This window comes from Schistocerca cancellata, chromosome 10 (assembly GCF_023864275.1).
Source record: "Schistocerca cancellata isolate TAMUIC-IGC-003103 chromosome 10, iqSchCanc2.1, whole genome shotgun sequence".
Classification (NCBI taxonomy): domain Eukaryota; kingdom Metazoa; phylum Arthropoda; class Insecta; order Orthoptera; family Acrididae; genus Schistocerca; species Schistocerca cancellata.
The window spans coordinates 34,385,143-34,529,321 of record NC_064635.1 but is presented as its reverse complement, the minus strand read 5'-3'; the positions used below and the strand labels follow the sequence as shown (position 1 = coordinate 34,529,321).

Below are 144,179 nucleotides of genomic sequence, written 5' to 3'. Positions count from 1 at the left end.
CGGATCGTGCAGCCACGTCTCGATTCCCGAGTCAAAAGATGGGGACGTTTCAAGACTACAACCATCTGCACGAACAGTTCGACGACGTTTGCAGCGGCGTGGACTATCAGCTCGGAGAACATGGCTGCGGTTACCCTTGATGCTGCATCACAGACAGGAGAGCCTGCGATGGTGTACTCAACGACGAACCTGGGTGCACGAATGACAGAACGTCATTTTTTCGGACGAATCCAGGTTGTGTTTACAGCATCATGATGGTCGCATCCGTGTTTGGCGACATCGCGGTGAACGTGTATTCGTCATCGCCATACTGGCGGATCACCCGGCGTGATGTTAGGGGGTGCCATTGGTTACACGTCGCGTCACCTCTTGTTCGCATTGACGGCACTTTGAACAGTGGACGTTACATTTCAGATGTGTTACGACCCGTAGCTCTACCCTTCATTATGCCCATGCGAAACCCTACATTTCAGCAGGATAATGCACGACCGCATGTTGCAGGTCCTGTACGGGCCTTTCTGGATACAGAAAATGTTGGACTGCTGCCCTGGCCAGCACATCCTCCAGATCTCTCAACAATTGAAAACGTCTGGTCAATGGTGGCCGAGCAACTGGCTCGTCACAATACGCCAGTCACTACTCTTGACCAACTGTTGTATCGTGTTGAGGCTGCATGGGCAGCTGTACCTGTACATGCCATCCAAGCTCTGAGTCAATGCCCAGGCGTACCAAGGCCGTTATTACGGTCAGAGGTGGTTATTCTGGGTACTGATTTCTCAGGATCTATGCACCCAAATTGCGTGAAAATATAATCACATGTCAGTTCTAGAATAATATATTTGTCCAATGAATACCCGTTTATCATCTGCATTTCTTCTTGGTGCAGCAATTTGTAATGGCCAGTAGTGTGTTAACGTAAAACATGACCCGTACAAACCCACTATCGGCGGACGACGCCGGCAAAATCTCGGTCCCTCATTGTCAGTTACGTGTCTGCTCTATCAGCGATATTGGCCAGCCATAAGGAAATATTGCCGCGTACAGCAGTGTTGGCTGAATCATTAATGCGGCTCTCTTACGAGATTCCCCGCGGCGGAGCGCCTTTCATCGTTCGCTAGGCGCTCATTAGCTTCTGCGTAGTCGCACTGCAGCCAGGGGCAGGGGTGCTGTGACTGGGAAACTGCTGAGGGAGGAGGAGGGGGAGCAGCATAGGAAGGAGAGTGTCTGCTAGTAGTGTAGGTGGCGGGTGAGGGGGGGGGGGGGAGCTGGTCGTGGACTGGAGAGAGGTCTGCCGCCAGTCGTCTGGAAGACGCCCGGGCGACACGTGGGGACTGCAACCGCTTCTTTGGTGAGTACGCTCCAAGCCCACGGGATGCAGCGCCCACGACAAGTGACAGGCAGTCCGCGTGATAGGTGCTTATAGCTTTCACCAGAACACCACCCCCATCCCTTATCATTTCCTAAAGAATCCAACTCCCATCTACAAAAGTCCTATGTACCGAACCGTGTGTCGTACAACGATGTAATTAAGCAGCTACATTCAGTGGTATGTGTGGATACTATCTACAAAGTGTCATGCGAATAGAGTCAGCAGTAAAAAAGTTATAAAGTAAAACTTCATGTCTGACGCTAAAGTTCTACTGCTGGAACAACGAAAATGTAGTAAGCCAAAGTTTCTGAAACTTACAGGATTCGCGACCCCGTTTTCATCATCTCCTTATAAAATGATTTTTTTTAATAATATGAATATTTATACATGTGTTTGGAGAGAGTGAGAGAGAGAGAGAGAGTGAGAGAGAGAGATTGATTTTTGATTGTGATTTTCACTTTAATTCGTAACTGTTACCTGAATTTTGGTCGCTCCCTCCTTGAATGATCAGCTTCTGCACCAGCTGGTGACGTATTACAATTTGGAGGAAGTTATTGTTCTTCAAGGTTTAAAATACGACTCTGTTAGTTACTTGGCCGTATTACGGGTAGCTCTGAAACCAAGTTTTCGTAGCTTTTCATACCCACGGGATCACTGTTGCAAGTAAATAGGATCAAACAGCAACCTGCTTTTCGTGAGAAAAGGAGATTGCTTGGCGCTTCGAACTTCCTTCAAACTACACGTCCTGCTACATGAAAATTGGTCAGTGGAGTTCAGCACCACACTATTGTACAAGAACATAATCCAGTTACTGCAATTAAGAAATTATGAGAGGTTGTTACTTACTGAATGATAACTATAGAGAATGCATTCCTTTTCCTGTGTTTTAGTGAACTTTGTACACTTAACAATTCTATCGATTGATAACCGGCGACGACAATGAAGTTCACCTCCTTTTCCAAAACAAGATATTTCTATTCTTCACTTCCATAAAATTTGTATACGTTACTGTTTGGCAACTCTTACACATACTTTACTCGGTTTTATTATTAAAATAGCAATTTTCATTAAATGTAACAATACGTTCTCAGCGACGGCCGAGTAGCACGTCCTCTTTCCACAAGATACAGATTAACAGTTCTCTTTTTTTTTATAAATCAATTGTCTTTTTTTTTTTAGAGTCCATACTCAAAGATCCACAACTACTATCGTTGTGGGTATTGCTCGCCTAAGAGTTTCTTGCTGTCCACCTGCGCTTCACTTCAAGTACTTTTTGAATCACATTTACATTTACGGTATTTACATACGTTACTGAGCTTCTCAGAATAAAATCTGGCACAAATTAGTTAAAGAAAAAAAGCAGTGAGGCACACATAACTTTACATCCTCCGCTCTCCATTTCGTTATGTACCGTATGAGAAAAGGATACGATAAAACACATATTAAACCTTTTGTCTACCCAAAGAGGCAAATATATTCTTTCTTTACTATCAGTTATAAAGTTATTGTTCTTAGACCTTTCTTCATCTTTTTTTGTCTCTGCTTATACTTTTCGTCGTAGCACAGCGACAATATGGAAATATCTCGCGTTATTATATTTGAGGGTCTACTAAAAAAATTATATATCTATAATTTTTAATAAAACCCCCAAACGCAATAATACGAGATAGATTCATTTTGTCACCATGCTGCTACGAAAAGTATAAACAGAGACAATAAAAGATGCATATAGGTCTATGAAAAATATTTTTATAATTAGTAAAAACTAAAGAATATATTTTTTATGGGTAGATAAAAGGTTTAATGTGTGTGTTATCGTATCTTTCCGTTTTGTTGGATGTCGCCCAGGTTGAACTTGAATCCGTCCTCTAAAATAATAGTCCATTTGAACATTAATTGGTGCGGACAACGTATTCAAAGTAACCTTTCATAAAAATTAATGAGAGGAATAATCAGGTAATATTAACTGTGGCCGACTTTAAAACGGAATAGATTCGTCTCGTTGATAATTACGAGTGCCATTTGGCTCTAGTTTATTCACTACCGTTTCAGAAATTAAAGCTGCAGAATTACGGGACGAAGTCCGAAAATAGCGCTAATTGAGATTTAACAATCATGCGGTCGCGAAGTTAGTAAAAGGGTCGATTCGATAAAGATTGTGAGCGTAGCTGATATTTTCTAATCCCATAAAAGCTGCCAAAAACCTCACTGACATTAAAGGTACTTCATTTAAAGAAGGACTATCTGCTACAGTCACTGCGCTGGACTAGTATTGCGGGCAAAGATTAATTAGTTTTTTATTTAATATGGTCTGCCCATTTTATCATAGCTTTTAATTCAGGAAGGGTGGAAAATACTTACCCATTAGTATTAGTAGGCCATATTAAAGTATTTTGTGGATAGTTTGACGTTGAATGTGCAAATTTCCAAAACTTACAAATTACCGACATAAGTAAATTTATTGGTATTTCGCAATACCGATCCGCCAAATTGACGAAACCAGAATCCATGATCCTTTATTGCTGTCTCTCTTACTGATAGCACGCAAAAATAGTCCGAAAGGGCTGTCAATTGCCGAAGAAGAGGTCTCACAGACCTCACGTGAAGTGGCGAAATCAAAAGACAATATAGTAATAAATCGCTCTTTGAATTTTGGGAAGGAGTGGACTGATAAGTATTCTGCATTGAAAAAAAAGAGCGTCTCGTATACTAGTACCATTTACAACATTCCATCTTTGCGAAAGCAGATTTTCTACGTTCGCTGCTTTGAAGATAAAATACAAATCTCAACTAAACACAGAAAAACAGCTCCGAGTATCTACCTCCAATACTAAACCCTCCTTCGAAAAATTTTGCTCTACAAGCTACGCCCAGGGGCGACACTAATAATTATAAAAATTGTCTCTAGTGTAGTGCTGAATTAAATGCCTTGTGCACTACTGGTATATTTCTATTTATAAACGCATTATGTCACCGTAAATGTCAGTTTTAATTTTTTGGTATGATGGAATGTATTTAATTTTTTCCCCTTTCATCATTAGTCGGGATTGGGGGGGGGGAGGGGAAGGGGAGGAGGGTAGGGCAAGGTATCAACGAGAAAACGTTCGTAAACGTTTGAAATTGTGTGTGAAGCTTGTTGGAATTCCGTAAGTGCTCTCATTCCCAGACACTGGAAGAATACTGTCGGGTAACTTGAGGGCTGCGAGGCCTCATACACAGTTCCTATCTGTAATACTTAGTGTGTTAAACGTTTCAAAGGAGACGGAGAAAGATTAGGGATGAGGTTGTGTTGACATCGATGTCATTAGAGAAGGAGCACAAGTTCGGAATGTTTAAAGGCTGGGGTAGGAAACCGGCCGAGCTTTTTCAAATGAACCATCCTGGCATTTGCCTGGAGCGATTTAGGCGAAATCAAGGAGAACACCTTAATCTGGAAGGCCGGACGGGCGTTTTAACCGTCGTCTTCCCGAATGTGAGTCATTTCATATAGGCCTAACATTATACCTCTTAAAGCAACATGTACTATCTAAAAAATGCACCATCTACAATTTTGAAAATACGGCAAAGTAATTTTGTACCATGCTTTACATGAAATTAACATAAATTCCTTGGATTCCGTATATCTAACTTTTTTACTGAAATTCAAAATTTTATTTAAAAAAAGTAATATATGCACCTTTTTCTCAGAAACTATTCAAGAGATTTCCATAAAGTTTTCTCTGATTAATATCTTTGCATATAGTGAGCTTCTCTCATGAACTTTTCTGAATATATGGAATAGGAGAATTTTAATAATTTTTTATTATAATTCTGTAAATATAATATAAAATTCATGCAAAATTCCAAGCACTACCTCATATCTAAGCCTACACTCAGAATTTCAAAATTTTCTTCTTAGACAACATTTTATAGAGACAAGTCCACAAAATTTCATGATTGTCGCCTTCATAGATTCCGAGAATAAGACACATAAACTTTAAAGAACATAATTGACAGGAAATGGAATTTCAAGTTCAGCCTAATGTTTTATCTTATGTCACCTCTTCATAATACCCCAGATTTGCATTTAGGGTCCTCTTTTCCCTTCAAGGTTTATCTTCTGGTTTCTTATTTTCTGCCTGACTTCTTTTACCCGCTGTTCAACTGACTTTTCAGCTGCAGAGAGGCGTTGTAAATCTATTTTTCTCAAGATGTCTTGAGTGAAATTTTCTATCTTAAAGCCCATTTTCTCTAATACCTTCATCCTCCCTACGTTCCCTTCATTAAATACAAGAACTGCATCATAACTTGCAATTCTGACAACTGCTGCAGATTTTTATTTATCGTGTCAGAAGCAAACTAAAAAAAAAAAAAATATTAGATACATTACTACATACATACATACATTATGGTTTATGAATTAAACTAGTCAAGAATGAAATAAATGATGAGACACAGATTGTGTTGTCAAACATAAGGTGATTTTAATCTATACAGTGGATGCCCAAAACTTTGCAACGTCTAGTGCACTTTGTGTAGCGTTTACGAGGTCCTCCATGGTGCACACAGTTGGAGGTAATGTGCATTGTAGTAGATGTGTTGACGTCTGCACGGCAGCTCCGCGGTCACACTGGAGAGAGTCCACCTGGAAGCCCCACCTCTCCAGATTACTCTTGGATCTTGTGACAGAAGAACGCAGGCGGTTGAGTGATTTCCATGTGGACCATTTCTCTGTGTGGCCTGGGGGAAGAACTTCTTGCGGGATCAGCCACTCCTCCAGACGCTGGCATCTGACCTGCCATCTCTTCTCCCGGTGTAGATGTGGAGTGTCACCGAGTGGTTCTCTACTGTGAAGGAAGCTCTTTCTAGACACAAGTCTTTGCTGTGCCGGTTGGTGGCCATGTAGTGGGTGGGCTTCGGATGTTAATGCCTTCTTCATTTCACTCCGTGCTGCTGTATCTCTTCGGATATCCGGGGGGGAGGGGGGGGGGATATGCCGGATAAGCAGTACAATTTTTCCACAGGTGTGGCTCTTAGACGTCTCTGAATGTAATCCTATCATGTTCCCCCCTGTGTACCACTCCAATAACGAATCTTGAATGAACTGGAAACCTCTAAAAGGATTACTTGTATTATTATTATTTTTTTTTTTCGTGCTGTGTATTTTGCAACCTATGAAGACTGTGGCACTCCAAAGTGTCCTCCTTAAATGGGAACCTATCGCTGATGGTTCTGCTACATTTTGGAGGAACATCTAATTATTTTAACCGCTCTCACACAACTCTACATCGACAGGTGGCATGCACTGCAGGTCAGGGGTCAATGTCTTCATTCAGAGCAACATCAACTGCTGCAGATGAAAATGTGGTTTCTGGGAAACGTTTCCGTATGTGTGAGTTTAGAGACTAGAGATGCGGAACCGAGTCAAAGACGATCTGTAAAACCGAAGAATATACCACAGTCGTCTTGATGTATCCTGTATAAATTTGCTAGAAAGTAATCCACCTAATCGTTGTTCACCGAGCTAGTACTGAAGTGTTACTAAACAAAACAAAAAAAAAATAGGCTCTGAGCACTATGGGACTTAACATCTCAGGTCATCAGTCCCCTACAACTTAGAACTACTTAAACCTAACCAACCTAAGGACATCACACACAACCATGCCCGAGGCAGGATTCGAACCTGCGACCGTAGCGGTCGCGCAGTTCCAAACTGAAGCGCCTAGAACCGCCCGGCCACAACGGCCGGCTTTGCTTCAAAATGTGGGCGTGGCGGAAAGGTCGCGTCACACATTTAATTATTTTTCAGGCACTTATCATGCGATTTCAACATTGTAACTTTGCGAACTTATTGACCATGAGTTCCGTTAATAAATAATAAATAATTTGGAAATTAAAATTTTCGGCCAGTTTAATGAACGAACATCTTAATTTTTTTTAAATTCGGTAAACAACTGTTTGAAATACTGAAAATCAAGTGTGTGTTGCCCCTGAAAGCGATTATACAGGCAATCTACAACCTGTATTGTGCCCAAGGTTAAGCATTTAGTAATACAGTTCTTTCACCACTTGGTGTAATCTGCGTCTAAGGCACAGTATATGACGGTTTATACGACTGCCGCAAAATTCTACGCTGGACATACATGACTGCTCTCCGATTCACACTTAAGTGTTTGGCAGAGGGTTCTCAGTCCACTTGCACGCTATTTCTCGACCGCTTCCCTCGCGAATAGCACATGGGAGAAAATAAACACCTAAATCTTTCCGTGCGAGCCGTAATCCCTGTTATTTAATTACGATGGTCATTTACAGCTATCTAAGAAGATGCCAACAAATATTTTCGCACTCTGAGGAAAAAGTTGGCGACTGAAATTCTTCGAGAAGATGTTGCCGCATCGAAACACGCTTTTGCCTTAATGTGTGCCACCGAGACTTCTTGCTGATCATACCACTTCCACTCTCTCCCCTGACTGAAGACAACACGGAACCAATTGACCTCCTTTGAAATTTTCCGATGTGTGCTGTCAGTCGCACACAATGCCACACTGAACCGTTGCTTACACGTCGGTGCTTACATACCTGCATCGCAGTCGCGCTTGTATATAGACTGCAGCAGCGTTCGCAAACGGGAACTGTTTCAAAAAATGTTCAAATGTGTGTGAAATCTTAAGAGGCTTAACTGCTAAGGTCATCAGTCCCTAAGCTTACACATTACTGAACCTAAATTATCTTAAGGACAGACACACACACCCATGCCCGAGGGAGGACTCGAACCTCAGCCGGGACCAGCCGCACAGTCCATGACTGCAGCGCCTGAGACAGCTCGGCTAATCCAACGCGACGGGAACTTTTTGATCGCTGCCTTATACACTACTGGCCATTAAAATTGCTACACCATGAAGATGGCGTGCTACAGACGCGAAATTTAACCGACAGGAGGAAGATGCTGTGATATGCAAATGATTAGCTTTTCATAGCATTCACACAAGTTTGGCGCCGGTGGCGACACCTACAACGTGTTGACATGAGGAACGTTTCCAACCGATTTCTCATACACAAACAGCAGTTGACCGGCGTTGCCTGGTGAAATGTTGTTGTGATGCCTTGTGTAAGGAGAAGAAATGCGTACCATTACGTTTCCGACTTACATAAAGGTCGGATTGTAGCCTACCGCGATTGCAGTTTATCGTATCGCGACATTGCTGCTCGCGTTGTTCGATATCCAATGACTGTTAGCAGATTATGGAACCGGTGGGTTCAGGAGGGTAATACGGAATGCCGTGCTGGATCCCAACGGCCTCGTATCACTAGCAGTTGAGATGACAGGTATCTTATCCGCATGGCTCGATCCCTGAGTCAACAGATGGGGACGTTTGCAAGACAACAACCATCTGCACGAACACTTCGACGACGTTTGCAGCGGCGTGGACTATCAGCTCGGAGACCGTGGCTGCGGTTACCCTTGACGCTGCATCACAGACAGGAGCGCCTGCGATGGTGTACTCAACGACGAACCTGGGTGCACGAATGGCAAAACGTCATTTTTTCGGATGAATCCAGGTTCTGTTTACAGCGTCATGATGGTCGCATCCGTGTCTGGCGACAGCGCGGTGAACGCACATGGGAAGCGTGTATTCGTCATCGCCATACTGGCGTATCACCCGGCGTGATGTTAGGGGGTACCATTGGTTACACGTCTCGGTCACCTCTTCTTCGCACTGACGGCTGTTTGAACAGTGGACGTTACATTTCAGATGTGTTACGACCCGTAGCTCTACCCTTAATTCGATGCCTGCGAAACCCTACATTTCAGCAGTAAAACGCACGAACGCATGTTGCAGGTCCTGTACGGGCCTTTCTGGATACAGAAAATGTTCGACTGCTGCCCTGGCCAGCACATTCTCCAGATCTCTCACCAATTGAAAACGTCTGTTCAATTGTGGCCGAGCAACTGGCTCGTCATAATACGCCAGTCACTACTCTTGATGAACTGTGGTATCGTGTTGAAGCTGCATGGGCAGCTGTACCTGTACACGCCATCCAAGCTCTGTTTGACTCAATGCCCAGGCGTATGAAGGCCGTTATTACGACCAGGGGTGGTTATTCTGGGTACTGATTTCTCAGAATCTGTGGACCCAAATTGCGTGAAAATATAATTACACGTCAGTTCTAGTATAATATATCTGTCCAATGAATACCCGCTTATCATCTGCATTTCTTCTTGGTGTAGTAATTTTAATGGCAAGTAGCGTACTTAATTATGTGCGAAAAAAAATTATATTTTAAAATCCCCAGAAATTATAGAAAAGATAGACCGATACCTTAACAGGAGAGGGAATCTTGTAATTTGGACTGGCTACATTGGTGCACCCAGAGACAAATACTAGTAGAAATACACCGAGAGAGGTGGCGCAGTGGTTAGCACACTGGAGTCGCATTCAGGAGGACGACGGTTCAATCCTGTCTCCGGCCATCCTACATCGCTTCAGGCAAATGCCGGGATGGTTCCTTAGAAAGGGCACGGCCGGTTTCCTTCCCCATCCTTCCCTCGCCTGAGCTTGCGCTCCGTCTCTAATGACCTCGTTGTCGACGGGACGTTAAACACTAATCTCCTCCCTCACTAGTAGAAATAAAGAAAAATACCAACGCTATTTTCATTTGTCAATAGGTTCAGGAACACAGTGCCGTTAGGTGTTATGCAGTTGTCTCATTTTTCATCGCTAAGGAGTGAATGATACACTGACCAATTAAAGAGGTGATTGTGTTGTTATGAACTTATTAACATAGCGAGAGGACCTAGTTTCAACAAAGCGGTAGTGAGTAGAAATTCGTCTTCGACAGTGCTGTTGTCTGAGGGACGAGTTTCAGAGGTGTGTAACCACAGTACAGGCCTGTGGCAGGAAATATTGCTCCAGGGCTGGGTGCCGTTACGACGGCGACGCGGTTTAGAGGTGCTGAATAATGGAAAACTGCGGCAATTTTTTCCTGCCGCGGCTCTCGGGATATATATTTATTTCGCCGGCAGGTAGTGAAGCACAGCGTGTTGTGACAGGTATAGGGCCCAAGTTACGGTCCGTCGTAAATCCTGGAGGACAGCAGCTGCGCTTTGAAAGTGTGTGGCGTGCGGCTACCGGTGGCCGGAATTCCGATGACCCGGGAGCAGGGCGAGGGCATTGACCGCTGACCTACAGTGCATGCCACCTGTCGATGTAGAGTTGTGTGAGAGCGGTTAAAATAATTAGATGTTCCTCCAAAATGTAGCAGAACCATCACCAATACGTTCCCATGTAAGGAGGACACTTTGGAGTGCCACAGTTTTCATAGGTTGCAAAATACACAGCACGAAAAAAAAATACAAGTAATCCTTTTAGAGGTTTCCAGTTCATTCAAGATTCGTTATTGGAGTGGTACACATGGGGGAACATGATAGGATTATATTCAGAGATCATTATCACAGAGGTTGAAGGGTACTAGGTTTGCAGGCGCTGATTCTGGCATTCAGTTGATCGCACAGATGGCGAATACTGTCCTGGGATGCCTTACGCGACGTCTGATCGACCTGTTCACGTACTGCAGTAAGAGTGACTTCTCGTCCCATCATATCCCATACGTGCGCGATTGGAGACAAGCCTGGTGAATGTGCTGCCCAGGGAAGTTGCTGCATGTCGGGCAGTGTGTGGGCGAGCGTTATCCTGTTGGAACACTACACCACTTTCCTGTTGTAACAACAGCAAAAGAACAGGTCTAACAGCATTAGGCACATACTGCGAGCTGGTTAGTGTCCTCTCCAGAAACACCAAATGTGAACGAGAGTTGTAGCTTATCGCACCCTAGACCATAAGGCCTAGGGTTCAGCCAGTGTGTCGTAGACGAATCCACTCCCCATTTTTTATTCCTCGTTTCAGAACCTTTATAGTCTCGAGTGGCCTTCCTCAAATGGGCTTAATTTTCTTGCAGATTGGGTGAGTTAATCAGAGAAATGAATAAAATTATTTGAAGTCGATTTCATCGTCGACAAGAGAGGTGTCTTCTCGCCTTCGAATCGTCATGTCTCTCTATTCGTTATTTTAACGGTATAGTCAGCACGCGGCTCCAAGTATTCGAGAGTTACCCTCACGTTATAGGGGATCGTACGTCGATGTGTTTAGCTGAAATGTGCCAGGCAAGTTAGCCGGCCGCTGTGACCGAGCGGTTCTAGGCGCTTCAGTCTGGAACCGTGCTGCTGCTACGGTCGCAGGTTCGAATCTTGCCTCGGGCATGGATGTGTGTGATGTCCTTAGGTTAGTTAGGTTTAAGTAGTTCTAAGTTCTAGAAAAAAATGCAGCAAATGAAGCAGGGAAAAAGGAATACAAACGTCTCAAAAATGAGATCGACAGGAAGTGCAAAATGGCTAAGCAGGGATGGCTAGAGGACAAATGTAAGGATGTAGAGGCTTATCTCACTAGGGGTAAGATAGATACTGCCTACAGGAAAATTAAAGAGACCTTTGGAGATAAGGCAACCACTTGTATGAACATCAAGAGCTCAGATGGAAACCCAGTTCTAAAGAAAGAAGGGAAAGCAGAAAGGTGGAAGGAGTATATAGAGGGTCTATACAAGGGCGATGTTCTTGAGGACAATATTATGGAAATGGGAGAGGATATAGATGAAGATGAAATGGGAGATATGATACTGCGTGAAGAGTTTGACAGAGCACTGAAAGAGTCGGAACAAGGCCCCCGGAGTAGACAACATTCCATTGGAACTACTGACGGCCTTGGGAGAGCCAGTCGTGACAAAACTCTACCATCTGGTGAGCAAGATGTATGAAACAGGCGAAATAGCCTCAGACTTCAAGAAGAATATAATAATTCCAATCCCAAAGAAAGCAGGTGTTGACAGATGTGAAAATTACCGAACAATCAGTTTAATAAGCCACAGCTGCAAAATACTAACGCGAATTCTTTACAGACGAATGGAAAAACTAGTAGAAGCCGACCTCGGGGAATATCAGTTTGGATTCCGTAGAAACACTGGAACACGTGAGGCAATACTGACCTTACGACTTATCTTAGAAGAAAGATTAAGGAAAGGCAAACCTACGTTTCTAGCATTTGTAGACTTAGAGAAAGCTTTTGACAATGTTAACTGGAATACTCTCTTTCAAATTCTAAAGGTGGCAGGGGTAAAATACAGGGAGCGAAAGGCTATTTACAATTTCTACAAAAAACAGATGGCAGTTATAAGAGTCGAGGGACATGAAAGGGAAGCTGTGGTTGGGAAGGGACTAAGACCGGGTTGTAGCCTCTCCCCGATGTTATTCAATCTGTATATTGAGCAAGCAGTAAAGGAAACACGAGAAAAATTCGGAGTAGGTATTAAAATCCATGGAGAAGAAATAAAAACTTTGAGGTTCGCCGATGATATTGTAATTCTGTCAGAGACAGCAAAGGACTTGGAAGAACAGTTGAACGGAATGGACAGTCTCTTGACAGGAGGATATAAGATGAACATCAACAAAAGCAAAACGAGGATAATGGAATGTAGTCGAATTAAGTCGGGTGATGTTGAGGGTATTAGATTAGGAAATGAGACGCTTAAAGTAGTAAAGGAGTTTTGCTATTTGGGGAGCAAAATAACTGATGATGGTCGAAGTAGAGAGGATATAAAATGTAGACTGGCAATGGCAAGGAAAGCGTTTGTGAAGAAGAGAAATTTGTTAACATCGAGTATAGATTTAAGTGTCAGGAAGTCATTTCTGAAAGTATTTGTATGGAGTGTAGCCATGTATGGAAGTGAAACATGGACGATAAATAGTTCGGACAAGAAGAGAATAGAAGCTTTTGAAATGTGGTGCTACAGAAGAATGCTGAAGATTACATGGATAGATCACATAACTAATGAGGAAATCTTGAATAGGATTGGGGAGAAGAGAAGTTCGTGGCACAACTTGACCAGAAGAAGGGATCGGTTGGTAGGACATGTTCTGAGGCATCAAGGGATCATCAATTTAGTATTGGAGGGCAGCGTGGAGGGTAAAAATCGTAGAGGGAGACCAAGAGATAAATACACAAAGCAGATTCAGAAGGATGTAGGTTGCAGTAGGTACTGGGAGATGAAGAAGCTTGCACAGGACAGAGTAGCATGGAGAGCTGCATCAAACCAGTCTCAGGACTGAAGACCACAACAACTAGTTCTAGGGAACGACCTCAAATGTTAAGTCCCATTTGGGAGCTGTGTGCATTGGACGAATGCACTCTAAGAGACAGCGCTCGCCAGGTCTACGTTGTACGTGGAGTCGACTATCAGTTGCGTACTGCAGACAGAATCTGCTTTTATCGCTGAAGACAAGAGAGCGCCGTTCCATCTTCCAACTAATCCTCTGAGAGAAACAGTTGAGCCGTGCAGTGCCATGGTGTATGACGAGTGGAGGACGGGCTAGAGGTTTGTGAGGCTGTAGTCGACTGTTAATAACCGGTTCGCAACAGTACTGACACGTCTGGTCTCAGAAGACGTCTTACTTGCGTTGTGTTAGCCGTAAGATCTGACACGGCTCCTCTTACAATACTTCCACCATGGCGAGCGTCTGTAGTGCGCTTACGCCCAGAAACTCACCTACGTGTGTGGAAATGTTCACACGACCACTGACACCAGGACTGATGCGCAACTGGCGCGTCCAATTTGTGTTGTACGAGGGCAGTTCAATAAGTAATGCAACACATTTTTTTTCTGAAACAGGGGTTGTTTTATTCAGGATTGAAATACACCAGGTTATTCCCCAATCTTTTAGCTACACAACACTATTTTTCAACGTAATCTCCATTCAATGCTACGGCCTTACGCCACCTTGAAATGAGGGCCTGTATGCCTGCACGGTACCATTCTACTGGTCGATGTCGGAGCCAACGTCGTACTGCATCAATAACTTCTTCATCATCCGCGTAGTGCCTCCCACGGATTGCGTCCTTCATTGGGCCAAACATATGGAAATCCGACGGTGCGAGATCGGGGCTGTAGGGTGCATGAGGAAGAACAGTCCACTGAAGTTTTGTGAGCTGCTCTCGGGTGCGAAGACTTGTGTGAGGTCTTGCGTTGTCATGAAGAAGGAGAAGTTCGTTCAGATTTTTGTGCCTACAAACACGCTGAAGTCGTTTCTTCAATTTCTGAAGAGTAGCACAATACAGTTCAGAGTTGATCGTTTGACCATGGGGAAGGACATCGAACAGAATAAGCCCTTCAGCGTCCCAGAAGACTGTAACCATGACTTTACCGGCTGAGGGTATGGCTTTAAACTTTTTCTTGGTAGGGGAGTGGGTGTGGCGCCACTCCATTGATTGCCGTTTTGTTTCAGGTTCGAAGTGATGAACCCACGTTTCATCGCCTGTAACAATCTTTGACAAGAAATTGTCACCCTCAGCCACATGACGAGCAAGCAATTCCGCACAGATGGTTCTCCTTTGCTCTTTATGGTGTTCAGTTAGACAACGAGGGACCCAGCGGGAACAAACCTTTGAATATCCCAACTGGTGAACAATTGTGACAGCACTACCAACAGAGATGTCAAGTTGAGCACTGAGTTGTTTGATGGTGATCCGTCGATCATCTCGAACGAGTGTGTTCGCACGCTCCGCCATTGCAGGAGTCACAGCTGTGCACGGCCGGCCCGCACGCTGGAGATCAGACAGTCTTGCTTGACCTTGCGGCGATGATGACACACGCTTTGCCCAACGACTCACCGTGCTTTTGTCCACTGCCAGATCACCGTAGACATTCTGCAAGCGCCTATGAATATCTGAGATGCCCTGGTTTTCCGCCAAAAGTAACTCGATCACTGCCCGTTGTTTGCAACGCACATCCGTTACAGACGCCATTTTAACAGCTCCGTACAGCGCTGCCACCTGTCGGAAGTCAATGAAACTATACGAGACGAAGCGGGAATGTTTGAAAATATTCCACAAGAAATTTTCGGTTTTTTCAACCAAAATTGGCCAAGAAAAAAAAATGTGTTGCATTACTTATTGAACTGCCCTCGTAGTTCTTCGAAAGGACGATCCCGCCACTCCGAAGGCTGCAACTTGGTCCCTTTCAAATTCTCTCAGTTGGATGTAATAAGCTAAGCCCGAGCACCTCAGCGTGACACGGTTGCTTGTTGCCTGACACGTTTGCACCACACTGAGCCTTCTGGCTGCCACTAATTTCTGCTGTAGGGTAGACACAGATGGCGCTCTTGTAGCTATGCCATTACGCTGCCTATTGGCGAACAACGTTGAAATCTGTACCAGTACAACCACTGTAGCCTATCCGAGACATGCAATCGTCGGATCAAAATCGACGTCTTCATTGCAGGTGTACTAATTTAATTCTTTGTGCAGTGTATAAGGGACGATCAAAAAGTTTCACTTTTAAGGCCACATTATAACCACATGCCTACATGTTGGTGCTTGCATACGTATACTGGAATCTCACTGTGTTGCATATAGGCTGCAGGAACGCACTCAAACGTAAACTTTCTGATGGGCCCATATATTATCGCCACATTAGAGTTACACTCATGGTCATAAATTAAGGATAATGCTGATACATCGTGAAACAACGCTCTTGTGGGTGGTTTGTGGGTTTAAATCACCTCTGGGTATGACCATTCCGTGGCGCTGGCAGCAATCCACATACGCAGAGGCGTGTTGGTGCATGTCAGAGTAAGGTGCAGCGAGTAAGTGTGCAGACGTTTTCAGACGTGCTAATGGTGACTGTCTGTTGAAAATGGCTCAAACAACCCACATTGATGACGTTATGAGGGGTAGAATACTAGGGTGACTGGAGGCTGGTCAAACACAGCAGGTCGTAGTACGGACCCTCCGTGTGCCACAAAGTGTGATTTCAGGATTATGGCAACGATTCGAGCAGACAGGAAACGTGTCCAGGCGCTACAGCTCGGGACGTCCACAGTGTACAACACCACAAGAAGACCGATACCTCACTATCAGTGCCCGCAGACGACCTTGCTCGGTACCTTACCCCAGCCACTGGAACAGTTGTCTCCAGACACACAGTCTACAAACGACTGAACAGACATGGTTTATTCGCCCAGAGACTTGCAAGGCGCCTTCCACTTACCCCTGGTCACAGAAGAGCCCGTATAGCCTGGTGTCAAGAACACAGTACATGGTCATTGGAAGACTGGTCCCAGGTTATGTTCACGGACGAGTCCAGGTATAGTCTGAACAATGATCCTCGGCGGGTTTTTTTCTGGCGTGAACCAGGAACCAGATACCAAACCCTTAATGTCCTTGAAAGTGACCTGTATGGAGGTCGTGGTCTGATGGTGTGGGGTGGGATTATAACTGGTGCACGTACACCCATGCATGTCTTTGATAGAGGAACTGTATCGGGACGTCATTTTGCACCAGTATGTCCGCCTTTTCAGGGGTGCAGAGGGTCCCACCTTCCTCCTGATGGATGATAACGCACGGCCCCACCGAGCTGCCATCGTGGAGGAGTACCTTAACAGAAGATATTAGGCGAATGGAGTGGCCTGCCTGTTCTCCAGACCTGAACCCTTTCGAGCACGTCTGGGATGCTCTCGGTCGACGTATCGCTGCACCCCTACGACACTTCAGGAGCTCCGACAGGCACTGGTTCAAGAATGGGTGCCTATATCCAAGCTGCTGCTCGACCACCTGATCCAGAGTATGCTAACCCGTTGTGCGGCCTGTGTACGTGTGCATGGAGATCATATCCGATAATGATGTCGGGGTACACGCGCAGGAAACAGTAGCGTTTTGTAGCACATGCTTTGGGACGGTTTTCTGAACTTATCACCAATACCGTGGACTTACAGATCTGTGTCGTGTGTGTTGCCTACGTGCCTATGCTACACATTCTGCAATTATCCTTAATTTATGAGCATGTGTGTAGATTAATTGGAGCTTAACAAGCATTTCCATAATATTCCTGTATGTATAAATTTCGACCATAATTTATATGTTTGTCACTTGGATGGACCAGATATAGCAGTAATGAAGCCGTGGTCTAGAAGTACTGTCGGTAATTCTTGCTGTCTGTAATTGCATTCAACGCAGGAAATAATGTTCGCCAAGATGGCGTTTTTCATTGCAAGGCCTTCGGTGCTAAGTCTGAGCGGCCGTCCGCACAGGAGTACACCAGGGAAGCGCCAGAGAAAAGGCTCTGTCCGCTATTCTGACGGAACTGGTTGCTTGCCCCAAACAGTGCAAATAAGCAGAGTCACGTCGGCTGTGAAAAGTAGAGCCCTCTCTAAAGTCGGCTGTTTCCCCCAGAAGCCGAGGTTTTAAATAACTCACTCAAGGAGAGCTCTGCCTGACAAGGACGCGACTTGTCCTGTCGGTAGCTCCAACAGTCAGTCTCCAGGTCATGTGATCCTGCCTTTTAGGAGGCATTTTGACACTGTTTAATTTAGTACAACACGCACCAGAAGGTCGACAAAAGGCTTAACTTAAGTCGAAGAAACATTCAGTGATCTTGTTGCTCTCTTATTTTGAGACAATCATTACGAATTACGTAGGCCCATGCAACCACTAACGTAATAATCTTCGTACATCCATAGTTGAAATTGAGGACAGTGGGACGTCAGCTGGCATACATTTATATTAAAAATGAAGAGATTCCTCCAGCTGTATTTAAGGTGTCGATTTTATTTTGGCTACTAGTTTCAAGGTTGTAAAAACGTCATCTTCAGGCCCTATAAAATATACCATACGTACAACAACCAATGTGACATCAGTAATCTATGAGTTATTATGTAAACATATACATTATAGACATATTATATAACGGACGACTTCAATAAATTTAATTACATTTTCGCCGTTTTCATTAAATGCAATCATTCTCGAAATTAACAATTTATGTGGTACCAATAAGTACAAATGAAATTGTATATAGATGATCGTTTCATTACGCATCAGTGTCAAGCGTTAAATGAAATGGGAGTATATATAAAAAACCTAGGTGGCAAGCCGTTACGCTTACGGATAATAAACACTGCTAAAAAGAATATGCATTACTAAATCAGACATATAGGGTAACATCCATTATTAAAGAATAGTGAAGGGTGGGAAAGGTAGAAATCGAGTTAACTTTGCATAACACTGCATTATAGTAAAGTGACAGTGAAGCAAGTTACTGAACCCACGTCAATCAATACGTCGCAAAACGAATAATAAGAAACCGGAAAACGAGTATGGAACCTACTTAATGAAAGGTAGTCTGTGGTGTAAAATACCTAATAATCAATCTAAAACCCAGTCATTCGAATAAAAATGTAAGTTAACATGCCACTTAAAAACCTTTTTTCAACGTCTTTGTTTCATCGACAGCAGTAACCTTGGTCACAAGTAGTGTAATTCTAGTATGCTTACATGGTCAATAGAACGATCAACTTCATAGCAATACTCCAAAAGAAGTAACTAGGTATTGACAGTCGAAACAATTCGTCACATCTGTAAAATATTTGCTTTTCCTATGATAAACACCAGAACGAAGACATACAGCAAAGTATACAGCGTGTAACACTCGTATTGTAAATGTGATCTAGTCAGAGGTTGATTAGATTAATTAAACTCAATGACATGCTTAATCACTACTTATTAGGACGGCAGAAAGTCTAAAAACCAATATCACCATTACACCATAGGTACTCATTCGTTTCGCATATCCGTGTACATCAGTTCTTGTATAAGATTAATAGTTGAAATACACTCCTGGAAATGGAAAAAAGAACACATTGACACCGGTGTGGCAGACCCACCATACTTGCTCCGGACACTGCGAGAGGGCTGTACAAGCAATGATCACACGCACGGCACAGCGGACACACCAGGAACCGCGGTGTTGGCCGTCGAATGGCGCTAACTGCGCAGCATTTGTGCACCGCCGCCGTCAGTGTCAGCCAGTTTGCCGTGGCATACGGAGCTCCATCGCAGTCTTTAACACTGGTAGCATGCCGCGACAGCGTGGACGTGAACCGTATGTGCAGTTGATGGACTTTGAGCGAGGGCGTATAGTGGGCATGCGGGAGGCCGGGTGGACGTACCGCCGAATTGCTCAACACGTGGGGCGTGAGGTCTCCACAGTACATCGATGTTGTCGCCAGTGGTCGGCGGAAGGTGCACGTGCCCGTCGACCTGGGACCGGACCGCAGCGACGCACGGATGCACGCCAAGACCGTAGGATCCTACGCAGTGCCGTAGGGGACCGCACCGCCACTTCCCAGCAAATTAGGGACACTGTTGCTCCTGGGGTATCGGCGAGGACCATTCGCAACCGTCTCCATGAAGCTGGGCTACGGTCCCGCACACCGTTAGGCCGTCTTCCGCTCACGCCCCAACATCGTGCAGCCCGCCTCCAGTGGTGTCGCGACAGGCGTGAATGGAGGGACGAATGGAGACGTGTCGTCTTCAGCGATGAGAGTCGCTTCTGCCTTGGTGCCAATGATGGTCGTATGCGTGTTTGGCGCCGTGCAGGTGAGCGCCACAATCAGGACTGCATACGACCGAGGCACACAGGGCCAACACCCGGCATCATGGTGTGGGGAGCGATCTCCTACACTGGCCGTACACCACTGGTGATCGTCGAGGGGACACTGAATAGTGCACGGTACATCCAAACCGTCATCGAACCCATCGTTCTACCAATCCTAGACCGGCAAGGGAACTTGCTGTTCCAACAGGACAATGCACGTCCGCATGTATCCCGTGCCACCCAACGTGCTCTAGAAGGTGTAAGTCAACTACCCTGGCCAGCAAGATCTCCGGATCTGTCCCCCATTGAGCATGTTTGGGACTGGATGAAGCGTCGTCTCACGCGGTTTGCACGTCCAGCACGAACGCTGGTCCAACTGAGGCGCCAGGTGGAAATGGCATGGCAAGCCGTTCCACAGGACTACATCCTGCATCTCTACGATCGTCTCCATGGGAGAATAGCAGCCTGCATTGCTGCGAAAGGTGGATATACACTGTACTAGTGCCGACATTGTGCATGCTCTGTTGCCTGTGTCTATGTGCCTGTGGTTCTGTCAGTGTGATCATGTGATGTATCTGACACCAGGAATGTGTCAATAAAGTTTCCCCTTCCTGGGACAATGAATTCACGGTGTTCTTATTTCAATTTCCAGGAGTGTATAAGCTGTCCACTGATTACGAGAACAAGCATTGAGAGTGCGAAATAAAATTATTCTGCGCAGAAGGCTTCTTAAGTGATTAAGATGAAACTGACTCGTAACAGCGAAAGACGATAATGTGTCCAGTTGGAGTCTGACAAGGGAAAGCGAATTCTAACGTAATGCGCCACATTATATTAGATTTGCCGTCATTAGATAGCGTATCTATTGCTCGCCTCATTTACGTGTTTTATTTCATCATTCTGTATTTCTCCGCAGATTATTACGGTGTTTATCAATTTCGATAGCCTCTCTATACATGTGTGCATAATAATGCAATAATTTTAAGAGGAAAGACGAAGGTGTTAAACTGGATAAAATTTGGATGTCAGCGTTGCACCACAAGCGTGACGATAGATTACTTTCAATCGAGAATGTTGGCATCACCAGAGACAATATCATAGCCGACGCCACGTGATCGACTGTGGCGCCCTCTGTACTGCCTATACAGGGTGATTCAAAAAGAATACCACAACTTTAGGAATTTAAAACTCTGCAACGACAAAAGGCAGAGCTAAGCACTATCTGTCGGCGAATTAAGGGAGCTATAAAGTTTCATTTAGTTGTACATTTGTTCGCTTGAGGCGCTGTTGACTAGGCGTCAGCGTCAGTTGATGCTAAGATGGCGACCGCTCAACAGAAAGCTTTTTGTGTTATTGAGTACGGCAGAAGTGAATCGACGACAGTTGTTTAGCGTGAATTTTGAACGAAGTATGGTGTTAAACCTGCTGATAGGTGGTGTATTAAACGTGGGTATAAACAGTTTACAGAGAATGGGTGTTTGTGCAAAGGGAAAAGTTCTGGACGGCCGAGAACGAGTGATGAAAAAGCCCTGATCTTACCCCCTGCGATTTTTTCTTATGGGGGTATGTTAAGGATATGGTGTTTCGGCCACCTCTCCCAGCCACCATTGATGATTGGAAACGAGAAATAACAGCAGCTATCCAAACTGTTACGCCTGATATGCTACAGAGAGTGTGGAACGAGTTGGAGTATCGGGTTGATATTGCTCGAGTGTCTGGAGGGGGCCATATTGAACATCTCTGAACTTGTTTTTGAGTGAAAAAAAACCTTTTTAAATACTCTTTGTAATGATGTATAACAGCAGGTTATATTATGTTTCTTTCATTAAATACACATTTTTAAAGTTGTGGTATTCTTTTTGAATCACCCTGTATAATCAGCGCTTCCTCGAGTTCACTTCGCAGTTCGCCGCCTGTACCTCCGAGGATGTCTCCTGCAGTCGGAGACGAAACATCAGGGGAGAGTTTTATACTTCGACCACGGGCTATCAGCCCGGAAGTTTTAAGTGAAGACACTACCGGCCGTGTAAACCTATATTGTATGATCAGTTGCGTGGTGTCACCGCCAGACACCACACTTGCTAGGTGGTAGCTTTAAATCGGCCGCGGTCCATTAGTACATGTCGAACCCGCGTGTCGCCACTGTCAGTAATTGCAGACCGAGCGCCACCACACGGCAGGTCTAGAGAGACGTACTAGCACTCTCCCCAGTTGTATGACGACTTTGCTAGCGACTACACTGACGAAGCCTTTCTCTCATTTGCCGAGAGACAGTTAGAATAGCCTTCAGCTAAGTCCATGGCTACGACCTAGCAAGGCGCCATTAACCATATCTGAGAGTCTCACTTGTATTATCAAGAGCGATGTACCACAAGGTGAATTAAAGTTAAGTATTAAAGAAGCTACGTACTTTTCTTTATAGCATTCATAACGTATCCTGTTTCAGACCTCACGCAAGCCGGCGTGAGTTAACGCGTGCATTTCGGCTACTCCGAGTGGCGTGGCTGCCTTGCAACGCCACAACAAGTTGTCCCTGTGTTGACCGACCATGTACAACACACACGGAACTCCACCCCACAAACTGACATCCGGCGCCTGTATAACACAACGTATGCACTTTTCACGCTTGCATTCAACATCCTGGCGGTTACACCGGTTATTATTAATGTACCAACATTTCATATTTGCAATGGCCTATCGCGCGCTTGCATTAACCCTGTGATCCTGCAATGTTAATCACTTAAATATGTTACCTAAACAAATGTCTTCCCGAAATAACCTGACTATACGTGTTAATTATTTCTTGGTGTTGGGATTTGTATTCCGTTAATGTACCATCATACGTGATCTAATCCAGTGTGAATGTGAATACAAGATCGAATTATGCCTATAGTATGGGACGAAGTACATGATTTATGCTCAGGGCAGGCAGATAATAGAGTAGTGTGTGCTCTTATCCTAGCCACACAAATGAGACCAGAGTTCACCTTCTCATAGCGTTTTGTATCTTCAGACCGTGTCCGACGTTAGCGAAACTCGCGTGTGAGCGTTATACAGGGCTATTACAAATGATTGAAGCGATTTCATAAATTCACTGTAGCTCCATTCATTGACATATGGTCACAACACACTACAGATACGTAGAAAAACTCATAAAGTTTTGTTCGGCTGAAGCCGCACTTCAGGTTTCTGCCGCCAGAGCGCTCGAGAGCGCAGTGAGACAAAATGGCGACAGGAGCCGAGAAAGCGTATGTCGTGCTTGAAATGCACTCACATCAGTCAGTCATAACAGTGCAACGACACTTCAGGACGAAGTTCAACAAAGATCCACCAACTGCTAACTCCATTCGGCGATGGTATGCGCAGTTTAAAGCTTCTGGATGCCTCTGTAAGGGGAAATCAACGGTTCGGCCTGCACTGAGCGAAGAAACGGTTGAACGCGTGCGGCCAAGTTTCACGCGTAGCCCGCGGAAGTCGACGAATAAAGCAAGCAGGGAGCTAAACGAACCACAGCCGACGGTTTGGAAAATCTTACGGAAAAGGCTAAAGCAGAAGCCTTGCCGTTTACAATTGCTACAAGCCCTGACACCCGATGACAAAGTCAAACGCTTTGGATTTTCGGCGCGGTTGCAACAGCTCATGGAAGAGGATGCGTTCAGTACGAAACTTGTTTTCAGTGATGAAGCAACTTTTTTTCTTAATGGTGAAGTGAACAGACACAATGTGCGAATCTGGGCGGTAGAGAATCCTCTCGCATTCGTGCAGCAAATTCGCAATTCACCAAAAGTTAACGTGTTTTGTGCAATCTTACGGTTTAAAGTTAACGGCACCTTTTTCTTCTGCGAAAAAACGTTACAGGACACGTGTATCTGGACATGCTGGAAAATTGGCTCATGCCACAACTGTAGACCGACAGCGCCGACTTCATCTTTCAACAGGATGGTGCTCCACCGCACTTCCATCATGATGTTCGGCATTTCTTAAACAGGAGATTGGAAAACCGATGGATCGGTCGTGGTGGAGATCATGATCGGCAATTCATGTCATGTCCTCCACGCTCTCCCGAATTAACCCCATGCGATTTCTTTCTGTGGAGTTATGTGAAAGATTCAGTGTTTAAACCTCCTCTACCAAGAAACGTGCCAGAACTGCGAGCTCGCATCAACGATGCTTTCGAACTCATTGATGGGGACATGCTGCGCCGAGTGTGGGAGGAACTTGATTATCGGCTTGGTGTCTGCCGAATCACTAAAGGGGCACGTATCAAACATTTGTGAATGCCTAAAAAAACTTTTTGAGTTTTTGTATGTGTGTGCAAAGCATTGTGAAAATATCTCAAATAATAAAGTTATTGTAGAGCTGTGAAATCGCTTCAATCATTTGTAATAACCCTGTACTTTGGCTTACCTGACCCGCACAGCCGGCTTACAATGACACACAGAAACCCATACACGTTATTGCTTGACAATATGGGAACATAATTAGCGTTAATTAAGAAGATACAGTGGAGAAGGTGTACCTTAGACGAAATGTACAATCAGAGGCATCTTCACGAATAACTTCACCATTTGTATCCGTAGCTACGAATATAGTCATACAAATTCTTCGAATGTACAAGGAGGTGGACAGATATGTTTGACTCTGTGATCAACGGACTAAAGAGCAGTAACCACAAACTTTCAGCAGACAATAAGCATTGAACAAAGGCCGATCATTCCATTACATCTATTTATTCAAATAAATCAATTTGTATCGCACATGTCCTTTCATCATATACCTGTCTAGCCCTAGAAAACGATTCTGTTGTCCCTTAAAAACCTGTTGTTTCAAATCAGCGGTAACATTGTTTTAATTCTGTAAAGTTACGTCAATAATAAACAATTTCAGAAAACGTTTACGCATTTGGTGAACTGATACAACGGAATACTGCACGTCATTTTGCTAGTTTCAAAAGCAGAGAAGTTTGGTCTGGAACAGAAAGCAGTAATTATAGAACGTGTGCTCCAATTTAAAACATAATTTTTTTGGGGTCATCAGTTTTGTGACTGGTTTGATGAGGCCCGTCACGAATTTACTCTCCTGCGTCAACCTGTGTATATCAGAGTAGCGCTTGCAACCTACGCCCTCAATTATTTGTTGGATGTATTCAAATCTCTGTGTTCCCCTACAGTTTTTACCCTTTACAGTTCCCTTTACTACCATGCTCTAGAACATATGTTCTACCATCCTGTTCCTTCTTGTCAGTGTCTTCCACATGTTCCTTCCTTTGCCGATGCAGAGAACTTCCTGATTGCTTATCCTAGCAGTCCACCACAGTTTCCTCTGTAGCGCCGTACCTCAGACGCTTCGATTCTGTTCTGTTGAAGTTTTCCCACAGTCCATGGTTCACTACCACACAATCTTGTGTCCAAACGTACATTTTCAGAAGTTTTATCTTAAAATTATGGCAAATGTTTGATACCAGTAAACTTCTCTTAGTCCTCAATGCACTCTTTGTCAGTGCTAATGTGCTTGCTTATTCCGCCATGGGTAATTTTGCTTCCAAAATAATTGAGGTCGTGATTCCCAATTTTGACAAATTTCTCGTTATCCTCATTTCCGCTACTCTTCAATACATCTGTCATTTTTCGCTTTATTATCAGTCCATATTCTGTACTCATTCGACTGTTCATTCCATCCGAGGGATCCTGTAACTCTTCTTCACATTCACTGAGGATAGAAGTATCACCAGCGAAACCTATGACTGATATCCTTTCACCCTAAATTTGAATCCCATTCTTGAACCTTTCTTTTATTTCCATCATTGCTTCTTCGATGTATAGATTGAACAATAGGGGCGAAAGACTGCAGCCCTGTCTTACATCCTCTTTAACCCGAGCACTGCGTTCTCATTCTTCTAACCTTAATTTTCCTTCTTGGTTGTTGTAAATGCTGGGCATTATACTTATTTCTCTATAGCTTACTCCTATTTTTCTCAAAATTTCGAACATCTTGCACCATTTTAGGTTGTCGAAGACTGTTTATAGGTGGACGAATGTTGTGAGCGTGTCTTGGTTTTTCTTCAGTGTTGGTTCTATTATCAATCGAAAAGTGAGAACTGCTTCTTTGGTGCCTTTACCTTTGCTAAAACTAAACTGATCGTCATATAACTGATCCTCATTTCTTTTCCGTTCTTCTGTATATCATTCTAGTCACCAGTTCAATGTACGAGCTGATAATGTGATAGTTTTCGCACCACTACTTCTAGCAATCCGAAACTGTAATATAAATACAATTTGATTCTTTAGGCAATAAAATACGAGAGCCTCATTTCCAAGTTCTCCTTTTCGTTATGAACTGATGGTAAAACAACTGTGAAAAATTAATAGTGATGTCGTAAAGGAACACGTTTTTCCGTTTTGTGTAGTCCACTTTTTTACATTTCTGAATTGTTGATATACCGGCGCTTTAACTTGCCTGTCAAATGGTTCAAATGACTCTAAGCACTATGGGACTTAACATCTGAGGTCATCAGTCCCGTAGACTTAGAATTACTTATACCTAACTAACCTAAGGACGTCACACACATCCATACCCGAGACAGGATTCGAACCTGTGACGGTAGCAGCAGCGCGGTTCCAGACTGAAGCGCCTAGTACCGCTCGACCACAGCGGCCGGCTAACTTGCCTGTCACATTTCAGCTAAACACATCGACGTACGATCCCCTATAACGTGAGGGTAACTCTCGAATACTTGGAGCTGCGTGCTGACCATACCGTTAAAGGAAGAAATAGAGAGACGTGGCGATTCAAAGGCGAGAAGACACACCTCTTGTCGACGATGAAATCGACTTCGAATAATTTTATTCATTTCTCTGATTAACTCAAACAATCTGCAAGAAAATTAAATCCATTAGAGGACGACCACACGAAACTATAAAGGTTCTCAAACGAGGAATAAAAAAAATGGGAACATTCTTTCCTCCGACCGCGGGAAATGGGATTCCGATGTCCATTCGTAGCTATAGGCGGGAAATGAGAAAGAATTCTCCCAAGACAGTTGAGAGTTTTAATACTTGGTGCGTGATGGACGATCTGCAAGCAGCGATGAGAATTCTTTATTAAAAAATGAGAGGAGGGTGGAGGGGAATGGATCCATTGTGAAAGCCGGTGGATAATGTTTATTCTCCTGTGGTGCTGGAAATGGCTGGAGTGAAGGGTGAATTTTACGCTGGGGAATAGATTACGACAGGGCTGTTGATTCAGCCGCGGTCGCTTCATAAACGACAACAATTTAGCCTACCGATACCAAAAGTTCGCTTTAACCTGCCGTGGTATGTGACGACATACGTGCTCCAACAGAGATAGATTAGAACGCCTACAATATTTATTTTGCTTCTACACAAGTTTTTTTTGAAACGTAATTTGTGGTAACACTTCCGTTTTTAGGGTACACCGAGGTGTCAGTAACGGTAACAGATGACAAATTGGTTGTGAGCTGACGAAGCCACCGAATGTGATACAATGAGGATAAAGCCGTCAGCACACGGACCGTGCTGTTGAACGTTAACGTGGAGCGTGGCAAGTTCAACGTGCTGCTCAACGCTCAGGAACGATGCGACTCGTGCGTACGGTACGTGGGCCCCAACGTGGTATACGCGATCTCAACGCACTCCAGCGGCAGTTGAGGGATGCTTCTAGTTCGGAATCACACTGTTTACTCAACGGGAGCGCGTAAAATTCTATTAAAACGCACATTTCCTCCATCGTCCACGAAAAGAAAAGTACCATGTCCAATTAATAAGGACACAGGCTTATGGAAGTTCCATTACAAACAGTGCATTACAAATTTGGAATACTTCTCCGCATAAGATTTCATAATTCCCACATTTTAGTAAAAACCCCAAGGTCAGTGTTACTTGATCACTGTTCCTACGCAGTAGCAGAAACTTTGCAACATGTGAACTACGAAGCGTAAAAGAAAAAGGAACAAAATATCTTCATACAAGTAGCGCAAGCTGTCCTGTAGATTAAGCCAATCCAACAAAGTCACCCCTAAAAAAAAAAAAAGGTGAACTTATATTTACATAACATCAAATATTATAATATATGCTTATATTAAACTAATAATAAAGTATCAGAACCTAATAAAAACACGAATGTTAGGAAAAAAACTTCGGGCGAGTCAAGACGCGAACCACGACCTCGTTTTAAAACGCTTCACTGGTCAGTGACTTTACTCATTACGCTAAACCAACATCACACCTTACCCTTTGCTGAAATCCTTAATCGTAGATATGTTACTAACTGAAATTTAATTATAACAAATTGTACAAAGAAAAATACGTTTTGGGTCGATCTTCAGTGTGTCGTTGCCTTCAAAACGCCTACTCTCACAATACGCAAGTTACAATAATTCTTTTGCCACGAATATGATGTTTCCCAATATTTTATTGTAACGAATTACACAGTTAACAACGGGTTTTCCTGTGATTCTCAATTTGCTGGTGCTCAGAGATGGCATATATACATATAGGCTTGAAATGAATGCCAATATGGCGCCTCACAACTCTGTACTGAAGGGAGACGGAGTGCTTGTGACGTAGGTGGCGTTGTGTCATCTCATTGGTCAACGCTCAGACGCACGCTCAGAATATCTGACATGCTAGATATTGCTCTGCACGTTCGGAAAGACTCCCGAGCGTGCTATTCCACGCTATGACGTCAGAAACTCGGCACGCTCAACGCTCAACGTTCGGATGCACGGTCCGTGTGCCGACGGCTTAACTATGGACATGAAATGAGCGTTTGGCGTGATTGGCCGGGAGGCCCCTTACGGGACAGGTCCGGCCGCCTTGGTGCAGGTCTTGTTACATCCGACGCCACATTGGGCGACCTGCGCGCCGGATGGGGATGAAATTATGATGAGGACAACGCAACACCCGATCCCTGAGCGGAGAGAATCCCCGACCCAGCCGGGAATCGAACTCGCGCCCGTAGGACTGAAATACGTCACGCTGACCACTCAGGGTTGCTATAAAACACCCCTATTGCCGGCCGAAGTGGCCGTGCGGTTAAAGGCGCTGCAGTCTGGAACCGCAAGACCGCTACGGTCGCAGGTTCGAATCCTGCCTCGGGCATGGATATTTGTGATGTCCTTAGGTTAGTTAGGTTTAAGTAGTTCTAAGTTCTAGGGAACTAATGACCTCAGCAGTTGAGTCCCATAGTGCTCAGAGCCATTTGATTTTGAAACACCCCTATTATTGGATTGGCTTATTGGATTACATTGAGTGTAGCTGCTTATGTTAATTAATACTGGAGAACACGATGCACACGACTAGTATACAACACGATACAGATATTTAGCATTGCGGGGTCGCTAGTTGACGATGAGAACCAGTAGAGATAACATGTTGGTTGCTACGTTTCACTCGCTATTCCCAGTAGTCCCCGGCGTTTTGTATGTGATAACGACTGCCTGATTTAACGGGCCGGTTGAAGAGGGAAAGCGCGTCTGTCTGTTCGTTAAAGCAGGCACGTATGTGTCCAGCTCTGTGTAAACAGCCATTGTAATCCTGGAAAACGGGAGTGTCTACAGATACTCACCGAGAACAGAATGTTACTATAAACATTCTGGTTCATGTAAAAAAAGCCTCCAAAGTAGAAGTTTATATATATGCTGATTACTAACTTCAGCGAAGTTATATTGCCTCCTTCAGATATGTAAGTGTTACAAGTATGTTACAAGGTTCATATTTATCACACGGGGACTGATGACCTCAGATGTTCAAATGGCTCTGAGCACTATGGGACTTAACTGCCAATGTCATCAGTACCCTAGAACTTAGAACTACTTTAACCTAACTAACCTAAGGACATCACACAAATCCGTGCCCGAGGCAGGATTCGGAACTGCGACCGTAGCGGTCGCGCGGTTCCAGACTGTAGCGCCTAGAACCGCTCGGCCACCCCGGCCGGCACCTCAGATGTTAAGTCCCATAGTGCTCAGAGCCATTTGAACCATTTGAGCCACTTATCATACGTAATTTCGAAAACAAAATGTAACAGTTTTAGATACCATAAAATACGTCAACTGTAAAGGCCTTACGTCTGCCACATTGGCAACTGACGACTGAAAACATGAATGTAAAACGTGAAATTAAACATATTCCGTTAAAGAAAGCGGTAAAAAAAATTATGGTGACTTCACTGTCATGCACTAAAACAATGCTTACCTCATAGAAAATATACTCCCATGCAATACTAATTAAAGTAAAATAAAAGCCATAACTGTATCAGCAAGCCATAGACGTGTCAGATACATCAGATATAGCACTCCCACTGCAGTCAGATGTGTGTATGTTGATATCTCACAGAAAATATACTCTCATGCAATGCTAATTAAAGTAAAATAAAAGCCATAACTGTATCAGCAAGCCATAGAGGTGTCAGATACAGCACTCCCACTGCAGTCAGATGTGTGTATGTTGATATCTCACAGAAAATATACTCCCATGCAATACTAAAAAAAGTAAAATAAAAGCCATAACAGTATCAGCAAGACATAGAGGTGTCAGATACATCAGATATAGCACTCACACTGCAGTCAGATGTGTGTATGTTGATATCTCACAGAAAATATACTCCCATGCAATACTAAATAAAGTAAAATAAAAGCCATAACTGTATCAGCAAGCCATAGAGGTGTCAGATACATCAGATATAGCACTCCCACTGCAGTCAGATGTGTGTATGTTGATATCTCACAGAAAATATACTCCCATGCAATACTAAATAAAGTAAAATAAAAGCCATAACTGTATCAGCAAGCCATAGAGGTGTCAGATACATCAGATATAGCACTCCCACTGCAGTCAGATGTGTGTATGTTGATAAGCTACTCCGCAATGCTGGAAAGTTGTCGAAAGCATTACAATGTGCTACATAGTACCACGAGGTGGCAGGAATGTCCAAATAATCACATATAACGGAGGAACAATGTTAATCGGTATACAAGCTATCCCAAATTATTTACGTCAATAATAAGCTTATAAAGTTATTGCAAACATTATAGAGAATGCAGTAATTTTTTTCTTATCGAAAACCATGTAGTGGAAAAATTTACATTTTCGTCATGTAGCAAAAGACGTGCCAAGGAATAATACGATAATACAGTTTGAAGTCAAATTACAGTGACATCAATATATAACATGTTAAGATACCAGACATACTATTACAATATCTTCGAGATGATAGGAGAAATGTACGAGGAGTATAATATAATATTGATAATATGCACAAAGGCAAGACTATGATTACCAGTGGTCAACGTTTCATACCAGATACAGCAAGATAGTAATAGTAGCAACAGACCAATATTACCCCATGTGAAAAGATCCTTAACAAATGTATTAAATCTCTTAACAAAATTACATCGTAAGCTGTTTTAAAGCATGATACATCTCACGAAAGTCTTAACTGGGCTGCACCTATTTTGGCTCATGTTCACTGCAATCTTAATGAGTAGGCCCAAGTCATGGTGTGAACATCAGCCCCAAAACGTCATAGAACCACATCTTTTCCGAACTTTATACCTGCCACACGTGGTGGATAAAATATTTATTTGGGAATTCGGTACACTCGCGTCTTCACCATTTGGAAAGAGGCAAAAAGCAACTCGACAGACCACACAAGATGCCTCCCCTCAGCTACTGTCCAGTTACGTTGTTTTCTCCGCTGAAGACCTGCAGTTTTATGTGCCGCAGTGAGAAATACAGTGTGGGGAAAATAAAAGTGACCGGGAGAACAGAACTCCAGCGTACAAACAGACACAGCGGAGGAAAGGAAATACAAAACTAACTTGACTAGCAGATGCTGAAAGCGACCACCATTCAACTCTTGGCACTTTTGGGTCAGGAAGTTTCTGAGGGCGGATCGTAGCTGGACTCCCAGAATTGCAGTAATCACATCCGAAATGTTCCTGAAGACGTTTAGGGTTGTTGCGATGCACCTTAGACCTGACGGCTTCCCAAACAAAGTGATGGCTCAATGACAAATCAGGTGGCCAGGCTGCTCTCTGCTAACAACGCTGTCAGGGGTGAAGATTGTGTAAATGTGCTCCAAGTTCCGGCTGACTATATGGGCAGCAGTTCCATCCCGTTGGAAGTAACTGTAGGTGTTTTCCTCCTCCGTTAATGCTGCCACAAATTCACGCCCAATCGTATCCACTCATGCGGTGCACTTTTATTTGCCAAGCCCTGTATTACGTCCGGTGAGTTTATATGGAGATGCGGAAGTGTTTTAGGACTTACTATCGAGAAAGCTGCGATTCAGGAGGAAGATACGGAGGAAGAAAGTGGGCCGTGCGGCTCTAAGATGAAGCTGGGATATCGGCGCAGGGAAGAGATGATCAACTGCTCAGTTGGTTACAAGTTTTTGCGGGCTAGAGACACGGTCATCAAGCTGCAGACGTCAGGAGTTACTACGTGCGTAATCGGCACTGTGGAAAGCCTTGACAAGGAAGGAGCGAGCAAGTCCCTTCCCTGGCAGAAATAAAAGAAGTACTGCTTGCTTACGTCAGTGCGGTGTGTGTCCGTGTGTGTGGGAAGCAGGTGCAGAGAGGACATGCGGCCAATCAATCTACGTAGAATGCTTCGTCGCGGCCGTCACAGGTAACGCTCAATCCATCTACATTTCTTCCTATTTATTTGGCATTACGAGTAGCTGCACAAGTTTGCTATCAATAAACATAGCTACAATGCACACAGAACGGAACAAAATAATACAGAAATGCATATTTACAAGTACTGAAAGCTCAAACCGTCACAGCCACGTCCACTATATTTTTGCAACAATTAGATTAAAAGGCAGTTAAAATTGTGTTGAGGTACAGTTCACACTATCCCTGAAATATCTTTAGAAACGAGCTAGTACACCAAAAAACCTACAGATTGTGCGCAGTACTTTTAAGGAACTTAATAATCATTTATAAAGACCGATGTCTTTGGTAAACAAAAGAGAAGTAGCCGATGAATGGAAGTGGTATCCCATACACAGCAATGTCTTCAGAAAGTCCAACAGTTGGCAGTCAAATTTGGGACTCATGAACAAAATGTGGTTGACATCAGCTTATGATTCGGGATCACACTCACATGCCAGCGAAACGTAAACGTTGATCCGATGTCGATGTTGAGGAAAAGAGGTGTGATTGAAGAGAAGTCGCCGACCGCGGTGGTCTCGCGGTTCTAGGCGCTCAGTCCGGAACCGCGCGACCGCTACGGTCGCAGGTTCGAATCCTGCCTCGGGCATGGATGTGTGTGATGTCCTTAGGTTAGTTAGGTTTAAGTAGTTCTAAGTTCTAGGGGACTGATGACCAAAGATGTTAAGTGCCATAGTGCTCAGAGCCATTTTTGAAGCGAAGTCGTAAGATGGTAGAAATCGTGGATCGGTCCAAATGAGTCCTCATCAACCACGGCTGTGAAGGAATCCGAGGATGGAACACTGCGTAATAACCGCCTTCCCTTTGCTGCCAAACGTTCCACATTATTGGTTTGCGTCACCCTTGACCTCACGCAAGTCGTCTGTGTAAGGTAATTCCAGATCCAGAACAGTGTCCATAGATGTCGCTTGTTTGGCTAATGCATCCACTTCCTCATTATATACGATACCTGCGTGGGAAGGCACCCAAAGCAAATAGATTGTCCGCCCCATCCGTGTGCTGCGATTATATTCCGAAACGACTTCCAGGATACAGCTGAGGGTTGTTTCGTTCCATCTCCGGTGTTGAATATTTTGAAGGACGCTTTGAGAGTCGACGCTTTGAGAGTCAGACAAAATTAATATCGTGGGGAAGCGAGAGACAAACTTAGGAGCTTCCAGAAGTGCCACTCTCTCCGCTGTAAATATACACTGAAGAGCCAAAGAAACTGGTACATCTGCCTAATATCGTGCAGGGCCCCGCGAGCAAGCAGAAGTGCCGCAACACGACGTGGCATGGACTCGACTAATGTCTGAAGTAGCGCTGAAGGGAATTGAAACCATGAATCCTGCAGAGCTGTCCATAAATCCGTAAGAGTACGAGGGGGTAGAGATCGCTTCTGAACAGTAAGTTGCATTGCATCCCAGATATGCTCAATAATGCTCATGTCTGGGGAGTCTGACGGCCACTCTGTAGCAATTCTGGACGTGTGAGGTTTCGCCTAGTGCTGATGGAATTGCCCAGTCTGTCGGAATGCACAATGGACATGAAAAGATGCAGGTGATCAGGCAGGATGCTTACGTACATGCCAGCTGTCAGAGTCTTATCTCGACGTGTCAGGGGTCCCATATCACTCCAACTGCACACGTCCCGCGCGATCACAATGCCTCCAACAGCTTGAACAGTCCCCTGCCGATATGCAGGGTCCATGGATTTATGAGGTTGTTTCCATCCCGTACACGTCCATCCGCTTGATACAATTTGAAACGAGACTCGTCCGACCAGGCAACATGTTTCGAGTCATCAACAGTGTAATGTCGATGTTGACGGACCCAGGCGAGGCGTAGAACTTTGTGTCGTGCCGTCATCGAGGGCACACGAGTGAGCCTTCGGGCCATGTCTCAGAGATGTCCTTTCTTCCAGCAGTGCTAGTTCTGCAAGGTTCGCAGGAGAGCTTCTGTGAAGTTTGGAAAGTAGGAGACGAGGTACTGGCAGAATTGAAGCTGTGAGGAGGGGGTGTGAATCGTGCTTGGGTAGCTCAGTTGGTAGAGCGCTTGCCCACGAAAGGTAAAGGTCCGGAGTTCGAGTCTCTCTCCGGCACACAGTTTTCATCTGCCAGGAAGTTTCAGATTTGTGGTGATGCAGATTAATGTTCCACATTTAAATGAACAAGTCAGTCAGAAACTTCAACTATCACGATAGTCCTACTCTATAGTGTTGACTCTGTAGGTGAGGTCTCGAACTGAGTCAGAGCTCTTGATTTCTCGACACTATATTGACCTCAGGGTGAGGTCTCTGCTGTTGCTGAGAGGGAAAAAATGGTTCAAATGGCTCTGAGCACTATGGGACGTAACTACTGTGGTCATCAGTCCCCTAGAACTTAGAACTACTTAAACCTAACTAACCTAAGGACATCACACACATCCATGCCCGAGGCAGGATTCCAACCTGCGACCGTAGCGGTCACGCGGTTCCAGACTGTAGCGCCTATAACCGCACGGCCACTCCGGCCGGATGCTGAGAGGGAAACACGACCTTCTGAGTGCCTCCCATATGTCTTCATGGATTGCAGCGAGCCCTCTCTAATGTCTGTGGTACCAACTCCTGTTGGCAACTTTGGTGTGGCAACACTATCTCTGTACTATAGTCCGCAGCTCGTGGTCGTGCGGTAGCGTTCTCGCTTCCCGCGCCCGGGTCCCCGGGTTCGATTCCCGGCGGGGTCAGGGATTTTCTCTGGCTCGTGATGACTGGGTGTTGTGTGATGTCGTTAGGTTAGTTAGGTTTAAGTAGTTCTAAGTTCTAGGGGACTGATGACCTCAGCAGTTAAGTCCCATAGTGCTCAGAGCCATTTGAACCATTTTTCCGTGTGATACCACAAAGGTACCTCATGCCTACCTTTTGGAAATATTGTAATCCAGTCATCCTCTTTATATTTTAAAATATTGTAAAAATTATTTATTGTTTGTAACGAATTCTTCTACAATATTCCATAAATGTTTTAAAATTTTCAGTTAAATTTAACTCAAAAATTTAAATGTTAGAAGTAGATGTCACTTTCCTGGGTGAATATCATATTCAATAATTTCAGTACCAGGACCCTTTTTACAGATCAGTATCTCTTCAAAAAGTAAGGTGTGAGTAGAAGTCAACAACAGTTCACGAAATAAGCGTTTTTTTAAATTTTTTTGTGGCAATCATATAATACCCACCTCTCAGTTGGTTGTACACGTTACTAAAAATGCCTCAACATAACGTGGCGTGGACTCGACTAATGTCTGAAGCAGTACTGGAGGGAACTGACACCATGAATCGTGCAAGGCTGTCCATAAATCCGTAACAGTACGAGGGGGTGGAGATCTCTTCTGAACAGCACATTGCAAGGAATCCCAGATATGCTCAATAATGTCCTTGTCTGCGGGGTTTGTTAGGCACCGGAGGTGTTTAAACTCAGAACAGTGTTCCTGGAACCACTCTGTAGCAATTTTGGACATGTGGGGTATCGCATTGACATGCTGGAATTGCCCAAGTACGTCGAAATACACAGTGGACATGAATGCACGAAAGTGATCAGACAGGACGCAACATATATCGAGTCATGAACAGTCCAGTGTTGGTGTTGGCGGGCCTAGGTGAGACGTAAAGATTCGTGTTGTGCAGTCATCAAGGGTACTCGAGTGGGCCTTCGGCTCCGAAAGTCCATATCGATGATGTTTGTTGAATGGTTCGCAAGCTGACATTGTTGATGGCCCAACATTGAAATACGGAGCAATTTGCGAAATGGCTGTACTTCTGCCGATTTGATCGATTCTCTCCAGTCGTCGTTGGTCCCGTTCTTGCAGGATCTTTTTCCGGCCGCAGCGATGTCGGAGATTTAATGTTTTACCGGATTCCTGATATGCACGATACACTGGTGAAATGGTCGTACGGGAAATTCCCCACTTCATCGCTACCTCGGAGATACTATGTCCTATCGCTCGTACGCCGGCTATGCCACCATATTCCTAGTCACTTAAATCTTGATAACCTGTCATTGTAGTTGCAGCACCCGATCTAACAACCGCCAGACACTTGTTGTCTTACATAGGCGTTGCCGACTGCAGCGCCGTACTTTGCCAGTTTACATATCTCTGTATTTGAAGTCGCATGCTATAACAGTTTATTTGGTCTAGAAGCGCTTGGGAGCAGTTGGAAACACTATCTGATCAAAATTATCCGAACAGCTATTACTGGCCACTGATGTGGGGTGTGTCAGCCCTTCGCTTCTATGATGGGCTGAACTATGCTGGGAGCACTTTCAGTTAGGTGTCTGAATTTCTGTGGAAGAATGCCAGACCATCTTTCCTGAAGAGCCGAAACCAGAGAACGTACTCATATTGGACGCTGGGTATGGATCGAAGTCGACATTCCGAACCATGCCAACGGTATTCCACTGGGTGCAGGCTGGGACTCTGGGTTGGCCAGTCCACTTCATGGATGTTATCGTGCACGAATCATTGCCTCGCACGTGCAGCTTTATGACAAGGTCCGTTGCTGTACTGATACAATCATCTCCTGCTCGTCACGTGCTCCTTGATTCATCATTCACGTATCATTTTGCTCCCAAGGTGGAAGAATTTCTTCATTTCGTCTGTTTCGTGGCCATCATATTTGCTGTTAAATTTGTAACTATTGTTACTTGTTACTCGTGGTTACTTACGTCTTTCTTCGGTTCACTATCAATCTATAGCGTGAGCTCAGCAGACTGTTCATTCCATTCAGCAGATACTACTGTTTTTCCCTACTTAAATATCTTCAACATGAGTTCCAGTACAGCACTTGTGGCTGCCGCATCGCGGTCGCGAAGTGGGGCCGAGGCAGTTCCAAATAAGTTTTATAGTCTTGAGAGGTGGCATGAGCCCCCTCTCATATTTATACCTTACGATTTTTCTCTCTAATTGCATCCAGTGAAAAGTCGCTATTCCTTCACACGCGGACTTCCCACACAGCATCTCTCGTCACCCGGTTGGTCTGGTGACAGGCGGGCTCGGCTGATATGGAAAGGGTTAAGCCGACGGGTGTGAGGAAGTCGAGTGAATGCTTTGCAGACGCCGACATTGTCAAAAGACACGCCCGGAGGGGTCTGAAGTAGCGGCTGGGCTAGAGGTTCCGTTACTTCGCAGAAACTTAGCGAAAACACTTTCTGGCGGGCTACCAGCGAGGCGTGGGAATGACTTGTGTACCCAGGCAGTTGTGGCGGGAAAATTCCCGCGCTTTCTGCAAAATAGTAACTGTGATTGGCTTGCTCAGGGCATAGCTCCGTGACGTAGCAAAATCAGCGCAGAAATTGGCGCCAAGAATCTCCATTGGTGGAATGGTAGTGCTCCGGCAATAGAGGGGAATTTTCCGCCGGTTTTCGAGTTGCTGATTGGAACGTTTAACCACGGCCACTGTCGTGGGGACGGGAATGTTGTGTGTTCGGCCTGTACGGGTGCTCTAGGTAGTCGGCTCTCGCCTTTCGATCGAGGACGTCGAAGTAACCAGCTATCGCCTCCGGTACGCCAGATCGTGTTCTGGCAGTTAAGAAGACAGTTTGGTAATGTATGTCCGCAGCACCGGCAGATAGGGATTTTCCTAGGTGATAATCAGAGCTCAGCAGAGTGCGCCTGTTCGTCTTTTTCTAACTTTGTTCTGTCTTGAGTAGCAGCAATTAATGTTGGGTTAGCTGTGTGTCTCTCTTAAGATTTGAGTGGCAAGGAATTGGCTCCACATACCACTTCGTCTTAAACCTCACAATCTAGTTTAGGGACAACTTCACCTTCATAGCGTTTGTTTGAGTATCCAATTTGAGCCAATTTGATGTATTGTAAATGTTTCATGTGTTTTTGTTTATTATTTTGGGTTTAGTCTTAATAAATCATATTGTTATTTTGGACAGAACTTTCATTCTGTTAATCGGTACAGCAACCCTATCATTCCTCACTATGTTAATGAAACCTTCGTTTATTTAACTTATTTATCAAATTAAATTATTGCAGGTGCCAAACTCTCTTCTACTCCACTGGCAGGGTTGATTAGAGTCAGTTCGCGTATTTTTTTTAATCCTTGTGCAACAGCAAAAGGCGGAGTTAGAATAGGGGGGGGGGGCTTAGAGCATCATTTACATATGTAGATTCTAGAAGAATTTAGTGTTAAATACACTGCTAGCCCCGGCACCTCGCAGTCTGACGACAATTTATTGGATTTGTATTTTAAGCTTGACGATGTCCACTATGGACAAACGGTTGTAACTGTTATTCTGAAGAAGGTTGGACTATCCCGACTGAAATCGAGGTAAATTCTAGGCAAACGGTGCAACTGAGGCTGTTGATTATTAAAATTAAAATTAAGTCTTCCCTACGTTCACTCAAGGTAGCAATGTCAGCAACGAATCTTATTATTGATTCAGTTCCACAACTTTATTTAAATTCTTTAAAGCCTTTATTAATGGTTCTGTCAACAGTTGCAATTATTTATTAGACGACTAATTTCGAGCACTTACAGGCCACTGAGCCTGCTCTGACAGCGCCTAATCTTAATAGCAAACATTGAGTGGCAACGCCTGCTCTACAAATGTTGGCAGGATGAATGCCACAGTCCAAGTCACAATCAAACTGAACATTTATACTGCACCTGTTGGCAGACCCACTAATAAACGCTTTGAGAAATCTTCTTATTGATATTCTTTCAATTGTAACGTCACACCTGAACGATTCTTTTAATTTCGCCATTCCTTCTTAATAGATAGGCTGAACAGTACGGGCGAAAGACTATATTCCTCTCTTATACCCTTTCTCGTCCGAGGGCTTCGTTCTTGGTATTCCGTTCTTGTTTTGCCCATGAATCTACATTTAATTAGAGGTAATATCTTCCAGGTTGTTTTGGCAACGTCATGTTGTTTTCCAGGTTTTCTTGTTACGTGATCAAAGTTCCGGCCCCTCTGCTGTAATACTCTTCAGGATTTTCTGTTGTCCGCTGTTAGCTCAAACTCTGAAAGACCAGCATCGCTTTCGCTTGTAGAAGAGAGCTTTCCAACTCTTGTTTTGGAGAAAGAGTGGATGAAATTTTACCAACGATTTTTGGTGGGTCGTCGTAGTTGGATCGGTAGCGATAACAGGCAGCGAAAGATAGGGGGAAGGTTTACCAAAATAATTTTGTCGTGACGCAGAGGTGGCTTCCCGTTGGTTGTCTTTGTCCCTAGCGCACCGTTCCTGGGTATTTGCTACCTCTATGGCGATAAATAGCTACCTGTATGACGATAAATAGTTTAGACAACAAGAAAATAGAAGCTTTCGAAATGTGGTGCTACAGAAGAATGCTGAAGGTTAGATGGGTAGATCACATAACTAATGAGGAGGTATTGAATAGGATTGGGGAGAAGAGGAGCTTGTGGCACAACTTGACGAGAAGAAGGGATCGGTTGGTAGGACATGTTATGAGACATCGAGGGATCACCAATTTAGTATTGGAGGGCAGCGTGGAGGGTAAAAATCGTAGAGGGAGACCAAGAGATGAATACACTAAGCAGCTTCAGAAGGATGTAGGCTGCAGTAGGTACTGGGAGATGAAGAACCTTGCACAGGATAGAGTAGCATGGAGAGCTGCATCAAATCAGTCTCAGGACTGAAGACCACAACAACAATATGACGGGGAGCTGCCGTACCCGACTGTATGAGAAGAAACCGAAGAGCAACATGATGTTGCCGAACATTCCAGAAGATTTTACTTTTAACGACAACGGCGCGGAAATCTTGGAGACTTACGCAGATTTTATTAGTTAGGAAGGTTTCATGGCCATCGAGTAGCTCACAGATTTTTGCTGCTTTGGAAGCGACCGCCTGGGTCGAAGAAGCGCCGGTGGTCCTTATTTCTGGACCTTGCAGATTCGGTCGCTGCTTCTAAAGTTGCCACTGGAAGTTCTCCACCTCAACAGGTGCTCACGGCAGATGTTTGAGGCGCTGCCAGAGTCACGTTCCGCCCCCAAATTAACTCGCAAAGTAAGCCCCGAGCCATGGAGAATGTCGCAAATAGTGACATACTGTCCACGGAGATAAACGCTCACAACACCAATGGGTCCTTGTTGCGACTAGGCAAAGTACAATCGTCCGGCCACAACTGTGGGTTTATGACTGTGGCTTCATGTGATTGCTCGGTCAGGTGGTACATTCAACTAGAGCACACGAATCAATAGTTCACATTACTACATAAATGATTTTTTGCCTCGGGACTGCTTGTTAAGTTACGGATATTACTGACTACTGAAGCATCATTAGATGTAAAGATTTACAGACTGTTCTGTTACAAAATGAAATTTTCACTCCGCGACGGTGTGTGTGCTGATATGAAACTTCCTGGTAGATTAAAACCGTGCTCCGGACCGAGACTCGAACTCGGGATCTTTGTCTTCCACGGAAAAGTGCTCTACCGAATGAGCTACCCAAGCACGACTCACGTCCTGCTTTAATTGCATAAATACCTCGTCTCCTACTTTCCAAACTTCACAGACGCTCTCCTGCGAAATTGGAGAACTAACACGCCTGGAAGTAAGGATATTGCCGAGACTCCGCTGCAGCGTGAAAATTTCATTCTGGAAACATCCCCCACGCTGTTGCAAAGTCATGTCTCCGAGATGTCCTTTCTTCCAGCAGTGCTAGTTCTGCAAGGTTCGCAGGAGAGCTTCTGTGAAGTTTGGAAAGTAGGAGACGAGGTACTGGCAGAATTGAAGCTGTGAGGAGGGGGTGTGAGTCGTGCTTGGGTAGCTCAGTTGGTAGAGCGCTTGCCCACGAAAGGTAAAGGTCCGGAGTTCGAGTCTCGCTCCGGCACACAGTTTTCATCTGCCAGGAAGTTTCAGATTTGCGGTGATGCAGATTAATGTTCCACATTTAAATGAACAAGTCAGTCAGAAACTTCAACTATCACGATAGTCCTACTCTATGGTGTTGACTCTGTAGGTGAGGCCTCGAACTGAGTCAGAGCTATTGATTTGACCTCAGGGTGAGGGCTCTGCTGTTGCTGAGAGGGAAGCACGAACTTCTGAGTGCCTCCCATATGTCTTCATGGATTGCAGCGAGCCCTCTCTAATGTCTGTGGCACCAACTCTTGTTGGCAACTTTGGTGTGGCAACACTATCTCTGTACGATAGTCCGCAGCTCGTGGTCGTGCGGTAGCGTTCTCGCTTCCCGCGCCCGGCTCCCCGGGTTCGATTCCCGGCGGGGTCAGGGATTTTCTCTGGCTCGTGATGACTGGGTGTTGTGTGATGTCGTTAGGTTAGTTAGGTTTAAGTAGTTCTAAGTTATATGGGACTGATGACCTCAGCAGTTAAGTCCCATAGTGCTCAGAGCCATTTGAACCATTTTTTCCGTGTGATACCACAAAGGTACCTCATGCTTACCTTTTGGAAATATTGTAATCCAGTCATCCTCTTTATATTTTAAAATATTGTAAACATTATTTATTATTTGTAACGAATTCTTCTACAATATTCCATAAATGTTTTAAAATTTTCAGTTAAATTTAACTTAAAAATTTAAATGTTAGAAGTAGATGTCACTTTCCCGGGTGAATATCATATTCAATATTTTCAGTATCAGGACCCTTTTTACAGATCAGTATCTCTTCAAAAAGTAAGCTGTGAGTAGAAGTCAACAACAGTTCACGAAATTTGCGTTTTTTAAAATTTTTTGGTGGCAATCATATAATACCCACCTCTCAGTTGGTTGTACACGTTACTAAAAATGCCTCAACATAACGTGGCGTGGACTCGACTAATGTCTGAAGCAGTGCTGGAGGGAACTGACACCATGAATCGTGCAAGGCTGTCCATAAATCCGTAACAGTACGAGGGGGTGGAGATCTCTTCTGAACAGCACATTGCAAGGAATCCCAGATATGCTCAATTATGTCCTTGTCTGCGGGGTCTGTTAGGCACCGGAGGTGTTTAAACTCAGAACAGTGTTCCTGGAACCACTCTGTAGCAATTTTGGACATGTGGGGTATCGCATTGACATGCTGGAATTGCCCAAGTACGTCGAAATACACAGTGGACATGAATGCACGGAAGTGATCAGACAGGACGCAACATATATCCAGTCATGAACAGTCCTGTGTTGGTGTTGGCGAGCCTAGGTAAGACGTAAAGATTCGCGTTGTGCAGTCATCAAGGGTACGCGAGTGTGCCTTCGGCTCCGAAAGCCCATATCGATGATGTTTCGTTGAATGGTTCGTACGCTGACACTTGTTGATAGCCCAGCATTGTAATCTGCAGCAATTTTCGGCAGGGTTGCACTTCTGTTACGTCGAACGATTCTCTTCAATCGTCGTTGGTCCCCTTCTTGCAAGATCTTTTCTCCGGCCGCAGCGGTGTCGTAGATTTAATGTTTTACCGGATTTCTGTTCTGATACACACGGCACACTCGTGAAATGGCCGTACGGGAAAATACCCGCTTCATCTCTACCTCGGAGATGTTGTGTCCCATCGCTCGTGGGCCGACTAGAACAGCACGTTCAAACTTAATTACATTCTGATAACATGACATTGTAGCAGTAGTAACCGATCTGACAACTGCGCCAATCACTCGTTGTCTTACATAGTCGTTGCCGTCCTCAGCGCCGTGTTGTGTCTGTTTACATATCTCTGTACTGGAATACGCATGCCTATACCAGTTTCTCTGGCGCTTCAGTGTATTATACACTCCTGGAAATTGAAATAAGAACACCGTGAATTCATTGTCCCAGGAAGGGGAAACTTTATTGACACATTCCTGGGTTCAGATACATCACATGATCACACTGACAGAACCACAGGCACATAGACAGAGGCAACAGAGCATGCAGAATGTCGACACTAGTACAGTGTATATCCACCTTTCGCAGCAATGCAGGCTGCTATTCTCCCATGGAGACGATCGTAGAGATGCTGGATGTAGTCCTGTGGAACGGCTTGCCATGCCATTTCCACCTGTCGCCTCAGTTGGACCAGCGTTCGTGCTGGACGTGCAGACCGCGTGAGACGACGCTTCATCCAGTCCCAAACATGCTCAATGGGGGACAGATCCGGAGATCTTGCTGGCCAGGGTAGTTGACTTACACCTTCTAGAGCACGTTGGGTGGCACGGGATACATGCGGACGTGCATTGTCCTGTTGGAACAGCAAGTTCCCTTGCCGGTCTAGGAATGGTAGAACGATGGGTTCGATGACGGTTTGGATGTACCGTGCACTATTCAGTGTCCCCTCGACGATCACCAGTGGTGTACGGCCAGTGTAGGAGATCGCTCCCCACACCATGATGCCGGGTGTTGGCCCTGTGTGCCTCGGTCGTATGCAGTCCTGATTGTGGCGCTCACCTGCACGGCGCCAAACACGCATACGACCATCATTGGCACCAAGGCAGAAGCGACTCTCATCGCTGAAGACGACACGTCTCCATTCGTCCCTCCATTCACGCCTGTCGCGACACCACTGGAGGCGGGCTGCACGATGTTGGGGCGTGAGCGGAAGACGGCCTAACGGTGTGCGGGACCGTAGCCCAGCTTCATGGAGACGGTTGCGAATGGTCCTCGCCGATACCCCAGGAGCAACAGTGTCCCTAATTTGCTGGGAAGTGGCGGTGCGGTCCCCTACGGCACTGCGTAGGATCCTACGGTCTTGGCGTGCATCCGTGCGTCGCTGCGGTCCGGTCCCACGTCGACGGGCACGTGCACCTTCCGCCGACCACTGGCGACAACATCGATGTACTGTGGAGACCTCACGCCCCACGTGTTGAGCAATTCGGCGGTACGTCCACCCGGCCTTCCGCATGCCCACTATACGCCCTCGCTCAAAGTCCGTCAACTGCACATACGGTTCACGTCCACGCTGTCGCGGCATGCTACCAGTGTTAAAGACTGCGATGGAGCTCCGTATGCCACGGCAAACTGGCTGACACTGACGGCGGCGGTGCACAAATGCTGCGCAGCTAGCGCCATTCGACGGCCAACACCGCGGTTCCTGGTGTGTCCGCTGTGCCGTGCGTGTGATCATTGCATGTACAGCCCTCTCGCAGTGTCCGGAGCAAGTATGGTGGGTCTGACACACCGGTGTCAATGTGTTCTTTTTTCCATTTCCAGGAGTGTATAAGAGAGAATTTCACTATCTCTTTTACTGCGCTAAATAAGATGATAGGCTTTTATCCTATTTATGAGGTATCAGACCACTCCTTTTTAATGTACAACAATTTTACAACACTTCTGTTCATATCATCATTAACAATATGAACGAACCTGTCCAACAAATAAAAGTCGTGGTTTGGAGTTTGAATAGGATTAAGAAATCAACTTACTCTCAATTTGCCCCCCACCCTATTCGAAAATAACAAAAATATGATAAGAAAGCCGGCAGATGTGGCCGAGCGGTTCTAGGCGCTTGAGTCTGGAACCGCGCGACCGCTACGGTCGCATGTTGGAATCCTGCCTCGGGCATGGCTGTGTGTGATGTCCTAGGGGAACGATGACCTCCGATGTTAAGTCTCATAGTGCTCAGAGCCATTTGAACCATATGATAAGAAATGAATCACCAGCACTATTTTCTTTCGTCCTCGTGCAGAACGGCTATTTACGGGTTTGGCGTGGTTAGTTCAAGGGGTGACCAATGGCCTTGCCGCAGTAGTACCACCGGCTCCCGTCAGATCACCGAAGTTAAGCGCTGTCGGGCTGGGCTAGCACTTGGTTGGGTGACCATCAGGTCTTCCGAGCGCTGTTGGCAAGCGGGGTGCACTCAGCCCTTGTGAGTCACTTGATTGGGAAGCAGCGGCTCCGGTCTCGTAAACTGGTATGCGGCTGGTAGGTCGGTGTGCTGACCACACGCCTCTCCATATCCGCATCCAGTGACGCCTTGGCTGAGGGTGACACGGCGGCCGGTCGGGACCGTCGGACCTTTATAGCCTGTTGGGGCGGAGTTTAGTTTAAGATTAAGGTGTGGTCGGGTGGCGTCCTGCCGCCACCCTAGTAAGTCGCCTCCTCCCCTCTCCTCTCCATATCTGCATCCACTGATGCCTTGGCTGAGGATGACATGGCGGCCGGTCGGAACCGTCGGACCTTCATAGCCTGTTGGGGCGGAGCTTAGTTTAAGATTAAGGTGTGGTCGGGTGGCGTCCTGCCGCCACCCTAGTAACTCGCCTCCTCCCCTCCCCTCTCCATATCAGCACCCACTGATGCCTTTTCTGAGGATGACACGGCGGCCGGTCGGAACCGTCAGCCCTTCATAGCCTGTTCGGGCGGAGTTCAGTTTTAGTTTAAGGGGTGGTTGGATGGAGTCTTTCTGCCACCCTATTAACTCGCCCCCTCCCTTCCCTCACACTTCGGTCTGGACGAATATATGCACCCCATCTGACTGCGTGTAGTGTTCATCGTGTGAATGTGAGCGAATGTTCACTAAATGTTGGCGAATCGTGCGTCTGAGATGGAGGTTGGGTAGCAGCTCGATATTCACCTCGTGGGCTGTGGGAAACCACGGAAAAAATGTTAGTGAAATCTTATGGGACTTCACTGCTAAGATCATCAGTCCCTAAGCTTACACACTACTTTACCTAAATTATCCTAATGACAAACACACACGCCCATGCCCAAGGGAGGACGCGAACCTCCACCGGGACCAGCCGCACAGTCCAGGACTGCAGCGCCCTAGACCGCTCGGCTAATCCCGCGCGGCGAAACCGCGGAATAACCACTTCGAGACCAGCCGGAGCATCTACATCTACATTTCTACTCCGCAAGCCACCCAACGGTGTGTGGCGGAGGGCACTTTACGTGCCACTGTCATTACCTCCCTTTCCTGTTCCAGTCGCGTATGGTTCGCGGGAAGAACGACTGTCTAAAAGCCTCCGTGCGCGCTCGAATCTCTCTAATTTTACATTCGTGATCTCCTCGGGAGGTATAAGTAGGGGGAAGCAATATATTCGATACCTCATCCAGAAACGCACCCTCTCGAAACCTGGCGAGCAAGCTACACCGCGATGCAGAGCGCCTCTCTTGCAGAGTCTACCACTTGAGTTTGTTAAACATCTCCGTAACGCTATCACGGTTACCAAATAACCCTGTGACGAAACGCGCCGCTCTTCTTTGGATCTTCTATATCTCCTCCGTCAACCCGATCTGGTACGGATCCCACACTGATGCGCAATACTCAAGTATAGGTCGAACGAGTGTTTTGTAAGCCACCTCCTTTGTTGATGGACTACATTTTCTAAGGACTCTCCCAATGAATCTCAGCCTGGTACCCGCCTTACCAACAATTAATTTTATATGATCATTCCACTTCAAATCGTTCCGCACGCATACTCCCAGATATTTTACAGAAGTAACTGCTACCAGTGTTTGTTCTGCTATCATATAATCATACAATAAAGGATCCTTCTTTCTATGTATTCGCAATACATTACAATTGTCTATGTTAAGGGTCAGTTGACACTCCCTGCACCAAGTGCCTATCCGCTGCAGATCTTCCTGCATTTCGCTACAATTTTCTAATGCTGCAACTTCTCTGTATATTACAGCATCATCCGCGAAAAGTCGCATGGAACTTCCGACACTATGTCGACGTCGGCGTTTATCCGCCGGGCGGGTTCGATCCAGGGCTACGATTTAACACCCACAGCTACTCGTGCGAGCCCCATTGCTGAATAAGCTGTTAAACGTGTTATTGTCCACGCAACAGTTGCAACAATATGATTATTTTCAGTTTAATTGATTCAAATAAAATACCAATTTGCTTTCCTACATATGCGAGCATTTCCCCTCAGCACTGACTCCACGTCTCGTTAACCCGACGCTGTGGGAACTTGTGCCCTGCGGCAAAAACTTGCCAGCCACGTCGCCTCTCCTTGCAGAGCGTATAAAAAGCACTCGCCAGAGTGGCAAAGTGCAGTCTGACGTTGCTGACGCCGCTGCCTGTGGAAGTTGCCGTCAACCCGGCGTGCCTGAAATAGGCGAGGCCAAGGGCAGCGGACGCGGGTCATGTCCAGCAACCTGCCGAGCACGGCTGCGTCGCCATGGGGGCTCACAGATTGCACATAGAAACTGTTTCGTTATGTGGTGTCACCGCCAGACACCACACTTGCTTTAAATCGGCCGCGGTCCATTAGTACATGTCGGACCCGCGTGTCGCCACTGTCAGTAATTGCAGACCGAGCGCCACCACACGGCAGGTCTAGAGAGACGTACTAGGACTCGTCCCAGTTGTACGACGACTTTGCTAGCGACTACACTGACGAAGCCTTTCTCTCATTTGCCGAGAGACAGTTAGAATAGCCTTCAGCTAAGTCCATGGCTACGACCTAGGAAGGCGCCATTAACCACTTCTATAGAGAGTCTCACTTGTATCATCCAGAACGCTGTATACAAATGATGGATTAAAGTTAAGTATTCCAGCAGCTACGTACTTTTCTTTATAGCATTCATTACGTATCCTGTTTCAAACTTAAGCAAGCCTGCGTGAATTAAACGCGTGCCTTTCGGTTATCCGTCACTGTGGACTGGCTGTCTTGTCAGTCCACTACACGTTACACACACACATAAAGAAAACGTGCACGCGGAATGCACATCACGTTAATACCTTGTAATGCTCTGATAAGCCAGCCGGTGTGGCCGAGCGGTTCTGGGCGCTACAGTCTGGAACCACGCGACCGCTACGGTCGCAGGTTCGAATCCTGCCTTGGGCATGGATGTGTGTGATGTCCTTAGGTTAGTTAGGTTTAAGTAGTTCTAAGTCTAGGGCACTGATGACCTCAGACGTTAAGTCCCATAGTGCTCAGAGCCATTTGAACCATTTTTGCTCTGATTATGTACTCAATTCGACGACGAGGAGTGTCCTCAAACCAAACAAAATTGGGGGTACTATTAAATTTCTGCTGCAGGTACAGCTCTCCTCAAATGAGGCATCGTCTTTGGAAATTTTACCACCTACATAATCAATAACAATTCGAAATCTTTAGCCTTCATTACGAAAAAAATTATGTAATTGCCCATACATCAGTTCAGCTTTAAAGTAGACATTACATTGTATTGTGTTGTATTGTATTGTACTGTATGGAACAGGGGACCTAGAAACGACGGAGAGGCTTCGGCCCCGCCGTAGCCCTCAGTGGTTCACAACCACACAATAGGTTACAGCAGTCCACTCACCCCACCGCCGCCCCACACTGAACCCCGGGTTATTGTGCGTTTCGGCCCCCAGTGGACTCCTCTGGGAACATCTCACACCAGACGAAAGTAACCCCGTGTTAGAGTAATTATGGTGTACGCGTACGTGGAGAAAGTGCTTGCGCAGCAATCCCGGATATAGTGTAACTGAGGCGGAATGAGGGGAACCAGCCCGCATTAGCCGAGGCAGATAGAAAACCGCCTTAAAACTGTCCACAGAGTGACCGGCTCACCGGATCCGCTGAGCGGATTCGTGCCGGGGACACCAGTGTCGTTTACTCTTCTTTTTTTCTGATGATCAGCACCTTTGACTAAAATAACTGCTGCACTTGCGCCGACTGCTAAATCCTCTTCTTCCCTCATAATATCAGCCGCTGAAATCGTAATTAAAACGCTACTTTATAACAACAACAAAACGGGAGCAACGTTGGCTAGTTAGCACAGTCAATTACGATTCCACATCGCCGAATCCATGGTTCAAAATGGCTCTGAGCACTATGGGACTTAACTGCTGAGGTCATCAGTCCCCTAGAACTTAGAACTATTTAAACCTAACTAACCTAAGGACATCACACTCATCCATGCCCGAGGCAGGATTCGAACGTGCGACCGTAGCGGTCGCGCGGTTCCACACTGAAGTGCCTAGAACCGCTCGGCCACCACGGCCGGCGAATCCCATGGCACCAAGTACTTCGTTTGGTGTGGATGCGAAGCGGAACGCCAATGCATTGGCGATCAAAGTTTGGCCGAATACATTTTTTGTCGTTTGTTGACCATCGTTGGCCTAGTGCCTTAATTCTCTCCAAAGCGATCAGCCTCTACAGAAGATGTCACTCTCGCTCCTCCTTGCTTCCAGAAGTGCCGAGGTTCAGCGCCAGGACTCCGAGATGGTGGTAATGCTCAACACGTGCTGCGCGAGGTACGAGCTAAGGAAGGGCTGCGTCATCATAGGAGCCCTGTGGCTGGTAAGTGTGTTGACAAATTACACCATCCTGTCACTACTCCCGCAGCAGCCTCAAACCTTTACTTCTGTCCCAGTCCGGCGCTAGGTTTTGATGCACCAGGAGCTTCCAAAACAGCACAATCTCAACCTCAGAAAGAAATACTTATGCAATTTTGTCATATGATGACATGGTGGAGACCGTGGCTGTTGTTTGAAGACAAATGTTGATGGTGTTCGGACAGCAACCAGCCACAAATTTACTTTCAGTTCCTTTATTCAAAGGATACCGTTACCGGTTTCAAATCGTTGTTATTCATCCTCAGACGGTTTACACGCTTTGTTTATGACATGTTGTGTGTTTTTTACAGATTAATTGTCCTAAAATATAAATAATGCATAATTATAAACACGCCACACATAGATGGTTGCGTTACGGATTTTCGTTGCATGTGACTTACGTGAAACGTCGGTTTGGAGTGTTTGTTTTCATAACATTCGTCCATCAAATGTAAATACATTCCCACTGCGTTCTTATTGTTGCACACGTAAATTGTTCTCACTGAACACTTTAGATTTATCACTGAGGAGATTTCTACCACGCACCACATGTTTTGATACATACAAAGAGCTTACAAACACATGAGTATCACAGATGCTATGATGTATCGTAACATTTGACGATGATGTCCTATGTTTGGAAAGGATCATATATTCATTTACGCAACTGTAATGGCTTTTACACTAGTACAGAGACGTTGAATTTTTGAGTTGATATTGTTAAATTAATTATAAAGTTTAATTATATATATATATATATATATATATATATATAAACTGTATAGGTAAAATAGTATTTTTTTAATTACATTAAGCATCGTGAAAATTATAGTAACATATAAATTTGCTACTTGATCTGCAGATAGGTGTACTAATATTTGCTTTGGAGGCTGGAAAGCAATTTTTGGAAATTTTTCAGGAAGGGGGTGTTAGCTAACTCTGTTTGTTCGTTGAGGATATAGTCTGGGGTGCTGTTTTTGTATGTGTGTGTATTTCTAATTCTTCTAATATATTCATAGTGCCTCCTTTTTCTGCTAGACGCAAAATTTTTAAGTTGTCCTCAATGTTTCCCACTGAATGGTTTGCTTCAGCAATATGGGCTGCAAATGCTGATTTGTTCAAGTTACCAAGTCTAAAAGCATCAGTATGTTCATTGTATCTAATTTCAAAACTTCTGCCTGTCTGTCCAACGTAGAATTCTGAGTTTGTATATTCCTGATTTACGGTAGGGACTCTTGGAGGTATTTACATCATGGATTACTTTTTGTTGTAATTTATTATTTGTGGAAAATCTGATTGTGATATTTTTCTTCTTTTTAAATAAGTTTTTCTATTTGGTATGAAAATGGGCCTATGTATGAGAGAGTAGCATATTTAGGTTTGGCTTCAGTGGCACACTGCTTTGGCTTGAAGTGACTGCTGTGAAGTGGATCTGTGGCTTTTGTCTGCATTTTGTTGTGGAGTTTTTCTATTATTGTGGGTTTATATCCATTATTATGAGCAACTGTTTTAATTATATTGATTTCATTTTGTTGGTCTGTGTCACTCACTGGTACTTTTTTAAATTCGGCGTAGCATCGTTCTGAAATATGCCATTTTTTGTTGGCGGGGGTGGCAAGATGAGTTGCCAATACTGACATCTGTGGTGGTAGGTTTTCTGTAAATACTAAACTGATGTTTATTGTTACTATTGCCAATTTTCCGGCCAAGAAAGTTAATGCTTTTATTTATTCTCTGAATATCGAGTGGCGATCAATAAGCCAATCAGGCAAAATCACCGTGAGCACCAACGTACCAGGATGAAGATATCCATTCGGTGAAGCTCTGTGTTGCCACGTGAAAAAGTCCGTAGCTGCGTGTTGCAAATCCTCGTCCGACAAATATCGTTGACCCTTCAAGGCCTTTTCTAAGGGTTCGAATGTGTGGTAATCGCATGGGAAGAGATCAGGAATATATAGAGCGTGTGTTCGAGTGTCTCCTACTCGAGGGGGCGTAACTTCATTTGCGAGACTATGACGTCCGTTATCAGGAAGCAGCAGCAGCCCTGGACGCAGTTCTGCACAACGGTGATTTTCAGCAGGCATGCTGCCCCACACACATTCTTCATTCTCCGATGCATGTCTACCCGTGTAAGATGAGCAGTACGCTGGTGCTGTTTGGACGCATTTGGTAATAATTCGCCATAGTTTACTTTTCCGCATTTACAGCACGCACGTCAAGAAGACTCGAGTGCCACATTAATCCCTTGACTACATGTCGGTGGTTATACACCCGCATCGGTGTCGCGCTACGTTGCATATACGCTGCGGCAACGCCCTCAAACGAAAACTTTTTGATCGTCCCTTATAGGTTATCATTTTAGAAAGCTAACGAAATGAGGAACGCAAAGGAATTCGACTCCCACAATATGATTCCAGAATACGGTGAATAAAAATATGAAAACTAATTAAACTTTTTTGACATTTTCATCTCGATAATTTAAAGTGCAGAATTTGCAGAACTTGGATGAGTAAGAAGATCTGAAACAAGTGACTTTCAGATCGGTTTTTTATCGATCTTCGCTCACGTACCTGTAGTCAGGCCATGTGATATATTGAGTGGCAGTTATTTTGCAGAAAACCACTCCATTTATTACATATACACCTGCTCAAAATTCCCTAATGTATCTGATTAAAATACTTGCTTCCTCTACAAATATCACCATTTTACAACATTACATACATTGAGTTCATGGTTCAGAGTAGTTTCAGGGGTAAGACAAGGCTGCAACCTGTCTCCACTGTTGTTCATATTATTTATGGATCATATGTTGAAAACAATAGACTGGCTGGGTGAGATTAAGATATGTGAACACAAAATAAGCAGTCTTGCATATGCGGATGACTTAGTTGTGATGGCAGATTCGATCGAAAGTTTGCAAAGTAATATTTCAGAGCTAGATCAGAAATGTAAGGATTATGGTATGAAGATTAACATCTCCAAAACGAAAGTAATGTCAGTGGGAAAGAAATATAAACGGATTGAGTGCCAAATAGGAGGAACAAAGTTAGAACAGGTGGACGGTTTCAAGTACTTAGGATGCATATTCTCACAGGATGGCAACATAGTGAAAGAACTGGAAGCGAGGTGTAGCAAAGCTAATGCAGTGAGCGCTCAGCTACGATCTACTCTCTTCTGCAAGAAGGAAGTCAGTACCAAGACTAAGTTATCTGTGCACCGTTCAATCTTTCGACCAACTTTGTTGTATGGGAGCGAAAGCTGGGTGGATTCAGGCTACCTTATCAACAAGGTTGAGGTTACGGATATGAAAGTAGCTAGAATGATTGCAGGTACTAGTAGATGGGAACAATGGCAGGAGGGTGTCCACAATGAGGAAATCAAAGAAAAACTGGGAATGAACTCTATAGATCTAGCAGTCAGGGCGAACAGGCTTAGATGGTGGGGTCATGTTACACGCATGGGAGTAGCAAGGTTACCCAAGAGACTCATGGATTCAGCAGTAGAGGGTAGGAGGAGTCGGGGCAGACCGAGGAGAAGGTACCTGGATGCGGTTAAGAATGATTTTGAAGTAATAGGTTTAACATCAGAAGAGGCACCAATGTTAGCACTGAATAGGGGATCATGGAGGAACTGTATAAGGGGGGCTATACTCCAGACTGAACGTTGAAAGGCATAATCAGTCTTAAATGATGATGATGATGATGATGATGATGATGATGACATACATGATAATTTACTTACTCGTATAGAAGGTGTTAGGGGTATAGGAACAGATATTATGAACACTGCTGCCTTAACACTCACCCACATCAAAATGTGAGTTGTTGTTTCTTCCTACATCTATCAGTCCTCTCGCAAACATTTCACAAAGTTTACTACCTGATTTTCCTGGATAGTCTTAACTGAGCCACAAAATGGGCTACGCCTGTCAGTATTGACTATCCACTTTACATCCAAGTACACAGACCTGAATACCTGACCTGCTGCCCAGAGGAAAATAAACATTAATGACTTGCTTGTGCCATGCATACTTGGAGATACGGGGTGACGGTTACTGAACTATACGACATAACACCGTCATAACTTTTGAACGGTTTGCGTTAGGACGTTCAAACTGCACGGCTGGCCACGGGATATCATGGGAATTAGTATGGTTCGGTTTAGCGACGAAGCTCACTTTCATTTGGACGAGCTCGTCAATAAACAACTGACTGGGGTACTGAGAATCCGTATTTCGCCATCGAGAAGTCTCTCGACCCTCAGCAGGTGACTGCGTGGTTTGCAACGCCCAGTCACGCAATAATCGGTGCGACATTCTTTGGTGGTATGGTGACTACCGAAGCGTACGCGAAGGTTTTGGAAGTTGATATTATTTAGAGTGGTCCTGATTTCGACCAGATGTGATTCATGCAAGACGGAGCTCGACGCCATCGAAGCAGGAGAGTGTCTGATGTCTTGGAGTAGCACTCTGTGAACCGTGTTCTGGCTCTGGAGTACCAAGAGGCGTCAGAAGCGGGCCTCGATTGGCCGCCATATTCTCCGGATCTGAACACATGCGGCTGCTTTTTGTGGGACTGTATTTGAAAGAAAGTGTACAGCAATAAGCCCAGAACCATTATTGAACTGAAAACATCCATTCAGGAGGTCATCGACAGCATCGATGTTCCGTCACTTCAGGTGGTCATGCAGAATTTCGCTATTCGTCTGCGCCACATCATCGCTAATGATGGCAGGCATATCGAACATGTCATAACCCAAATCTGAGTATCTATAGTGACGTTTCCATATTGAATAAAGTGTGCCCACGCCGTAGTTTGTAACTTATTTACGTTTCTTTTTTCATATACACTCCTGGAAATGGAAAAATGAACACATTGACACCGGTGTGTCAGACCCACCATACTTGCTCTGGACACTGCGAGAGGGCTGTACAAGCAATGATCACACGCACGGCACAGCGGACACACCAGGAACCGCGGTGTTGGCCGTCGAATGGCGCTAGCTGCGCAGCATTTGTGCACCGCCGCCGTCAGTGTCAGCCAGTTTGCCGTGGCATACGGAGCTCCATCGCAGCCTTTAACACTGGTAGCATGCCGCGACAGCGTGGACGTGAACCGTATGTGCAGTTGACGGACTTTGAGCGAGGGCGTATAGTGGGCATGCGGGAGGCCGGGTGGACGTACCGCCGAATTGCTCAACACGTGGGGCGTGAGGTCTCCACAGTACATCGATGTTGTCGCCAGTGGTCGGCGGAAGGTGCACGTGCCCGTCGACGTGGGACCGGACCGCAGCGACGCACGGATGCACGCCAAGACCGTAGGATCCTACGCAGTGCCGTAGGGGACCGCACCGCCACTTCCCAGCAAATTAGGGACACTGTTGCTCCTGGGGTATCGGCGAGGACCATTCGCAACCGTCTCCATGAAGCTGGGCTACGGTCCCGCACACCGTTAGGCCGTCTTCCGCTCACGCCCCAACATCGTGCAGCCCGCCTCCAGTGGTGTCGCGATAGGCGTGAATGGAGGGACGAATGGAGACGTGTCGTCTTCAGCGATGAGAGTCGCTTCTGCCTTGGTGCCAATGATGGTCGTATGCGTGTTTGGCGCCGTGCAGGTGAGCGCCACAATCAGGACTGCATACGACCGAGGCACACAGGGCCAACACCCGGCATCATGGTGTGGGGAGCGATCTCCTACACTGGCCGTACACCACTGGTGATCGTCGAGGGGACACTGAATAGTGCACGGTACATCCAAACCGTCATCGAACCCATCGTTCTACCATTCCTAGACCGGCAAGGGAACTTGCTGTTCCAACAGGACAATGCACGTCCGCATGTATCCCGTGCCACCCAACGTGCTCTAGAAGGTGTAAGTCAACTACCCTGGCCAGCAAGATCTCCGGATCTGTCCCCCACTGAGCATGTTTGGGACTGGATGAAGGGTCGTTTCACGCGGTCTGCACGTCCAGCACGAACGCTGGTCCAACTGAGGCGCCAGGTGGAAATGGCATGGCAAGCCGTTCCACAGGACTACATCCAGCATCTCTACGATCGTCTCCATGGGAGAATAGCAGCCTGCATTGCTGCGAAAGGTGGATATACACTGTACTAGTGCCGACATTGTGCATGCTCTGTTGCCTGTGTCTATGTGCCTGTGGTTCTGTCAGTGTGATCATGTGATGTATCTGACCCCAGGAATGTGTCAATAAAGTTTCCCCTTCCTGGGACAATGAATTCACGGTGTTCTTATTTCAATTTCCAGGAGTGTAGTTTAATAACTCACCCTGCACTAACCAACCTAAAAATGTTCTAGTCGTAATAGCTATATTTATGTGTACGGGCGAAGTACGCACTGATGAAATGTTGTTCAGTACACAGTCCTCAGCAATCAATGGAAATACCTGCTCTTACACTCCTGACACCGTGTATATAACATAAACAAGACGTACTAACATCGATCCCTGTGGAACTCCCTTAGTGATTATTTTCAGCACTTAAGATACTGTTGTTCTTTAATTTCGTTCATACAGGAGTGTGTGTGTGTGCGCAACAGGTGATCTCTCTGGTGGTCGTTGTGGGAGCACCGCTGATGATGCGCAATCTGGAGCAAGACATGGACGACGTGTACCAACATTTCAGCGGCTCGTGGGACTCAGAAAAGCAGAAAATGTATGACATCACGCTGTCAGGTGAGTGAGTCGTTGCCACTGTTATAATCACGACTGCCAATTTAATAAATTATAAACTGTTAGTCTTTGCACTACTTTTTTTATCTTAGTTGCTACTTATTTGTTACATCTTGTGGATAAGAATAAATATCATCCATCGTTAGCAATTAAATTTTTATTATTTGTTTTGGCAGACATGTTACACTTAAATGTGTGAGTTATCTCGAGTGGTTTTCATACTGGTCAGCCAGAACATTATGACAACAAACCCACTATCGATGTACACCCATCCATTAGATAGCAGCATCACCTGGCGAGGAATGGCTGCTAGCTAGACACACCGAGCGAGGTGGCGCAGTGGTTAGCACACTGGACTCGCATTCGGGAGGACGACGGTTCAATCCCGCGTCTGGCCATCCTGATTTAGGTTTTCCGTGATTTCCCTAAATCGCTCCAGGCAAATGCCGGGATGGTTCCTTCGAAAGGGCACGGCCGACTTACTACCCAATCCTTCCCTCATCCGATGAGACCGATGACCTCGCTGTCTGGTCTCGTTCCCCAAACAACTCAACTCAACTAGCTAGACACACGCATGGTACAAGTAGTACTAGCGAGCTATCTGACGTTGACCGAGGGCAGAGTGTGATGGCCCGGAGGCTCGGCACGAGCATTTCGGAAACTGCACGACTTGTACGATGTTCCGAGGAGTGTTGTGAGTGTCTGCAACATGTAGCAAAGTCAAGGTAAAACTAAGTCCAGAAATTGTGGGGTTGGGTGGTGTAATGGTCGCCTGGTCGTAGATATTGCTAATTGCTATAATCGCACTATTTCACTCCCATTTACGGAGCTTGTTAGCACTTGATGTTAGGTTGGCGCCATTAAAATGCATTGTGTTGTGGAACTCGCTGCTACTTGCTGGATCGCTGCTGTCTCTCGATGCTGATGCTGGCTCTAAATCTGGTTGTCTAGGGTTAAAAACATGAGGTCCCGTGTTTTTTATGTGCTTTTGATGATAAAGAACGAGCGAAACCAACAAATATGTAAACTTCAAATATTTATTACTCTGGTGGCCATCTTAATTCCACTGTCCACCAAAGACCATGACTCAACACAAAGTAGTACTTCCGTTACATGTTCTTTGCAATGTTTATCCACCTCAAACAATAACACACAAACACACTTTACCAAAGTGACATTCTGACTGCCTCTTTGACCGTTCTTGCTGCTTGTATTTATAACATTGTCAAAGAACTACTAAAAAGAGATATAGCTTACAAGTCACATGTACATCTGTTATCATAATTCGTGCAGAAAAGTTATTAATTTGCATCGAGTGACATAATTTAACATGTTATTAAAATGACAGACAGATTTGTTGACTTGACAGAATAATTCTTTGTTACAAAAAGGCCGTTTTTTAGAAGTTTGTCAATTAACTTCTCTAATTTGCATAAATAAGTAAATAACATGAATTATTAAGAATTACATTGGTTTTCGTCTAAAATAGGATTGATTACGTGAAAACTGAGTGAAAACGCTCCTAGTGAACAAATAGGTTTCACTGGGTGATTTTTATTTAAGGAGATCCAAAATAGCTAAGTTGTCCACTATTTTTCGTACTTCATATTAATTATTTAAGATGAACTTAGTGTTTTTACATGATGACATTTGCTGTATCAGTGATCAAGTGATATAAACTTTTGTGTGGGTCAGTTACTCAGTATAATTTAATGGGTTGACTGTTTATGCAGACATGTTATGCAATCATTGTTAACATACACAATAACTTTTCTATATACTCGTTAAACTGGTTGAATTTGGAGGGTATCGCATACTTCGGTACAGTAAAGCCTTTAATATGTTCCGTTACAGTGGCCACGCCCCATTGCAGATGCTGCGCATCGTAGGGTGGGCAGATTGGTAAAACGGGACAGGGGGCGAACTGTGCTAGAAATGACATCAGACTTTAATGCTGGACAGAATACAAGTATGTCTGAACACACAGTGCACCGAACACTCCTAAAGCTGGGTCTCCGCAGCCGACGACCCATGCATGTGCCAATGTTAACACCACAACATTGGCAACTACGACTGAAACGGGCAAGTGACCATTGGTTTAAATGGTTCAAATGGCTCTAAGCACTATGGGACTTAACATCTGAGGTCATCAGTCCCCTAGACTTAGAACTACTTAAACCTAACTAACCTAAGGACATCACACACATCCATGCCCGAGGCAGGATTCGAACCTGCGACCGTAGCGGCCGCGCGGTTCAAGACTGCAGCGCCTAGAACCGCTCGGCCACACCGGCCGGCGCTGGTGATGGCACTGCAATCATTTTGACTCCACATCTCTGTCGGTACCTTCCAGAATTTCAATGACACTCTTCGTGGATGTCTCATAGCAGTTCGCAGTGAAAAAAAGGTAGCTATTTAGGCTTTTGGCAGTTCGTCACATTAATCTGACTGGACATTGTATGATGTTGTGGGGATGTGTTTGGTGTCTCGCTTGGAACAAGGAGTTCAGATTACTGCGAACATGAACCCAGATGTTCATCACAACATTATCAAGTGTTGTCCATGCTCCTAGCTCTCCACGATGACAACAGCCATGTTCACAGGTCTGCACACATACATTCTTGGTTTGATGGGCATTCAGGCACACTACCACACCTCAACTCGTCTTCTCAATTACCCTGCTTTAGAACAATTTGGAAAAATGTGCGACACGTAGCAGTCAACATCCCTGCAGTGTGGTAGCCGTTAGTGATCTACTGATCAATGACTGACGTAAGCTGAATATGCGAAAGCTGAAGCGACTTGTGGACTTTCTTCCTGAACTGATGCAATTATCAAAGCTAGAGGTTGTGTTAGCCTTGCCGCAGTGGATACACCGGTTCCCGTCAGATCACCGAAGTTAAGCGCTGTCGGGCGTGGTCGGCACTTAGATGGGTGACCATCCAGGCCGCCATGCGCTGTTGCCATTTTTCGGGCTGCACTCAGCCTCGTGATGCCAATTGAGGAACTACTCGACCGAATAGAAGCGGCTTCGGTCAAGAATAGCATCATAACGACCGGGAGAGCGGTGTGCTGACCCCACGACCCTCCTATCCGCATCCTCCACAGAGGATGACACGGCGGTCGGATGTTACCGGTAGGCCACTCGTGGCCTGACAACGGAATGGAGGTGGTGTTGGACGGTATTAGGGTGATGTATCTCGATGGTGACTAATTTCTTGTCTAGAGTGCTTATCGTTATTCAAGTTGACTTGTCTTTGTCCTCCAGCTTACAACGACTACCTCATTCTGAGACTTTTCCTTTCCGCAGTCCTCAGAGCCACCTTCTACGGGATCACCGCCATGGCTGTAGTGGATGGCATCTGCTCGACCATGCTCATCTTCGGCGCTCGCCAGGTGAGTGTTTCTAATGTCAACAGGCACTGCTTACGGCTCGCTGACGTTTCTGGATCCATACCCAGCAAACCAACTCTTTAGCTCAACAGTGCCACAGAGCCTGCCTCAGTGACACGTGGACATATTGCAGCACTGGTTACACTACTTGGGTGCCTCCTCTCTGGAAACACACAGGACCCGAATTCGGAATGACGACGCTTCAAGTCCCCATCGAACCATACAGATTTTGGTTTCCCTAAATTCATGGCCAACGAATAGATATGATAAGATATGCCGATGATATAGCTGTCCTGGCTGAAAGTGAAGATCTTGTAGTCCTACTGGATAAATTTATGGGGGGAGAATATAATATGAGAATTAATAAAGCAAAAACAAAAGTAATGGCATGCGACAAAAAAGATCAAGTGAAGTCCAAGTTCATGTAGGCAATGAAATGCTTCAACAAGTTGATAAATTTACTTATCTGGGCAGTAATATTACGAGGGATGGAAGGAGCAAGGCAGAAGTGAGAAGTAGAATTGTTGAAGCAAAGGCTGCTTTAACAAGAAGGAAAACATCTTAACATCTAAGAGCATCAGCCTTGAAACCAGGAAAAGATTTTTGAAATCATATGTGTGGAGCGTGGCATGCAATGGGTGTGAAACATGGACTCTCGGGGCAGAGGAAGACCAGAAGCTGAATTCCTTTGAAATGAGGTGCTATAGGCGCATGCTCAAAATAAAATGTATCGACAAGGTCACAAACGAGATGGTTTTGGAAAGAGCAGGTGAGAAACTTCTGGAGTTTCATTGTTAAAAGGAGAGTACAATTTACAGGCCATCTATTAAGACATAAAGGACTCCTGAACACAATCATAGAGGGATATGTCGAGGGAAAAAGTCCAAGAGGAAGACCACGACTGAGGTACATGGATCAAATCGTGAAAGATGTGGGATATAACACCTATAAAGAAATGAAGAGAAAAGCTGATAGACGCACAGAATGGAGACAAGCTGCCATTGTAGCTGTTGCAAAGCAATCCTTGGATTGACCGCTACAGAATAAAAAGAAGAAGAACAAGAAGAAGAAGAAATCGCTCGAGGTAAATTCCGGTAAGGTTCCTTTGAAAGGGCATGGCTAATTTTCTTCCCCATCCTTGAAACGTTCCGAGATTGTGCTCTGTCTCTAGTGATCTAGATATGTATGGTACGTTAAAACTCTACTCTTCCTTGCTTCTTTATGGAAACGTGTTTTTGATTAATCCATTCATTATGGTCCTAGTGGCTGTGAACAGAAGTCATATCTGCTGCTATTGAAATTAAAATTGTGTTAAGCTTAAAATGAACATTTTCGATGTAACGCAATACTGTTACGTAAGTGATCATACACTACTGGCCATTAAAATTGCTACACCACGAAGAGGACGTGCTACAAACGCGAAGTTTAACCGACAGGAAGAAGATGCTGTGATATGCAAATGAGTAGCTTTTCAGAGCATTCACACAAGGTTGGCGCCGGTGGCGACACCTACAACGTGCTCACATGAAAGTTTCCAACCGATTTCTCATACACAAATAGCAGTTGAGCGATGTTGCCTGGTGAAACGTTGTTGTGATGCCTCGTGTAAAGAGGAGAAATGCGTACCATCACGTTTCCACTTTGGTAAAGGTCGGATTGTAGTCTATGGCGATTGCGGTTTATCGTATCGCGACATTGTTCCTTGCGTTGGTCGAGATCCAATGACTGTTAGCAGAGTATGGAATCGGTGGGTTCAGGAGGGTAATACGGAACGCCATGCTGGATCCCAACGGCCTCGTATCACTAGCATTCGAGATGACAGGCATCTTATCCGCATGGCTGTATCGGATCGTGCAGCCACCTCTCGATCCCTGAGTCAACAGATGGAGACGTTTGCAAGACAATAACCATCTGCACGAACAGTTCGTCGGCGTTTGCAGCAGCATTGTCTATCAGCTCGAAGACCATGGCTGCGGTTACCCTTGGCGCTGCATCACAGACAGGAGCGCATGCGATGGTGTACTCAACGACGAACCTGGGTGCTCGAATGGCAAAGCGTCATTTATTCGGATGAATCCAGGTTCTGTTTACAGCATCATGATGGTCGCATCCGTGTTTGGCGACATCGCGGTGAACGCACTTTGGAAGCGTGTATTCGTCTTCGCCATACTAGCGTATGGTAGCGTGATGGTATGGGGTGCCATTGGTTACACGTCTCGGTCATCTCTTGTTCGCATTAACGGCACTTTGAACAGTGGGCGTTACATTTCAGATGTGTTACGACCCGTGGCTCCACCTTTCATTCGATCTCTGCGAAACCCTACATTTCAGTAGGATAACGCACGAACGCATGTTGCAGGTCCTGTACGGGCCTTTCCGGATACAGAAAATGTTCGACTGCTGCCCTGGCCAGCACATTCTCCAGCTCTCACCAATTGAAAACGTCTGGTCAATGGTGGCCGAGCAACTGGCTCGTCACAATACGCCAGTCACTACTCTTGATGGACTGTGGTATCGCGTTGAAGCTGCAAGGGCAGCTGTACCTGTACACGCCATCCAACCTCTGTTTGACTCAATGCCCAGGCGTATCAAGGCCGTTATGACGGCCAGAGGTGGTTGTTCTGGGTACTGATTTCTCAGGATCAATGCACCCAAATTGCGTGAAAATGTAATCACATGTCTGTTCTAGTATAATATATTTGTCCAATGAATACCTGTTTATCATCTGCATTTCTTCTTGGTGCAGCAGTTTTAATGGCCAGTAGTGTATGTAGGACAAGGTCACTCGTGGCATGCAGAACTGCACGCGAGAATGACGTGTTGCATGCGTGCGGTCGAGGCTCGGCATGTTTCGCCTTTGCTCGGTCCTCCTCAGAAGTACACGGAACACCACGACATTTGATTTGGTTTTGCGGCAGGCAATGTTCGGTTGGCACGATATAATTAGGAGAATTGTAGCGTCACCACTGTTTACTCTTCGTCATTTGTTCGTGGTAAAAAAGGAGTACACAGGTCCAGTGACTATCTGCGCAAAAAGAGACAGTCTTGCGATCTATCGTAACAAGAGTTTAAAATGGATAGGAACAATGCAAGGGAAGAAGGGGAATTCTCAACATCTATTATACCAATTACATTTTCTACGGGCAGCACTACAACACCATACAGACAGAATTTAACGTTTTACTTGCCTATGAAAGAGCAAAAAGTTACAGCCGCCAACAGATGGTGCTCACTGTCCTCTACATTAAGAAATTTTTGTGCTAAGCTTGCAGGCGTGGAAACGTGATGAAATTAGTTGTAAGAACAGTAAAGTTTATGAAATCGCATGCATTATTACATCATCAGTTGCAACACTTTTTGGCTGAACTGAACAAAGTCTATGGAGACGTTACATATTACTGAAACATACGTTTGTTAAGTCAAGGGCCATGCCTCGAAGGATTTTTCGATTTGAACCCACTGTTGTGTAATTGAGAAGGAACGAAAATTAGAACATCCGGAAATGATTGCATGCTTCAAATTGTAAATGGACTCGAATACACACTGCCCACAGTAAGACGTTACAAGGTGACACACACCTTATTCCTGATTTGATGGGGATGTATTTAGAAAGCATCGTGGACGGGACAAAGTATGACCAAAAAAACACCGTTATTACCCCTAAGCTGACTGGTGTTAAACGAAACGCGAGTTTCGAAGAATTCATTGTGGCCTTGAAAAATTACAATGGTTTTCTAAACGTTTTGAGGACACTCCCAGTTTTACATCTGTTTTCGAGCTGTTTTCCAGACCGTTTGCCGTTTCAGTTTCAAGCGCCCCTGTGCACTTGCAAATGGGGCTTACCTGCAATGTAATTTCCGTAGAAAAGACGAATTCTTTTACATTAAAACTGTCCAGGAGGTCTGCGTTGTTTTCCTTGGGAAGAGGTCCCACGTCACCATTATGACGTTGTAAACGTGATATAGTATTTCCATGAACGTTTTTGTGTGAAAGGCTTTCTTCGATTGTGTAACTAAATAAGTGATTATTACTTGGTAACCTGAGTGCGAAAATCTGTAAAATTGCATGTGTCTGTCGCCATGGGTTAATATTGTATCAGACGACAATTATATCGTTTCTTCAGCGCGCTAAAATAAGTAAATAATAACGAAGATTTGTTTTGCTTCTACACACGATTTTTTGTACAGAACTGAATATAGGGCGTATTTTTAAGAAATTATGGGAGTCCATTGTCTACGATCAACTTTATAATTCTTTGTAACATGTCATTCTGCATCTCTTCTGTTGTTTTGTCTCTAACGAGGTTTATTATAGCTCTAGTGTCGTCTGCAAAAAGTACCAATTCTGCTTGTTGAATGTTAAGTGGAAGGTCATTCACTTACATAAGGAATAGGTTGGACCCCATACTGATATACCCCGTCACTAAAATTTTCTGCCCTTCGGGCATTGACTGAATTATTGGACATAACCTTATGCATTCTGTTTGTTCAACATGATTCAAACAAGCTGTGCGTAGAGCTATAAGTTCCATAAAACTTGAGTTTTCTCAACGGAGTAATATGATCTACACAGTCAAACCTAATGGAAATATCACAACAAATTCCAACTCGCGATGTTTCATTATTTAATGCTTGTACTATTTCATGACTGAATATACAAGCAGCAGGCCAGTCAAGGAGCTCTTGTGGAAACAGTGATATGCCAAATAAACCGTTTCCCCTTAGGTGTGAGACTGCTCTTGAGCACTTTACTTTTTCGAATAATTTGGAAAAAGATGTCAACGAGAATATTAGACGATAATAGCCCCTGAAATTACAGTGAATTCCAGACGTTTGTAGCTGCTTACAGGCGTTGATAAATATCAACGGGGGCAGTTGAAAATGTGTGTCCCGACCGGGACCTGAACCCAGGATCTGCTGCTTACATGGCAGACGCTCTATCCGACTGAGTCATCGATGACACAGAGGATAGTGCGACTGCAGAGACATCCCCCTGGCACGCTTTCCGTGAGACTCACATTTCCTACTTACCGACCACACACTACACACAGTCGGATAGAGCGGCTGCCATGTACACAGGAGATCCAGTGTTTGGGTCCCAGTCGGGGCACACATTTTCAACTGTTCCCGTTGATATTTATCAACGCTGCAAGCCGCTACAAAGGTCTGGATTTCACTATAATTTCCTCCTTCGAGAGATGCAGGATCACCAATGGTGTCTGTTCCATTGGACACCATATTCATATGACAATGGTTTAAGTCTGTCTTATCACCTTTGTTATGATGAGGTTTAACAATTACATATTTTAGCCTGTCTGGAAAAATTCCCTGCGTCACTGATGCATTGCATACATCACTAAGGGCATCACTTATGAAGCTGGAACAACTTTTCATAATTCTCTTTTGCATTCCATCAACACTACATGTTGTTGTGGTCTTCAGTTCTGAGACTGGTTTCATGCAGCTCTCCATGCTACTCTATCCTGTGCAAGGTTCTTCATCTCCCAGTACCTACTGCAGCCTACATCCTTCTGAATCTGCTTAGTGTATTCATCTTTTGGTCTCCCTCTACAATTTTAACCCTCCACGCTGCCCTCCAATACTAAATACTATTCAATACCTCCTCATTAGTTATGTGATCTACCCATCTAATCTTCCGCATTCTTCTGTAGCACCACATTTCGAAAGCTTATATTCTCTTCTTGTCCAAACTATTTATCGTCCATGTTTCACTTCCATAGAAATACTTTCAGTAACGACTTCCTGACACTTAAATCAATACTCGATGTTAACAAATTTATCTTCTTCAGAAACGCTTTCCTTGCCATTGCCAGTCTACATTTTATATCCTCTCTACTTCGACCATCATCAGTTATTTTGCTCCCCTAATAGCAAAATTCCTTTACTACTTTAAGCATCTAATTCCTTCAGCATCACCCTACTTAATTCGACTACATTCCATTATCCTCGTTTTGCTTTTGTTGATGTTCATCTTATATCCTCCTTTCAAGACACTGTCCATTCCGTTCAACTGCTCTTCCAAGTCCTTTGCTGTCTCTGACAGAATTACAATGTCATCGGCGAACCTCGAAGTTTTTATTTCTTCTCCATAGATTTTAATACCTACTCCGAATTTTTCTTTTGTTTCCTTTACTGCTTGCTCAATATACCGATTGAATATTGTCGGGGAGAGGCTACAACCCTGTCTCACTCCCTTCCCAACCACTGCTTTCCTTTCATGCCCCTCGAGTCTGGTAACTGCCATCTGGTTTCTGTACAAATTGTAAATAGCCTTTCGCTCCCTGTATTTTACCCCTGCCTCCTTCAGAACACCACATGAGACTGCCTTTTTTTTTTAGAATTTTCAGAATTTTGTTAATTTCAGTGAAGGATATTGGGGCTAGGCTTTATTCTAGTTACTTAAAATTTTGTAGAATGTGACTGGCAAATGGCTATTAATAATGAATGCTCCACAGATGAGGAGTAACGATTAGCTGGTAGCAGCTAGGTCATCATCATCATCATCATCATCATCATGATCATCATCATTTACGACTGATTATGCCTTTCAGCGTTCAGTTTGGAGCATAGCCCCTCTTATACAGTTCCTCCATGATCCCCTATTCAGTGCTAACATTGGTGCCTCTTCTAATGTTAAACCTATTACTTCAAAATCATTCTTAACAGAATCCAGGTACCTTCTCCTCGGTCTGCCCCGACTCCTCCTACCCTCTACTGCTGAACCCATGAGTCTCTTGGGTAACCTTGCTTCTCCCATGCGTGTAACATGACCGCACCATCTAAGCCTGTTCGCCCTGACTGCTACATCTATAGAGTTCATTCCCAGTTTTTCTTTGATTTCCTCATTGTGGACACCCTCCTGCCATTGTTCCCATCTACTAGTACCTGCAATCATGATTGCAGGTAGCAGCTAGGTAGCTGGACAATATTCAAGACATGGAGTTCAAACTTGAATCGTCGTTTTTGAAGCCGTGGCTCATGTTGGTGCAGACGTTGGTGCTGCTACTTGTGGCTTTTGGCAGGACAAGCCCGGCCTGGTGCTGCCGTGGGTGGTGGAGCAGATGGTGGTGCTGCCCGTCTGGGCCCTGCTCGCGCTGGCCTTTGCCGTCCTCAGCTACATGGAGGGCCAGCTCCAGAGGTCCACCGTCAGCGTCTTCGTGCTGCTGGTGCGTGCAGGTGCGTAACCACGGACCGCGCCGCACGTCTTCCAGTACCAAAAATTGCAGACGGAAAAATAGTCCATCAAGGGTCAGTCGCGGGACGCCGGACCGTAATCATCATCGATACTATATTTCAGTGCCTATGTTCCTCCGAATTACGATGCAATGTTCGTCCGGACATGCAAGCATCTCCGAAGGAACAGCCACTGCGACGATTACAGCCGTTATGAAATACATGAAACATATCCGCAGATGCCAATCTGGACAACCATTAGCGATACAGTGGAATTTCGACAGAAAAGGGATGGTGGACCCCTACGTCTTCGGAGTGGCCAGGTGGTTCTAGGCGCTACAGTCTCGAACCACGCGACCGCTACGGTCGCAGGTTCGAATCCTGCCTCGGCAATGGATGTGTGTGGTGTCCTTAGGTTAGTTAGGTTTAAGTAGTTCTGAGTCTACGGAACTGATGACCTCTGAAGTTAAGTCCCATAGTGCTCAGAGCTATTTGCTGCACCCCTGCAGTCGTTGTAAATAACGACCCATTTCAGAGAAATAACTTTTGTGTCCTTCGAGGCTCAGTATGTTGATAGTACTTTGCGTATCTGGCAATTACTGAATCTGCATGTAACTAATGTGTGTGTGTGTATGTCCGAAAGATATATATATATATATATATATATATATATTCCTCAGTACACACACACACACACACACACACACACACACACACACACACACACACATATATATATATATATATATATATATATATATATATATATATATGAGTGTGTGTGTGTGTGTGTGTACTGAGAAAATGTAGGGTACTTTGGGTCACACTATTATTTTAAATTACAATGAAATGAATACCCCTATCTGTAGACAGGCGTTGATATAAGTCAAGGGGGACAGTTGAAAATGTGTGGCCTGACCGGGATTCGAACCTGGGATATCCTGCTTACATGGCAGACGCTCTATTCATCTGAGCCACCGAGGACACAAAGGATAGTGCGACTGCAGAGACTTATCTCTGGCACGCCTCCCGTGAGACCCACATTCCCAACTTACTGTCCCGCACTATATTCTTATTGCCCCTGCCCATTATACTGATTACTCGCGGAGTTTTGCCGATTCCCGTAAGAGTGCTGGAACTGTTTGTGCATCTACACAGAAGAAGATGGTCAAATGGCTGGTGGGCCTTAATTATAAGAATAGATACCATATATATAAAGCTCACCAGCCATTTGACCATCTTCTTCTGTGCGGATGCCCGAACTCTTACGAGAATCGGCAAAAAGCCGCCAGTAATAATGGGCAGGCACTATGAATATAGTGCGCGACAATAAGTTGGGAATCTCACGGGAGGCGTGTCAGAGATCCTCTGTGTGCTCGGTGGCTCAGATGGACGCTGGCACGGTAGCTCAGAGTGTTCGGCCAGAGGGCCGCGTGCTCTCTGTAATAAAAAAAACTGAGTCAAGGAACCAACGATCAACTTGAACGGATGTCTTGTGACGTCCGCCCAGACCAAACGCAACGAACTATATCGAACAAAAACAAAAAAAAACAAAAACAAAAAAGATGGATAGAGCGTCTGCCATGTAAGCAGGAGGTCCCAGTTTCGAGTCACGGTCGGGGCACACATTTTCAAGTGTCCCTGTTGACTTATATCAACGCCTGTATGCAGCTAGGCGTATTCATTTCTTTGTAATTTAAAATAATATTCTTACTCAAAGTACCCTACATTTTCCCAGTATAGACGTAGATGTTATAAGCCATCACAATGGTGTCACTGTCTTATCTGGAGTGTTTTGAGCCATAGTGGTTCCAGTGTTGAGCCTTGGGGGACACTCAATGATGATTTGGAAATCCAGAATCTACTCTGTAGGAATCAACGTGGATTCCGGAAACAGCGATCGTGTGAGACCCAACTCGCTTTATTTGTTCATGAGACCCAGAAAATATTAGATACAGGCTCCCAGGTAGATGCTATTTTCCTCGACTTCCGGAAGGCGTTCGATACAGTTCCGCACTGACGCCTGATAAACAAACTAAGAGCCTACGGTATATCAGACCAGCTGTGTGGTTGGATTGAAGAATTTTTAGCAAACAGAACACAGCATGTTGTTGTCAACGGAGAGACGTCTACAGACGTTAAAGTAACCTCTGGCGTGCCACAGGGGCACAGGGGAGTGTAATGGGACCATTACTTTTCACAATATATATAAATGACCTAGTAGATAGTGTCGGAAGTTCCATGCGGCTTTTCGCGGATGATGCTGTAGTATACAGAGAAGTTGCAGCATTAGAAAATTGTAGCGAAATGCAGGAAGATCTGCAGCGGATAGGCACTTGGTGCAGGGAGTGGCAACTGACCCTTAACATAGACAAATGTAATGTATTGCGAATACATAGAAAGAAGGATCCTTTATTGTATGATTACATGATAGCAGAACAAACACTGGTAGCAGTTACTTCTGTAAAATATCTGGGAGTATGCGTGCGGAACGATTTGAAGTGGAATGATCATATAAAATTAATTGTTGGTAAGGTGGGTACCAGGTTGAGATTCATTGGGAGAGTCCTTAGAAAATGTAGTCCATCAACAAAGGAGGTGGCTTACAAAACACTCGTTCGACCTGTACTTAAGTATTGCTCCTCAGTGTGGGATCCGTACCAGATCGGGTTGACGGAAGAGATAGAGAAGATCCAAAGAAGAGCGGCGCGTTTCGTCACAGGGTTATTTGGTAAGCGTGGTAGCGTTACGGAGATGTTTAGCAAACTCAAGTGGCAGACTCTGCAAGAGAGGCGCTCTGCATCGCGGTGTAGCTTCTGTCCAGGTTTCGAGAGGGTGCGTTTCTGGATGAGGTATCGAATATATTGCTTCCCCCTACTTATACCTCCCGAGGAGATCACGAATGTAAAATTAGAGAGATTCGAGCGCGCACGGAGGCTTTCAGACAGTCGTTCCTCCCACGAACCATACGCGACTGGAACAGAAAAGGGACGTAATGACAGTGGCACGTAAAGTGCCATCCGCCACACACCGTTGGGTGGCTTGCAGAGTATAAATGTAGATGTAGATGGTTGTCTTAAGAGGGTCGTTATTTACATGGACTGCAGTCTGCAGGGTTACATCACCCCTTTGCTGTCAAACATCAGCTGTCCTGTCACTGTCTTGATTGGAATTCCTTGAACCTTAATGGTGCCAATATTGAGAGACACCAAATTTTATGTCTTTCAAGCAGGGCCAGTATCCTAAGACTATTTTTCTGTTGCAGGTGTGAGTGTGTACTTCATCCTGGTGGTGTACAGCCAGTACAGATACCTGAGGGGTGAGCTGGTGCCCACCAGTCCCAACCGGGCCGTCTGAGGGAAACACCCTACCTAGGTCTCCACGTCTCCACTCATGTCGTTTCAACAGCGACCGACTGCTGCAAATGTTTCCAGCTTCTTTGGCCACACAAGAACATAATGCGCTGCATCAGCCGCGCCGAAGCATGAACTCGCAACAAAGTCTTCTGCCCAAAGGCGTGGCCACACAAAAGTTGCATAAGGGAACTACAGCAAGTCATCTCGTGCATTCTGAAACCTCCGTGGATACATTACAGTTTTAATGCTCACAACTTTGATAAAAGGCATCTAGTTGGAGGCAAAGAGATGCATTTCGAAACTATTTATTTGCAGATCGGTATTTGGGCATACAGATCTTAGTCAGTAGTATCTGGCACATAATATAAAAAACAGAAATATCTATACCTATCGCAATAACGTAAGAAAACGTTGGCTACACTAGAGAAGAAACATGATATTACTTACATACTGCACACATCAACATCAAACGACGTGTCTGTCGGGTGCAAAATATTTGTGATCATTATCAGTGATGTTGATCTAGAAAATATAGAGCCCCATGAATATTTAAAACCTAACTAATCGATCAGTTGAAAAATGGATCATGCCCACTTTTTTCCCAAATTAAGACAATCAGAGATAAATGATCTTTATATCTGTATGCATCGTTTGCTACAACAGGGGGTCACGTCCCAGCAACAAAAGTGGTCCTTAGGAAGGTACTGAGTCAGAGAATGGGCCATGTCGATATAATAAAGCATTTAGTGTGGTCTTGTTCCAGTAAAAATAAAAAAAAACAAACTGGACGATGTTAAGAAAATACTGCAATACATACCTGATGAGCAGAAATCATTTTGTGATAGTAACTGCTAGTGGTCAGTGAAGGATGGACAAGATAAAGATGCAGCATTCCCACTACTGTCTACTTTGCTGTATTTTGCTTGTGGTTGCGTTTGGGGTACATTATGAATAAACCTATATGCTCATAATACAATCTTGTACTGCGACGATGTATATGAATAATATAAACTTGCACAATACAATCTTTCAGCTGCAAACAGAACAGTACAGGTGCAAAATCTCCAGTACATTAAAGCTGGATTACTGGCCAAAGTCGATGGCTAACGTATGTTGTAATGGTGTATATTGTTTTACCCTGGAGTCAATTGCTGCAAGGTACCTCAACTACACCATGCTTAAACCGGTTGTGCAGTAAGGTACTTCTTCGTGTCTAGTGAAGAATTTACTTTCTGGGACATATGGCTTTTCCCTCTCGCAGATTCAAGTTTGACACTGTAGATAATCGTTCCAGAGACACCGGTAGGGTCCGTTCTCTCGTGGTAAAAGTGTTTCACCTCTGCAGTACACATTTCGTCACGTGTATGTGTTTTGAACCTGTGAAGTGGTAAACGGGATGATAATGACCAGCTCTTTAAAATACACGTGAACACGATCACCTGACCATTTCTTCTATAGTTGTGTGCTAATTACAATGTGATTTGTAACAGTCACGCTTCCTGACCGTACAGGACGCTACCATCACACCGAGAAATCAAGACAGTCTGTCTCGTAGCAGAGGTGTCATGTCATCTCTGGTACCATACCTAGGTTCATCTGTGGCATCCACTCACTGTGTACATAGTGACGCGTGCCGCTGATCTCCTTGGCTTTCGATTCGCAGCAGCGATATTTACAGCGCTGGCTGCGCGAGTAGAGGGACTGTGATGTCACGAGGACGGGGTCTTAAGGTGGAGAGTGCCGCGCGATAGGTGGGGGAAGGAAACACAGCTGGCGGCGGACGAGTAGGTACCTAATACGTGACACACCACTGCAGTGTCGCGTTGTGGACCCGTGGCGGGCGCGAGCGAACCAGCGTTGCGTATAGCGGGCCCTGGCTGCGAGGAATCGTTAGCGCCAGGATTTCACCCGGAACAAGTCCCGCCCACTCACCCCCGGCTTTCCTGGTCTTTGTTCGGCGCCTGGGCATCGTTTCAGTTGAACCACGTGGTTTGCCGCGTTCGGCTGCACTTGGAGTGAATGTTAAATTAATATCTTGCTAGGTCTTAAATTTTGCCAGATAGTTAAAAGACACGTTACAAAAAAAGTGTACAATTGGCATCAGCTGTGCCAGGTACTTCCACAGGAAACACAAGAGAAAACAATTTAGCACTGAATTCTTTAAATACGAGAACTCAGTACTCAGATGAATAGCCTATGAAGAAACATACTTCTATGTGAGATAAAGTACCCAAAGTTAAAACAGGAAAAACCTACCCTCAAAGAATAATTTGCTTGGAGAAAGGGGAACCACGGTATACTTGACGCTTGAGTTTCAGAACTCAGGCAGTATACGTGAAACAAGCACCAGTATTCACTATAATTCCAGAGAGCATCAAAATTACTTTGTTCTTGCTACATCGATCCAGGCTGTTTTTGCGTGTTATTCACTGAATAGTTTTGCTGAAAAGTTTTAGGGGTGGAAGAAGAGCTAGCTAGCACAGCATGAAGGACTATTTCAGCCGTGAAACACTGCAGCATTAATTTCTCCATAACTTCTCTGTGACAAACATACACATTATCATTATTATTTTTAAAAAAATGGTTTGAATGACATTTATGAAATTAATAAATCTTTTGGTCAAAAAATGGCAGGACAAATAATAACGACAGATTATTTTCCTGAGACCTTTGCAACAGCACATAGGACACTAATCACACAGAAACAGCCACAATTTTTATAACCTCGTTTATAATGCGCAGGTATGGCATTGGAAGAATTTACAAGTTAAAATTCACGCATTTCCCATGAAAATACTAATGAAATATGTCATTTAAGCAAACATCTTACTGATTTCATTAGGCATTTCTACTTTATGGTATTCTTATATTCTTTAATTTTCGTGAGCTACTATGAGGGCCTACACAAACAAAACGACATTCACTTATTTCTATGTTCAAAAAATGTTCAAATGTGTGTGAAATCTTATGGGACTTTACTGCTAAGGTCATCAGTCCCTAAGCTTACACACTACTTAACCTAAATTATCCTAAGGGCAAACACACACACCCATGCCCGAGGGAGGACTCGAACCTCCACCGGGACCAGCCGCACAGTGCATGACTGCAGCGCCTTAGACCGCTCGGCTAATCCCGCGCGGCACTTATTTCTATATAACGTTGATTTTAGACAACAGAGTTAGTCGACTGCATCCGTGGCTTTTCTACCGGCGTGACAGATTCAAAACCATTGTTTTCGCATTGCATGTTGCTCTGCTGTTTCCCTCAAATAAACGTATTATAATAAGTGAATTAGTTAATGAAAATTTGTCCTTATTGCCCTTAAATAACATCACGCTATTTTTTCCAGAATGAGATTTTCACTCTGCAGCGGAGTGTGCGCTGATATGAAACTTCCTGGCAGATTAAAACTGTGTGCCCGACCGAGACTCGAACTCGGGACCTTTGCCTTTCGCGGGCAAGTGCTCTACCATCTGAGCTACCGATGCACGACTCACGCCCGGTACTCACAGCTTCACTTCTGCCAGTATCTCGTCTCCTACCTTCCAAACTTTACAGAAGCTCTCCTGCGAACCTTGCAGAACTAGCACTCCTGAAAGAAAGGATATAGCGGAGACATGGCTTAGCCACAGCCTGGGGGATGTTTCCAGAATGAGATTTTCACTCTGCAGCGGAGTGTGCGCTGATATGAAACTTCCTGGCAGATTAAAACTGTGTGCCCGACCGAGACTCGGACTCGGGACCTTTGCCTTTCGCGGGCAAGTGCTCTACCATCTGAGCTACCGAAGCACGACTCACGCCCGGTACTCACAGCTTCACTTCTGCCAGTATCTCGTCTCCTACCTTCCAAACTTTACAGAAGCTCTCCTGCGAACCTTGGTAGAGCACTTGCCCGCGAAAGGCAAAGGTCCCGAGTTCGAGTCTCGGTCGGGCACACAGTTTTAATCTGCCAGGAAGTTTCATATCAGCACACACTCCGATACAGAGTGAAAATCTCATTCTGGAAACATCCCCCAGGCTGTGGCTAAGCCATGTCTCCGCTATATCCTTTCTTTCACGAGTGCTAGTTCTGCAAGGTTCGCAGGAGAGCTTCTGTAAAGTTTGGAAGGAAGGAGACGAGATACTGGCAGAAGTAAAGCTGTGAGTACCGGGCGTGAGTCGTGCTTCGGTAGCTCAGATGGTAGAGCACTTGCCCGCGAAAGGCAAAGGTCCCGAGTTCGAGTCTCGGTCGGGCACACAGTTTTAATCTGCCAGGAAGTTTCATATCAGCGCACACTCCGCTGCAGAGTGAAAATCTCATTCTGGAAACATCCCCCAGGCTGTGGCTAAGCCATGTCTCCGCTATATCCTTTCTTTCACGAGTGCTAGTTCTGCAAGGTTCGCAGGAGAGCTTCTGTAAAGTTTGGAAGGAAGGAGACGAGATACTGGCAGAAGTAAAGCTGTGAGTACCGGGCGTGAGTCGTGCTTCGGTAGCTCAGATGGTAGAGCACTTGCCCGCGAAAGGCAAAGGTCCCGAGTTCGAGTCTCGGTCGGGCACACAGTTTTAATCTGCCAGGAAGTTTCATATCAGCGCACACTCCGCTGCAGAGTGAAAATCTCATTCTGGAAACATCCCCCAGGCTGTGGCTAAGCCATGTCTCCGCTATATCCTTTCTTTCAGGAGTGCTAGTTCTGCAAGGTTCGCAGGAGAGCTTCTGTAAAGTTTGGAAGGTAGGAGACGAGATACTGGCAGAAGTGAAGCTGTGAGTACCGGGCGTGAGTCGTGCATCGGTAGCTCAGTTGGTAGAGCACTTGCCCGCGAAAGGCAAAGGTCCCGAGTTCGAGTCTCGGTCGGGCACACAGTTTTAATCTGCCAGGAAGTTTCACGCTATTTTTTGTTTTCTATTGCTGGTTATGCTTTCAATTCTCTATAAATATTTTTATTTCTTTAATAATGCAAATCCGTATTATATTACTATCCAGAAAAACTTAAATTTCTTATCATTACTGAACTTCATCACAGTGTAACATGTACTGGACTGTGACGATAACAATGATGTAGCTTCCAGTTTGCGGAACTGGCGGTTGTTTAGGGAAGGGCATTACACTATGGATAGGTGTGGAGGGGGGTGAATGGGCGGGGACTTGTTCCGGATGAAATCCTGGCGCTAAGGGCATGTCTGGCGGCGGGGTGCTGTTAGGCGCTGACGAAACAAGCCGATGCGGCTGTCGTACCGGCTTGGCACGACGAAGCACGAACTACACACATGTTCAGAAAAGAGTAGAACACCTTGATCGACTAGAGATAGACGTTCATTTTCACAAGACAGGTACGTTCTGCAGAAACGACTAGCATTTCAGTCACGTCGGTTCAGCATGTGTTCTGTTGCCTAGCAGACACAGGGTCCGCCTTGAGCCCTGATAACTTGTTCCATGCGTGATGGCATCGACGCGTATCAGTACGAGAATGGCGTCCTGTCGTACAGCCATTCATGCTGCGTTCGCCTGATACCAAAGTCAATTTCGGTCGTCGGTACTGGGTCACAGAGCTGCACGCGTCGTTTCATACATTGTCGATTGGCGACAGGTCTGGTAATCTGGCGGGCCAGGAAAGAGGCTGAAATCCTGTGACAGCAAGAAAGCAAGCGTTCGCGCATAAACATGGGGTCGCGCATTGTCTTGCTGAAAAATGGCGTCTGGGATGTTGTGCGGAAAGGGTATGGCTATGGGTCGGAGTATGTTCAAATGGTTCAAATGGCTCTGAGTACTATGGGACTTAACTTCTAAGGCCATCAGTCCCCTAGAACTTAGAACTACTTAAACCTTACTAACCTAAGAACATAACACACATCCATGCCCGAGGCAGGATTCGAACCGGCGACCGTAGCGGTCGCGCGGTTCCAGACTGTAGCGCCTAGAACCGTTCCGCCACCCCGGCCGGCTTGTCGCAGGATGCCATTCGCGTAGGTCACACTGGCAACAGTGCCCTGGACACGAACCATCTGTGGTTTGTGGTTGTACCCAATAGCACTCAACACCATAGGGCCGTGATTTGGCACTGTATGTTCTGTGTGAATCCAATCACTGTGATGCCGCGTCACCTGTCTGCGGCCAACCAAATTGCGGCCATCATTTCCAAAGAAACAGAACCTGGATTCGTTCGAAAACGTTATCTGATGCCGTTCCTGTCCCCAGTAACATCGTTCCATACAGGTCATTACTGTCTAGCACATTCATCAAAGATAGACAGAGAAGTGCATTACGCGCACGTAAGGCATGCCGTATTAAATGGCAACGGACTGTCACCCCTGTTAGAGTGCGGTGTGTTACACTGTTCCACTGTTACGCTAGAGCTGAGAAAGACACAGATCTATCGTGCAGTGCCATTCGCATGATGTGTCGATCTTCTGACCCATCTCATCGTGTTCTACGCCTTCCGTGAACCATTCTGCACACACCCGCTCGTCGCACACGAGCAGCAGTTTCCCAGCTGGATGCATCATACCCTATCATGCCAATAAAAAATAAATGTCGTGTGACTAGGGTCTCCCGTCGGGTAGACCGTTCGCCGGGTGCAAGTCTTTCGATCTGACGCCATTTCGGTGACTTGCGCGTCGATGGGGATGAAATGATGATGATTAGTCTAGAACAACACACCACCCAGTCCCTGAGCGCAGAAAATCTCCGACCCGGCCGGGAATCGAACCCGGGCCATTGGGATCGACATTCTGTCGCGCTGACCACTCAGCTACCGGGGGCGGACATCATGCCGATAATGCGCCCTCTTTCAAACGCATTGATTTGACGGCACTGTTCGCGCATAAGTCAGTAAGGCATCCTTCTCACCTGCTCAAGTCACACTGATCCATGACCTTTCGGTTTACAGAGACAACGTCCGCAACCCGTGGTCTTGCGGTAGCGTTCTCACTTCCTGCGCACGGGGTCCCGGGTTCGATTTCTGGCGGGGTCAGGGATTTTCTCTGCCTCGTGATGACTGGGTGTTGTGTGTTCATCATCATTTCATCTTCATTGACTCGCAAGTCGCCGAAGTGGCGTCAACTGAATAGGACTTGTAATACGGCAGCCGAACTTCCCCGCATGGGGCCTCCCGGCCAACAATGCCATACGATCATTTCATTTCATTTATAGAGACAACGAGAGCCGTGGGCACACTTCACCGGTAGGTGACGTTGCGCCGTGATATCGACGTTGACCTCGAACCCACGTTCCGAGATGGTTCAAATGTTAATCATTTCTGCAGAACATGCTAATGTGCATGTCCTGTGCATATGAACGTCCTGTCTCTAGTCGTTCAAGATGTTCTGTGTTCTTCTGAACGTGACTGTACTGCTATTCCCAGATTCATGGTAACATCATCGTCAAGTATCGTTCCTGGAGAATTTATCTGCTACATTTTTTTATAAAAATCACATTGTTGTGCTGAAAAGCTCAGGTTGTGTGGAATCCTTCACGTGTTTGGCAAGGAATGTGGCAGTCTTGGGGTAAACTCCTGAGCTGAGACTTAGTGGGCAAATGTAAGGCATTGTGACTAAAATTAACAGGCATTTGGGCTAGTACTGTTCTGTACCGAGTAGCCATTTCCAACGTACTTAAACTTATTGTGCGCTCTATTCTCTCGATCGATACCATTTTTTATTTTCATATGCATTTTACATTACACAGACACGTCGCTTGATGCAGATGTACACGCTATCTAAGTAATCGTATGTTCATGCTTCAGTTTATCCAAATTTTTCTTGTGTTGCCAACGGAGGTACTCACACATCTTTTGTTCACCATCTGTATCAGATGCCACAGATGATGGTCTGTAGACCAGAATACCGCTCTGGGAAGTAAACAGTTTCGAAGCGCTGCTCTTTCTTTATCAAATATATGCAAGCTGTGGACCGTCCGATATACTAGAATTTTACTATGTAAGTATAGCGTATGTATTCTGCACAACTTTGTAACGTGTAGGTATTTCATAAGAGGCAGGTTTTATCCTATGTTCCTCAGTATCCATTTCAAATATAAATAGCAGCTACAAAACTCATATTTGAATGTTTAGAGAAGTTTATGGTTTTGAGTTACAAACAGGCCCTGAAGTAGCGTGGTTTTAATTGGGACAGGGACGTGTTGGACGTGTTATGTCAAGAAGAGACATTTAATACCATTAAGGAGAAGTCAAAAAGGTTATGTAACCCTATCACTAGTATTCAGTGGATGAGATCTTCAAGGAAGTTACTTTTTCAGTATAAAAAATATTAAAAAGCATTTTCTTAGTATACCAATTCGATTGTTCAATTATGTCAACTACTGCTCCTTCATTTTTGTCAGCTGAGGGTTTACAGACGTTTAACGGCAAGTAAAAATTAACAGACTTGGGTGACTTATTTAAAACAAACTGTGTTCACATTTAGCTCGCTACGTCTCTTATGTACCAGAGGATGCCACAAAATATAATGAAGATAAATTCAAATGTACCTTCTCATAAATGTGTTGCTTTCGAAGGTGACGGCCGAAACTGTTAATTTTTTGTCGAAATTATATATGATTGTAAAGGACAATAAACCACTCTGAAATATGTCTTATAGCTCTTTCTACGGAGAATGTCACACACAATTTCGCTTAGTGCATAGCATTTGTTCACGCTACAAATGATACACTGTGTGTATATATCCATATGTTGCTTCAGCACAGCGAAAACATTTACATTCTGACAGGTTTGCAAGAGCTGCAATGGCGATGAAGTTCACTGCATCGCTCAGTTATGTAAAGAGAAGTAGAACGTAAGGATAAAGGTCCGTGTTCTGGCCGTACACAAACAAATCGGGCCCGACTGGCCGCCATGTCATCCTTTGCCGATGACGTCACTGGGTGCAGTATGGAGAGGGCGTGCTGTGAGTACACCGACACCGCTCTCCCAATCGTTGACGGGCTTCTTAACTCTGGAAACGCTACTACGCGGTCAAGCAACTCTTCAGTTGAATTACTGTCATAAAAACACTATCAATCGTTGTGAGATGTAGCAGAATAGAATAAAAGCGTTTACAAAGAAAATTAATACGTAGAAATAATGAGAACATATCCTCAAAAAAATATGAGTGTACGAACAATGGACCGAGGGATTACAATGGTTCAAAATGGTCGCGCGGTTCCAAACTGAAGCGCCTAGAACCGCTCGGCCACTCCGGCTGGCGATGACAATGGCTTTGGTTACATTTTTAAAATTTGTTTTTTTGGTTGATATGAGGTACGTGTAATAGGACATGAGACTCACAGCTACATACCAAAAAAACAGTCCGCAGCTCGTGGTCTAGTCGCTAGCTATGGGTCCCGGGTTCGATTCCCAACCGGGTTGGGAATTTTGTTTGCCCGTTAACTGGGTGTTTGTATTGTCGTCATCTTTCGTGCAAGTGGCTAGATATTACTTTTCAGCATGGCCTAATACGTAATTAGTTCATCAATAGGGGTTTTGATGACTGACTTTGTGAGTATCAAAGTATGTGACATAGATGGCCATATGTGTTGATTGCATTGACTTAGAAGCTTAAATTTTTTACACCCCGAAGAAACCATACCCCTCAGTATACGTTCCAAAGCTGACATGATAAGCATTGTCGCGTTGCCATTGTTCTTGCGTTCGCTCATGATCAACAATCTTCTTTACTATTGTTTACCTCTCCATTGTTTACATATCTCCAAATAGTACTCTCTAGCAACTAGACGATTTATCATTTGTGTTTATTGTATTTCCATGTATCTTTCTTTTCCTACAGAAAAATACCTGCATGAAAAATATTCCAGAATTTTGGATTTATTTTGTTGCGTTGTGTAACAAGACTGCTTTGATTTATTCTGTTTTAGATGGTTAATACAGTCTGATTTCTTAAAATTACGTCTGTAACCTTCCCCTCCCCCCTTTCCTGCCCGCCCCTTCACTTCCTTACATAATTAATTCTGAGATCGAAACACTTGCATCAAGAGAACGTGTTTGATGTGTCCACAGTCAATGGAAAGGAGAATTCTTGTATTCGCTAGCAGGAAAATGGTAAAAGGCAGGACATATGATTCTTTCAATCATTCTTCCTAAAGCAGGAACTACTGGCTGTTCTTCGATCTTGTACTACGTACAATCATAATCAGAGGGCAGCAAAAAAAGATCGGTTTTCTACTGTACAAAAATATTTGGCTGGATGGAGTCGAACGCGAACAGAAGTGAAGAGAATTCTACAAATACCTTCGAAACAGCAATCTCACCTTTCCGACGCCAGAACAGCGTGTGATACTACATCCACTCACCTGGAAGAAAACGAAAAAAACGTGTATTAGAAAGCAAAATCGTATTTCAACAATTATACATCGTACAACTGTAACACGATATCACTATGGAGATTATTGCACACCACCTGTCGACAATGTGTAATTACTTGTCACAAGATTTGCCGAGCATGTGTTCGGCGGAACACTAGTGTTCTATGGGAAAATGAATTAATGCTCCGCGAAAATCTATTAATACATGGCTTTTTTTTTACATTTTAGGACATTTTTACAATTTTTGTGTCATAAGCTAAAATTCAAGCAATCACTGAATAAAACAACTATTCAACATTAAGATTTTGTTAATTTCATTAACTTTAAAAATAAACCAGATGTTCCATGAAAGTTTCAGGATTTTGAAAGTGTTCTGTCAGCGGAAATTTGGAACCCCTGATTTCACAAGTTTCGGTACTTCACTAGCCCATCGTCAAGTTCTATAAAACAAGGAAAACACAAATTGCTACTTCGCAGTGAATGCTATATTCTCTGAACTCTCAATAGATGCAAGGATTGAAACATAGGCATAACGTGACATATAAGCGATCAAAGATTTTATTGTCGGTAGCTACGTCATTGGTGGCACTGGTATACACGTCAACGGGATACTACAGTGTTTGGTAGGCGACTGGAAGCTCACTTTCTTTAGCAGATGTAACTCTGCGAAAGCGTTACGCGTCACTATTTGATCTATAAAAATGAGTCTCATATGACTGATTATATATATCTGATGCTTGCTCACTATTTTTCACTGGCGCTAATAACATATTAGGTTAAAGATAGGTTATATGACATGCCAATGTAGACTGATTTTCATTACATATTTGTTAGTATGTTTAGCAGCGCGAAGTAATGATTTGTTTGTATCGTAGAACTTGATAAGGGAATAACGTAATTAATATGTTGTGTTAAATAAATCACACCTTTTCGACAACTGCGGCATATACAGACTGAAAAAAAAAGACGTAAATTAGTTACAAACTACGGCGTGCACACACTTTATTCAAAACGTAAACGTCACTGCAAATATTCGGGTTTAGGTTATGACATGTTCGATATACTTGCCATTGGCGATAGTGTGGCGCAGACGAATAACGAAATTCTGTGTGATCCGCTCAAGTGTCGGAACATCGATGCTGTCGATGACCTCCTGAATACACTCCTGGAAATGGAAAAAAGAACACATTGACACCGGTGTGTCAGACCCACCACACTTGCTCCGGACACTGCGAGAGGGCTGTACAAGCAATGATCACACGCACGGCACAGCGGACACACCAGGAACCGCGGTGTTGGCCGTCGAATGGCGCTAGCTGCGCAGCATTTGTGCACCGCCGCCGTCAGTGTCAGCCAGTTTGCCGTGGCATACGGAGCTCCATCGCAGTCTTTAACACTGGTAGCATGCCGCGACAGCGTGGACGTGAACCGTATGTGCAGTTGACGGACTTTGAGCGAGGGCGTATAGTGGGCATGCGGGAGGCCGGGTGGACGTACCGCCGAATTGCTCAACACGTGGGGCGTGAGGTCTCCACAGTACATCAATGTTGTCGCCAGTGGTCGGCGGAAGGTGCACGTGCCCGTCGACCTGGGACCGGACCGCAGCGACGCACGGATGCACGCCAAGACCGTAGGATCCTACGCAGTGCCGTAGGGGACCGCACTGCCACTTCCCAGCATATTAGGGACACTGTTGCTCCTGGGGTATCGGCGAGGACCATTCGCAACCGTCTCCATGAAGCTGGGCTACGGTCCCGCACACCGTTAGGCCGTCTTCCGCTCACGCCCCAACATCGTGCAGCCCGCCTCCAGTGGTGTCGCGACAGGCGTGAATGGAGGGACGAATGGAGACGTGTCGTCTTCAGCGATGAGAGTCGCTTCTGCCTTGGTGCCAATGATGGTCGTATGCGTGTTTGGCGCCGTGCAGGTGAGCGCCACAATCAGGACTGCATACGACCGAGGCACACAGGGCCAACACCCGGCATCATGGTGTGGGGAGCGATCTCCTACACTGGCCCTACACCACTGGTGATCGTCGAGGGGACACTGAATAGTGCACGGTACATCCAAACCGTCATCGAACCCATCGTTCTACCATTCCTAGACCGGCAAGGGAACTTGCTGTTCCAACAGGACAATGCACGTCCGCATGTATCCCGTGCCATCCAACGTGCTCTAGAAGGTGTAAGTCAACTACCCTGGCCAGCAAGATCTCCGGATCTGTCCCCCATTGAGCATGTTTGGGACTGGATGAAGCGTCGTCTCACGCGGTCTGCACGTCCAGCACGAACGCTGGTCCAACTGAGGCGCCAGGTGGAAATGGCATGGCAAGCCGTTCCACAGGACTACATCCAGCATATCTACGATCGTCTCCATGGGAGAATAGCAGCCTGCATTGCTGCGAAAGGTGGATATACACTGTACTAGTGCCGACATTGTGCATGCTCTGTTGCCTGTGTCTATGTGCCTGTGGTTCTGTCAGTGTGATCATGTGATGTATCTGACCCCAGGAAAGTGTCAATAAAGTTTCCCCTTCCTGGGACAATGAATTCACGGTGTTCTTATTTCAATTTCCAGGAGTGTAGCTGTTTTCAGCTCAGCAGTGGTTCTGGGGTTACTGCTGTACAGCTTCAATATAGCCCCAAAAATGGGGTCGCTTGTGTTCAGATATGGAGAATATGGTGGCCAATCGAGGCCTATGCCAGTGACATCTGGGTACCCCAGAGCCAGAATGCGGTCCCCAAAGTGCTCCCCCAGGACATCAAACACACTCCTGCTTCGATGCGGTCGAGCTGCGTCTTACGTGAACCACATCTGTCGAAATCAGGGTCACTTTGGATAATGGGGATCAAATCATCATCCAAAACCTTCACGTATTGTTGGGTACTCACTGTGCGATCAAGGAATATCGCATCAATTATTCCTTGAGAGACCTGCACACCACACAGTCACCCGTTGAAGGTGAAGACACTTGTCGATCGCGAAATACGGATTCTCGTTCCCCCAAATGCGCCAATTTCTCTTATTGACGAACCCATCTAAATGAAAGTTGGTTTCGTTGCTAAAGCAAATCATACAGCGCGTATTAATTCCCGTCATGCCCCGAGACCAACCATGCATTTTGAATGTCCTAACGCAAACCGGTCAGAGATTACGCCGATATTTAATATAGTTCAATAATTGTCAGCTGTATCTCTGTATTGGTATCACCAATAATACTCTTGTCCAATTATGCGTTAACGAAAACGATATTGTTTAGACTAAAGTTTGGAAAAAAAGGTAACTCTAGAAAGTGTGCGTTGTTGTCTACATACAACATGCAGTTGCATTGCTGCTTCCATGTCTAGAGAACCACAGCTGTTGCTGTCAGTACAGAAACAACGCTAAAGTTTTCATCTTCGTGTGTCAGCTTCCCGTTTCTATTAATTCGCTCGAAATATTTCAATCGAGCTCGCACCGTTCATTTACGAGACCGCAGAAGTCAATAGATACCGTCACTCAGACTTATGCACTGCTCCTTGGCGTACATAAACGGTTCGATACAGTTCCGCAAAATACGAACGCACCGAACATCAGACCGACTTTGTCAGTAGCACGAACAGTTCCGAGCAAACAGAACACGTAATTATTAGTGTAGAGAAATCGTCAGACATAAAAGTAACTTCTAGCGCACATCGCAGGAGCATTATAGGAGGATTACTTTTCATAATACACAGGGTGTAAGGTGAATAACTGCAAATATGTGATCACTGGTACTGTAATATAAACTCACTTCAGTATGTTAGTTGTTTCTTTCTATGTGCCTAAAGTCTTCCCACAAACATGTCAAATAATTTACTACCTGATGTTTTTTTGCATGGTTGTAACTGCACCACGAAGTGGACTACGCCTGTCAGTATAGGCTAACTGCTTTACTGGTACGCATCCACACTTCAACATCTGACCTGCTGCCAAAGGCAAAACTAAGAATTAATGGCTTGCTTGTGCCACCTTTGCTTGGAGGTACTAACCAACCTAAAAACATACTATTCCTAATACATATAATTACTGGTCTATATATGAAGTGAATACTGATATGTTGTTGTTAACTACAGTCTTCAGTCACCAGTAAAAATATCTGCCTTTATACACCTCATGTTTTGTATATAAGTGATGTAATGAACGATGCTGGAGGCTGCATAAGGCTACTAGGGTTCAGAATGGCTCTTAGCACTATGGAACTTAACTTCTGAGGTCATTAGTCCCATTGAACTTAGAACTACTTGAACCTAACTAACTTAAGAACATCACAAACATCCATGCCCGAGACAGGATTCGAACCTTCGATCACAGCGGACGCGTGGCTCCAGACTCTAGCGCCTGGAACCGCTCGGCCACTCTGGCCGGCGGCTACTAGGGTATGATGCTGTTGTATACAGTGAAGTCGCGAAGCCAGAAGATTGTAGCAGAGTGCAGGAGGACTTGCAGAGGGTCGACACACGGTTCAGAGATTGGTAAAAACAAATGTAACGTATTGTGAATAAATAGGCAGAGTGACATGATAATATACGATTACACCCATGGAAAACAATTTCTGGTAGCAGTCACATCGACAAAATATCTAGGAGTATGCATACAGAGTGATTTGAAGTGGAACAACCACATGGAAATACTTTAATATTGCTCGCCAGTCTGTGATTCATACCACATACCATTGATATTTATTTATTTGCTCTTCAGATTAGAGGTTGTCATCTAGAAAACTATCATACAGTCACATTATTATGGATAGTAGTAAATATACATATTAATTATTTATTTCTGGTATTAAAAAGAAAATTTAAAAAATGCAAATTATACAAAAAAGCTGCTACTACTATTATTCTCTACCACTACATAAGTACAATTAAAAACTACCTTAACCCATTACCCAGCTATCAGTAATACTTTAGTGCTACATACTCTGTTCTGTTTATGATCATTTCTTAGGGTGATTCTAAACTGTTCAAATTCGTTTTCGCTGAATCAGCCCTCATAATGCCCTCATCAACACCATTTTCTGCTCAATTCGCTGGATGTACAGTAGCGTCAACATTGTTTCCACTTTATGAGTGATTTCTCGTTTCACTGTAAACTTGTAAGATGGCAAGAACTAAGCCCCTTACATGAAGTCATTAAAGATCACCTAACTCAGGCTGAGTGAACAGTAGGGCTGAACAAAAATTGACAAGGCACAATGATTCTTGTAGAGGGTATAGTATGGATGTATTGGAATAATTCGTGTCGGGTGATGGTTTTAAAGTAATTCACATGACATGAAAACTTTGTGGAAACGCGTCAGTTTACTGAAGGCTAATATCCCAGGGAAGTATTCAGAGTTGACTGTGGCCGGCTGGGGAGCAGTGAAGGGGAGTGACAATAGGCAGCTTAGGGTGGCTCAAGCTCTGAGAAAGTGGTAATGGGGCACAGCCTCCAGCTGCCTTAAGATGAGTGATAGTGAGTGGGTGGTTGACCCCATGCTGGTGTACTGGGAAGCAGACGGAGAACTTGTACACCTGTTGATAAATGTCCATTGTCCCGTTTTCAGTGAAACGTGTAAGAAAGCCACACAAAGCTATGGTGAAGTGGTCAACAGAGGCCAAAACGTGCGTATTCGTGACTATAGCAACTTCACGCCGAATTCACGGTCCGCAGAGACTGAAGTAAATCAGGTGAAGAGCAACAGAATGAAGTACGCCGGCTTCGATGGGACCATAGGACCAAGTAATTTGAAGTACTCTTCTGGGAGTCAGAATTCCGGAAAAATTGGTGTTTTGTGCAGGCGCTAACCTTGATGGTTGGCCTGGGAGGAGCTAATTAGCAGAAGTTGAGAGGAAGGGAAATTTCGTAGGTATTTGTTCACTTCCCAGAGCAGACATTGGTCGGCGCTGGGAAGTGACGCATGATTAACGCGACTTGCGCTGCAATTGGCGTAAGTGATTTTGCTGGAGGAGAAACCGAGGTGAAGAGCAGACTGGCAGAAGTCTCTGTAAAGGTCTTCCATTCCCAGCTTGCCTAGAGTGTAGACGTGGTGTTCTTTCCTCAGAGTGAGCATCTCTGCAGTTTAGGACTTAGCAAATGGAACGATTGAGCTTGGAGATAGAAAGTTTTGGTTCAGCTATGCACTAAGCAAGATAGTTAGGAGTGAACAGACGAGCGCAGCCTTGCAGCACCACGAGGCCGACCGACATCCTCACAATGACGACGCACGCCATGCCGAATTCGGTGATATTGCACCTGCTCCGGCTTGAATTAGGCCATTGATTAATTTGTTGGATCACGTCAGCAAAGTTTCCATGAGGGTTAGATGGGCTGTGTATTGGGGAATTCTTCTCACACTTCGCATTACGCCTGGGTCAGTCGATAGGAAATAATTTTGATTTATCGCGCTTTACTCCACATAAACGTAATTTATTACCACTGCCTGATATGAGAGTCATATAATGTGATGATTGAAGGTCGGGAGTTAAAATAAATTTGTGCTAATCGACTGCATCTGTTTTCAATCAAGTAGCTGAAATCCCAAGTCACTTTCTTAATTAATTTTATGTTCAACATTTGCATCTGGTTTCAATAGCTGAATATAACATCAATGTGCACCAATTTTTAATTAAAAGTGATCAATTCTGAATCAATTAATGTCAACACTGCCACTGCAGTTCAATCAGGAGTCACAGGGCCTTATTAATTTATTTGTGTTATCCGATATTGCGGCAGTTTTGCACTCTCTGTTGATCTGTTAGTCAGTTAGCTGGGGTGAACACACGCCAAAACCACATAAGTGACGAGTGGGGTGTTGCAAAATCTTCAAATGCACGTTCAGTTACAAAATGCACCAAAGCGATGTATATTCTTGAAAAACCATTTCATTCAGTGGTCGCCAACTTCATCTGTCTTCTCTCTACCTGTGGAGTACCACATCTAACTGGAATGGCAGCATATTGTGAGGCTGTCGGGTGCTTCGTGGAGTCTTCCTGGGCCTTTTAAGATACGTCAGCTGCAGTATCACCCAAGATGAGCCTGGCTGACTCGTTTTGTAGTGCCACTCTGGGATCCAGTGGAATGACGGCCATTACCCGCAGCATCTTCATAGTAGAGCGCCTTGTCCCACAATGTGTGCTCCGGAGTGCCCACATCACCGCAGGCTTAACTATCACTCATTTGCCTTTTGATTTTGTACAGGTACATAGCATATGGGAACAACGGCATTGCTGCATTGGTAACACCAGTTCCTGTCATATCACTGTCATCTTTCAAAGGAGTGAACAATCAGTGATTCAGAAAAAAAGAACGGTAGCTCCAAACGTTTCCCACGGCAGAGAGAGAGAGAGAGAGAGAGAGAGAGACGGAGCATATCAGCAGCGCCTCTGCTGGTCACAGCACAGTGCACGCCACACAACACAGCCAGCGCCGGCCTCTGCCCTGCTTCTACCTTGGCTGCCTGCATTGTGCAGTGCCCCATTGGATTTTGTGTTTCACATAAGCCGTGCCGTCTCTGTGCGTCGTCTGCCGCGTGCAGTGTCTGGCGCAGCTTAACTTCGCATCGCACTCTGTCGGCGATCGTTTCAGTCGCACGTCCTGCCCTCTGGGCAGTTGATGCGAGCAGCAGGACAGAGAACCACCTAGCGGATAACATAGGAACTACTTGCAACAACCTGCTCGCAAGGGAACGGACGATTTGTCTCGGAGCGGGTGAGTGGTGGCCGTTCACCGCTCCCCCCACCCTCGGAACTCGCTTGCTCAACGCTCACCCCACCGTTCTCGACTCTAGCCAGAGCATTGAGCAAAGCAACTCAGGTGTCACTCTGGTCTCTGCGGTCTTAGCTCACGCAGTAATACAGCTCGCGGCTCGACCTGCTCGACTCAGTGCTTCTGCATCGGAGTTTTTGTTTAAACTGATCAGATTAGGTTCCTGACGACTCCTCTTACTATAGGATTTTTATTACGGACACTCGAATTTACGCTTTAATTACGAGCGAACCGATAAACGTATCACAAAATGTGATACACCAATATTTTCCTTGTTTTATTCTGCATATGGCTATATGCAGAACTTTCGTTTTACAGTCAAATTTATATATTTTTTTCTTATTCTGGTACGGATTTTGCGATTTTAGGCGTCTTTGGAAGGAAACGTTCACTTTAAAAATATATGGCTTGCGATGTATTTGTATGAGGTTAATGAAATTTTAATACATTATAGCCAAATATGTTGTTAATGTAAATCTCAAGTTACAACATTTTCCGATCACCCAAAAAACCATGATAGTGCAAAATAAATCAATAATCAAAAACTTTGTCATATCGTGGAAATTTCAATAAACAATACAAAATTCTTACTCATTATCTGTGTTACTTCAAAATAGGATCAAATAAGATCAAAATTCAGGTATAGTACTGGAATAAACCAAGTTTAAAGGGCAATGTGCCTTCCATTTATTTTCTATTGTAAATGAGTGGTGAGTCATGAAAAAGAGCTAGTTCATTTCAGGGATTGAACAGTTCTGATCCGATCTCTGAAAAGAACAGTTTTGCCCATCTCTATTGGCAAGCCGGGTGCACTCAGCCCTCGTGAGGCAAACTGAGGAGCTACTTGACTGAGAAGTAGCGGCTCCGGTCTCGGAAACTGACATCTGCTGGGAGTGCGGTGTGCTCACCACATGCACCTCTATATCAGCATCCAGTGGTACATATCGGTTGGGGATGACACGGTGGTCTGTCAGTACTGTTGAGTCCACCAAGACCTATTCGCATGGAGTTTAGTTTACAGTTACATAGCATGAGGGCCATGATCAGTCAGGTAATATATCAATGCCCGCCTGGCTAGCCAAGCAGTCTAACGCACTGCATCCCGAGTGGGAAAGCGTGCTGGTCCCCAGCACGTATCCGCCCGGCGGTCTAGTTTCCAGGTCCAGTGTGCCGGCCAGCCTGTGAATGGTTTTTAAGGCGGTATTCCAACAGCCACAGTGAAAGTGGGCTGGTTCCCCTTATTCCGACTCAGTTACACTATGTCAGCAGTTGCTGTGCAAAAACTGTCTCCACGTATGCGTATCCCATAATTGCTGTACCACGGAAACATTCAAACATTTGGGGTTATACTCGTCTGGTATGAGACGTTCCCAGGAGGTAGGGGGTGGGGGGGATCCATAGGGGGCCGAACTGCGCAATGATCCTGGGTTTGGTTTGAGGTGGGGGTGGCGGTGGGGTGGGTGGACTGCTGTGTTCTGTTGTGGGGTTAGCGCGGGATTAGCCGTGCGGTCTCAGGCGCTGCAGTCATGGACTGTGCGGCTGATACCAGCGGAGGTTCGAGTCCTCCCTTGGGCATGGGTGTGTATGTTTGTCCTTAGGATAATTTAGGTTAAGTAGTGTGTAAGCTTAGGAACTGATGACCTTAGCAGTTAAGTCCCATAAGATTTCGCACACATTTGAAAATTTTTGTTGTTGTGGGGTTGTGAACCACTGAGGGCTAGGTCTGCGATACAATAGATTCAGAGGTAATATATCAGTCCATTCAACGGATGAAGAAATCTCATTACTAGTCTATCCTTGATGTTAGGGTGCCTGAAGAGTCCCAATCATTTTCCCACAGCTGCAATATGTGATCTTGTATTAACTTTTTGTACTGGCCTCAGTTCCAGGTATACTTCATTATTCCATTTCATTGCCTTTCTGTAACCAATAAAGTTCTCCCTCTTTCCTAATTTCCAAACCCAAACGCTGTATCCATAGAATTACTAATAATGCAACATTCAAGCTAAAGTAGTAGTGGCCTGTTAATTATAGCACTCCTCGTTCATCTCTTCTCAATAATGAAGCCGGCTTCAGAAGCTACAACATATGACCCCATAGACTCGCGCCATACCCTACGGCTGATGCTAACATACACTGAACATGCAGAAGATTATCGATATACAGCGGTCCAGACGATAGCAGCCACACATGGCGAGGAGTGACTGGTACTCAGACACACGCACGGTGCGTGTAATATCAGTGTAGCTGCTGTCCGTGTGTAGAATGTGGAAGGCGCACGATCTACCTGAGTTTGATGGAGGGCAGATTGTGATGGCTCAGAGGCTCGGCACGACCATTTTGGAAACTGCACGACTTGTCGGGTGATGAGTGTCTTCAACATGTGGCGGAATCAAGTTGATACCATGTACAGACTAGAGATGGGGGATCCGCTCCTGAACTGATTCATAGAGTTGAATCTTTCAAAGGAGTGAACAATCAGTGATTCAGAAAAAAGAACGGTAGCTCCAAACGTTTCCCATGGCAGAGAGAGAGAGAGAGAGAGAGAGAGAGAGAAAGAGAGAGAGAGAGAGAGAGAGAGAGAGAGACGGAGCATATCAGCGGCGCCTCTGCTGGTCAGAGCATAGTGCACGCCACACAACACAGTCGGCGCCGGCCTCTGCCCTGCTTCTACCTTGGGTGCCTGCATTGTGCAGTGCCCCATTGGATTTTGTGTTTCACATATGCCGTGCCGTCTCTGTGCGTCGTCTGCCGCGTGCAGTGTCTGGCGCACCTTAATGTAGCATCGCACTCTGTCGGCGATCGTTTCAGTCGCACGTCCTGCCCTCTGGGCAGTTGATACGAGCATCAGGACAGAGAGCCTCCTAGCGGAGAACATAAGAACTACTTGCAACAACCCGCTCGCAAGAGAACGGACGATTTGTCTCGGAGCGGGTGACCGGTGGCCGTTCACCACTCTCCCCACCCTTGGAACTCGCCCGCTCAACGCTCATCCCACCGTTCTGGACTCTAGCCAGAGCGCTGAGCAAAGCAACTCAGGTGTACTCTGGTCTCTGCGGTCTTAGCTCACGCAGTAATACAGCTCGCGGCTCGACCTGCTTGACTCAGCGCCTCTGCATCGGAGTTCATCTCTACTGGATATTGTTCTTTGTAGTAATACCGCTATGTATATTACATTATTATGTTATGTATACATCATTTGTTTTTATTTTATTTTTATTTGTTTAAACTGATCAGTTTAGGTCCCTGACAACTCCTCTTACTATAGGATTTTTATTATGGACACTCGAATTTACGATTTAATTACGAGCGAACCAATAAACATATTGCAAAATGTGATCCACCAATATTTTCCTTGTTTTATTCTGGGTATGGCTATATGCAGCACTTTAGTCTTACAGTCAAATTTATATATATATATATATATTTTCTTATTCTGGTACGGATTTTGCGATTTTAGGCGTCTTCGGAAGGAAACATTCACTTTAAAAATATATGGCTTGCGATGTATTTGTACGAGGTTAATGAAATTTTAATACATTATAGCCAAATATATTGTTAATGTAAATCTCAAGTTACAACATTTTCTGATCACCCAAAAAACCACGATAGTGCAAAATAAATCAATAATCAAAAACTTTGTCATATCGTGGAAATTTCAATAAACAATACAAAATTCTTACTCATTATCTGTGTTACTTCAAAATAGGATCAAATAAGATCGAAATACAGGTATAGTACTGGAATAAACCAAGTTTAAAGGGCAATGTGCCTTCCATTTATTTTCTATTGTGAATGAGTGGTGAGTCATGAAAAAGAGCTATTTCATTTCAGGGAGTGAACAGTTCTGATCCGATCTCTGAAAAGAACAGTTTTGCCCATCTCTAGTCCAGACGCGGTGGGGTTGGGCGGCCGTCCCTCACTGCAGATGTCGGGTGCCATAGGCTGGGCAGACTGGTAAAACAGGACAGGTGGCCAACATTGGCGGAACTAACATCCGACGTTAATGCTGAGTTGTGTCTGAACACACAGTGCACCGAACACTCCTAACGCTGGGCCTGCGCAGCCGACGATCCGAGCGTGTTCCAACGTTAACACCACGACATCGACAACTATGACTGAACTGGGCACGTGACCGTCGGCACTGGACCTTGGTGAGGTGGCAGAGCGTTGAATGGTCTGATGCGAATCCGTCGTCTTGCAGGGGAACAGCTCCTTGACACCTGTACTGCGGAACTGAGACAACCTGGAAGCGGCTCCACTATGCTCTGGGGAACACCCACATGGGCTTCCATGGGTGCAGTGGAGTTCGTGCAAGGCACCATGGCCGCCAAAGAGTAGTGCTCATTGGTCGTACGCCAAGTACACCCCTTTATGAATATCATATTTCCCTACAAGATAATGCGCCATGTGATCTGAGGCTTTCCCGGCTTACACAAATCTTGAAAACTTCTCGGGTATTCAGCCGGGTAGCGTCGTCCAAAAGGCGCGATATTTTAGCAACTGCAGCCCATGATCTGTAGCGGGGTGCGCCCTTCCTCCACCACTGGCCGCGGACCCCTTCGGAAGCCCCCAGACGGCGGCTGCGGGAGAGGGGTGGAGATTATACACTCCTGGAAATTGAAATAAGAACACCGTGAATTCATTGTCCCAGGAAGGGGAAACTTTATTGACACTTTCCTGGGGTCAGATACATCACATGATCACACTGACAGAACAACAGGCACATAGACACAGGCAACAGAGCATGCACAATGTCGGCACTAGTACAGTGTATATCCACCTTTCGCAGCAATGCAGGCTGCTATTCTCCCATGGAGACGATCGTAGATATGCTGGATGTAGTCCTGTGGAACGGCTTGCCATGCCATTTCCACCTGGCGCCTCAGTTGGACCAGCGTTCGTGCTGGACGTGCAGACCGCGTGAGACGACGCTTCATCCAGTCCCAAACATGCTCAATGGGGGACAGATCCGAAGACCTTGCTGGCCAGGGTAGTTGACTTACACCTTCTAGAGCACGTTGGGTGGTACGGGATACATGCGGACGTGCATTGTCCTGTTGGAACAGCAAGTTCCCTTGCCGGTCTAGGAATGGTAGAACGATGGGTTCGATGACGGATTTGGATGTACCGTGCACAATTCAGAGTCCCCTCGACGATCACCAGTGGTGTACGGCCAGTGTAGGAGATCGCTCCCCACACCATGATGCCGGGTGTTGGCCCTGTGTGCCTCGGTCGTATGCAGTCCTGATTGTGGCGCTCACCTGCACGGCGCCAAACACGCATACGACCATCATTGGCACCAAGGCAGAAGCGACTCTCATCGCTGAAGACGACACGTCTCCATTCGTCCCTCCATTCACGCCTGTCGCGACACCACTGGAGGCGGGCTGCACGATGTTGGGGCGTGAGCGGAAGACGGCCTAACGGTGTGCGGGACCGTAGCCCAGCTTCATGGAGACGGTTGCGAATGGTCCTCGCCGATACCCCAGGAGCAACAGTGTCCCTAATTTGCTGGGAAGTGGCGGTGCGGTCCCCTACGGCACTGCGTAGGATCCTACGGTCTTGGCGTGCATCCGTGCGTCGCTGCGGTCCGGTCCCAGGTCGACGGGCAAGTGCACCTTCCGCCGACCACTGGCGACAACATCGATGTACTGTGGAGACCTCACGCCCCACGTGTTGAGCAATTCGGCGGTACGTCCACCCGGCCTCCCGCATGCCCACTATACGCCCTCGCTCAAAGTCCGTCAACTGCACATACGGTTCACGTCCACGCTGTCGCGGCATGCTACCAGTGTTAAAGACTGCGATGGAGCTCCGTATGGCACGGCAAACTGGCTGACACTGACGGCGGCGGTGCACAAATGCTGCGCAGCTAGCGCCATTCGACGGCCAACACCGCGGTTCCTGGTGTGTCCGCTGTGCCGTGCGTGTGATCATTGCTTGTACAGCCCTCTCGCAGTGTCCGGAGCAAGTATGGTGGGTCTGACACACCGGTGTGAATGTGTTCTTTTTTCCATTTCCAGGAGTGTATAAAGTCGGCATTCATCAGAGATCAATCAGACATCTGAAGATGGCGAGAAGTCGGCTTGCCAAAATATCGTGCCTTTTGGACGACGCTACCCGGCTGAATACCCGAGAAATTTTCAAGATAATGCGGCACGTTACGGGGCCACGAATGTGATGGAGTGGTTCGAGGAACACAGTGGCGAATTCCAACTGACGTGCTGGCACCACAACTTGTCAGATGTGAACGCGATTTGACACATTTGGGTCTGATTGAACGTGGCGTCAGAGCTCATTGGACCTTCCCCGGAATTTACGGGAATCAGGTGGTTTGTATGTGCAGAGACCTACCATGCCGTGATGCGTCGCCGCTGTTATCCGTGCCGAAGGTGAACACACCAGGAATTAGATAGGTGGTCATAATGTTCTGCCTGATCAATGTGGATCAGTGGTATTGTGTGATTGTGTTTAAAGGAAGTCGAAATTACTTATTTGCGATTGTTATAATTTTTTTCGTCATGTTAGTACCTTTTCTGCCTGTCTCCTCTATACGACGTGCAAAGTTACGACGTTCGACCACGAATACTCTAGATACCTCGCTACTGCGCTTCTTCTAATAGTTACTACGTTTAACTTTAACTTAGGAATTATTGCTAGTTCCTCCTTCAGCAAGAGATGCATGGCTTTTTGACATGCCACTGACAATCTGACTCTTCTGCACCATTCTTCAGTTTCATCGAGGACTGTATTACATTTATCTTCCACCACCCTCTCGTGTCACCTCAAATGTAAACATCACCTGCAAGGGCCACCAATCCGCCAACGTTACAGCTATCATGTAACATATGTAGTATGGGTTCAAATGCTACATCCCAAAACTCACACAATGTTCCCTGCGGGCAGCCTTTTGTTATTATCTTCCTTGTTAGTTCCATTCATGGGCGTGTTAAAATAACATTCATAGAAGAACTATAGAAGAGCCAAAGAACAGCAGCATATTTAGTTCCACGTTCATTTATTAAGCGCAAAAGCTTCACTGAGCTGTTCGGCCACGTCCAATGGCAAACGCAAAAGGAGAGGCGTGCTGCAGCACTGTGTGTCTGACCGTTCAAATTACGAGAGCATGCGTTCCTAGGAGAGTCTTGCTTCTTCCCACGTATCTCTCGCGAGAAGATTATGAAACTAAAATCAGAGTGAACCGAGATCACATGGAGGCTTACCAGCAATCGTTTCTGCCGCGGACCATTCGCGACTGGAACAGAAAAGGGGAAGGGGGGGGGGAGAATAACAGGGTTGCACGAAGTACCCTCCGCCAGACACGGCGGCAAGTAGACTCGCGGAGCCTAAAAGTATGTTGTAGAGCCAAATTTTCTAATTGCCGATTCTGCTGCGTGGTAGGATGGTCTTCTGGGATACTATAGCAGTGGAGACACCTACATACACTACTGGCCATTAAAATTGATAAACCACGAAGATGACGTGCTACAGACGCAAAATTAAACCTCCAGGAAGGAGATGCTGTGATATGCAAATGATTAGCTTTTCAGAGCATTCACACAACGGTGCCGCTGGTGGCGATACCTGCAACGTGCTGACATGAGGAAAGTTTCCAACCGATTTCTCATACACAAACAGCAGTTGACCGGCGTTGCCTCGTGTAAGGAGGACAAATGCGTATCATCACGTTTCCGACTTTGATACAGGTCGGATTGTAGCCTATCGGATTGTGGTTTATCGTATCGGACATTGCTGCTCCCGTTGGTGGGATCCAATAACTGCTAGCAGAATATGGAATATTCAAATGTCCAAATGTGTGTGAAATCTTATGAGACTAACTGCTAAGGTCATCAGTCCCTAAGCTTACACACTAATTAACCTCAATTCTCCTAAGGACAAACATACACACCCATGCCCGAGGGCGGACTCGAACCTCCGCCGGGACCAACCGCACAGTCGACGACTGCAGCGATGCCATGCTGCATCCCAACGGCCTCGTGTCATTAGCAGTCGAGATGACAGGCATCTTATCCACATGGCTGTAACGGATCGTGCAGCGACATCTCGATCCCTGACTCGATAGATGGGGACGTTTGCAAGACAACAACCATCTGCACGAACAGTTCGACGACGTTTGCAACAGCATGGACTATCAGCTCAGAGACCATGGCTGTACTTACCCTTGACGCAGCATCACAGACAGGAGCGCCTGCGATGGTATACTCAACGCCGAACATGGGTGCACGAATAGCAAAACGTCATTTTTTTGGATGAATCCAGGTTCTGTTTACAGCATCATGATGGCCGCATCCGTGTTTGGCGACAACAGGGTGAACGCAAATTGGAAGCGTGTATTCGTCATCGCCATACTGGCGTATCACCCAGCGTGATGGTATGGGGTGCCATTGGTTACACGTCTCGGTCACCTCTTGTTCGCATTGACGGCACTTTGAACAGTGGTCGTTACATTTCAGATGTGTTACGATCCGTGGCTCTACCCTTCATTCGATCCCTGCGAAACCCTACATTTCAGCAGGATAATGCACGACCGCATGTTGCAGGTCCTGTATGGGCCTTTCTGGATACAGAAAATGTTCGACTGCTGCCCTGGCCAGCACAGTCTCCAGATCTCTCACCAACCGAAAATGTCTGGTCAATGATGACCGAGCAACTGGCTCGTCACAATACGCCAGTCACTACTCTTGACGAACTGTGGTACCGTGTTGAACATGCATGGGCAGCTGTACCTGTACACACCATCCAAGCTCTGACTCGGTGCCCAGGCGTATCAAGGCCGTTATCACGGCCAGAGGTGGTTGTACTGGGTACTGATTTCTCAGGATCTATGCACCGAAATTGCGTGAAAATGTGATCACATGTCAGTTCTAGTATAATATATTTGTCCAATGAATACCCGCTTATCATCTGCATTTCTGCTTGATGTAGCAATTTTAATGGTCAGTAGTGTACATCATAGTGTTGTTGGAGACGCGCCCACGACGAAGCGCCTGTGGTAATATCATGGAGGTATAAGGAGGGGAGATGCCATGACGTCACAAACTTGAAGCCGACAGAAACCGAGCTCCGCCATTGCAGTTTGGTCAGAAGACTCGTTTCCGATTGTGCTATTGTGTAGAGCTGCTGAAGGTTTTTCATTTTAAAATGCCGGTTTGCGTTGTTTACGGGCGTACTAACCGTTGGAATAGTGCTACCAAGTTAAAAGGAAGCACGTTCCATGCGTAAGTGGCCCCGTTCATAAAATATTGTCGTTTATATTCGTGAGATGTGCGGCCTTGTTTACGTTTTGTGAAACTGTTTTCTTCTTATTTTATTTCAGATTTCCGATCAATGAAGCTCGTAGGGCTCTGTGGGTTCATATGCTTATTTTTCTTGACAAAGCACAAACGATGTTTGTATTTATAAATGAAATTTTGTATAAGTGTGTAAACGAGTAAGAAATATCATCCGGTATGTAAACTAGCATAGCTTTCGGGTTCTGCTTTCAGTTTACATCGACACAAATACAGTGAAAGGTGATTTGAGTTTGAAAAGAGCTTTGTACACTGTTATTTTTCATCATTCGAAGTTCGTATCCAAAAGAAACACTTAAGTTAACGAGACCAAATCAGTTGTATTGCTGGGGCAAAAACGCATTAACAACAAAACGAAAACACCTGAAAAAGCTATTCTGACGTTGTGTTATGCATGTAAACATTGTAACACTCATCATCTGAAATTATTTCGCAGACATAACGTTAAATATGAAGAACACGCAATTCTAACAAGAGCTCTGTCACTGTTTTGACCAATCAAACATGGCGGCCCACCGGCTTCAAACAGACGTACAGCAGACGGCCATAGTGCCATCTCCCCTCCTTATACCTCCATGGGTAATATACACAGTTAGGCGCTCATTACCTTCTCTCAAGTCGCATTGTGACACCGCGCAAGGTCTCTGGGATTGTGAAAGCAGCCGGTGGGATGAAACCTGTGAAGGGGGGAGGGAAGGCTAGGGAGGAGAGAGTTGTCCAGTGTAGGGGGAATTGGTTGGGTGGGAGGGGAGGGGAGAGGCGGTGTTGGTGAGCGTCGTGTTCTGCAGAGGGGAAACGCTCGCTGCTCTGGCAGTAAGGAAGCCACTGCGGGACGGTGAGTTTGCGGTTGCAGCTGAGGCGTCGTTGGTTTGGTGAGTAACTCCGCAGCCCACAGATTACGCAGCAGAGCCTGCGACAAGCAGCCCTCGTGACAAGAGCGTGTTGTTTCCTTTTCACTACCGCGCAAAGTAATGCACAACATACAGGGTGTTTCAAAAATGACCGGTATATTTGAAACGGCAATAAAAACTAAACGAGCAGCGATAGAAATACACCGTTTGTTGCAATATGCTTGGGACAACAGTACATTTTCAGGCGGACAAACTTTCGAAATTACAGTAGTTACAATTTTCAACAACAGATGGCGCTGCAAGTGATGTGAAAGATGTAGAAGACAACGCAGTCTGTGGGTGCGCCATTCTGTACGTCGTCTTTCTGCTGTAAGCGTGTGCTGTTCACAACGTGCAAGTGTGCTGTGGACAACATGGTTTATTCCTTAGAACAGAGGATTTATCTGGTGTTGGAATTCCACCGCCTAGAACACAGTGTTGTCGCAACAAGACGAAGTTTTCAACGGAGGTTTAATGAAACCAAAGGACCGAAAAGCGATACAATAAAGGATCTGTTTGAAAAATTTCAACGGACTGGGAACGTGACGGATGAACGTGCTGGAAAGGTAGGGCGACCGCGTACGGCAACCGCAGAGGGCAACACGCAGGTAGTGCAGCAGGTGATCCGACAGCGGCCTCGGGTTTCCGTTCGCCGTGTTGCAGCTGCGGTGCAAATGACGCCAACGTCCACGTATCGTCTCATGCGCCAGAGTTTACATCTCTATCCATACAAAATTCAAATGCGGCAACCCCTCAACACCGCTACCATTGCTGCACGAGAGACATTCGCTAACGATATAGTGCACAGGATTGATGACGGCGATATGCATGTGGGCAGCATTTGGTTTACTGACGAAGCTTATTTTTACCTGGACGGCTTCGTCAATAAACAGAACTGGCGCATACGGGGAACCGAAAAGCCCCATGTTGCAGTCCCATCGTCCCTGCATCCTCAAAAAGTACTGGTCTGGGCCGCCATTTCTTCCAAAGGAATCATTGGCCCATTTTTCAGATCCGAAACGATTACTGCATCACGCTATCTGGACATTCTTCGTGAATTTGTGGCGGTACAAACTGCCTTAGACGACACTGCGAACACCTCGTGGTTTATGCAAGATGGTGCCCGGCCACATCGCACGGCCGACGTCTTTAATTTCCTGAATGAATATTTCGATGATCGTGTGATTGCTTTGGGCTATCCGAAACATTCAGGAGGCGGCGTGGATTGGCCTCCCTATTCGCCAGAAATGAACCCCTGTGACTTCTTTCTGTGGGGACACTTGAAAGACCAGGTGTACCGCCAGAATCCAGAAACAATTGAACAGCTGAAGCAGTACATCTCATCTGCATGTGAAGCCATTCCGCCAGACACGTTGTCAAAGGTTTCGGGTAATTTCATTCAGAGACTACGCCATATTATTGCTACGCATGGTGAATATGTGGAAAATATCGTACTATAGAGTTTCCCAGACCGCAGCGCCATCTGTTGTTGAAAATTGTAACTACTGTAATTTCGAAAGTTTGTCTGCCTGAAAATGTACTGTTGTCCCAAGCATATTGCAACAAACGGTGTATTTCTATCGCTGCTCGTTTAGTTTGTATTGCCGTTTCAAATATACCGGTCATTTTTGAAACACCCTGTATGACGCTGTGCACGTCTGCAGCGAAATTCCTTTGTTGGGAATCGCACCGTGAACTGTGCAGACGCGTGTCCGTAGCACTAAGGCAGTGACGTCACTATATGTAGGCGGTCTCGGCCCACCGCCGCCACGTTTCACGCACGCTATGGTGAGTCTGGCGTGACAACTGTATTCTACGGGTGGTCAATGATCTTAGACAGTTACAAGATGTAGATGATGGGAGCTTAAACATCCATGTTTTAACATCGATATTGGAGTCTTAGAAACATCGATGTTGAAGACAAAGTGTGGACCTTAAATGCTGCCAAAAATATGGCTATTTAAGTAGTAACGGGCACATCCACATCAACGGCATCTGCTTACAGGAGCCAAAATATCTTTCAAAATATTTACATTCCTAGTAGAATGTATTTCGTATTGCTTCAGTGTAACTGCTACTTTTTCATATAACTAGTTAACAAACCCAGCATTGCCTGGATACTCGTTTTGCTAATTTTCTATTAGAAACGGAAAAAAAAATGAACTGTGTTTGTAGTGCAATATCATGGAGAGTTTTTGTACGCTGGGTGCAGTTGAGTGACATGTCTACGACGTGATTTTGTAGGTGTCTCTATGACAACGTCCCTTCATCGCTCTATAAATGGCGGCCGTTTGTGCTTCACAGTCGAAAGCTGTCAAAAAGCGCTGCCGGGCTTCAGTGATCTCCTTAGGCTGACTCTACTATAGGAATGTCTTAGTGTTAAAGAATAACTGTGCAAAACATGTATTTCTTGAACGAACTCTTTTCGTTTACCAGTTTCTGTTTTGACGCTGTCATAAACACCGAAAGATGGTTCAAGTGGCTCTGAGCACTATGGGACTCAACTGCTGAGGTCATTAGTCCCCTAGAACTGAGAACTAGTTAAACCTAACTAACCCAAGGACATCACAAACATCCATGCCCGAGGCAGGATTCGAACCTGCGACCGTAGCGGCCTTGCGGTTCCAGACTGCAGCGCCTTTAACCGCACGGCCACTTCAGCCGGCCAAACACCGAAAGACTTAAGTCAAAACAAGGCCCTGTGGAGCATTCCGTTAAAGCTACTGATAGGCTTGGGAGAGCCAGCCATGACAGAAATCTTCCATCTGTTGAGCAGGATGTACGAGACAGGCGAAATAGCCTCAGATTCTAAGAATAATATTGTAATTCCCATTCCAAAGGAAGCGGGTGCTGACCGGTGTGGAAATTACCAAACTATCCGTATAATATCACACTGTTGCGAAACACTAACACGAATCCCTTACTGCAGAATCGAAAAACTAGTCTAAGCCGACCTCAGGGGAGGTCAGCTTCGATTCCGGGAGAAATGTAGGAAGACGCGAGGCAATACTGACCACACGACTTCTCATAGAAGATAGGTTAAGGAATGGCAAACCTACGTTTGTGGCATTTGTAGACTTGGAGAAAACTTTTGACAATGTTGACCGGAATACTCTTTTTCAAATTATAAAGGTGGCAGGGGTAAAATATATGAAGCGAAAGGCTGTTTACAGTTTGTAGAGGAACCAGGCGGCAGTTATAAGAGTTGAGGGGCACGAAAGGGGAGCAGTGGTTGAGATGGGGGTGAGATGTGTCTCCAGCCTGTACCCGACGTTATTCAATCTATTTACTGAGCGAGCAGTAAAAGAAACAAAAGAGAACTATGCGGTGGGAATGAAAGTCCGGGGAGAAGAAATAAAGTCTTTGAGGTTCGCCAATGACGTAATTCTGTCAGAGACAGCCAAGGACTTGGACGAGCAGTTTAGCGGAATGGGCAGTGTCTTGAAAGGAGGGTATAAGATGAACATCAACAAAAGCAAAACGAGGGTAACGGAATGTAGTCTAATTGAATCAGGTGACGCTAAGGGAATTAGATTAGGAAATGAAACACTTAAAGTAGTAGATAAGTTTTGTTATTTGGGAAGCAAAATAACTGATGATGGTCGAAGTAGGGACGATATAAAATACAGACTGGCAACGGAAAAACAAACGTTTCTGAAGAAGAGAAGCTTGTTTCCATCTTCGAGTATAAGAAGTCCTTTCTGAAAGCGTTTTTATTGAGTGTAGGCATGTATGGAAGTGAAAAATGGACAATAGACAGATTAGACAAGAAGGGAATAGAAGCATTTGAAATGTGGTGCTACAGAAGAATGCTCAAGATTAGATGGGTGGATCAGGTAACTAATGAGCAGGTAAATTACAATGAAATGAATACCCCTAGGTGCATACAGGCGTTGTTATAAGTCAACGGGGACAGTTGAAAATGTGTTCCCTGACCGGGACTCGAACCCGGGATCTCCTGCTTACTTGGCAGACGCTCTATCCATCTGAGTTACCAAGGACACAAGGGTTAGTGCGACTGCAGAGACTGATCTCTGGCAGCCTCCCGTGGGACCCACATTCTCAGCTTATATCAACGGCTGTATGTAGCTAGGAGTATTCATTTCATTGTAATTTCATTCTAATGAGCTGAATGGTCACCGATGGTACATGTCCGAAAGAACAGACACCATCTCCATATATAATGAGCAGGTAATGAATAGAATTGGGAAGAAGAGAGAAATCTGTCATACAACCTGATTAGGAGAAGGAATTGGTTGGTAGGAAACATTCCGAGGCATCAAGCGATCTCCAGTTTATTACTGGGGGGGAATCGCAGAGGGAGACCAAGACATGAATACAGTAAACAGATTCAGAAGGATGTAGGTTGCAGTAGTTACTCGGAGATGAAGAGGCTTGCACAGGATAAAATAGCATGGAGAGCTGCATCAAACCAGTCTTTGGACTGAAAACCACAACAACAACAACAACAAAAACAACATGAGTGAATAATATAATTAATACGTACAAGTAATGTAAACTACTGGCCATTAAAACTGCTACACCACGAAGATGACGTGCGACAGACGCGAAATTTAACCGACAGGAAGAAGGTGCAGTGATATGCAAAAAATTAGGTTTTCAGAGCATTCACACAAGGTTGACGCAGGTGGCGACACCTACAACGTGCTGATATGAGGAAAGTTTCCAACCGATTTCTCATACACAAACAGCAGTTGACCGGCGTTGCCTGATGAAACGTTGATGTGATGCCTCGTGTAAGGAGGAGAAATGCGTACCATCACGTTCCCGACTATGATAAAGGTCGGATTGTGGCCTATCGCGATTGCGAATTATCGTATCGCGACACTGCTGCTCGCGTTGGTCGAGATCCAATGACTGTTAGCAGAACATGCAATCGGTGGGTTCAGGAAGGCAATACGGAACGCCGTGTTGGATCTCAACGTATCACTAGCAGTCGAGATGACAGGCATCTTACCTGTATAGCTGTAACGAATCGTGCATGCATGTCTCGATTCCTGAATCAAAAGATGGGAACGTTTGCAAGACAACAACCATCTGCACGAACAGTTCGACGACGTTTGCAGCAGCATGGACTATCAGCTCGGAGACCATGGCTGCGGTTACCCTTGACGCTGCATCACAGACACGAACGCCTGCGATGGTGTACTCAACGACGAACCTGGGTGTAGGAATGGCAAAACGTCATTTTTTCGGATGAACCCAGGTTCTGTTTACAGCGTCATGATGGTCGCATGCGTGTTTGGCGACATCGCGGTGAACGCATATTGGAAGCGTGTATTCGTCATCGCCATACTGGCGTATCACCCGGCGTGATGGTATGGGGTGCCAAGGGTTACACGTCTGGGTCACGTCTTGTTCGCATTGACGGCACTTTGAACAGTGGACGTTACATTTCAGATGTGTTACGACCCGTGGCTCTACCCTTCATTCGATCCCTGCGAAACCCTTCACTTCAGCAAGATAATGCACGACCGCATGTTGCAGGTCCTGTACGGGCCTTTCTGGATACAGAAAATGTTCAACTGCTGCCCTGGCCAGCACATTCTCCAAATCTCTCACCAACTGAAAACGTCTGGTCAGTGGTGGCAGAGTCACAATACGCCAGTATCGTGTTGAAGCTGCATGGGCAGCTGTACCTGTACACGCCATCCGAGCTCTGTTTGACTCAATGCCCAGGCGTATCAAGGCCGTTATTACGGCCAGAGATGGTTGTTCTGGGTACTGATTTCTCTGGATCTATGCACCCAAATTGCGTGAAAATTCAATCACATGTCAGTTCTAGTATATTATATTTGTTCAATGAATACCCGTTTATCATCTCCATTTCTTCTTGGTGTAGCAATTTTAATGGCCAGTAGTGTAACATGTTCCTGTGATATTCACGCTATATGACGAATGTCGAAATTGCTTAATGTTTCTGTCACGAGGTTTTTGAAGACCCTCTGATGGGTTTGACCGCAGTCACACAATCCCGTTCGGACAGGGGACGGCTGAGGCACGGCCCCGGCAGACGCGGGTCAATGGCCGCCAGCGCAGCCGGGTCATCGGAATTCCGGCCACCGAGCGCTCGCTCGCGCCCTGCTTGCCATCACACACTCCCCCAAAGCGCAGCTGCTGCCCTCCAGGATTTACGGCGAGCAGTAACTTGGGCCCTACCTGCCTGACACGACATCCTGTGCTTCACTACCTGCCGGCGCTATAAATATAGACCCCGAGAGCTCCGGGTGAAAAAAATTGCCGCAGTTTTCCATTATTCAGCACCTCTAAACCGCGTCGCCTTCGGGACGGCTTCCAGCGCAGGAGCAATATTTTCTGCCACCGGCGTTGCACTGTAGCTACATCACGGGGACAACAGTGCTAGAGACGACGAATTTCTACACCCTACCATGTTGCTGAAAGCCCTGCATCTCACTACGTTATTAACCTCATAACAACAAGATCATCCCTTTAATCGACCAATACAGGGTGATTCAAAAAGAATACCACAACTTTAAAAATGTGTATTTAATGAAAGAAACATAATATAACCTTCTGTTATACATCATTACAAAGAGTATTTAAAAAGGTTTTTTTTTCACTCAAAAACAAGTTCAGAGATGTTCAATATGGCCCCCTCCAGACACTCGAGCAATATGAACCCGATACTCCAACTCGTTCCACACTCTCTGTAGCATATCAGGCGTAACAGTTTGGATAGCTGCTGTTATTTCTCGTTTCAAATCATCAATGGTGGCTGGGAGAGGTGGCCGAAACACCATATCCTTAACATACCCCCATAAGAAAAAATCGCAGGGGGTAAGATCAGGGCTTCTTGGAGGCCAGTGATGAAGTGCTCTGTCACGGGCTGCCTGGCGGCCGATCCATCGCCTCGGGTAGTTGACGTTCAGGTAGTTACGGACAGATAAGTGCCAATGTGGTGGCGCTCCATCCTGCTGAAATATGAATTGTTGTGCTTCTTGTTCGAGCTGAGGGAACAGCCAATTCTCTAACATCTCCAGTTACTGTAGTCCAGTTACAGTAGCACCTTCGAAGAAAAAGGGACCAAAAACTTTATTGGCTGAAATGGCACAGAAAACGTTCACCTTAGGCGAGTCACGTTCATACTGAGTTGTTTCCCGCGGATTCTCAGTGCCCCATATACAGACATTGTGACGGTTGACTTTCCCGTTGGTGTGGAAAGTTGCTTCATCACTAAACACAATCTTTGAAACGAAAGATTCATCTGTTTCCATTTGAGCAAGGATAAAATCACAGAAATCGATTCTTTTAATCTTATCAGCTGCAGACAGTGCTTGAACCAATTTCAGACGATAAGGTTTCATAACTAACCTTTTTTGTAGGACTCTCCATACAGTTGATTGTGGAATTTGCGGCTCTCTGCTAGCTCTGCGAGTCGATTTTCCTGGGCTGCAAACAAATGCTTGCTGGATGCGTGCTACATTTTCATCACTCGTTCTCGGCCGTCCAGAACTTTTCCCTTTGCACAAACACCCATTCTCTGTAAACTGTTTATACCAACGTTTAATACACCACCTATCATGAGGTTTAACACCATACTTCGTTCGAAATGCACGCTGAACAACTGTCGTCGATTCACTTCTGCCGTACTCAATAACACAAAAAGCTTTCTGTTGAGCGGTCGCCATCTTAGCATCAACTGACGCTGAAGCCTAGTCAACAGCGCCTCAAGCGAACAAATGTACAACTAAATGAAACTTTATAGCTCCCTTAATTCGCCGACTGATAGTGCTTAGCTCTGCCTTTTGTCGTTGCAGAGTTTTAAATTCCTAAAGTTGTGGTATTCTTTTTGATTCACCCTGTATAAAAACCCTAATATACTACTGGCCACTAAAATTCCTACACCAAGAAGAAATGCAGATGATAAACGGGTATTCATTGGACAGATATATTATACTAGAACTAACATGTGATTACATTTTCACGCAATTTGGGTGCGTAAATCCTGAGAAATCAGTACCCAGAACAACCACATCTGGCCGTAATAACGGCCTTGATACGCCTGGCCATTGAGTCAAACAGAGCTTGGATAGCGCGTACAGGTACAGCTGCCCCTGCAGCTTCAACACGATACCACAGTTAATCAAGAGTTGAGACTGGCGTATTAAGACCTTACTGAGCCCACCGAACTGCTGTTTGTGTATGAGAAATCGGTTGGAAACTTTCCTCATTTCGGGATGTTGTAGGTGTCGCCACCGGCGCCAACCTTGTGTGAATGCTCTGAAAAGCTAATCACTTGCATATCACAGCATCTTCTTCCTGTCGGTTAAATTTCGCGTCTGTAGCACGTCATCTTCGTGGTGCAATTTTAATGGCCAGTAGTGTGTAAAAAAATAGCATACCTTACTTTTGGGATTACCCTCGTACATGTGCCGGATGTCATTTTCTGGGATGGAGTTCCACGCCTCTTGCATGGTCGGTCAATACAGGGACGGTTCGTGCTGGCTGTTGGTGACGCTTGCATTATCGGATGTTGTCCCACACGTGCTCGACTGGAGACAGATGTAGTGATCGAGCAGGCCAAGGCGACATGTCGACCCTGTATAGAGCATGTTGGCTTATAACATCGATGTATGGGTGAGCGTTATCCTGTTGGAAAACACCCTCTGGAATTCTGTTCACAACAATGGCACCGCAACAGCTTCAATCACCAGAGTGACGTACAAACTTGCTGTGAGGGTGCGTGGGAAAGAACGAGAGTACTCCTGGTGTCATACGAAGTCGCACCCCGGACCATAACTGCAGGTGTAGGACCAGGGTGTCTGCCCCCGGTAGCTGAGTGGTCAGCGCGACAGAATGGCAATCCTAAGGGCCCGGTTTCGATTCCTGGCTGCGTCGGAGATTTTCTCCGCTCCGGGACTGGGTGCTGCGTTGTCCTAATGATCATCATTTCATCCGCATCGACGCGCAAGTCGCCGAAGTGGTGTCAAATCGAAAGACTTGCACCCGGCGAGTGGTCTACCCGACGGGAGGCCCTAGTCACACGACATTTACATTTAGCACCAGTGTGCCTTGCACACAGATAGCGTGGTTGCAGGGTCTCAGGTGGCTTCTTACTGAGCAAAGTGCGGCCATCTCTGGCAACGAGGAAGAACCAGCTTTTATCAGATAACACAATACAGGGTGATTCAAAAAGAATACCACAACTTTAGGAATTTAAAACTCTGCAACGACGAAAGGGAGAGCTAAGCACTATCTGTCGGCGAATTAAGGGAGCTATAAAGTTTCATTTAGTTGTACATTTGTTCGCTTGAGGCGCTACTGACTAGGCGTCAGCGTCAGTTGATGCTAAGATGGCGACCGCTCAACAGAAAGCTTTTTGTGTTATTGAGTACGGCAGAAGTGAATCGACGACAGTTGTCCAGCGTGCATTTCGAACGAAGTATGGTGTTAAACTTCCTGATAGGTGGTGTATTAAACGTTGGTATAAACAGTTTACAGAGAATGGGTGTTTGTGCAAAGGGAAAAGTTCTGGACGGCCGAGAACGAGTGATGAAAATGTAGCACGCATCCAGCAAGCATTTGTTCGCAGCCCATGAAAATCGACTCGCAGAGCTAGCAGAGAGCTGCAAATTCCACAATCAACTGTATGGAGAGTCCTACGAAAAAGGTTAGTTATGAAACCTTATCGTCTGCCGCCAGGCAGCCCGTGACAGAGCACTTCATCATTGGCCTCCAAGAAGCCCTGATCTGACCCCCTGCGATTTTTTCTTATGGGGGTATGTTAAGGATATGGTGTTTCGGCCACCTCTCCCAGCCACCATTGATGATTTGAAACGAGAAATAACAGCAGCTATCCAAACTGTTACGCCTGATATGCTACAGAGAGTGTGGAACGAGTTGGAGTATCGGGTTGATATTGCTCGAGTGTCTGGAGGGGGCCATATTGAACATCTCTGAACTTGTTTTTGAGTAAAAAAAAAACCTTTTTAAATAATCTTTGTAATGATGTATAACAGAAGGTTATATTATGTTTCTTTCATTAAATACACATTTTTAAAGTTGTGGTATTCTTTTTGAATCACCCTGTATACCTCCAGTCCGCCCTCCAATGAGGTTTTACTTGACACCACTGAATTCGCAAATGGAGGTGGTTTAGGGTCGTTGGAATGCAAGCTCCAGGACGTCTGGCTCGGAGCTGTCCTTGCAGTAACAGTTCGTTGTGTCACTGTGGTGCCAACGGCTGCTCGAATTGCTGCACCATACGTGGTATGGTGCACCACAACCATACGACGTCTTCCCTCTCGTTAGTGGCACGTGGCTTTCTGGAGGTTCGCCGGCCTGTGTGGTCGAGCGGTTCTAGGCGCTTCAGTCTGGAACCGCGCGACCGCTACTGTCACAGGTTCGAATCCTGCCTCGGGCATGGATGTGTGTGCTGTCCTTAGTTAGGTTTAAGTAGTTCTAAGTTCTAGGGGACTGATGACCTCACATGTTAAGTCCCATAGTGCTCAGAGCCATTTGAACCATCTGAACCTTTCTGGAGGTCGGTCTCTTGCGACCGTAGCTGTCCGTGACCATCGCTTCCAGTGGCTACATTCGTGGCAAGCCTTTCTGGAATATCGCGGAAGGAACATCCAGTTCTCGTAGTCCTACTACGCGATCTTGTTCGAACTGGGTGAAGTGTTGATAATGACGCCTTCGTCGCCTGAGAGGCATTGTTGACTAACATCGATTCCCACAGGGGGTGTCATGGGACCGCTGCTGTTCACAATATACATAAATAACCTGGTGGATGACATCGGAAGTTCACTGAGGCTTTTTGCAGATGATGCTGTGGTGTATCGAGAGGTTGTAACAATGGAAAATTGTACTGAAATGCAGGAGGATCTGCAGCGAATTGACGCATGGTGCAGGGAATGGCAATTGAATTTCAATGTAGACAAGTGTAATGTGCTGCGAATACAAAGAAAGATAGATCCCTTATCATTTAGCTACAAAATAGCAGGTCAGCAAGTGGAAGCAGTTAATTCCATAAATTATCTGGGAGTACGCATTAGGAGTGATTTAAAATGGAATGATCATATAAAGTTGATCGTCGGTAAAGCAAATGCCAGACTGAGATTCATTGGAAGAATCCTAAGAAATGCAATCCGAAAACAAAGGAAGTAGGTTACAGTACACTCGTTCGCCCACTGCTTGAATACTGCTCAGCGGTGTGGGATCCGTACCAGATAGGGTTGATAGAAGAGATAGAGAAGATCCAACGGAGAGCAGCGCGCTTCGTACAGGATCATTTAGTAATCGCGAAAGCGTTACGGAGATGATAGATAAACTCCAGTGGAAGACTCTACAGGAGAGACGCTCAGTAGCTCGGTACGGGCTTTTGTTAAAGTTTCCAGAACATACCTTCACCGAAGAGTCCAGCAGTATATTGCTCCCTCCTACGTATATCTCGCGAAGAGACCATGAGGATAAAATCAGAGAGATTAGAGCCCACACAGAAGCATACCGACAATCCTTCTTTCCACGAACAATACGAGACTGGAATAGAAGGGAGAACCGATAGAGGTACTCAGGGTACTCTCCGCCACACACCGTCAGGTGGCTTGCGGAGTATGGATGTACAATCTCAAAGGTAGCTAACGATCGCGACCGTCACATCGCGTATCTGAAGCAAATTTGATTCGCATTCTTTGCTACCAACACCACTCTTACGCAACTGGTGCGGAACTTAAACAGACGTCATGATTCAAATGTAGAGAGACGCCTACCAACTTTCGTTTACGTCGCGCAAGTCCTCCATGGTTTTGTGATTTTTTTTTCCGTCAGTGTACGACGCAGAGTGTGAACAGAGTCCAGAAATTGTCATTCCCCCAACCGATTCCTGATCACTCCGATCGTGTGATCGTGTCGTAGTATTCTAAACGTAGCATTTAAATTTACACTGTATCACAACGTCACGTGTTCCAAACATTTTATCAGGCTAATTCATGTACTGTCAGCGGCCTGGAGGCACTGACTTAGCGGGCCAGCCCCGACTCGCATGATGACCTCTGGAGAACACTTTTCGATTCCACACTTTCCACGGGTGGCAAACCATTATCGGCACACTACGATTAGGTTGGTTAGAGATTAGCAAGTCTCTGAGGCTAACAATGATACTATCATCATAAGGTGAGCATCTACATCTACATATCTACATACATACTCCGCTAGCCACCAAGCGGTGTGTGGCGGAGGGCACAATTCGCGCCAAAGTCATATTTTCCCCCCTCTGTTCCACTCGCGGATCGCGCGAGGGAAAAACGACTGTCTGAACGCCTCAGTACGAGCTCTTATTTCCCTTATCTTTGAATGATGATCATGGCGCGCTTTGAAAGTTGGTGGTAATAATATATGCTCTACATCCTCGGTGAAGATTGGATTTCGGAATTTAGTGAGCAGACCCTTCTGATTAGCGCGTCGTCTATCTGCAAGTGTGTCCCACTTCAAACTTTCCATGAGATTTGTAACGCTCTCGTGATGGCTAAATGTACCAGTCAAGAGTCTTGCCGCTCTTCTTTGGACCTTCTCAATCTCCTGAATAAGACCCAACTGTTAAGGGTCCCATACAGACGAACAATACTCTAAGACTGGAAGAACTAACGTATTGTAAGCTATTTCCTTTTTGAAGGAATGCATCGCTTCAGGATTCTAACAATAAACCGCAATCTACAGTTCGCCTTACCCGTTACTTGTGTAATCTGATCATTCCATTTGAGATCATTTCGAATAGTCACGCCCAGATACTTGACTGATGTTACCGCTTCCAAAGACTGATCATTTACTTTGTACTCATACATTAATGGCGATTTTCGCCTTGTTATACGCAGTAGGTTACACTTACTAATATTGAGAGATAACTGCTAGTCATTACAAAAATGGTTCAAATGGCTCTGAGCACTATGGGACTTAAAATCTGAGGTCATCAGTCCCCTAGACTTAGAACTACTTAAACCTAACTAACCTAAGGACATCACACACATCCATGCCCGAAGCAGGATTCGAACCTGCGACCGTAGCGGTCGCGCGGTTCCAGACCGAAGTTCCTAGAACCACTTGGCCACACCGGCCGGCCAGTCGCTACACCACGCATTCATTTTCTGCAAATCCTCATTGCCACGAATGTAGCCACTGGAAGCGATGGTCACGGACAGCTACGGTCGCAAGAGACCGACCTCCAGAAAGGTTCAAATGGTTCAAATGACTCTAAGCACTATGGGCTTTAACATCTGAGGTCATCAGTCCCCTAGACTTAGAACTACTTAAACCTACCTAACCTAAGGACATCACACATATCCAAGCCCGACGCAGGATTCGAACCTGCGACCGTAGCAGCAGCGCGGTTCCGGACTGAAGCGCCTAGAACCTCTCGCCACAGCGGCCGGCTACTTTCCTGTAGACTACAGCATCATCGGCAAACAGTCTAAGGCCGCTGTCAATACCATCAACCAGGTCGTTTATTGTCGGGAGCCTATTATGTCATCTTACAGTTTATTAACTGACAAATGATTAAAATTTCGTAGATGGAAATGAATATTTAAATTCTTCCCGCACTCACAAGGGAACCTCTCCATCGCACCCCCCTCAGATTTAGTTATAAGTTGGCACAGTGGATAGGCCTTCAAAGACTGAATACAGATGAATCGAGAAAACAGGAAGAAGTTGTGTGGAACTATGAAAAAAATAAGCAAAATATACACACTGAGTAGTCTATGTGCAAGATACGCAACATCAAGGATAGTGTGAGCTCGGGAGCGCCGTGGTCTCGTGGTTAGCATGATCAGCTGCAGAACGAAAGGTCCTTGGTTCAAGTCTTCCCTCGAGTGAAAAGTTTAATTTTTTATTTTCAGACAATTACTATCTGTCCGTCCGATGCGAGGTAACACCTAAAGAAACATCGAAACACACGACGTCAGTCGACTACAGCGCACGGAAGAGAGAGTATTCCTGCTAATGAGGCTCCCTAGTTGACTGTTCGCTACTTTGGACGAGAGTGCATTAAATGTTTTCGGTTCCCATTGAAGAGGCACGTCCTTTCGTCTACTTATCGCACGATTTTTCGGTGCGGTCGCAAAACACAGACACTAAACTTATTACAGTGAACAGAGACGTCAATGAACGAACGGACAGATCATAACTTTGCGAAAATAAAGGAAGTAAACTTCTCACTCGAGGGAAGACTTGAACCCAGAACCTTCCGGTCCGCAGCTGCTCACGCTAACCACGGGACCACGGCGCTCCTGAGCTCACACTCTCCTTGATGGGGTCGACAGAAGCGTCCGATCCCAGGCGTCGGCTTTGACTCGTGACGTAAGGGTGTTGTCGTGTGTGACGTCATGACGGCGCGGAGTTTGGTTTGTGAGTGTGGCGTGTTTGTAGATGTCGTCGTGTTGTGGTTTGTCGTGCTTTCTGGTGGTATGTTCAGGGTTTTCGTTTGTGTGGTGTAATGGGCTCAGTTTGCTTTTGCTCATTATCCAGAATTGTTAGTGTCGGCTGTGTTTGTAGTGGAATTCGTTTCAGTGAGTTAACGATTTTGTGTGAAGGTTAATTTAGTGTTGTTCGCTGTACGTCGTGTGGTAATTTAAGTAAAATTAAATCGGTTGTTGTTTTTGTTCAGGAATGGATATGACGGATAAAATTAACAGTGCGCAGGTCAAGAGAAGTGTTCGATCCCAATGTGTGGCTGTGTATATTGATATGGGTATCGGGAGATATTTTTGTGCTATATAGGCCAAAGGAAGTGTTTGATCCTGATTTATGGGATCGGGAGCTGCTGTTGAGCTATATAGGTCAAGGGAAGTGTCCGATTCCAGATGATAATTGTGTTTAGTGGTATTTGGGGAGTTTTGTGATGTCGGTTTTTTCGTGGTTTTGTATGGGGGTGGGTGTCTAAATTTGTTTATATTTAGTTTGCCCCCCACGCAAAAACACCTCATTTCCCGCGCTTGTCCCGTTAGTGTCATTAGGCTTTTTGTGGAAAGTGTGTGTGTTTGTTTTTCGATGTATTTTCGTCCTCATAATGTGTACGTACCGACTTTATATGCTCCATATTGGAATCGTGGTGTACGGTCGTTTCTACCATACTTGTGACGTCATGGGTCAAAGCAGACGGGCGGGATCGGACGCTTCCGTATTTCCCTTCTACCTGTTTTCTCGATTGATCTGTGTTCAGTTTTTCAAGGCCTATCCACTGTGCCAACTTATAACTAAATCTGAGGGGGGTGCGATGGGGAGGTTCCCTTGTCAGAACCGTTTCTCAGTAGTGGTTTTGGTGATAAAAAGCACCGGAATAAAATCGAACCGTCCAGATGAATTGCGCGCTCTGCTACAGATCACGTGAAAGACGCGTGTGTTGTTTCGGTGCGGTCGAACCGCATGGGAGGTTTACGTAAGCGTAGCGTGCGACGCCGGCAGGCTAATCCTCTGGAAGGACGCCAGCGCAGTCACAACACAACACAGACCTTGGCCGGCGAATGTGTCGGAAGGTAGCGGTCGGTACGTGTGGGCGCGTACATAAATATTCAGAAAATTACATTTCTTGAACAGAACACCTAGGACGCAAGAAAAGTGCGAGTATTGTACGTGAAAATAATTGAAGAGGTTTTAATCATAGCGTGTAGGCTTTCACGGCCGGCGTCGAGTCGTAGACTCACCTCAGATGATGTTGCCCGCTGCTGGCAACGAAACGTCAGGGAGAAATATTTCTACTATTGGACCACGGCCTCTTAGCCCGGAAGTTTTAATTACTGAAGAAGTTTTATTTGACACAGTGTCGGACCTCGTGGCACAATGCGGTGCAATCGGTGCTTATCTCGAATGTAAACAGTCAGTGCTGCCAAGTAACTACAGATCATAAGTTATAATTCAGAAGGGATTGTTATAAGTCTTTCCGGTCATTCAAACATGTTCGTACGAATCGCCTAGAAGAAAACATAGAGGCACTCAGACTGAGCTTACCACCATCTTATACCGTATATAACAAGACGTATGAGACAGGCGAAATTCCCTCAGACTTCAAGAAGAGTATAACAATTCCAATCCCAAAGAAAGCAGGTGTTGACAGATGTGAAAATTACCGAACTATCAGTTTAATAAGTCACAGCTGCAAAATACTGACGCAAATTCTTTGCAGACGGATGGAAACACTGGTAGAAGCCGACCTCGGTGAAGATCAGTTTGGATTCCGTAGAAATGTTGGAACACGTGAGGCAATACTGACCCTACGACTTATGTTAGAAGAGAGATCAAGGAAAGGCAAACCTACGTTTCTAGCATTTGTAGACTTAGAGAAAGCTTTTGACAATGTTGACTGGAATACTCTCTTTCAAATTCTGAAGATGGCAGGGGTAAAATACAGGGAGCGAAAGGCTATTTACAATTTGTACAGAAACCATACGGCAGTTATAAGAGTCGAGGGACATGAAAGGGAAGCAGCGGTTGGGAAGGGAGTGAGACAGGGTTGTAGCCTCTCCCCGATGCTATTCAATCTGTATATTGAGCAGGCAGGAAAGGAAACAAAAGAAAAGTTCGGAGTAGGTATTAAAATCCATGGAGAAGAAATAAAAACTTTGAGGTTCGCCGATGACATTGTAATCCTGTCAGATTAGTTTATAAAGGCGAATGTCGTGGGTAAATAAAAGAGAAGTAGCAGTTTGGGGAAGGTGGTATCCCAGACTCAGCAATGTCTTCAGAAAGTCCAACCGTTCGGAGTCAAATTTTGGAGACATACACAAAATGTGGTTGACATCAGTTTCCTACTCACATGCTGGTGAAGTGTAAACGTTGATCCGATGTCGATGTTGAGGAAAAAGGGTGTGATTGAAGCGAAGGCGTTTGATAGCAGAAATCGTGGATCCGTTCAAATGTGTCCTTATGAACCACGGCAGTGAAAGAATCCGAGGTAGGAGCACTGCATAATAACCGCCTTCCGTTTGCTGGTAAACATTAAACATCTCTTTGCCATTGTTGGTTTGCCTAACCCTTGACCTCACATACTGGCTGTTTGAGGTAATGTCAGATCCAGAACAGTGCCTAAAGATGTATCTTGCTTGGCTAAAACATCATATTCATCATTATATAGGATACCTGCGGGGGAAGGCACCCAGATCAAATGGATTGTTCGTCCCATGTGTGTGCTGTGAATATATTCAGAAACTACATCCACGGTGTAGTGGTTAGTTGCTTTGTTCCATCTCCGGTACAGAATATTTTGAAGGACGCTTTGAGAGTCGGACACAATTAATATCTAGAGGAAGGTGGTGGAAGAGACAAACTTAAGAGCTTCCAGAAGTGCCACTATCTCCTCCGTAAATATAGAAGCTCTTGGGAGAAGCTGCGCGGGGTAGCCGTTCGGTCTGGGGCGCCTTGTCACGGTTCACGCGTCTCCCTCCGTCGGATGTTCGAGTCTTCCCTCGGGCATGGGTGTGTGTGTCGTCCTTAGCCTAAGTCAGTTTAGGTCAGATTAAGTAATGTGTAAGCCTAGGGATCGATGACGTAAGCAGTTTGTCCCATAGTCCTTACCATAAATTTCCAAATTTATTGGGAGCAGTCTGAAGGTTTTCCGGATAACAATCTGAGGGTAAGGAAATCCACGTCCAGTATACTCTTCCTGCGGAATTGTGGACCCATCGGTCTATACAGAGAGGAAACCAAGCCGCTAAGCTGCAACGAGATGGCTGATTTCACTATTGACGTTAGCACTTTTTAAACAGTTTATATTAAAATAACAGAGTGTTATATGACAACTTAGTGTATGAAGACAGTAGTCAAAAGGAGGCAAATGCGATGAACATCGTATACTGCCTCCGTTCTTAATCTGTCACAACGCCTCGTCTACTGCACTGTGATTGTGAAGTCAAGGTCGATGTTTTGGGCGTGGCCAGGACAGGGAGTAGAGTAAGGGGTGCTCATTTACGAGACAGAGAGCTGAAACGCGGTTTCTCCTTTTCTGGTCTCCTTACGTTCGCGACTTAAGAGACCGACCGCTCGCGACCTCTGGGTGAGCGTCTTCCCAGGTAAATCCGTAGCAACCGCTGGTGAGCTCTTACTTCCTACGTGTTAACGACCAAGTCCTGCTAAAACTTGAGTCGCAAAGGTTAACAAAATTCTTTCTATCCATATGTGGCATACAGCAAACCAGTGCTTAACAGTACTTGGTTGCAATTTTAGTTTTTTTTATTTTTCAACGACGCGTTTCGCCTTATTTAGGCATCTTCAGGTTATCTTTTCTAGATGGACGCGAGAGGCACGTGGACACGGCGCTGTGGCGCATTATACTTACTGCCTGAGCCCCCATCTTACTGGTACTCACTCCTTTGAACGGAACGTGTTATGCAGATCTTGGTGCCTCTCGCGTCCATCTAGAAACATAACCTGAAGATCCCTAAATAAGACGAAACGCGTCGTTGAAAAATAAAAATCTAAAATTGCAACAAAGACTGTTTTTAACCACTACGGTTAACAAAATGGCACCGAGAAACCGAATATTTTGCTTCTCGAGAGCACGGCAACAAAATTAGCCTTCATTACGAAGATACACATCACTACTCCAGTTCACACTTAAGCGCCTGGCAGAATGTTAATCGAACCGCCTTCAGACTATTTCTCTACCGTTCTGTCCTCGAACAGCGCGCGGGAAAATTGAACACTTAAATCTCTTTTTGTGTGAGCTCTGATTTCTCTTATTTTATTACGGTGACCATTTCTTCCTGTGCAGGCTGGCGTCAATAAAATATTTTCTGATTCAGAGGAGAAACTCGCAGATTGCAATTTCGTGGAAAGATCTCGCTGCAACGAAAAACCGCCTTTGTTTTAATAACTGCCACCGTTTTATCAACTCCACAATCTTACATTTCTGAGCAATTTGTTTCTCATTTCTATTTATATAAGGCAATGTCCTGACTAACTGATTCATCAACGCCCAGCCCTAACAGCTAAGGATAGAAGCTTGAAATTTGAAGACAGTGTGGGCCTTCTACTGCTGGCGTCGTTTAAGAAGGGATTTGTTTCAAATTTCAACCCTAAGGGGCTGAAATAGGAGATGAAGGTTTTTTTTTTAATGTCTGTACTAAGACAATTTTGAAGCTAGAGCTACGAAAATCGGCATTTGGTTTCTCGGTCACAAATGAACAAGTATGTGTTTCAGCATTTTTGAAATTGAACCCTTAAGGGGATGAAACAGGGGATGAGATTTTTTATGAAAGTATTTCATTATGAAAGAATTTAAAAACTGAATCTATGAAAATTTAAATTTGGTTACTCAGTTAGAAATACGAAATACTAGAATTCAACCCATATGGGGCTGAAACAGGGTGAGACTGATTCATTCGCTGATCGTCGCCCACACCAAACCGCTAAGGATAGAAACTTGGAAGTTTTGAGAGGGTGTGGATTTTATACTTTAGGCATCTTTTAAGAAGTATATACTTATATAGATATGGTGTCAGTTCTTTCTGACATGTCCGTAAGAACAGACACCATATCCATGTAAGTATATAGCTCTGGCAATGCCGGCCATGACCCTCTTCTTATGTGCGGATGCGCACGTATTACCCGAACTCTTATGGGACCTGGTAAGAATGTCTTCCACGAGTAATGCGTGTCTTGGGTAGGGACACAAGGAATGTAGTGTGTGGACATATAAGGTGGGAATGTGGGTCCCGTGGGAGGCGTGCGCGAGATAGTCCCTGCAGTCGCACTATCTTTTGTGCCCTCGGTGGCTCAGATGGATAGAGCGTCTGACATGTAAGCAGGAAATCCCGGGTTCGAGTCCCGATCGGGGCACACATTTTCACCTGTCCCCTGCAAGTCAACATCTGAAGAAATTAGAATTATATATTAATTCTAATTATATGTTAATTCTAATTTCTTTTAAGAAGGGACTGTCTGAAATTCCACTCGTAAGAGGCTGAAATAGGGGATGAAAGCCATTCTGAAAGTATATTGCTATTAAGGTAATTTTGAAGCTACAACTATGAAAACTGATATTTGGTTTCTGAGTCAGAAAATAAAACAAGTGAGCGTTTCTGCGTTTCTGGAAATTCAACTACTAAGGGGTTAAAATAGTGTGTGAAAGTTTCTTAAATAAATAAATACTAAAAACCGCTGTAGGATTTTTAAGGCTATGTCTATCACAACTGGTATTTGACTTCTCGGCTAGGAATAAAAATTACGTGTTTCAGTGTATCTAAAAATTTAGCCCCTAAGGGAGTGCAGTAGAGGATGAAAATTTTTAGGAAACTATTCCACTTCATTAAAAAAAATTTTAAAGCCAAATTTATGAAAATGAATTTCACTTCTCGGTTAAATATAAATAAATACTTGTTAGTGGATGAAAGTTGCTATGGAAATGCTTCCACAAGAACAAAAAAGGCATGATTAACACAAAATTTGGACTCAAATTACCAGAATCGCCTTCTGGTCAGAAGTAGATTCGGAAAAGATCAAGCTTATAAGGTGCTGTAATTTCTGAACAATATAAAATTCGTTTGAATAAAAACAAAAACAAAAATCTCTGCAGACCGAATAGTCTATGCGAGAAGAGTAGCGGGCGCTAATCTAGTATTTCATAAAAACTAATCATCGCCCTACCACATGAGGTTACACCTCGAACACCAGTAGCGGCGTGCTAATCATATCGTTAAAGGAAGGAAAAATGAAAGGTTGGGGTTTCCACGGGGAGAAAAATAGCCATCTTGTCGTCAGTGAAATCGACTCTGAATAATTTTGTTCATTTCACTGGTTAACTCGGCCAAAGCCGCAAGAAAAGTGAGAGCATTACAAGACGACTACTGACGACTGTAACAGTTCTGAAATGCGGAGCAAAAAATGGAGATATTCTTTTCCCCTACCACGGGAATGGCGTTTCCAAGTCCATTCGTGGCTGAAGGCAGGAAATGAGGGAGATCTCTCTTCCAAGACAGTCGAGATTTTTAACTCTTAGCGAGTGATGGACGATCTGCGAGCAGCGGCTGAAAATTTTTTATTAAAAAATGAGGGGAGGATGGAGGGGAATAAATGCACTATGTAGGGTGGAGGATAATGTTCGTTCTCTCGTGGCGCCGAAAGTATATGGAGTCTAGAGGATGAATCTAGAGCTACGAAATACTGAATTACATAAGAGTCTTCGATTCTGTGTACTCATCCCACGATCTACGCAAGGCGATTGAACGTTCTGATATTGGAATTTCGCTTTACCTTGTGGCCTAATTACGAGAAACTGATAAAGGCATGCGTATTCCAAGTACAGAGATATGTAAATAGGCAGAACACGGCGCTGCGGTCGGCAACGCCTATACGAGGTGCATTCAAGTTCTAAGGCCTCCGCTTTTTTTTTAATTAACTACACACCCGAAATGGATGAAACTGGCGTTACTTCTCGACGTAATCGCCCTGCAGACCTACACATTTTTCACAACGCTGACGCCACGATTCCGTGGCAGCGGCGAAGGCTTCTTTAGGAGTCTGTTTTGACCACTGGAAAATCGCTGAGGCAATAGCAGCACGGCTGGTGAATGTGCTGCCACGGAGAGTGTCTTTCATTGTTGGAAAAAGCCAAAAGTCACTAGGAGCCAGGTCAGGTGAGTAGGGAGCATGAGGAATCACTTCAAAGTTGTTATCACGAAGAAACTGTTGCGTAACGTTAGCTCGATGTGCGGGTGCGTTGTCTTGGTGAAACAGCACACGCGCAGCCCTTCCCGGACGTTTTTGTTGCAGTGCAGGAAGGAATTAGTTCTTCAAAACATTTTCGTAGGATGTACCTGTTACCGTAGTGCCCTTTGGAACGCAATGGGTAAGGATTACGCCCTCGCTGTCCCAAAACACGGACACCATCATTTTTTCAGCACTGGCGGTTACCCGAAATTTTTTTGGTGGCGGTGAATCTGTGTGCTTCCATTGAGCTGACTGGCGCTTTGTTTCTGGATTGAAAAATGGCATCCACGTCTCATCCATTGTCACAACCAACGAAAAGAAAGTCCCATTCGTGCTGTCGTTGCGCGTCAACATTGCTGGGCAACACGCCACACGGGCAGCCGTGTGTGGTCGTCCGTCAGCATTCGTGGCACCCACCTGGATGACACTTTTCGCATTTTCAGGTCGTCGTGCAGGATTGTGTGCACAGAACCCACAGAAATGCCAACTCTGGAGGCGATCTGTTCGACAGTCATTCGGCGATCCCCCAAAGCAATTCTCTCCACTTTCTCGATCGTGTTGTCAGACCAGTTTGTGCTAGCCCGAGCTTGTTTCGGTTTGTTGTCACACGATGTTCTCTGCCTTCATTAAACTGTCGCACCCACGAACGCACTTCCGATACATCCGTAACTCCGTCACCACATGTCTCCTTTAACTGTCGATGAATTTCAATTGGTTTCACACCATGCAAATTCAGAAAACGAATGATTGCACGCTGTTCAAGTAAGGAAAACGTCGCCATTTTAAGTATTTAAAACAGTTCTCATTCTCGCCGCTGGCGGTAATATTCATCTGCCATAAGGTGCTGCCATCTCTGGGACGTATTGACAATGAACGCGGCCTCATTTTAAAACAATGCGCATGTTTCTATCTCTTTCCAGTCCAGAGAAAAAAAATCGGAGGCCTTAGAACTTGAATGCACCTCGTATATGACAACAAGTGTCTGGCGCAGTTGTTATATCGGTTACTGCTGCTACAATGACAGATTAGCAAGATTTGAACGTGGTGTTATAGTGGGCACACGAGCGATGGGACACACCATCTCCGAGGTACCGATGAAGTGGAGATTTTCCCGTAAGACCATTTTACGAGAGTATCGTGAATATCAGGAATCCGTTAAAACAACAAATCTCCGACATCGCTGCGACCGGAAAAAGATCCTGCAAGAACGGGACCAAAGACGACTGAAGAGAATCGTTCAACATGACACACATGCAACCCTTCGGAAAATTGCTGCAGATTTCAATGTTGGGCCAGCAACAAGTGTCAGAGTGCGAACCACTCAACGAAACATCATGGATATGGCCTTTCGGAGCCCTTAGGCCCAGTCGTGTAACCTTGATGGCTGGGCGACAGAAAGCTTTACGCCTCGCCTGGGCCTGTCAACACCGACATTGGACTGTTGATGACTGAAAACATGTTGTCCGATCGAACGAGTCTCGTTTCAAATTGTATCGAGCGGGTGGACGTGTGCAGGTATGGAGACAACCTCATGAATCCATAGACCCTGCATGTCAGCAGGAGACTGTTCAAGCTGGTGGAGGCTCTGTAATGGTCAGGGGCGTGCGCATTGGAATGATATGGGACCCCTGATATGCCTACATAAGACTGACAAGTGACAAGTATGTAAGCATCTTATCTGATCACCTGCATCTATTCCAGTCCATTGCGCATTCTGATGGGCAATTCCAGCAGGACAATGCGACACCCCACACGTCCAGAACTGCTACACAGTGGCTCCAGGAATACTCTTCTGAGCTTAAACACTTCCGCTGGCCACCAGACTCCCCAGACATACGAGGTGTGGCTAGAAAAAAACCGGACTAGTACTGGTGAAACAATAAAACGAATGCAATAAGGCTGGAAGTCGCGTGGCCTGTCACGTGACTCTCGCTCCGCCTACTGCTCGAGTTTCATCTGCCTCCTGCACTCAGTCTGCCCGTGGCGTCTGTTTTAAGTAGTTGACGTTTTGTCTGTGCGTCGGAAAATGTTGAGTGTACAGAAAGAACAGCGTGTTAACATCAAATTTTGTTTCAAACCAGGAAAATCTGTAAGTGAAACGTTTGTAATGTTACAACAAGTGTACGGCGATGATTGTTTATCGCGAACACAAGTGTTTGAGTGGTTTAAACGATTTAAAGATGGCCACGAAGACACCAGTGATGAAACTCGCACTGGCAGACCATTGTCAGCAAAAACTGATGCAAACATTGAAAAAATCGGTAAACTTGTTCGACAAGATCGCCGTTTAACAATCAGAGCAGAGCAGCGATCTTGTCAAACAAGTTTACCGATTTTTTCAATGTTTGCATCAGTTTTTGCTGACAATGGTCTGCCAGTGCGAGTTTCATCACTGGTGTCTTCGCGGCCATCTTTAAATCGTTTAAACCACTCAAACACTTGTGTTCGCGATAAACAATCATCGCCGTACACTTGTTGTAACATTACAAACGTTTCACTTACAGATTTTCCTGGTTTGAAACAAAATTTGATGTTAACACGCTGTTCTTTCTGTACACTCAACATTTTCCGACGCACAGACAAAACGTCAACTACTTAAAACAGACGCCACGGGCAGACTGAGTGCAGGAGGCAGATGAAACTCGAGCTGTAGGCGGAGCGAGAGTCACGTGACAGGCCACGCGACTTTCAGCCTTATTGCATTCGTTTTATTGTTTCACCAGTACTAGTCCGGTTTTTTTCTAGCCACACCTTGTAAACATTAAAAAAATGGTTCAAATAAGTCTGAGCACTATGGGATTTAACTCCTGAGGTCATCAGTCCTCTACAATCCTCTACAACGTACTTAAACCTAACTAACCTAAGGACATCACACATATCCATGCCCGAGGCAGGATTCAAACCTGCGACCGTAGCGGTCGCGCGGTTCCAGACTGTAGCGCCTAGAACCGCTCAGCCACCTCTGCGGGCCATCAACATTATTGAGCATATATGGGACGCCTTGCGACATGCTGTTCAGAAGAGATCTCCGACCCCTCGCACTCTTACGGATTTATGGACAGCCCAGCAGGATTCATGGCTTCAGTTCCCTTCAGCACTGCTTCAGACATTGTTTGAGCCCAGGCCACGTCGTGTTGCGGCAGTTCTGCGTGCTCGTGAGGGGCCCTACACGATATCAGGCAGGTGTGCCAGTTTCTTTGGTTCTTCAGTTCACGTCGCGGTGTGTGACGACATACGTGCGTTGATAGAGAACAGAACACTGGCGACGTCATTTGTGAGTCAAAGTAAGAGCATATGGACTATCAGACCAATTGTGTGATTTGATTGAGGAGTTCCTAGATAACAGGACGCAGCACGTCATTCTCAATGGAGAGAAGTCTTCTGAAGTAAGAGTGATTTCAGGTGTGCCACAGGGGAGTCTCATAGGACCGTTGCTATTCACAATATACATAAATGACCTGGTGGATGACATCGGAAGTTCACTGAGGCTTTTTGCAGATGATGCTGTGGTGTATCGAGAGGTTGTAACAATGGAAAATTGTACTGAAATGCAGGAGGATCTGCAGCGAATTGACGCATGGTGCAGGGAATGGCAATTGAATCTCAATGTAGACAAGTGTAATGTGCTGCGAATACACAGAAAGATAGATCCTTTATAATTTAGCTACAAAATAGCAGGTCAGCAACTGGAAGCAGTTAATACCATAAATTATCTGGGAGTACGCATTAGGAGTGATTTAAAATGGAATGATCATATAATGTTGATCGTCGGTAAAGCAGATGCCAGACTGAGATTCATTGGAAGAATCCTAAGGAAATGCAATCCGAAAACAAAGGAAGTAGGTTACAGTACGCTTGTTCACCCACTGCTTGAATACTGCTCAGCAGTGTGGGATCCGTACCAGATAGGGTTGATACAAGACATAGAGAAGATCCAACGGAGAGCAGCGCGCTTCGTTACAGGATCATTTAGTAATCGCGAAATCGTTTCGGAGATGATAGATAAACTCCAGTGGAAGACTCTGCAGGAGAGACGCTCAGTAGCTCGGTACGGGCTTTTGTTGAAGTTTCGAGAACATACCTTCACCGAAGAGTCAAGCAGTATATTGCTCCCTCCTACGTATATCTCGCGAAGAGACCATGAGGATAAAATCAGAGAGATTAGAGCCCACACAGAGGCATACCGACAATCCTTCTTTCCACGAACAATACGAGACTGGAATAAAAGGGAGAACCGATAGAGGTACTGAAGGTACCCTCCGCCACACACCGTCAGGTGGCTTGCGGAGTATGGATGTAGATGTAGATGTAGAGTCTATACTATTTTTGAATGCAGGCTGTTGTTATATTTTACATTATACCAGTGACATTGCATGAATTCCAGGGTGAGATGTCTCTGGGAGCCGGCCGGTGTGGCCGAGTGGTTCTAGGCGGTTCAGTCTGGAACCGCGCGACCGCTACGGTCGCAGTTTCGAATCCTGCCTCTGGCATGGATGTGTGTGATGTCCTTAGGTTAGTTAGGTTTAAGTAGTTCTAAGTTCTAGGGGACTGATCACCACAGATGTTAAGTCCCATAGTGCTCAGAGCCATCTGAACTATTTGTCTCTTGGACGTGAAAGGAAATCAAGAGCGTACATTCTTATTAATCTAAGTGCAACACAGTGAAATGACTTTACATTACTCTAATAGAGTGGTAATCCTAATTATAATCTAAACGTTATAAGTCAAAATATTAAACTTAAGAGTTTCTATGAAGGTACTCTCCAGTGGAGTGGTGGAAGTTTCCTGGCGGAATTAAGTTTTAAAATTTCATTACATTATTTGCATGACATTTCATGTGCTCTAGTGGGTTGTTAACTACATGTTTGTCCATGTATGTGACTCCTTTCTGTGTTAATAAAGTCTCCGTAAAGGTTGCATCTTAATGTTATATTAATGATTTTTGCACTATTCTGAAAACAAATATTGGAAATAAGCGAGATTATTAAGGTATATATAGGGCGAATCAGGATGCAAGGTACACATGTTGAGGAATGATTGAATTATTGGTTCCGAACAAAAAGCGTAATATGGACATATGCTAGAACACGTTTAGAAGCACTTTCGTAAATTTCTCTTGAGTAACTCGAAAACCGAAGCGTCCAGCGAAAACGTGTCGCAGTACAAAATTAAATTACGTACATCAAATTTCCGACAAACAATGTCCTACTCATTTCTTCTCTAGGGCTAACAATTTCCGTGAAGAGGGAGCAAGAACACTGAAAAATCTTGTGTCATGCGCATGCACTGTAACTTAGGTAGTTTTTGTAGGCCAAACTGAGGTTATTTTTTTCACTTGGTAGACCAAAAGTGTCCCATATCAAATTGTTCGTGTCAGCTTCGTCTACACTACCTTGTAAACAATGACAATATTCGAAAATAAATAACAGTGTACATTAAATGTGTTCGATCATAAAAACCGTTCGGAACAGGGAACATGTCCATTTGAAGTTTCTTGATCAGAACCATATTGCCAACCCTTCAAAGTGTGTGACTCTCCTCCGTCCTCACCCTGTATATAGTGCTATGTAGTTTCTGATGTGGGATCTGCATGATGTTCTAGAATTAATTAGTACGATAGGATTCTGTTTTCTGAACGTACTGCCTCTGTACTTTGATTTTCCTCAAAACTGATGCCACAGCACACCAGTGTGTGAAAGTGACCGAAATAATTTTTTAATCACTTTTAGCATTAATTATGCGTACTGCAAACCTAGGTGAACTGAAACGATTCATTAAGCCTAAGTAGTGGGTTTTCCAATGAACTTAACACTTTCTACTACTTGTACTTATTTGTTTGAGAATTTCACATTCATAGGTCGCGCAGTTATATGATGACTACTGAACTGTATGTGCAAGTCTTGTTAAAACTGAAGGATAACCGATTTGCCTCGAACCACCTGTTCACGTTTTCGAGTATGCTATTAGCTGCCTTTTCATGTAAGAGGAATGGTACTATTTGCTATTCCTGCAATCGCATAATCTGGAAAAAGACCGAACCCTACATCTTCCGTGGCTTACTACTGTCTGTTTCAAATGCTGAGTGATCCTCGTTATGGCAATGACATGGAACATTGCTTTTTGTCGTAAGATAAGATAAAACCCATAAAACTGCTGATTCTGGTCGGCCGCTGTGACCGAGCGGTTCCTAGGCGCTTCAGTCCGAAACTACGCTGCTGCTACGGTCGCAGGTTTGAATCCTTACTCGGGGCCGGCTGGTGTGGCCGAGCGGTTCTAGGCGCTTTAGTCTGGAACCGCGCGACTGCTACGGTCACAGGTTCGAATCCTGCCACGGGCATGGATGTGTGTCATGTCCTTAGGTTAGTTAGGTTTAAGTAGTTCTAAGTTCTAGGGGACTGTTGACCTCAGATGTTAAGTCCCATAGTACTCAGAGCCATTTCAACCATTTGAACCTTCCTCGGGCATGGATGTGTGTGATGTCCTTAGGTTAGTTAAGTAGTTCTAAGTCTAGGGCACTGATGACTTCAGATGTTAAGTCCCATAGTGCTTAGAGCCATTTGAACCATTTGCTGTGTCTACTCATCCATAATATTTTAACTTTTGCTCTAGAGTATCGTGATTCACGCAGACAAAACCCTTAGCCAGGTCACAGAAATTCCCAGTGACAGTGTTTTATAATCATGGGCATATGTGTTTTTGTTATGATTACTCTTGTTGGCGTTGGTGCGGTGGACTTTTTCCTCAAGACAGATTTGATTCACCACTCTACACTAGCCTATATCGCCTGATTTTTCTGGTTAGCGTAGGCGTAAGCACCTGTCGTGTTCCGTCCGGCGTTGCTCCACAGTGCGTACTGTTTGGCCGACGTAGTAACAGCCACACTGACGTGGTACTTGTACACTCGAGGCGTTCTAAGCCCTAGATCTAGGGCAGAACATGCCTTAGAAAATGGACACCGAATTCTATTCGACGAGACATATGTCGTTATGAAGACGAAGGGATTTTTGGATAGCGTCGTAAAAGAAGCTATTTAAATAAAAACCTCTGAAAACACCATCAACAAGGACGGCGGTATGCAGCTCGGCACAGCCTGGGACCCGGCTATCGCTAAGTTAGACTAAGTGCGACGGACACGGGGTGAAAACATCTCCGTACATCTCGAGGACGACAGCACCAGTGACGTCACAGCCAGCAGTGGGGCAATACAGGGTGATTCAAAAGGAATACCACAACTTTAAAAATGTGTATTTAATGAAAGAAACATAATATAACCTTCTGTTGTACATAATTACAAAGAGTATTTAAAAAGGTTTTTTTCACTCAAAAACAGAGATGTTCAATATGGCCCCCTCCAGTCACTCGAGCAATATCAACCCGATACTCCAACTCGTTCCACACTCTCTGTAGCGTATCAGGCGTAACAGTTTGGATAGCTGCTGTTATTTCTCGTTTCAAATCATCAATGGTGGCTGGGAGAGGTGGCCGAAACACCATATCCTTAACATACCCCCATAAGAAAAAATCGCAGGGGGTAAGATCAGGGCTTCTTGGAGGCCAGTGATGAAGTGCTCTGTCACGGGCTGCCTGGCAGTCCAGAACTTTTCCCCTTGCACAAACACCCATTCTCTCTAAACTGTTTATACCAACGTTTAATACACCACCTATCAGGAGGTTTAACACTATACTTCGTTCGAAATGCACGCTGAACAACTGTCATCGATTCACTTCCGCCGTACTCAATAACACAAAAAGCTTTCTGTTGAGCGGTCGCCATCTTAGCATCAACTGACGCTGACGCCTAGTCAGCAGCGCCTCAAGCGAACAAATGTACAACTAAATGAAACTTTATAGCTCCCTTAATTTGCTGACAGATAGTGCTTAGCTCTGCCTTTTGTCGTTGCAGAGTTTTAAATTCCTAAAGTTGTGGTATTCTTTTTGAATCACCCTGTATAATGACGCGGCCACGGTGACACAGCAGTCAGTCTTACCACTTCACAATGACTGGGGAGAGCTCGGTCGAAAGTTCCTGGAATCCCGAGAAAATGTTACTAATATCATGTACCTTGTTTGCAAAATTGTTATAGCCATCATACTAGCAATTCTGTACACCCCTGCCTTACATGGTCAACACTGAGACCAGAAATTATAATTAATCTTCTTGCAGATGGGGCACAAGGAGTAGTCACTCCACTCTCCTCACTTAGGCAGAGTGAGTCACTACCAAGCAAAAAGCTATAAAATAGTTACAAGTTTTGTAGTGTCACAGAATAGAAAAGAGTTGGAAACGTGGAGTATTGTCAAAGTTTCGTTGCCTATGCGGAGAGCCAGAGGCAGCAGGTTAGCCAAGAGGTAAGAGGAATGCACATGTACCGGAATGTGTCGTCACACAGGGGCAATTGCCTGGTTGGTTGCACACAACAGGCGAGAGAGAATTGCTTAGCACGCGGGTTTGTGTTAGACGGAGACTTTCGTCGAGTATAAGACAGAGGTCTGTACTGCATTTCACAACTTCACGTAAGTCTGCCGTAACAACACGTAACTCTGTCACAAGAACACCTAAGGGGCGAGTATGACAGATAAGTCAGCAGTATAAGTGGAACGAATGCATTCATTACAAACGAGAATGACGTCAGGACATCGCTAGTGCTTCCTTTAAATACGCCAGCTTTGATAGCAACAAGGCACTCGCAGTTAGACTCGCAGTTAGATGTGTACTGGGTCGCTGCGTAGCGCTCAGCTCGATCTTTATTAAGGGGCTCCGGAAAGGCTCAAAATCATGAAAAGTTCAATTTTTACTTTTTTACGTTTTCTGAATCTGCAGACTATTACCTTTTAATAGATATATAATTTATTCAATTCCGAAGACTACAACTATTTTTATTTTTTTTTTGAAATGTGTTCTACATGGGCGTGACCCACTGTGGCGCTGTTAAACTTCTGTCAAATGGTGTTATTATTAACGTCCGTGTTAATCAGGTACATTTTAGTGATGTGAGATAAAGTATGTGTTGTGGCTAACCTATTTTCAGAGACTTAGCAGCACCTGAACTGTTGAAAAAAAGTATTCACGGAAAAACTCAAAACCCCAATGAAAGTGTAAATAGTGTTATATGGTCGAGAATCCCCAAGACTGTATTTGTTGGAATAGAAACACTTCACTTTGGTGTGTATGATGCTGTTGCGACTTTCTATGATGGCAACATTGTGAGGTGCAAGATATTTAGAAATATGGGAATGAAGATAGGTTCTAACATGGTACGAGCGGTGCTTGCTTTAGACAAGGAACGCCTTCGGGCTGCAGACAGGGCTGTAAAGAGTCTAGAAACAGAAGCAAGAGTAAACAGGAGGAGGAACAAGAGGAAGCTGGAGGAGGAGTTTGCAGAGGATGAAGATAATCCATCCTATGGACCGGGAATGCACTAAAAAGTTAATCCAATCTTTGTCGCTCGATTCCCAAAACTTTTATTTTCTCATACTAATTACATGTTTTCTAAGGATCTTCCAAACATATTTGTTTCAAACTTTCAGTAAATGTTACACAGTACCTTCTGCATAATTTAACACAGCCTTTTTCCAAAAAACTGTATATTTTTGAATATATAAATAAAAAATTGCAAAAAAATGTTGTGAATTTTCATTACAATTAAAAGAAAACTCATCTTTAATAACTGAACTGAAATTTTGTAAAATCCCTGTGTTAAGTTGTAGCCCATATTCCAATAAATAATCTGTAAAAAGTTCAACTTCCTACCTCAAATACTTTGCGAGGAAAGATGTAATTTATAAGCGTTATTTCAACATTGTAAGTATAGGGCGTTCCGGAGCCCCTTAAGGAGATGTTGCAGTAAGGGCAGCCCATCCAGCAGCAGACGTGAGGGGACAGTACCAGCTCTGGTCCTCTCTGCTGCCGCTGTCAATCATCAACTCAGGAGTAGCAGACATCGTGACAGACTCGCTCGCCGCCAATGCTGACCACATCAGTGAGCTGTCGTCGAGATAGTGTGGGGCCTAGGCACTGTGCACCCGCCATCACAACTGGGTGAGCCAACGACGCTGCGGGACTGCAGCCCGTTCTGCCTGTCCACAGTGGACGAGCCACCAGGAGGAGCAGGGAAGAAGACAGGGTGGGACAGAGTACACTCCGCACTACGAGAATGCTTCTCGCTCAGACAGCGCCGGGACTCCAACCCGGAGCCTCCTACGTGCAGCGGCCTGCTGTCCGCCGTCGAGCCGGGTGCCGCCCGCCATGCGTGGCCGAAGTAAGGGCATTCCGCTGCTACGTCACAGTGCGCGGCGCTGCACTAGCGAGGCTGGTGCGGCCCGGAGCTGGTGTCATCGCTCCGAGGCACCGAGGACTCGGGGAAGGTCATTGATGTCACCAAGCTCAGCCAACCTGTGTTACACGGGCCACATTGTACTCGGCAGGAATAAAGGTGTCACGAATTAATAATGTTTCTTTGGCGTTTCTGACGTGTCCACAGTCATTTCCCAGCTTCCTGATAACTGGAGAGGTCACTGCTCAGCTTCCAGTCCACTGTAGGCGACCGGGACCACCGGGGCGTCTACAGTTTTAAAGACATCTTTTGTTTCATTGATTTTACATGGACCAAATGTGGTGATGGGAATATGATTAGAAGTGCACTTTTGTGTGCACTTATTTGTCAGTTCCAATGAAACAAATGTATAAATTTGGAAATCGGATGGCAAAACAGAAGTCTGCTTTTTGAAATGACGCATAAATGTTGTCTGTGGAAGATGCTGGGGAGTCACTGTTGTTCCTTTCTGTTTCAGTGCTGGTGAGTAACAGCGCTCAGCCTCCAACATGGTGGTGATGCTCAAGATACCCAAGGTCAGGTGCACCCTGAGGAAGGGCTGCATTATCATAGGAGCCCTGTGGCTGGTGAGTAAACTTACGAATATCGCTATCCCGACGCTACCCACACCTCGGCGCCAAACAATTAATTTTGTTCCTAGTCGTGCACGAGGTTTTGACACACAATGCCAAGTCTGCAGAACTTAAACATGTAAGAAGATCTCTAACACGTAACATTCGGATCAGGTTCTTACAAATATCAACAGGCAAGAATGAACACGAATTTGTTTCATATCTCTAATCTTTGCTCACGTCTGTGTAGTCAGGCATTCTGCTGTACAGATATGCATGCATTATCCCATGTTCAGTGGCAGTCTATTTTTAGAAAACCATTCACTCTTATTTACGTTTTCAGTTGTTGAAGTTCCTCCATTGTATTTGCTATACTACCTGCATTGTCTGCAAAGAGAACTACCTCAGATCCTTCGATATATGATGGCAGATCATTGAAATATAACATGAACAAGAGTGGACCTACTATCAATCCGTTGTTGTTGTAGTTGTGGTCTTCAGTCCTGAGACTGGTTTGATGCAGCTCTCCATGCTACTCTATCCTGTGCAAGCTTCTTCATCTCCCAGTACCTATTGCAACCTACATCCTTCTGAATCTGTTTACTGTGTTCATCTCTTAGTCTCCCTCTACGATTTTTACCCTCCACACTGCCCTCCAATACTAAATTGGTGATCCCTCGATGTCTCAGAACATGTCCTACCAACCGATCCCTTCTTCTAGTCAAGCTGTGCCACAAGCTCCTCTTCTCCCCAGTTCTATTCAATACCTACTCATTAGTTATGTGATCAACCCATCTAATCTTCAGCATTCTTCTGTAGCACCACATTTCGGAAAGCTTCTATTCTCTTCTTGTCCAAACTATTTATCGTCCACGTTTCACCTCCATACATGGCTACACTGCATACAAATACTTTCAGAAACGACTTGCTGACATTTGAATCTATACTCGATGTTAATAAATTTCTCTTCTTCAGAAACGCTTTCCTTGCCATTGCCAGTCTACATTTTATGCCCTCTCTACTTCGACCATCATCAGTTATTTTGCTCCTCAAATAACAAAACTCCTTTACTACTTTAAGTGTCTCATTTCCTAATCTAATTCCCACAGTATCTCCCGACTTAATTCGACTACACTCCATTATCCTCGTTTTGCTTTTGTTGATGTTCATCTTATATCCTCATTTCAAGACACTGTCCATTCCGTTCAACTGCTCTTCCAAGTCTTTTGATGTCTCTGACAGAATTACAATGTCATCAGCGAACCTCAAAGTTTTTATTTCTTCTCCATGGATTTTAATATCTACTACGAACTTTTCTTTTGTTTCCTTTATTGCTTGCTCAATATACAGATTGAATAACGTCGGGGATAGGCTACAACCTTGTCTCACTCCCTTCCTAACCACTGCTTCCCTTTCTTGCCCCTCGACTCTTATAACTGCCACTTGGCTTCTGTACAAATTGTAAATAGCCTTTCGCTCCCTGTATTTTACCCCTGCCACCTTCAGAATTTGAAAGAGAGTGTTCCACTCAACATTGTCAAAAGCTTTCTCTAAATCTACAAATGCTAGAAACGTAGGTTTGTGTTTCCTTAATCTTTCTTCTAAGATAAGTCGTAGGGTCAGTATTGCCTCGCGTGTCCCAACATTTCTACGGAATCCAAACTGATCTTCCCCGAGGTCAGCTTGTACCACTTTTCCATTCGTCTGTAAAGAATTCGCGTTAGTATTTTGCAGCTGGTATTATTTCACACCTGGCTGTTCCGTTGTGTCCTCAGTTTCGCTACTTTTATTTAGACAAGGCTGTGTTTGTGCCACAGGTATTCTCTGTGCTGGTTATTGTTGGAGCGCTGCTGGCGGTGAGGAAGCTAGAGCAGATTGAGGACGAGGAGTACCAACACTACACTGGCACCAGCACCCCAGAATTGCGGGCAAATATCGACTTCGCGCTAGCAGGTGAGTGAGATGTTCTCATTGCTATTACTGCAGTTGCGGCATAAAACAGCACAGTTATAATTATCAGTGACAATGAAACTTCCTGACAGATCAAAACTGTGTGCCGGACCGAGACTCGAACTCCTTGCGGGCAAGTCCTCTACCAGCTGAGCTACCCAAGCACGATTCACGCCCAGTCCTCACACCTTTACTTCTGCCAGTACCTCGTCTCCTACCCTCCAAACTTTACAGAAGGTCTCCGCTGCAGAGTGAAAATCTCATTCTGGAAACATCCCCCACGCTGTGGCTAAGCCATGTCTTCGCAATATCCTTTCTTTCAGGAGTGCTAGTTCTGCAGGGTTCGCAGGAGAGCTTCTGTAAAGTTTGGAAGGTAGGAGACGACATACTGGCAGAAGTAAAGCTGTGAGGACGGGGCGTGTGTCGCGCTTGGGTAGCTCAGTTGGTAGAGCACTTGTCCGCGAAAGGGAAAGGTCCCGAGTTCGAGTCTCGGTCCGGCACACAGTTTTAATCTGCCAGGAAGTTTCACATCAGCGCACACTCCCCTGCAGAGTGAAAATCTCATCAGTGCTAATGTTATACACAAAGACTAACATTCTGTTACACAATGCACAACTTGACCAAATGCTGCCAAACTCTTCCCCAGCATTACCATGCCTCTGGTATGTGTTGATTAAAATGTCATCCTTATGCGATTGTCTTTCCAGCACATGGAAAAGGCATTTCTACAGATGACGCGTGGTGTCAGTTCATGATATCTTAGCGTGTGTCTAATGTTACTTCTGTTCTCCAGCATACCCAAAGAATCTGCACGTGCAGCTTGTCGTCATGTATGGACTCTGAGAAAGGCCAAACCATTTCACATCATACCGAGAGATTACACTGGCAGGTGATGGCAGCACTGTGACTGGAGAACGAGTGGTGACAAGATGGACTCATGGTAGTGGTGTGGCGAGCAGAGTAGTCATGTGTACTCCCAATAGGACTACAACAAGAAAATCTTAATATAATTGAACTGGTTCTGATGAACAGACAACCAGTGAAATCCAAGCAGATGATACAGCATAGTGTCATCATGAATCATTGCAAACAGATTACTGCATAAAAACTTCTTATATAAAAAGTTTCTTATATAACTGCCTATGGAAGATCATGAAGTAAATGCATACAGGATCACAGAAATTGTTGCTTTTCTTTGATGCAAAAAAAAAAAAAAAAAAACCACAGCACTAATGAGAAGGTACTGCAATCTGAGTTGAGATCTCCATTTACTACTGCTGACACTGTACCACAGACAACAGAGATTTGCGTGGTGTAGATCTAGGTCCAGCTGGGGCACAGTGTGGGATTTTGGGGACGTCAACTGTTGAATATCATTTGCGTTCATGCTAGTCCAATCGACACTGCCAGCTCCTATGGAGACTTGGTGAAATGTCACATGAAGCAGTGGTTCCCGAGACCCACACTCCTCCTATGCCTGAAGTCAAGATGAGGGGAGCAATTTGACGACAACAGGTCTGATTTGGCAGTTTTTGGAGGCAGAATGCTCACCAGTGTGTGGTGAGTATGGTAACACATTTCATGATGAGGTACCAAACACCCCAGCTGAACAATAGAAGACCTCATTCTACAGTTCACACTACACATACCTTGAGGACTGTATGAATCCTTGATTAGCATGATTAACCCTCCCCTCATTTGTCACCTATAGACTGAGATGTGATGGGAACACAATGCTTCCACACCAGCCTCTTCACTAACTGACACAGCATGTGTTTCAGACTTGGCTAGAAATTTCTGAAGATGACATTCGAAGAGTGTTTCCTTCCATGCACAATGAATATGAGACGCTATTTAAGCCCGTGGGTTCAAACCTCACACTGATGTCGACCTTGGACATCCACTCCAAATGGAATGAATATTTAATCATTTAATGTTAGCTATGTGGACAAACTTCTGAGAAGTTTGATAACCTTTTGACTAGTGTTTCATAAATAACACTTTCCATTACCAACACTTTTCCTCATGCCATTAGTATTGTCAACCATTGTACATCAGTTACTGTTCCAACTATGTTGATCTTGTAGATAATAACAAATTCGTGTTTTACAACTGCATTTTTTGTTTTGTTTTCACCGATTTTTCCTTTCTGCAGGCTACAGAGCTTTCTTCTATGTGGCCACCACCATAGCAGTTATGGACACCATCTGTTCCACTATGCTCATCTTGGGGGTTTGCTGGGTGAGTGTTACTACTGTCTACTTCAGGGTGCCTGACTTTTCTGCATCCATATGCCAGTACATCTAGTAATACCGCAGAGCTCTGGATCATGCCTCAGCAATACATGGATAAACTGTAGAATAGATTTGTACAACTTGGTCGCACTACGGAAATGTGTTTCGATTAAGCCCTTTTTTGTATACTTAACTGTACATAACAGTCATATCTATGGCGTAGAGCCAGTGTCACTGGGGGTGTTCAGTGACGTTCTGTGGCCTTCAGCAATGGGCGCTCTGTCTGTGGATGGCCTGGTGAAACGTCACATGTAATGGTAATTACGTGACCATTACGGCACCTCAACTCAACCTCTCGATACCAGCAATACTCTGCTGTATTTCTGAGACAACATTCAGATTTGATTTCATTAATGTAGAGGTACTTTGATACATCGATATGCTTATATTGCAATAATATTATTCCTATGTGAACTCTTTCTTTTGTCACTATGATCTTTGACGTACTTGTAACTCTGATTTTTGGGCGCGTAAGTGATTATTAGTTTGTTAGAGAGTCGGACCTTGAGAAGGTCAAGTCTTGGATGTAATGTTGGAAAGACACATATTGTAGTCAGCTTATAAAATGTGAACTTTAACAGTGGGAAGATGTTTTCAAGTATGTTTTGTGTTGTGAAGTGATGTTTTGGAACGAGTTACGTGATACTGCAACAAAAGTAATAAAAAAGAAGTGTAACTTAAATTCAGAGTGCTGATTATTTTTTTACATCACCATTGTGCTAACTTTGAAAGATTTAATCTTCAAGAATGGTTTGTGAAGCGCATCTACAAAACTTTTGAATATAGCGTAATAAAACCTAGGCCTCTTTGCATCCGAGCTTGGAATCATCACCACCTAGATTTTCGACGATTGAGCCATGATTTTACAACGAGACCAGCGTGGGAATCATGAAACGATGAGTGCCTAGTTCATTCATTATTACATGAAATGACTTTATTAACTGTGCTCTAATGACACCTGCCACATAATAACTTTGTTGTTGCCCGAAAATGCAGTATTTAGCAGCGTGAGCAACACCACAATCATTATTAAATTTTGACCTTTGTTGTGGTAGGGTTGTTAGACAGAGGAACTGGCAATTGAGACCAGCACCTCACCAGCTGTGGGGATCATGCCATGGGGAGCTGTTACATATGACAACAGGACTGATAACGGTGACTGTCGAAAGGTGACTGAATTTCTATAAGTATCACGAATAGTAAGCCCTGTCGTCATATCCTTTAGGACCAGTATACCAAATGGCCTATTCCAGCAGAATAAAACATGACGCCACAATGCAATTAACACCACAAATACCTTGAGGAAATGTACAGATCCTTGTATGGCCCACCGAGTCTCCTGATTTATCCCCCACACAGGACATCTACAACATGATTTGAAGACATATAAGTCACAACAGCCACTAGCCAGCAGTATTTATGAAATGACTCAGCATGTGTCCCAGGTGAGGCAAGAAATTCAACAAATGAACCTCGTCTTCATTCTCTCAATGAAGACTGTCTGCGCTTTTTTTTGGTTACACGTGATACTTACGTCGATGCTGAACATAAGTTCCAAATGGATTGTAACTTTAATGATTTCATACCTGTTACAGGGTGATCATATACACACAATTTGATAAATATTATGCTGTTGATTCGTAGTATAAGATTTTCCAATTTCATCAGAGCGTAATTTAACAAAAGTGATGTGAAGTGCAATGAATAAAATGTGACTAGCAAGGAATTCCCCACCAATAAGTAACGAATGTGGTAAAAACTGAGCAGTTTATAGCATTTAGGCTGCTTGAAAGATCCAAGACCCATAATTACACTACTGGCCATTAAAATTGCTTCACCACGAAGATGACGTGCTACAAACGCGAAATTTAACCGACAGGAAGGAGATGCTGTGACATGCAAATGATTAGCTTTCCAGAGCATTCACACAAGGTTGACGCCGGTGGTGACATCTACAACGTGCTGACATGAGGAACGTTTCCAATCGATTTATCATACACAAAAAGCAGTTGACCGGCGTTGCCTGGTGAAACGTTGTTGTGATGCCTCGTGTAAGGAGGAGACATGCGACCCTTAACGTTTCCGACTTTGATAAATGTCGGATTGTAGCCTAAATCGATTGCGGTTTATCGTATCGCGAAATTGCTCCTCGCATTGGTCGAGATCCAATGAATGTTACCAGAAAATGGAATCGGTGGGTTCAGGAGAGTAATACGTAACGCCGTGCTGGATCCCAACGGCATTGTATCACTAGCAGTCGAGATGACGGGCATTTTATCCGGATGGCTGTAACGGATCGTGCACCCACGTCTCGATGCCTGAGTCAACAGATGGGGACGTTTGCAAGACAACAACCATCTGCACGAACAGTCCGACAACGTTTGCAGCAGCATGGACTATCAGCTCGGAGACCACGGCTGCGGTTACCCTTGACGCTGCATCACAGACAGGAGCGCCTGCGATGGTGCACTCGACGACGAACATGGGTGCACGAATCGCAAAACATTTTTTCGGATGAATCCAAGTTCTATTTACAGTATCATGATGGTCGCATCGGTGTTTGGCGACATCGCGGTGAATGCACATTGGAAGCGTGTATTCATCATCGTCATACTGGCGTGTCACCCAGCGTAATGGTATGGCGTGCCATTGGTTACACGTCGCGGTCACGTCTTGTTCGCACTGACGGCACTTGGAACAGTGGACGTTACATTTCAGATGTGTTACGACCCGTGGCTCTGCCCTTCATTCGATCCCTGCGAAACCATACATTTCAGCAGGATAGAGCACGACCGCATGTTGCAGGTCCTGTACGGCCCTTTCTGGATACAGAAAATGTCCGACTGCTGCCCTGGCCAGCACACCCTCCAGATCGCCCACCAACTGAAAACGTCTGGTAAATGGTGGCCGAGCAACTGGCTCGTCACAATACGCCAGTCACTACCCTTGATGAACTGTGGTATCGTGTTGAAGCTGCATGGGCAGCTGTATCTCTACACGCCATCCAAGCTCTGTTTGACTCAATGCCCAGGCGTACCAAGGCCGTTATTACGGCCAGAGGTGGTTGTTCTGGGTACTGATTTCTCAAAATCTAAGCACCCAAGTTGAGTGAAAATGTAATCACGTGTTAGTTCTAATATGATATATTTGTCCATTGAATGCCCCTTTATCACCTGCATTTCTTCTTGTTATTGTAGTTTTAATCGCCAGTAGTGTAAATGATATGCGTGTCATTTTAAAAGTGTAACCCATGTCAGTGCTAACCAATTTTGAATGTGCCGGTGATGTCGCATTTGGCAGGACAGACCTCACCTAGTGCTGCCATGGGTTATGCAGCAGCTGGGGGTGCTGCCCATCAGGGACTTGCTCGGGCTGGCATTTGCAGTCCTCTGCTACATGACTGGCCACCTGCCGACGGCCACCGTTACTATCATCGTGCTGGTGGTGGTCACAGGTGAGTAACCTCCAGTCACATCACATACACGGGGCTTTCAATAAGTAGTGCAACACTATTTTTAGTGGCCCATTTCAGTTGAAAAGTGCGGAATTTGTCGTAGGATCGCTCCGTCGTCAGGCCACGAGTGGCCTACCGGAACCATCCGACCGCCGTGTCATCCTCATAAGAGGATGGGGATAGGAGGGGCATGGTCAGCACACCGCTCTTCCGCTCGTACTTATGGTATTCTTAAGCGAAGCCGCTACTATTCGGTCGAGTAGCTCCTCAATTGGCATCACGAGGCTGAATGCACCCCGAAAAATGGCAACAGCGCATGGCGACCCGGATGGTCACCCATCCCAATGCCGACCACGCCCGAAAGCGCTTAACTTCGGTGATCTCACGGGAACCGGTGTATCCACTGCGGCAAGGCCGTTGTACTTGTTGTAGGATACCGTGGAATACTCTCACTTCAGTCTCTACAGTTACATGAAGGTCCAACAGGTGGCAACACTATACATAGCCTTCGAATGGCATCTGTAAAGGTGTTATATACTGAGCAGATTGCTGTCATTCAGTTTCTTTTGGTAGAAAGTCAGAGCATCACAGATATGGTGAGTTATTGCCGAAGGTATCTGTCATCATAACAAGATTGCGCAAGCCTGTTCGATCACTCACGTGCTGACTGGCCGCATACACCTGTAATTCCTTCAGTGTTGAAACATGAGGACACACTCATTCGAGATGATTGACGGATCGCAATCGAACACCTCATTGCTCAACTGGATGTGTCTGTTGGTGGTGCTGAGCCACTCGCTCACCAGTTGTGGCGCTCAAAGGTGTGTACCCACTGGATTTCTATCCTTCCACAGTGAAAGGTGCACTCCATGGATGATGGGGAGGTTACTGATACAGCAAGACATTGGCTTCAATGCCGACCAGGACTGTGGTACCATTCGGGCACAAAGGCCTTCCCAGTTAGGTGGTATGAGGCTATCGCACTGAATGGAGAAATGTTGAAATGCAGAATTTTGTAGCTAAAAGAGTGGGGAATAATATGCTATAATGGAATCATTTCAGACAAAAAGTGTTGTATTGCTTATTAATCGCCCCTGGTAACTTTTGGTACCAAAACCAGCTGTCTGGAAGATATTTCAGTAAGATCAGTTGTGACTCACTGAATCATCTTCATCATCAGACACTAAGGGCAACAAGTTGTTGTTGTAGCTGTTCTTCTCTGTGTGTCTCATCAGCTTCACCATTTGGTTGTAGTTGCTGCAGTTCATTCGATTGATAGTAACTGGTAAAACGGATGTTTTGGGCCTGCCTCTATATTTGTTCTTCCCAGGGTTTTTCCTTCTAGGCTGTATTTTATAAAGCTATTATATCTAATTAGACATCGAATAAATTCAGCTTCTTTTCTCTTCATCATTTTAATGTCGTCTTTAATTTGTTTTAGAACATTAAATAATTGGATTCCCTTTCAGTCTAGAATGTTGTAGCGGCTCTTCTCCATATCTGCACTTCTATTTTTTATTTTTTCCCGCTTCGCTAGAGTACACCAACTACAACCAAAACTTAAAATGTTCCAGATAAATACCCCAGCGAGTTTTTTTCTGTTCTCTAAACTGAGATATTTGTTTGTTCCTTTAACACGCTTGTTTCTGAAGGCTCGTTTGATCACTGCAATCAGCAATGGAATACTGTATGGTTGAAATTTACTCCTCTCCTATTTCCTTTATGCAGGGTGGTTGTAATTAAACTTTTCCTATTTGGAACGGCTACCTTGACAAACGATTGATCATAGGGCAACTGGACTTTGTGGAAACATATTTTCTGACATGTGGAAGAGAAATAACAAATAAACCAATGAAAGAAACGCATTTTAATTTCCACATTATAGAGTAAGATTTGTTAACTGTCCCAGTTTGCTCACTGTGATGGCCACTTGAACCCACGACAGCCTGGAAGTGTTCTAGAGGTTGCTCCAATACTGCTGAGAAACAATAGTGGATCACAAAATGTTCAGGTGTCATGACATAGGTGGTACACTGCTTGAAGGTCGCACATCGCGACTTATATACTCAGTAGCTTTTCAAATGGTTCAAATGCCTCTGAGCACTATGGGACTTAACATCTTAGGTCATCAGTCCCTTAGAACTTAGAAATACTTAAACCTAACTAACCTAAGCACATCACACACATCCATGCCCGTGGCAGGATTCGAACCTGCGACCGTAGCAGTCACTCGGTTCTGGACCGAAGCGCCTAGAACCGCACGGCCACCACGGCCGGCAGTAGCTTATCCTACAATCTGTGGCGCAATTGGCTGTCGACATCTCCCACGAGCAAATCTCAAATCGCCCGTTAATTCTAACTCTGGAATTATTTTTCTTCAACCCCGGTGCAGAAACAGAGCCTCTCCATATTTCTTTAACACACAGCACTGTTGATGTTTCGATGAACCACCTTTGCGAGTAAGGCCTGCTCACTTTGTCCAGACTCATGGTGACTGTTTGTAACTATGATGCACACTGATGCTTGTTTTTCAGTCCTATGTCGATGTACGAGTACTGGCGTCTACTGGTAAGTGGTGACAGTAAATGAGGATCGTTTGTCTGAAGCTGGTCACCCATATGGTACATAGTTCTCCACCTACACTGCTCAGGCAATAGAAGTTCAATTATAACCACCCTGTATGTGACTGACCTAGCATTTAGCATACATAATGCAAGTTGTTAATTTTTTCAGATGACTAGGGTCTAATCATGCTGCCACTATGAATGATAGCCCAACGCTACTTCCTTACAAATGTAGTAATTGCCAGATCGATGCACTGCAACCACTGTAAAGAGCCTTGACTGTTACTAAATATTGTCTCTCTTAGGCATATTGTTATTTAAATGAACTGTAGTGGCCGGCCGGAGTGGCCGTGCGGTTCTAGGCGCTACAGTCTGGGACCGAACGACCGCTACGGTCGCAGGTTAGAATCCTGCCTCGGGCATGGATATGTATGATGTCCTTAGGTTAGTTAGGTTTAAGTAGTTCTAAGTTCTAGGGGACTGATGACCTGAGAAGTTTAGTCGCATAGTGCTCAGAGCCATTTGAACCATTTTTTTTAACTGTAGTCCTGTCAACAATCGGTGAAGTTCTGATGACCCTAGCTGGAGTTTTTCAAACCTACTGGTTCCTGTATTCTGTCTTATGAAACGCCAAATATCTTAAAATGGTCTCTATGTACATCGACTGCAGTCTACAGGGTTACATCATCCCTCTGCTGCCAGGCATTAACAGTCCTGTCACTGTTTTCAGTGGAGTCTTTGAACCCTACTGGTCCCAGTATTGAGCTTTGAGGAATACCACATGTTATGTCTTTCAAGGAGGGGGGCAAGCCTCGTAACACCAGTTTTCTGCTCTAGGTACGACACTTTACTTCATCCTGGTGGTGTATGGCCTATACAGGTACCTGAGGGGTAAGCAGGTGCCTACTTACCCCATCCGAGCTAGATGAAGAAACTAACATCTCTACAGCTGCCATATCGTCGGCGCAGCAGCGAGATATTGCTACGAATGTTTCCTGCTTCTTGGACCATACAAGCACATACTGGGATGCTACACCCCGACGATAACTGAGCTCCACAATGATGTCTTCTGTTCGAAGCGTGGGCAACACACAGGCTGCTTAAGGAGGAGTACAGGAGGTCATCTTAAGCTGTATTAAGTGTGCATTGACAAATTAGTGTTTTAATCCTATGTGTTTTATCAATTAGATTCTAATGTTATCTTGGTGTATACCGTGACATGCATTAGAAGAATACTTATGTGCCAGACTGGTATTTGGGCATTCAGTCATACAATCATACAGCATAGATGCATATCCGAAAGAAGAGACACCATACCCATATTGTACGTACACCCGACTGCATATCCATGTTTCAGTGCAGATGAACCATAATGTCCAACATCTTGCAGGAATACAGTAGGGCTGTGAGAGAAGGGGAATAACGAATGGACGGGAGACAATTCTATGTAGTGTGTGGGATATGGAGATTTGGGTTGTACTGAAGATGTACACAGGTAATGGAAGCAGTTAAGACGACCAGTCACGTAAAGCAGTAAATTTGGATTCGAATACCAGTCTGACATAAATTTTCATCTGTCGCCATTGAGCTGTTTTAGTCCCCCACAACAGTAAAAAGTCGGGAATTTCTTTCATGAATTATACACACTCTGTTTGTATCACGAATCAACAGGCCCCACTGTGCTCATGTACGCACAGTTATACATAGATTTTAAAAAAACCTAGGTTCTATGTTTACTAGATTGACATCATTCTTAGTCATCACAGAAATTTTACTCTTGACAGACACTACTGATGTAGATGTACACAGTGTGTAACTAATCTTATGTTTCTATTCTAGTATGGACAAAGTAATCTTGCGTTATCACCATATTAGTCTATCACATTATTGCACCTGGGAATTATGGCACTCTGGTCAGCTTGTCTTTACAGTGTTATTTCATGAGGATGTAGTTAACCACTTGGTAATATATGCACAGTTGTCTTGAAATAATTCACAATGCAATACATTTCCTTTGGTCACCACAATATTTTTTTTTACTGTAACAGTAGCTCGTGTTTCCAATAATGGTCACGGAAGGCTAAGTGCAATAATATCTTGGTCGGGTAGTCCTGTGGATCAGCTGTCACTGATAATGGCCTGTATGCTCAAATACCTCTCTGGGAAGTAAATGCTTTCAAAATGTAGCTCTTGGAGTACAACTAAGTGTCCATTACTAAATACATATGAGCTGCTATGCAGGACCTTTACAATGTAAATTTAGTGTACTCGTTCTCTATGGGTTTGTAATGAGCTAATATTTCAAAAGCTGCAGACTTTACAATGTGGTACTCAATACGTATTTGAAATACAAACTGCAATTAGCAAACACACATTTGAATGTTGATATAAGATTATGGATTTGAGTTACAATCAAGACTTGAAGCAGTGTGGATTCAATTGGATAAGGTCATGTTACATCAATAAATGAAATGATATTCCATGATCGTAAACTAAAACAGTGCATGAAAGATGATTACGAATTTTCAATGGGTGATAACTTCAACAGATTTTTTTTTGGTAATCTTTAACAGTGGTAAATATTCAGAAATTGTGATAACAGCTTTAATAAAGACATGTTTCAATATTATCTGCCTACAGAGTATGTGCTGCCTCTAATTTTACTGTGCAGTAGAAAACTGGATTATTTAAAGGTAATTGAGTTCACATCTGATATTCTATGTTAGCTTTACGTACCAAAGTATGGCATAAAATGGAATGACGGTGAGTTCGAAC

General features: G+C 45.0%; 2 protein-coding genes and 1 non-coding gene across 3 annotated transcripts; 2 read left to right on the top strand and 1 right to left on the bottom strand.

Moving 5' to 3' along the window:
- The first annotated feature begins 49,550 nt into the window (after nucleotides 1-49,550).
- Nucleotides 49,551-73,658, top strand: LOC126106342 (uncharacterized). Its single transcript, XM_049912592.1, has 5 exons — nucleotides 49,551-49,654; nucleotides 56,244-56,379; nucleotides 59,687-59,772; nucleotides 66,812-66,965; nucleotides 70,228-73,658. Exons 1-5 carry the CDS (start codon nucleotides 49,577-49,579, stop codon nucleotides 70,317-70,319), a joined length of 546 nt encoding a protein of 181 aa, XP_049768549.1. The 5' UTR covers nucleotides 49,551-49,576; the 3' UTR covers nucleotides 70,320-73,658.
- A 24,830-nt stretch (nucleotides 73,659-98,488) lies between these two features.
- LOC126106341 (uncharacterized) lies at nucleotides 98,489-143,109 on the top strand. Its single transcript, XM_049912591.1, has 6 exons — nucleotides 98,489-98,564; nucleotides 131,049-131,157; nucleotides 132,960-133,095; nucleotides 135,248-135,333; nucleotides 138,687-138,840; nucleotides 142,242-143,109. The coding sequence occupies exons 2-6, from the start codon at nucleotides 131,080-131,082 to the stop codon at nucleotides 142,331-142,333; spliced, it is 546 nt and encodes a 181-aa protein (XP_049768548.1). The 5' UTR covers nucleotides 98,489-98,564; nucleotides 131,049-131,079; the 3' UTR covers nucleotides 142,334-143,109.
- On the bottom strand, nucleotides 102,510-102,583 carry Trnat-agu (transfer RNA threonine (anticodon AGU)). The gene has a single exon. It is a non-coding gene; the product is annotated as a tRNA-Thr (tRNA).
- Nucleotides 143,110-144,179: the final 1,070 nt, after the last annotated feature.

Excerpts from the sequence above, each read along its gene's own strand:
- LOC126106342 (XM_049912592.1), top strand. The coding sequence starts at position 49,577 with ATGGTGGTAATGCTCAACACGTGCTGCGCGAGGTACGAGCTAAGGAAG. Across the intron at positions 56,380-59,686 it reads GTATGACATCACGCTGTCAG|TCCTCAGAGCCACCTTCTAC; the intron begins GTGAGTGAGTCG and ends TCCTTTCCGCAG. Across the intron at positions 59,773-66,811 it reads TCATCTTCGGCGCTCGCCAG|GACAAGCCCGGCCTGGTGCT; the intron begins GTGAGTGTTTCT and ends GGCTTTTGGCAG.
- LOC126106341 (XM_049912591.1), top strand. The coding sequence starts at position 131,080 with ATGGTGGTGATGCTCAAGATACCCAAGGTCAGGTGCACCCTGAGGAAG. Across the intron at positions 131,158-132,959 it reads TCATAGGAGCCCTGTGGCTG|GTATTCTCTGTGCTGGTTAT; the intron begins GTGAGTAAACTT and ends TTTGTGCCACAG. Across the intron at positions 133,096-135,247 it reads TATCGACTTCGCGCTAGCAG|GCTACAGAGCTTTCTTCTAT; the intron begins GTGAGTGAGATG and ends TCCTTTCTGCAG.